The sequence below is a fragment of the Pezoporus occidentalis genome, unplaced genomic scaffold (genome assembly GCF_034315485.1).
Source record: "Pezoporus occidentalis ecotype Australia unplaced genomic scaffold, CSIRO_AGI_Poc_V1 ctg29, whole genome shotgun sequence".
In the NCBI taxonomy this organism is placed as follows: domain Eukaryota; kingdom Metazoa; phylum Chordata; class Aves; order Psittaciformes; family Psittacidae; genus Pezoporus; species Pezoporus occidentalis.
In genome coordinates, this window is record NW_026914829.1 from 2,601,642 (window position 1) to 2,740,670 (window position 139,029).

Genomic DNA, 139,029 nt, shown 5'->3' on the forward strand with positions numbered 1-139,029 from the left:
AATTAAAACAGCACAGTCTCTTACATCTGAAAGTACTGAAACCAACTTGATGGAATTCCTCCCTTTTCCCCCTCTTGAAATTTCCCAGCCATATCCATTCTGGGTCTTGTGTGTTTCTAGCACACCTCACACTTGTTTTGCGTCATCTAGATCGGTTTCATCAAAGAGCACCTGATTATTATTATTATTCCTGCAGCGTTGGTGTACCAGATTTCATTTTCAACTGAAAAAAAGTATACTATGAATGTTCACCTCCAACTTCATGTTCTGATTTTACTTGCTTACTTTTCTGTATGTGGAAATATATACAAATGATGTTTTGTTTTGTCTGAGGTTTTCTAGTAATTCAAACTCAGTTCCATCTCCCCTTTTGAAATCTTAGGGATTGCGAGGGATCCAGAGACCCTGCTCTAAGGAAGACTGGTCTTCTATCATTATTCTGAAACCAGAATAAAGATATTTTAACACCTGCATATGCAGCATTTGGAAGAAACATACCAGACAGGATGTCAAAATGTGATGTTGCCAAGGGTCAAAATTAGACATGACCCAAAGAAAAGAATGAATTTATATAGTCATCAGTTTTCCAAAATACATCAGAAAGGACTACACTGAGATTTTTTTTTTACATCAAAATCTAACAAAATATGTATGCTTGTTCTTATGCTTTACCCTGTGACAGTTTAGTTTAAAAAGCTAAGTGTGTGTTTAATATTACTGGATCAGTCCTTCAGAGTATTATTCAAGAGCTTGGGAAGCTGTAGACATTCAGTCTGAATTTTGAGCACGTTAACTGCTAAATGAGGCAGGAATAGACAATGTACAATGGACATGTAAGAGTCCTGTGTTTGAATGCTAGTAAGTTGCACTCATTCCCCAAAACCAGTAAAATGTTGCCACTGGTGCTTAGTCTAAATATTTCTGCTTCAGCTGCCATAAATTTTGCCTGTTTTGGAAAGAGGCATTTTTATTTTTTTTTCCCAGCTGTATTTACATATGGAAGCCATAATATGAAAATAAATATGTATCATGGTCTTTGCATCAGAAATTATTTTTCTACCTTCTGCACTTATTCATTGCATTTTTAGTTAGTGTAACAACACATAGTGGGAGAAAAATGCATAGTCTTCATAGCAGCTTCTTCTGAAGGGATGTCCCATCATTTTAGTAAACCAGATTCTTTTCCAGAAATAGATAAAGATATTTTGTAAAAATATGCAAAAAAAGAGAGTTTGTGGCTTTTGGAAGAAGGGACAGGCAACTCAGGAGGACTACAAGGATTTCATGAGGTTATGAAGGAACAAAATTAGAAGGGCTAAAGCCCAACTAAAACTTATTTTGGATACTACCATAACAGACAAGAAAAAATGCTTCTGTAAATACATCAGCAACAAAAGGGGGGCTAAGGAGAATCACCATCGTTCACTGAATGCAGAAGGAAACATAGTGACAAACAATGATGAAAAGACTGAGGTACTTAATGCCTTTGATGCCTCAGGCTTTAGTAGTAAGACCAGTTGTTCTCTGTGTACCAGGCCCCTGAACTGCATGCCTGGAACAGGAAGCAGAATGAACCCCCAGTCCCAGGCAAAACAGTCAGCAACCTGCCACATCACTTCATCACTTAGACACACACACAAGTGGCTGTGGCTAGATGGGATCTATCCAAGGGTACTGAGGGAGCTGGTGGAAGGGCTCACTGAGCCACTTTCAAACATTTACCAGCAGTCGTGGCTAACTGGGGAGGTTCTAGCTGACTGGAGATTAACAGATGCGATGCCTGTCTACAGCAAGGGCCAGAAGGAGCATCCAGGGAACTACAGGCCTGTCAGACTGACCTTGGTGCTATGGAAGGTTATGAAGCAAATCATCTTGAGTGCCATCACGTACAGGACAACCAGGGGTCAGGGCCAGTCAGCATGGGTTTATGAAAGGCAGGTCCTGCTTGACAAATCTCATCTCCTTCTGTGACAAGATGACCCACTTAGTTGATGAGGGAAAGGCTGTGGAAGTTGTCTACCTAGACTTTAGTAAAGTCTTTGACACCATTTCTCACAACATTCTTCTGTATAAGCTGGCTTGGATGGGTGTACTCTCTGCTGGCCAAGCCCTAAGAGTGAATGGAGTTAAATTCAGTTGGCAACTGGTCACAAATGGTGTTCCCTAGGACTCAGTATTGGTGAAAGTTTTGTTCAATATCTTTATCAAAGATCTGGATTAGGGGAGTGAGTGCACCATCAGTAAGTTTGCAGGTGACATTGAGTCGGCTGTAAGTGTTTACCTGCTTGAGGGTAGGAAAGATCTACAGAGGGATCTGGACAGGCTGGATCAATGGGCTGAGGCCAGTTGTATAAGGTTCAACAAGAAGAAGTGCTAGGTCCTGCATTTGGGTGACAACAACCTCATGCAGTGCTACAAGCTTGAGAGAGAGTGGCTGTAAAGCTGGGTGGCAGAAAAGGATCTGGAGGTGTTGGTGGACAGTGGGTTTATAATAAGCCAGCTTGTGCCCAGGGAGCCCAGAAAGCCAGTAGCATCCTGGCTTGTATCAGGAATAGTGTGGCTAGCAGGGCCCCAGCAGTGATCATCCCCTTGTACTTTGCACTGGTGAGGCTGCACCTCAAATCCTTTGTTCAGTTCTGGACCTCTCTGTAAGAAAGTCATTGAGGTGCTGGTGCGTGTCCAAGGAAAAGTGCAACAAAGCTGATGAAGGGTCCAGAGCGCCAGTCTGATGAGGAACAGCTGAGGGAACTGGGGTTGTTTAGTCTGGAGAAGGCTCAGGAGGGACCTTATCACTTTCTTCAGCTACCTGAAAGGAGGCTGTAGTGAGGTGGGGGCCGGTTTCTTCTCCCAAGTAACAAGTGATAGGACAAGAGGTAACGGCCTCAAGCTGTGCCAAGGGAGGTTTAGATTGGATATTAGGAAAAATTTCTTCACTGAGAGGGTGATCAGGCATTGGCACAGGCTGCCCAGGGAAGTGGTAAAATCACATCCCTGGAAGTATTAAAAACACATGTAGATGGGGGCCCTCAGTGACATGCTTTAGTGGTGGACTTGACAGTGCTAGGTCTACAGTTGGACTTGATCTTAAAAGTCTTTTTCAACCTGGTTGATTCTATGATTTTCAAGATATAAAAAGAATTGATTTGGGAATCCCTATATCCTATATACTATATCCTATATAGCTCCCTATATCCCCTAGCTTTTCAGAAATAGGACTCTACCACATTTTAAAATGTTACATATGTAAAAACTGTTTGAAATACTGACCAGGCTAGGATGTGTGTGGGTCGGGTGGGGATGGGACCATTCTAAACTAGAATGAAGCTCAAGGGATTAAATCTTCACTAGTCAATGTTACTAAAGTAGAAATCTGTACTGCTACCTTTGCCTAACAGCAAAGCAGCTCTGTTCTGAGCTGTCCAAGAGCAAATGTTTTTTTCCATCCTGTTTCTCAACAGAGAAAGACTACTCAGAACACCAAACATGTATTTGGCACCTTGTCAAAATGTGAAAAGATGGAGATCTAACTGCAACTCTTAGTTTTGAATTGAAAATGATGAAAAATTTCAGAGCTTACAGAAAGGTAAGAAGACATCTTTAGCACCTGTATGAAATAAAGAATGAAATGGCGAGATGGCTTTTTGAGCATTGCAGTCTCCTCTCTTGACACTGCGGTGCTAATGCAATATGTACTTATGCAAGTGAAGACAAAACTGGAGTAACATGTTTCAGTTACCCCTGAACTACTGCACCTTTATATTGCTCAAAATCTCCTGACCTAAAGAAACCAAGCTATAAATCCTGAGTACTGTACTGTGCAGTACAATATTGATACAGGGGATCAATTACAAAAAGTACCACAGTAACCTCACTGATCTCTCTGTGCTACACACTTGCAAAGCTACTTGTTGGTTGTACAGCTTATCCCACGTAATGCTACAAATGAAAAAATAAACTGTAATTATCATACAGCTTAGTGGAGCCATTTTCAATTTTATTTTTACATTGTCTTGCAACAGATTTTAGTATTCTTTTTCTTGTGTCTTCTTTTATAAACATGACATTTCCTAATGCATTTCAAAAAGCTGAAAAATGATCAAACATTTTTTTCTCTGAACAGTAATTTTTCACTTATTGATGCACAAACATCTATTGCCTGATTAGCTTTTTGTTTGTAACAAATTCTACCACCCTCATGTATTAGGCAGCTGAAAATTAAATATTTTTTTTTTACTTCTTAGCCTTTCTGTACATCTACTTAATGTTTGTTAGCATGAAAAAAAAGTGCAGTGTAAGCTCCTTAAGAAGAGAACAACTGACATTTTGCAATCTGAGACTGCTTATTACAAGGCTAAAGAAATGAAGCAATTTATTCACTGGGTATTAAGATCATAAGTAAGGGTAGTTTATTTATAATGTGAATTGAATGGGCACTGTATGTATCGCCCGTCTGCTCTGTGCTCTGCTACCAGTGGTGCAGTACTGTGTAACTCTGATCAGATTTTGCATGGCCACCCTCCCAGAGCTATTATGGTTCTAATGGAGTTTTATTTAATGTGGAAATGGTATGTCATTTTTTTATGGGTTTCACAACTGCCAAGACATTTGGCCAAATGACCGTCATGCATGGCAACAGCTGTTACTCCACAGCCTTACAAAACTGGGAGTGCATTGGGTGTGTGTGGGGTGTAACAAACCTTCAATGCACACAGCACATTTAGGACACATTGAATGAAATGCATCTCCTTCGAAAAGCAGAAACATTAAGATAAGCTTTGGGAAAAGGAAGTTCAAAAATATAAACTCTATTTTTCTCTCCAGAAACGTGCATATCTTTTTTCTTTGCGGATGCCGGTATCTTCCCCCTGCCCCATACTTTTCTATTTTGTGAACAGCTGGGTTCCCACAGAAACATGAGGCAAATCAGAGAGGGCTGGACAAGCATTGATTTCCCACCTTTAACACACAAATCTGGAGGAAGCAAACTAGCACTTGGTCCTTGCACCACCTGTGGAGCTCCCCAGTATTCTCCCCACCTCCAAAGCCACATCTGCAGTCAGGGCACTAGGCTGCTCTTCCCGTGATGTCAGAGCCTCTTGCTCCCCAGGCAGCATTGGCTCTTGGAACATTTCTAAAGTAGTGGTGTCAGTACATTAAGTGCCTGATCCTATTTCCACTGAGGTCCGTGCTGGCCTTTTGCATTCATTTAAATTAACCTTGGATCAGGCCTTAATGTAGCAACATTCCTGTGTGGGATCTCTAGGAGAGACCTGAAAATAAATTAAAAAAATATATATATAAAAAAAAACCTATTTCTACTGTGATTTTTTTTTATTAAGTCTATGAGCAGGCTCTTCACTGAAGGCCCTTAATCTCTTGGGTACAAAATAGGTACAAAATAGCAGTATATACCTATAAACATAGATGACTTGGTAAATTTAAATATCTGACTTCTCAAGTCTGTTTTATTAGCAATCTACTTGAAAAATACAGTACAATATTTCCAAATTGTATTAAAACAAGTTTCCCAAAGTTTATTACAAAACGGAAAGCACTATCACTTCAAAACTTGCCTCAAAACCATTGTTCTTCTCTCTGATTTTCTTCCCAAATATAGCAGTGCCTACAAGTGTATGCCAGAACTTGTGAGAGTATGAGGAAAAACCAAAGATCCTCCTAAAAGCTACCCCCACCATTTTTAGCACCACCTACATCTTAAGTTCCTTTGCTGCACTGTTAATTTGGGCACTATCCTGGATAACTGTTTGCCATGTTAAAAAATATTAAGAGTTACAAAAAGTACTGTTCTGCATTGCTGTTGGCTGCGGAAGTATGTTGTGCCTATATTGAAAATTTGTCTGGAGTACTAAGAAGACACTCCTTGCTTTGGGTCTGAAAAAGCTCCCTTTGTTGGGACAGAATATTTCAGTATAAATGTTTGTTGGGGAAAAATGACAACTATGGCATTTCAGCAAGGAGTGAACAAAGTCACCAGTGTTCCTCAAGAAATTCGTAACATCTCTTCTGTGGTCACAGGTAAAGCAGAGACATAAACTCTCAGCAGAAGATCGAGATGCAAGACTGTCACTCTCATAAATAAAAATCATCCCCACAGTGAAACAGTTACTGCTATGATACATCAGCCTAATAAGGTTGCCTGAGAAACACTTTGACTAAAAAGCTGGCACCGCTTCACTGAAATCACTGACAGTTAACTAAGGCAAGTTCCCAGGAGCCAGAACAGATTCTCAGTGGAATTTCCATATAAAATCTCTTCCCAGGGCCACAGGTAGAAGAGACAAATGAACTCGAGCTAGCTGGTGCATGAAATGCAGTTTTGTTTCTAAAGGATAAAGCCAAGACCTTACTAGTGCGACTTCTCCATAGTGGAGGACCTTTCAGATATAAGGGTGAAGTGGTCTCCTAAAACAGGAGCCTTCAACACAAAGACCCTGTATAAGAATTATAAGCTTTCAACAATGAATTTTCCAAAATCTCTGAATTTGGAACAAAACTGTCACAGAACATCTTGCAGCTAAATCATTATGGCATTCTTCTAAGAGGCAAACTCCACAGTCAGGAGGGTGAGATCCAGCTGGATATTCTAGCTGCACACTGCAGATGAGAAGTGGATGCCATGCTGCTGCCCAAACACATCACCCTCCTGGTGTTTCCTGGAAACACTAACCTGGCATAGTCACTCAATATCATATTTCATGACTAAGAGACTCAGATGAATAAAAATGTGTCTTTTAGACTGCAGCTGGGTGCTAAATACCTCCACTGAGGTTAACAGTTGCTACTGCTATGACCCTTTACTACTTTGGCTTAGGAGAGGTGCTTTATTGTTTGACATAGTGACTTTTCCTAAACTCATTTTTAGATGCTCCTGGCCTTGTAATATTCATCCTGACATAAGGCAGCATTGCAGAATTAAGCTTGCAATCTCCCTCATATGCCTAGTCTAAGTACTCGCAACCTTATTAAAAAAAAATTGGTTATTAAAGCCAAAGTTGCATATGTATCTGGCAACTTGTAAAAGAGATTGTTGCATGAGAAACTCAAAAACTTACCTGAGAAATAGAAGTCCACAGACGTTTTTTTTTGAAACACCAAATAGACATATGAAACAAAAAGCTATTTTTAGAATACATTACAGAATACTGGCATGTTATAAAAATGTAATTAACCCATTGAAATTTAAACTAAGTTACATTCAAGGCACCTTATTTATAAATAGGTTTTTTTTAATGTTCATTCTACATTCACAGTAGTTTAACCATGTAAACAAGTCTGTGAAAGCTCAGATTAAGGTCACTTTCAGATCTGTGTGCCAAATAGTTCAGAAAAATATCATATTACATTGCAAAACTCAATAAAATAAGACAGGTCCATCTGCTGCCCAAACAATTCAATAGATGTTAAGGGGTACATTTTTAACAAGATGAAGCCTAAAAGAGGTTTTAAAAAATGAAAGGTAAGTAACATACAATGCGTTAACATTTGACTATCACTTGAAAGTCTACATAAATGCTGAAAAAATGCAAGCCACTATTCCTAGTGCTATTCTAATTTTAAAGGGCAAATCTTTGGAAACAGTGTTACTGGAAGTTTAAAAATATCCTCCATCTTTTTTTCCCCCACACTTGATCTTACAATACTCTAGTACATACTTTCTCCACAAGGAAAATGTATAAAATTAATCTTACAATATAAACACTATAAACAACTCCCTTGAGACATCTTCCGGACTCAGAATTCCTGTAAAGATTTAAGTATAACAATTCTAGGATAATTATGTGAAAATATGTACATTCATTCCAATATCCTAGACCCAAGAAGAAACCCAAGTAAGCTCTACAAAAGTTGCCCACCAGTCTTGTCCAGTTAAGATTATACACAGCTTTGCTACTCTTGCTGTATTTCAACATAATCAACAAAAGTTTTACTTGTTTTTGTGTAGGAAATTCCCAAACTTTTGCATAAATCCTCTCAGCTTATTTTCATTAGGCTGCAATGGATGATAAGCGGTTGAGTTGTAGCTGACCATGTGATTGCTCCTGCCGTAATTATTCCCTAAGGTCTTGCTTTTGATATCTGAGAGATGTAAACTACTGTTGGGTACATTTCCTGCAGGTTGGCTAGAATTTTCCAACTTACAGAATGGCTCAAAGCGACTATAAACACGCCTTTCACTCAAACGAGATCTTAGCTCCTCTTGGCATTTTGAGCTTGCCAGCTGCGGTGTCACTGAACTTGCTCTTTGAAGAGCAGAGACAGGAGCACTTTCAGGAGTAGTATTTGTGGTGGTTTCTTTTACATCTTGATACTGAATCTGTTCTGTATTAAATCTTGGGGTAGATGGATCTCCTGCAGTTTCTATGAACTTACTTTCAAGGGGGCACAAGAGAGGACACTTTTTATTGCTTTCATCAGATGGAGTTTTTTGAGGTTTTGGTGACTTTGGAGACTTTGGAGACTTTGTTGGGCTCCCGGTAACATCTTCTTTACTTCTGTTCAAGCTACCTTGAGAATTTGATGATGTGTTTCTCTTTCTCCTTGGGGAAGAATCTGTCTTATTCTCAGACATCTTTGGTTTTTGATTCTCTTCTTCAGAAACCAATGTATCAGAACTACTACACATTCTATAAAATGCAGGACCTTTGTTTTTTGACAAGTTTTCCTTCTTGTCTGGTGTGAGATTAAGAAGTGACCGCAGTTTCTGGGATCCTTTCTTTAGAAAACTTGGGGAACTCTTACTTTCTTTCTTTGATGTGCAGTCCTTACTAGACTCCTCCTTGCTAGGATCAGTGAGAGCAGCCATAGAGACTGCCTTGCTAGCAGTTGGACTCTTTAGCTCTTCTTTGAGGTTCTTTTCCTCCTGTGGCAAGTGGTTTGTCACACTGTGCAAACTTTTAGTGCTCTTCAGCATGTCTTCTGGAAGTTTTGGACTAACTGGCTGCTTAAGTCTATGCCTAGTTAATGTGCTGTAAACATAATTGGATGCATGTTTGTTGGCACCAGTGTCTAAAATGGACTTTGAATTAAACATGGGAAAACTTCTCCGTTTCAGCATATTTTCATTTTGAAGGTTCTTCACGTTTTCAGCATGTTTGTCTGCACACAGTGTAGTGTACAAGTAGACAGATGAGTCACCTGCTGCATTTGAATTTACACTAGGTTTTGTGTTGTCTGCAATATGAATTCTGGGGGGTATTGATGTATCTGATTTAGGTGGAATGTTTGTGCTAGGCTCTTCTGAAATATTATCATCTGTCCCATTTTCCACACTTGGAGCATGATTAGATGTCCCTTTAGGTGTTGCACTTCCCTCTGACCCAATTATAGTTGAATTTGAAGAACTTGCACAGCTGCTTACTTCCTGCTGTTCAGGTAAAGTTGGCTGAAATACCAATGATGATCGTAAACGAGAATGAGAGTACAGTGCATGAGCTTTAATATTTTCAGGTGTGTCATAGCTATCATATCTGTCACCCAAGGCTGACCCATTAGACTCTACTGGATAATCTGACTGATCATTCAAATATGACTTAATTCGCCAGTTACGTAGGAATGATTTTGTTGTGTGTTCGAGGGTTGGCATCCTTTGCTGCAGATGGCGGATATGGTTATCTGTCCCATTAAAAGACCTCCGTACAATTGAGTTTCTTTCTGCAAGATTTACCTTTGGTCGTGAAAACTGATCAGCAAAACTTTGCTGGGGTGTATTGTAGTTATTTGCATACCCTCCTCGTAATGAAGAAACAATACTAAGGCTATCAGATGCCATTTTCCAAGTATTTGATGGATTGTTGGCTCTATTAATAGCTCTGTTGAGCAATAGGTAAGGTGTTCTTTCTGGTTTCTCCCCAGCATAACTGTGTCTCTTCCAGTGCTCATTTTTTTCACTAGGTTGATACTGCTGGATTGGATTTTGCATATTGAAACCTGGATGGAATGGCTGTTTATTATAGGATTGATTTCTCAAACCATATTTATCTATTTCATTTACTGCATATCTTCCACGAGTTTTCCAACAAACAGGATCTATCTTGTGAACTTTGTCTTGCCTACCAAAAAGGTTTCTTTGGCTAGAAACTGAAGCCAAGGAAGACACTGAGTGTTGGTATGTATCACTATCCCAAAGTGTCCTGCGACTGTTTACCCGCACTAATTCTGGGGCAAATGAACTAGGAACAGAAGAACGGGCGTATAGTGTTCTGAACTCTTCATCAAAGGATTCAACCAGCTGTCCTGTGATAACCTGAACCATACTGAGGTTGGTTTTTTCAAATGACCACATAAAGCTGAAAGAAGAACAAATGACCATTAGAAACAGTTCTCTTGAACTAAAAGTGTTACACTGGTCCTTCTTGAGAAGAAAGCTTTCACTTCAGTGGAGGTATTTAGGCACCTAACTTTCACAAGACCTGTTCTTTTTTTTCAAATACTTCTAAATAAATAAATAAATTGTGGTCATGATTCATGTCATTTGGATTTCAAAGGTCTAATTGAATACCAAACTCAGCTGGAGACTTTCCACTGCTTTCTGTGAGAGCGAAAATGAGTCTCTAACTACTTAATTGCCCTTAAAAAAGTGGATATTGCAAAAACGTATTCACAAATGTAGAACAGTGGAGTACAAATACCTAATGGAGCAAAATTATGTCTACAAAAACTAAGCCATGATTTACTAGACCCACTGTGTTTACTCCTGAGTCAGAAAATGCTACTGTGTGATTGTTGTGAAAAAAAAAATTGAAATTGAAATAATATCCAGAACTGCTTCAAGAGCTCTGAATGTACTTCACTCTAAACACATTTTCAGTAAGATGCACCTCAGAATTGTTAAGAAGTTTACATTTTTTACTATGCACACCAGATTGGCTATGAACATTTCTTTTAACTGCAATAATGATATTCTGATGAAGGAAATTTTCGTATTTTCTATTGTACTTAGAAAGGCTGAACACATGCTCAAAGCTAAGTAGCTATAGCTACTTTACAGCTACAAAATGAGATAAAATAGACTAACATGTATATAAGGGGTGTTTTAACAAGCCTAATATCATGGTGACAAAACCATAACATTTTTATATTACAATGAAAAAACCCACCCTATTTTGCAATACTCTATTCATGAAAAAAAAAAGTGAAAAAAATTAAATCAATGATCTTGTTTTATTTGCATCTGTCTTCTGGATGTTAGAAAATAGGTTTGTTGTATTCATGTAAATGGCCTGCTAAATTTGTTAGTTTTGTATTTTTCAGGAAATAATGGTGTCCTGAGATTGAATCATGTTACATAAGTTTTTTTATATTAATTTACACAATTAATAATAATATACTTTGTAATATTTGAAAAAAAACCCTAAACTTTAAATTGAGTTGAGAGAGCAAGATTTCCGAAAGAGTCGTCGTTCTTGTTAATCACTATATTCTTTCAGAAAGCAAGTTTAATTGCTACAGAAACTGGTGATTCCAGTCCCTGGGGTGCTAGGTCTTAGAGTGATGTTATTTTTCAAAATGAAATGAGAAAAACTATCACATTCTCTACCACTGTGTATGGATATCAAAACAGGCAGACTCTCCCTGGACTCTTTTATACTTGTTCATTTATGAACTTGTCACTTACCTCACTATCATTTATATACATCAGTTGGAATTTGGGGCTGGCTGAATCTCAGAGGAAATAAAAAGCCAGATTTTCAAAAGCTTACAGTGGTGGAAATCTGTGAAAGTCAGTGGCTGTGGATCTGGCACCGAGGCAGTGCACTAGCAGAAACTATTTCAGTAGGCCAGAGAAGAAAAGTGTAGTATGAAAAGAACAAAAATATTTCAGAATGTGTGAGATAAAACTGCCTGTGCTTTAACTTAGGTGTTTTTTCCAGCTCTGCAAAGCTGTAAGTTCTTCCAGCCTATGCTTTGCACACATACACTGGAAATAAAATGGAAAGCAGAATAAAGAAACTTAGCAAAATATAAAGAGAAACTATGTCAACTTAACTTTGGCAATTCTGAATTTGACCATGATATACTACAGAGTGCCACAGAAGAGGTCGATGTAAGCTTTAGAATATTATTATAAGGAGGAACTATCCAAGAAAGCTTATGAAATAATTCTGGCAGCCATTTCCACAGTGAATGTTAAACAAGAATAATTCAAACAATACAAGACAACACAGGATTTTTCCCTCTTTTTAGCAAATCTCCAGCTATGGCAAAAGCTGTATCTTTCATTTCTTGTTTGTGAAAAACTAACAGAGGACCTCAGAATTTGGCTCTGTGTTAGGCTAGTTAGTAATAAGTATCTATGACATCTTGTTAAACTGCAGAAAATATAATTAAATTTGCCCACAGAGTTCTCTGGAAGAATATTCATAAACATTAGAAAAAAAGAATTTGCAGTAGGAGAGGTACTGAGATAACAGATTTTCTGTGGACACCACAGTGACTGATCTTACCTGTAAGAACCATATATGACTTTCTTACAGTCAACAAGAATAAATTTTTGTTCCATTTTTCCATGGAATTTTGCTCCTGTTTTAGAATAGTAGTCTTGTCCTTTCACTGTCCGCACCCTCATGTTCTGAAAAAAAAAATTGAAATGCTTTAGTTGGTATTTATAGAAAAAATAAAATTTATATTCAATGCAAAACAACCTACAGCATATATCTCATTTGTCTCTGGGATACAAAATGCTTCACAAGACATAAAAATTGTTTGGAATACAGTTGTGAATAATCACAGTATTTACTTCAGTTTCTAGCCTTGCAAATACTTGTTCTAGCAATGTTAATATGTCGTAATTTACAAGTATTGCAGTGGAAGTGAAATCCATAGTTTAGCATTGGCAGAGAGAGAACAGAATCTGTATGATTATTACATAGATTGTATATATGGAAATAGTGCAATATAAGGCTTGTGAATACAGAGGAATGTTTTGCTTCATGGGACTGCTACAGTGACAGGTTGAAAATCACAGCAGGCATGTGCTCTGTAAAGGTCAAGGTAGATGGATTAAGGCTGTTCATGAAGCAAAATGGATTAGATTGTGTACAAGGTAAATTCAGCAAAAAAAACCAGGAGAATAAAAGGGAAGGGAAGGGAAGGGAAGGGAAGGGAAGGGAAGGGAAGGGAAGGGAAGGGAAGGGAAGGGAAGGGAAGGGAAGGGAAGGGAAGGGAAGGGAAGGGAAGGGAAGGGAAGGGAGGAGAAAGGAAGTGGGAAGGGGAAGTGGGAAGGGGAAGTGGGAAGGGGGAAGGGGCAGGGGGAAGGGGAGAGAAGGGGGAAGAGAGAAGGGGGGAGGGGAGGGAAGGGGGAATGGAAGTGCGAAGGGGAAGTGGGAAGGGGAAGGGGGAAGGGGAGGGAAGGGAAGGGGAAGGGGGAAGGGGAGGGAAGGGGGAAGGGAAAGGGAAAGAGGAAAAGGAAAAGAGGAAAAGGAAAAGAGGAAAGGGAAGGGGAAAGCGAAGGAGGAAGGGAAGCGAAAGGATGAGTCTATTTCATTTGGAAGGGACCTACAATGATCATCTAGTCCAACTGCCTGAACACCTCAGCGCTGACCAGAAGTTAAAGCATGTTATTAAGTGCATTGTCCAAATGCTTCTTAAAACACTGACAGGCTTGGGGCATTGACCATCTCTCTAGGTAGGCCGTTCCAGCATGTGACCATGCTCTCAGTAAATAAATGTTTCCTAATGTCCAGTCTAAACCTCCCCTGGCATACCTCTGAACCATTCCCACAGGTCCTACCACTGGATATCAAGGAGAAAAGCTCAGCACCTCCCTTTCACTTCCCCTTCTCAGGAGGCTGTGGAGATGTTTAAGCTTACAAAAGTATTTAAGATTCCAGTCTGTAAAGTATGACTAAGTTTGCAACACAGTTAAATAAACCTTTAACATCTATGGGGTCATTTATGCATTTACCAAAAACATATGAAGTTCTAATAGCCAGAGGTTGTGGAAATTTTAATCATAGTGTCTACTAAGATCCAATGAATCTCTTTCCAAACAGAGAAGATCTCCAAGAAATGAAAACATATTTCCAAGTAACTCATGCTTTCTAAATCAGTATATATTTTCACTGTTGGTTTCTTAAAACTTTTATGAAAAGAAAAATCAAATCAAAGAAGCAAGAGTTACACTTAAAAGCTGCTGACTTGGTAAATTATGGTTTAACTGAAGCTACCCAAGTTCTTTAAATTTTATTTATTAGCTGAGTTTTTACACAGTATTTTTGTCAAGCTGTGTTCAAACAAAAATGCAACTCACCTAAAAGATACAAAGACAGTATTTAAAAATTAGTTTTGTGGACTTTTGTAAATATGGTAGAAACATGAAATTTCTCTCTTAAATAAATAAAAGAAGCAGTGTCTAGAAGTGCTCTAAAATTTTTAAAGTTAAAAATGTTAAAAGTGAAAACACAAGTTGATGCTCATCTATTTTCAAAACAGCTAAAAAAGAATCAGTGACAATAAGAACCCAGTTTGCATTACTGAATGGGAGGGTGACATAATTTTGCATTTCTACCTGCTAAGCACTTCTGGCAATCTAGCACTGTCTTTCAAGTTTTCTGCACTTCAACTAGAAATCTTCTTATCAATGAAAGTCAATTTTCCCACTCTTCCAATCTGATTTTGTTGAACTTTGAATAAGTCAACCCCACTGAAGAAAAGTGTTCTTTCTCCAGCAGCTACTGAAGCTTTAACTAAAAGTATTTACATAAAAAGCTTTTAGTTGTGTGGAGAACAGTGTGGAAAAAAGTAATTCCTGAAAAAGAAAAAAAAATACTGGAATTTACCCATTCTAAAGATTATCATAATAGTAAACTTTATGTACTATAAAATAATATGTTGTAATTTAGTAATGAAATTTGCATTTACCTAATGACTGTTTTACCCAATTTTATATCCCATATTTGTATGTCAGATTTATATTTAATTATACTAAAATATATTTATGTCATTATAATTTGAAAAAGGTAACTTGAGAGGCAGCTTATACATTTTCAAATAACCGTAACAAGCAATGCTGGCTTAATGACATGACAGTTGAACACATCAAATCTTACTGAGATAAGGTCTGATAGGTATTGGCCAGGATATCACTTGGGAATCTGGAATGCTGGAGGCACAAGCAAGGCTAATGGCTTGCAAATTACTATACTATATGAAAAAAAGCTTTGCCTTAGGTACTTATAAGTTGAAATATAATTTCAAGTAGGCATATATAAAAAATAAATAAAATTTACATTAAATTTCTGGGTTTTAGAAAAATCATAGTCACTGCTTCCTCTTTTTTCTTTTCCTTCTCCTCAGTGTTACTCCTCCTGCAGCTTTTTGATCTTGCTTCCTTAATCCTGTACTCATTCCTTGTCTTGGTAGGTCATCCACTAACAGAAAGGAACATTGCATTACAAAGGCATGTTCCAGTGATCATGTTCCCTTTTTTCACATCACACTTTCTTTTCCTCTGCAGTTAATCTGTCATTCTTCACCTACTTCAAACCCTCTAATAAGGTGCCAGGGATGCATACCTTGAATCATTGCCCAAAATACAGACATTTAAGAATATATAGTAACAACGCGTTCCATTGAGAATCATAGAAGGGTTTGGGTTGGAAGGGACCTTTAAAGCTTATCTAGTCCCACTCACCTTGCAATGAGCTCTGACACCTTCCACTAGACCAGGTTGCTCCTACCTCCCTGGGTAACCTTTTCCAGTGCCTCACTACCCTCACAGTGAAGAATTTCTTCATAACAGCAAATCTAAATCCCCTCTCTGTCAGTTTAAAGCCATTCTCTCTTGTCCTGTCACTACATGCCCTTGTAAAAAGCCCCTCTTCCAGCTTTCTTGTAGGCCCCCTTTAGGTATTGGAAGGCTGCTGTAAGGTCTCCCCAGGACCTTCTCTGAACACCACCAGCTCTCTCAGCCTGTCTCTATACGAGAGGTGCTCCAGCCCTCTGGACTCACTCCAACAGGTCCACTTCCTTCTTGTGTTGGGGGCTCGAGTGGAGCTCCTCATAAACCAACAGAAGCAGTTTGATTAGAAGCAGCAAATATATACATACTGAACTGCAAGCCCCATTTAGTATGAAACGCTGTGTTTTATCCTGAGGCTATAGGACTTCCCTGCTAATGGTAGTATGTCACTGATCACTGCATCGCTGTGGGTAAAGCAGTAGCTCATTTATGAATCCTGAGAGGAAAATCTTGGGCAAACCAGAAACCAACAAACTCACGCATCATGAAGGAACCAAGGTAGCCTGACGGGACATGCAAACGTAGATACAATCAGCCACAGTGAGTCAACTGGAAAGTCAGTGACTGCTAGGGGATGCATATGGAAGAATACTTTAATCAAGGACTTGATGTTTCAGAGGTTTCTAAAGTCAGACACAGGATCTTCTCCCTCCTCCAAGACAGGCTGTAGGACACTCAGGGACATTGCTGTCTTGGTGCTGCATTCTGCAGACCAAATCTATTTCACAGTTTGCTGCAGCACCTGTCAGTAGCATTAAAAAAAAAAAAAAAAGGCAAAAAAAAAGCACATTTCGAAAAATTTAGCTATTAGTTTTAGAAAAATCACCTGAAAAATGTCTGAATCTGTAAGGACTCACCATCTACCTATGCAGATGAACTGCTGACCAAACAAGTCAGACAGTGACAAAGTCAATCAGAATTCCTACACAGAATTCACAGAATATGTAGTTTACCCGTTTTTTCAGCTATATCTTTCAATAAAGAGGGAAACATGCCCTGATACACAGCCATGCTACAGATGAGGAAAACAGCCTGTACAGATATTTAATGTAGATTTATGAATAAAATCCTCCTTTTTTCATACAGAATACTACTGAATTGTAAATTTGAATCAAAAAATACAGTTTTTCTCATCACTGCATCTCATTCTTTACTGATTCAAAGGAGCAGAAAAAACACCAGAGAAAGTGTTGAATCAGAAAAGCTTTACAGAAACTCCTTACGAGTGCATGGCATGAGGAACATCTGCCATACTCCTGCAAGACTGAACCAAATCATGCCAGAGAATTACAAGACCAGTGCTGCTGGTGCTACATCTTGAGGAAAAGAAACGGATCCATATATCTCTGTTCTCTTTTTTGCTTTCACTGAACAGAAGGGAAAGACTGAAAGTCAAGAGCACAAAAAGCTGAAGATGTTTCTTTGTTTTTGTAAACCTTGGACTGATGGGAAAAAGGAAAGGCAGAAACATTCTCCAAAGTACTGACTGTTCCCTGATAGTCACCTGCAGTTTCCCTTCATCCTCAATAAAGGCACAAAAGACTTACTATGGTAGGGAGCACTTGGATAAAAAGACCATTAATTTCAAGAGACATATTACAAATCAACTGGAAAACCACCACACAACAGGCATACTGTTTAGCTCTTTGGGATATATTTTTCATGTTCTGATAAAACTTGTAGCATTCTAGGCAAACCTCGCAGAATAAAGATGCATTTCTCCTAACGTTACTGAACAGAAACATATAAAAGATAACGTGACTGTCTTCAGTGGCCAAGTCCAAACTTCTCCAATCCACACTAATTCATACAAAATCCACTTGTATGTATGTTAATTCTTTCAACCACAGTATAAATGCCCGTAGGTCTATAACAGCGTATTAAAAACGCAACCTCAAATCCATCCAAAAGAAGTTAACCTTTTGAAACAGCTACAGACCACACAGAATTACTCTGAAAATGGCATTTTTTGAGCTATCACTTGAAATTCATAGAATCATAGAATAGTTAGGGTTGGAAAGGACCTTAAGATCACCAAGTTCCAACCCCCTGCCATAGGCAGGGTCACCTCACACTAAACCATCTCACCCAAGGCTCTGTCCAAAGTGGTCTTGAACACCAACAGGGATGGAGCATTCTTAACTTCCCTGGGCAACCCAATCCAGTGCCTCATCACCCTTACAGTAAAGAACTTCCTCCTCATATACAGTCTAAACCTCCCTTGTTTAAGTTTGAACCTGTTACCCCTTGTCCTATCACTATAGTCCCTAATGAAGAGTCCCTCCCCAGCATCCTTATAGGCCCCCTTCAGATACTGGAAGGCTGCTATGAGATCCCCACGCAGCCTTCTCTTCTCCAGGCTGAACAGCCCCAACTTTCTCAGCCTATCTTCATACAGGAGGTGCTCCAGGCCCCTGATCATCCTCGTAGCTCTTCTCTGGACTTGTTCCAACAGTTCCATGTCCTTTTTATGTTGAGGACACCAGAACTGCACACAGTACTCCAAGTGAAGTCTCACAAGAGCAGAGTAGAGGGGCAGGATCACCTCCTTCGACCTGCTGGTCATACTCCTTTTGATGCAGCCCAGGATATGGTTGGCTTTCTGGGCTGCAAGGGCACACTGCCGGCTCATGTTCATTTTCTCACCAACCAACACCCCCAAGTCCTTCTCCACAGGGCTGCTCTGAATCTCTTCTCTGCCCAACCTGTAGCTGTGCCTCAGATTGCTCTGACCCACGTGTAGGACCTTGCACTTGGCATGGTTAAACTTCATAAGGTTGGAATCAGCCCGTCTCACAAGCATGTCAAGGTCCCTGCTGATGGAATTCCTTCCCTCCAGCGTATCATCCGAGCCACACAGCTTGGTGTCATCGGCAAACTTGCTGAGGGCGCACTCAATCCCACTGTCCATGTCAGCGACAAAGATGTTGAACAAGACCGGTCTCAACACTGATCCCTGAGGGACACCACCCGTTACTGGTCTCCAGCCGGACACTGAGCCATTGACCACAAGTCTGCGTGCAGTCATCCAGCCAGTTCTTTATCCTCCGAGTGGTCCATCCATCAAATTGATGTCTCTCCAATTTAAAGACAAAGATGTCGTGTGGGACAGTGTCGAACGCTTTGCACAAGTCCAGGTAGATGATGTCAACTGTTTTACGTCTGTCCATGTTTCTAATTTTTTTTGTTTTAGGAAGGTAAAACTCATGCCATAAAAAGACATATACCATTTTTGGTAACCTCTATGGCATAGCTGACCCAAGTACTCAGCACATGGTGGAATCTCAAGTTGCAGAGTATGGAAATACTGCCAAATACTCACTTCGCCAAGGCAATCATGACCATGTGTTTACAGATCCACAACATGGCTTTGATATTTTCTTTCTGAAAGTCCCTATAGCTCTGCCTATTAGGCCACCAGAGGGCAATCCCACACACACATACACAAGAAACAAGAATGGAAATTGGTATGGGAATACTTTTAAGGACCTAAGTCAACATTCCAGAGCAAAAATTGATATAAAATACAGGTTTGATCAAAAATACTATCAAAACCTGCTTTATCTTTACTAATACACCACATGTCTCTCTGGTTTTTAGACGGGACTCTTAAACTGGATGCTGCTAAGAAGTGCTTTTATAATATTTCTTTTCTTGGTGTGAACATGACCTAACTAGCTACAAGAAACTGCAAACAGAACTATACAGAAGTTCAGCCAAGGCAGCACTCATAGCTTTGCAAAGAGACTCTGGCAGCATCTTTGCAATTTCTTCAGTGCTATCTACAGTACAGTAAATCTAGAAGTATTTATGAAGCATTTACTTTGGGTCAGTGAAGCTCATGGTTTATATTCTAATCCCTGTTAAATATTACAGCAGTACAGGACATCTTGTGAAAAATGTAAGCGTTAGTCTTCTCATTCTTAGAAGATAAAATTACATTTTTCATGTATAAATGTAATACACTCTAGTGACATGGTTTAGTGGTGGTCTTGGCAGTCCTGGGGTAATGGCTGGACTTGATGACTTAAAGGTTTTTTCCAACCTCGCTGATTCCGTGATTCTATGATGTAGACAGACATGATATTATGGGTTTTCAGGAAAACATTAATAAAATAGAATAAAGTAGAATTGTTGGCCTTTTAAAGTACTTTAATACATAACAACTTCAAAGAAAAAGATCATGAAGTCTGCAATTTATTAATTTACATAAGCTTTATGCGTCTATTTGCAATCTACTTTAAGAGAAAGCAAAAAAAAAGCCTAGTTTTTCAAGCAGTGTTCCTAAATACATAATAATTGAAAATTACTTTATAAATAATATACAAAAAATGTGTAATTCTATTAAATACTCTAGTTTTGACTCATCAAAAAGATAAAAATCTTTCTAAAACATTTGTAGAGAAGGTTCTACTGAGAGCTTACCTAGTTATACCTTATTGTTAATTCGAATAAGCCTATATTTGATAATCACTTTTTAAATAACAGTCCCTGTTCAGTGGGTTGTATAGGAACAAGGAGTGAATATTCATGCACAGGAACACAGGAAGCCTTACCCTGAGCCTCTGAACTTGACAGCCTTGTTTCTCCGTCATTTTCAGAAAGTGACTGAAGTTTGACTCGTCAAGCAGGAGATACACTGCAATCCCTCTAGCAGATGCCTCCACAATTTCTCTAAAAATATCCACATCTGTAAACATATCCATAACAATGGCAATGACCTGAATAAAACAGAGATGACAGAAATTATTATATTGTATAAACACATAAGTAAAACTCTTCACTGAAGCTTGCGCTGGGAAGCTAAAACTAATTTTTTTTATGCATCCAAAAAGTTCTAATATTTTCCATGTGGTACCAATTAACTTAGAAAGCGTTTCTAGACCATTGGATATTCTTTTTGAGAAGTCAGGTGATCGTGTGCGTGCCATGTACCAAAGCTTGGCAAAAAGTTATGTTGTAGGTATGTATAGCAATTGATTATATGAAGAAAAGGAAAGCCAGTGGAAGAGAAAGGAAGGGGAAACAGCAATGTAAACACATAGTTAAAAAATAAACCATCAAAATATAACTGCAGTGTTTGGTGTGAAAATGTTTTCAAATAACATTTTTGTTCAAGGGGCTTTTTCATCTTTCATCATCTCTAAAGCTACTGGCTCAAAGGCTTGAAGGAGTCAGCAAGCAGTCATTGAAGAGCTGGAGCTGCTGAGGACATCAGGACCCATACTCATTCAGCACTCTTACTGGGATGAAATTTTCTAAGCTGGTGAGAGCTTGAAGAAGATTAGCATGCTGAACACCAGCTACTGATACCATTAAACCTATGGGGATAAGGTATGTATTTCTGACTGGGAAAAACAATGTCTTGATAATGGTATCTTGGAGATGATATACTGTTGATGTTTTGGGCAAGCTATTTGGGAAGAATTAGTTGGAAGCATTAGAGGAGATAACAGAGGGAGAACAGGCATCTGTGCAACTTAAAAATAATATTCTTATCCACTACAGTGTCCATGAAAAGTTTCAGTGAGATGTCTCAGTTGCAAATTCAAATCAGAGGCTCATAGAATAGTTAGGGTTGGAAAGGCCTTAAGATCATCCAGTTCCAACCCCCCCTGCCATGGGCAAGGACACCACACACTAAATCATGTCACCAAAGACTCTGTTCAACCTGGCCTTGAACACTTCCAGGGATGAAGCATTTACAACATCCCTGGGCAGCTCATTCCAGTGCCTCACCACCCTCACAGTAAAGAACTTCCTCCTTATATCTAATCTAAACTTCCCCTGTTTAAGTTTTAACCCATTACGCCTTGTCCTATCACTACAGTTCCTAATGAAGAGTCCCTCCCCAGCATCCTTATAGGGCTCCTTCAGGTACTGGAAAGCTTCTATGACATCTCCATGCAGCTTCTCTTCTCCAGGCTGAACAGCCCAAATAAAGTCTTTCACAGATGTCAGAGCATGCTTGATAGTGAGCTTTACCATTGCCACTAATCTTTAAACTATCTGTACCTTAGCCATAATGGAGAAATTGTTAAGTTACAGTCACTCATCTTATTTCAGAATTGAAATACTTACCTCACTCATAAAATTTATTAAATGCTGTTGCAAGCGCCCAAGTAAAAGTTATGTCTCCTGTCAGCTGTCGGAACAGTTCAGTTGTTTTTGAATCCTACCTGCTTAGAACTAAAAAAACTCACTTGTGCCAAGCATGTACTTAAAACACTAGAAATATTAATGAAAGCTGACATACATGAAATAAAAGTAAAATAACTATGTCATTAGGAAAGGTAAAAAGCTCCTGAAGTAGCAGAAATGAAAGAATTAGGCCATATTGTAAGAAGTCACCTGGCAATAAAAAGGCTCTTTACAAATCCACAAGTCAGAGAATAACAGAATAGCATGAAATAATTGAATTCTTTCAAAAATCTTAGGTAATATGCTCATGCAGCATGTCATTCATTTCACTGACTTTTTGAAAATGAAACCTAAATGTGATTTTTAACAGTACAAATTATATTTCTTTATCTAAATTAGAAAGGGAAGACTGAAACCCTGTTGTGGTTTAAGCCCAACCGGTAACTCAGAACCACGCAGCCGCTCACTCACTCCTCCCCTCTTCTTCCTCCCCCCCCGCTCCTGGAGAGATGGGGAGGAGAATCAAAAGAATGTAACTCCCACAGGTTGAGATAGGCACAGTCCAGTAACTAAGGTATAACACAAATCACTCCTGCTACCACCAATAATAATAATGATAAGGGAAATAACAAGGGAAGAGAATACAACCACTCACCACCCACCAACCAATACCCAGCCTGACCTGAGCAGTGATCTAGCCCTTCCGGGTAACTGCCTCTAGTTCTACATTCCGGGTATGATATGCTGTGGTATGGAATACCTCTTTGGCTAGTTTGGGTCAAGTGTCCTGTCTCTGCTTCCTTCCAGCTTCCCCTCCTTGCTGGCAGAGCATGAGACTCAAAAGTCCTTGGTCAGAGTAAACATTACTAAGGAGCAACTAAAAACATCAGTGTTAGCACTGTTCCCAGGCTGAAAGTCAAAAACACAGCACTGCACCAGCTACTAAGAAGGAGAAAAATGACTGCTACTGCTGAACCAGGACAAACCCACAAAAGTTTCATCTTGACTCTAAGGACACCATCACGTTCAGACTGCACCTTCTGCTTGGCCTTGTATCTGAAATACACAACATTAACTGAACATGGCAATCCTATTTATTCATCTGTCTTGTTTCACTTATGTCTTAGCAGAAATCTGCCAAGACATATCAAGTGTTTTAGGTAAAAGGACCAAAGAAGCAAGCTTGTTCTCAAACACTTCTGTTTCATTACCAGTGTCCTCCTCCCTCTAAATTTCCTAATTTCTTTTTAACCTTTCCTTTAGTTCATATCTCGTAGAAATATGTGTTCATTACAGTCCAGGGTCTATTTAAATGCAAGAGAAAAATCTTGAATGGATTCATTAGCATATGCTGGCATGAATACATGAAATACTCAGAATCAACAGTACAGCCTTCAAAAATCATTCTAGCATTTTCCTAGGGCAGATATCTAAAATGCTAACTTGGTTGCAGCATCTGTGGTTAAAAAAGACTAGATTACTGGAAATCCAAAGAAAAGAAAAAAAAAAAGAATTAGTAACAAAAGCTAAAAACCAACTACAGTGGCCATATCTATCTTTATGAAGAGGGAAGGAGAGAAATAAATAAGAAAGCAGGCCAGTAAACTGGTGGCAAAAGAAGGATGCATGAGCACGACTATGTAGATATCTTGCAACTTGCAAATGAACAGGAAGACTCTCTTTGTCTTCACTAGCAGAATTCTTCTTAAATCATTTACCTCGTTAATTTTGGAGTTAATTCTGCAAAGCATCAAAGCAGCCTTGCAAGAAATAGTAGGTTTCACTTCCAGAGTTGGAATAGGGATTACATTTTGAAACCTAAGGCATCCACTAGCTGAAAAATCCTCACCAGATTTAAGAACATGTATGGAAAGCCATAGTTGTATCTGACAACCAACTGGACATCTGTTTCTTCATTCCCTGGAAACCAAAGATGACTCCCATACTTCCTCATTAGCTTCCCCATTCACTCTTAGCAACAATCTATTAATCTAGTCAACACAAATGTAATTAGACTCAATTGCTGGAGGAAGAAGAGTGCCAAATTTGAACCATTCATATGATATACATTCATTAGTAAAAAGTCATTTACAGTGATAAGATCACTTGTGTATACTAATTTCTACAAATTAAGAGTAGTTGTTTGAACACACACTATAGATTTTGATGCAGACAGTGGATTCCATTAATGTCACTAGTGTCACAGAATATTCTGGCTTTTAAATTAAACTTCCTTCAATATTTTTCTTTTTTCTTGGGGGGGAAGTTGGTAGGGTTATGCAGAAAGGGCACATTTCCCCATGCATTTGCCTACTTTGCAGAAGGGAGTATTGATCTTGGGGAAGGAAAAAGCCTTGGTACTCAGAGTCCCAAGTTTTGATTATTTAAGGAAAACAAGACTAGGAAGTTACCTCAAAAGAGGTATTCTATAGTGTGTATGTACCTTTCATTAAAGCTGTAGCAAAAGCTGCAGGATTAGTTACTTGCTGCATCACTTTGGAAGAAAAGATTTCACTATTATGTTTTTTACATTTGTTTTTGCAATTGCAGACCTGATTTCTACCCTGACACTTACAAGAAGCCACATAACAGTGAAAACCCAGGAGGAAAAAAAGATTATAGAACTCAAATTGCAAAAAATAGGTCAGAAAAATACCCATTCCACAAATTTTGTTTCTTATGGCCATAACACTATGATGTGTCAAGACTATCTCCCAAGGTAGAATGCTCCAGTGTCATACAGTAGTCTTCCTTATAAACTGCCATTTCTTTTCTGAAGCATATTTGTTTTTCAAAATTCAGAGGTCTTTTCAAAAGCAAGCACTAATGCTTTTACAGGGAATACAAAGCTCATCCAAACATGCAGGGGGACACTGGATAGGTTTAGTAGTTTTCTGCTGAAAGCAACCAGAACTCTGGAAGAACTTTCCAAACCTTGAGAAACTGATTATTACCCTGATCAAAATGACCCTCAGTTGGGAATAATGAAGCATTTTACACTTTCAGGGACGTGAAAACAGTTCATGGAGCAGATACTTGCTGCGCATAATATCATATAACACTGATAATTATGCACAGCAAGAGTTAACTATCACCACCTGATTTGGTATTAGATAGAACAGCACATTTCAGTGATCAACTAAAAGCAAAAACAGTGCAGAATTTCTTTTTTTTTAAAAATATATACTAGTCTTCTTTCCCCAAAACCAAATTTAAATAACCTTAGATTGTCCCTACTAATCTTTTCATCTTATCTACCAATTCTTTTTTCAAAGCAATGAATGCTTTTTAAAGTTAAAATGTGGTTTCAAAGGCAGCCTTACAGAAGAAGAGAATCTGCTGAAGTCAATAAGCACAAAATTACTCCTAATAAAGATGACAGACTTATCAATTTACATGAAGGCACCAGTAGAGCTATATTCTGTTATTCTTACTACTATCTTGATACCAAGACTACAGTTTGCAATAGAAAAAGTAAAGTGTCACACTTAACATTTTAAGTACAGGTAGAAAAGTATAATTGTGTTGAATAGCGCTACTTTTATGCAAATATTTTAAAACACTTATTTTTTCCAGTAAGCAGAGTTATTTAATTTGCACAGTATTAAGTGACCTAACATTTAAAAAAAATCATTATCTCTAAACTATCAGATCATTATAATTTGAAGTTCTTTTCATTCTTTAAAAGTTTTTAATAATCTCCAAATTCAGGATATGACTCACTCCTACCTAAAATACTAGTGACAAGATTCATGAAAGACAGACACACATATCTTGAAAGTTAAAATAAACAGCTATAGCTGAGATATCCTGCAAAAACATGCAGATTCTTGCAAAACAGGAGCTTAAGTACATGGTAACATGACACCAGACTGGATAATATGAGACTCTAAATGGAGGCTGATGCTCAGTTCTGTTCAGCTATCATATTACAGGGCCAGTCATTGCTCACTAGTTTGGGCCCATCCACAGGCATTAGATAGGTTTAAATGTTTCTCACCTTTAGAAATTAACTCTATTCAAAGGCTTATATAGAAGAAAGTTGCCAATCCCAACTGTACAAATGCATCTATCACTAAACATCTCCTAAGCATATCCAGAAGAGTGTGACCAAGATGCTCAGAGCTGGAGCACTTGCCCTGTGAAGAGTATGTGAAGGAGCTGAGTTGGTTCACTCCAGAGCAGAGATAGGTTCAGGGAATCTTACAGCAGTCCCCAGTGCTTTACAGGGAAGGTCTTGAGGAGATGAAGCCACTTTTCTCACAGTGGTGGCAGGACAAGAGATAATGGTCAAACTGAAACAACAGAAGTTCTGACTGGATATAGGGAAAAACCCCTTATTCTCTCAAGAACAGCCCAGCAGTAGAGCGGGTTGTCCAGTCTCTATCCTGGGAGGTTTTCAAAACCCAAATGGATAAGGTCCTGAGCAACCTCGTCAGATACTATCAATCACCCTGCTTTAAGCAGGAGGTTGGACTGGAGACCTCCTGAAGTAGCTTCCAATTGACCAAGTCTGCAATTCAGTGATTCAGAGATCTTCACTCCCATCATTGTCAAAATTTTGACATGTTTGGAAGTAATTATAAATTTTGCTGTGGGACTTACAGAAAACAAAAAAAAAGACTATGAATGACACTAAGAAGGAAAGCTTTTCTGCTTTACTTCTTCCACTTTGGATAAGAATTTTGGTAAGAAAAATCAAGAGATTGTAACCTTCATAGCTCAGTTTTAGAACATCAAAATCAACCCTTTCAATGGGTGTGTTCTGAAATTAAGGCATGGAAGTAATGAAAGTCTTTTATTGCTAGTGTTCTGTAAACCTATCTTGTGAACTACTGAGAGTTTCATTAATCCCAATATGTTCACTTCTTTCACAGGACTGATTACAATTCCTTAAGGTATATCTTGCAGAATATGTCATTTAACACCTCCTGTGTTATCAACAGTAAAAAAGAGGAATTCTCCAATGCAGGTGTTTTCCTAGGTCAGGCTTCACTAAAAAGACACCTACCATTATATCAATAACCCAGTAGGAAATAATGCTAAAGACCTATCCTACACTGCAAGAGTACTGATTTCTTGTAACCTATGTGAGGCTTACTTTGGGCATGCTGTGACAAATTTCCGTATCACTGTGCAATGCTTTTGAATGCCACTACCCTTCCTCACCCTGAGATCGAAGCAGCACATTTCAGATAGAAATGTTAACTCTATTTTCGTTGACCTTTTCCCTGGCACTCCAGTTAAATTCCTTTTCACAGATCTCTATTTTGCACAGAATCTCCTTATGGCACAAGCTTGGTGTTATCTGAATCTGGCCTTTCTCAGAGAGCAGGCATATCACGATGCTTGCAACAGTGCAGGAAGAAGATAGCTACTGCATACCTTGCCATTAGCAACAGGACACAGGAAGAAATTTGACTGGGTGGGTTAAAGCACCATAAAAGAAAGTGAGACAAATTTTGCGATCAATGAAGAGAGCCTTCCCACTAGTAAGCTACATTATACATCCCACAAATTATTATGTTTTTTTTTATCATGTTATGCTCTTGTTTATGGTTCAGGGTGTAGATTCAGTTTATGCTTGCTGCAATTCCTATTAGCAGAATCCTGATAAATCATCTGATATCCTCACTGTTGCTAACAACAGAGTGGTTCTAAAATGATAGTACATTAATTTCATATTAATTTTCAAAATTGAACACAGCCCTGAAATGCTTTGCATAACACATCCTTCCACTGCAAAACATACTTTGAAACCATTGTGATTTGCACCTGAATATCATCTCAGGTCACCTTTGGGCTGGCTGTTATTGCTGAGGTCTCCCACAGAAAATGTAGCAGATCAGAAGTCCTGAAACAAATGACCAAAGAGCAGTATAATGGCGGGAGGCCTTATCTGAAAATAGAGCCTAGATACAATGATAAAAATAGTAATAAAACTTTTGAGTGTGACCCATTCTTCTACAATTTCTGTGGCAATGTAATGGAATAAATACTGAGATGATTTATATCTATGCAACTGCCATGAAGTTAATGTCACTGCTTGTAGTATATTATCACCAAGACTGGCTCCCTGAGATCGTATTTAATTTATTTAACAGGCTTCTGCATTCAAAGAGCAAAAGACCAAAACTATACCGTGTACTTTGAAACACTGTCCCACTATAGCACTCTTTAAAAGCAATTTAATTAACTAAAGGGTGAAGTCGGGCACTTAACTAAAACAGGCAGCTACACTACCTCAGAACCACTGAGGTATGGTTAGGATTAGGGTTAGGGAACCCTAAGGTTTTTAGGTAAACTAAAATCCTAGAAATCTCCTGCAATACAATATGGAAAAAAAACAGAGCAAACTATTCTCAGAAAATAACAAATGCAGGCAACCACATAAAGCACTATATAAATAGTTTAGCCATATAGCCCACATGGCAAGGCCTTATCTGTCAAAAAGCTTTAAGAAAGATGTGTGGTAGGAGCTATCAGTAATAAGGAAAAATTTGCTAATTCTAGCAGCACAGACTGATACAGCAGTAAAAACAGGAGCTACGAAGAAGGACATGATTTAACTTTGAAATATACCGGGAAGATCAATTTTTTACAATGTACCATCTTCTAACAACTACCTCATGATTTTGCCTTTTGCTCAATTTGGCAGCTTTGGCGCAGTTTACCATGTCTCTGAAAAAGCAGAACAGAATATCAGGATTACCTCTTCTACAAATGAAACTAAAACCAACACAAAATAAAAGTTTTCTGAGATGCAGATAAGATAAAAAGGATGTGGACCTGCTGAAGTGAGTCCAGAGGAGGGCCACAGAGATGCTCAGAGGGCTGGAGCACCTCTGCTATGAAGACAGGCTGAGAGAGTTGGGCTTGCTCAGACTGGGGAAGAGAAGGCTCAGGGGAGACCATACAGCAGCCTTCCAGTGACTAAAGGGGGCCTACAAGAATGCTGGAGAGGGATGTTTTACAAGGGCATATAGTGACAGGACAAGAGGGAAAGGCTTTAAACTGACAGAGGGGAGGCTTAGATTTGCTATTTGGAAGAAATTCTTCACTGTGAGGGCGGCGAGATGTTGGAACGGGTTGCTCAGAAAAGTTGTGGATGCTCCATCCCTGGAAGTGTTCAAGGCCAGGTTTGATGGGGTTTTGAGCAACCTGGTCTACTGGAAGGTGTCCCTTCCTATGGCAGAGAGATTGGAACTAAATGGTCTTTAAAGCGCCTTTCAACCGAAACCATACTATGATTCTAAGATTCTATGATTATCTTTCAGAAAGCTACTGCACGCTGAGCTATCAAGTCACACATGTACCACCTTAAAATGACCCCTCCTGGATTACATCTTCAAATTCACCCAACTAAGAATTTTACAGGTGACCATCTTGCAAAATATATGGGAGTGAGCTACATTAATTCTCTAAATGTGATCTGTATCTACGGGTTTTGTAGTTGTTATGCTGGCTGAAGGATTAATGAGAACTCATCTCGAACTGACTGAATTGCAGGAGACACCATATCGCTGTGGCTGGTAGCAGAGGCAATAATTCCTCTGAAGCTTACTTTTGCGCATGCAGAATCAAGTTTAAGCATGTCATGGAGATAAGAGGAGGGAAGGGGATATTCTGGGGATTCTTTGTGGGGACTTTTCAAGAAGCATTTATAAACCTAACCCTTGGAAGAAGGGATCTGCGAAGAGACAGCTGCTGCCCAGCGACTAGCATATCACAAACAAGAAAAGATTTATCTAAATCTGCAAAGAACTGTCATGCAGGGTTAAAGTAACAAGCTTTCAATGCTTAATTTTAACACTTTGCTTTCTGCTTGCAATGCTCGCATCAATGACTACACCAGGTTTGGTATTTAACAAGAAAGCTGCATGCTGTCACTGTGAACAGAAGTGAGCAGAAAATCCTTGGTATGATTGAGGGAACATGACTGGGAGCTTATTCTGCCCTTTCTTCTCTTGCCACTGATGTCGTTGCTCTATTCTCGGTGCCATGTGGACTGCAGCTGGTTGGGCAGCAGGATTTTTATATTTGTATTTAGCTCTTCAGAATGTTCTTACTGTGTTGTTATTTTGGAAAGCTGCCAAGCTTTTCCTGAGAAAAGCCTACAGAAAGGAAATGCCAGGATTTCTGACAGCCTACGAATCAGCTATACCAAAATGGAAATTCATGGCAAAAATAAAAGGCACTTCTGTAGCCTCTGGCTTTTTGTACGAAGGATTTCAAAGACTTGCTGCTTCAGAAGTGAATTTTATTTAAGTCTACTAGCAGCTTTATATGTGGGTTCTCACTGGATCCCTTAATATTTAGTGAATATTCAGGCTACTTGACTTACTATTATAATGTTATACTTTCTATTTTAAATTTGTTTGTAAGTAGAAGTACTTATTTATTCATGTGTGAATTACTTAGTGACTGCCCAAAACCAAACAATGTACAACCATGTGATAAGCCTTAATTATTTTTGTTGTTTTTAAGTGCCAACAGTAATTAGAACTAAACTCTTAAAAAACTTTTCTTCTTGATCTACCATGCAGGATTGAAAACCTCACAGAGCAACCTCAGAGACCAATCTCAGTTTTGAGACTTTCTCCAAATAATTGGAGCACTAGCAAGAGCAGTAGATACTGTTGGCTAGCTTCTACCTGGTCAAGGAAACTATGAGTTGACCACTGTACAGTTAAGAACTCTCTCAATATTTGAAACTATGAAGGGCTGCCATAAATTGCGATACACAGTTAAGAACATGGGAAAAGGCCACCTCAAACTATCAGGAGCGGGTAAGAGGCTGGAGTGGAAGAACGCAAAGGAACGAAGACATTATGAAAAATGTGCTAAAATTGTCCATTCCAATTCCTCCTGCTTACAAATATTCTTCATGCCAAGGTAAAGTAGACTGGATGCCAACATTTCTGAGGGCTCTTTCCAAGATTTTCTTCAATAAATCTTAAAATAATTTGCTGCTTATTGAAGAGTCAAAGTAAACGTCTGACATTCTGACATTTCAGCTAACCTGGATAGCAATTCTTGAAAAAATTTTGGGGTTTTGCCACCTTTAAGAGTACATTTTTGGTGAGGTTTCTAAGACTGGGAATGGAATAAAGTTACACACTTCCTGAGAGTTTATCTTACATATTGAAAAACACTAGGCAATGTATAGAAACCCACAACATTAATGAACACTTACACGCTGTAGCCTTTAAACTATAAAAACAAGCAACATTTCTTTAAAGTAGACAATTTTGTTGGCATTTGTTAATTAGACACTTGGAAACAATGAAAGATTCTCTTAGTTGAAGGCTGATTTATAGGAACATGAGGTGATTCAGACCCACTTTTCTAGACTGGGAAGAATCACTTTGCTATTAAGTTTGCTTATACAAGAGCAGTGCACTGTCATCTTTGAGGTCTTCTTGGTAAACATGCTTCTGAACTGAAATGAAATGGGAAAAGCTGAATACCTAATATTCATATTTTATAAATAAACAACATATTTAAAATATCCTGCACAGATTTCAATGTCGCTGCTAGTATACATAGTTCAGACAAAAAAAAAATCCAATAGAACATAACTGTATTGTTCAATTGTATAATACTGCCAGAAATCCCTTGCAGTTACTTACACGAATGAATATGTAATACAGATACATTGAGCACGTAAGAAAAGAATCAAAAAAGAAAGGCAGGAACTTAAGAAAAAGATGGAAACAGTGCTTCTGTAGTACACCTTGTAAAATAATGGACGTAGATGAAAACAACTGTTTCAAAAGTATGAAACATATTTTCTGTGTTTCTAAGCACATGAAGATTTTGGTGGACCCAAGTCAGCACACAAATCTGATGTATTTGAGTTGCTTATGATTCAGAAAAATGTACTTTTGAACACCTACGTGCAGTATGTTGAGCACAGTCCACAGGGATGGCCTATCAACCATTTTTTGTATGTGTAAAAATAAAAACATGCTGTTGTGAAAGTCTTGTAAGCCATGTACTGTTAAGTCCATGAGCCTTATACCAGGGTGACCTTGCAGCAAGTAAGAGAACTTAATTAGAAGATTATTGTTTTCTAACATAAAAGACATTACATCCAAGAGAAAACAAATCTATTTTGGATGGCAAGGCCCAATTAAAAAAAAAACAAATTAAATTGTCAGATTTTAAATTAGTGGAAGCCTACAGATCAATCTGCATGACCTGATTATAAATACTGAGATGAGCCCTAATTATATTATTAATTGTTGGAGGTTACTTGTCTGCAGACACTCAAAAAAACTTCTTCTAAAAGCTAGATTTCATAATCCTAAGGAACCTCGCTAGTGCAAATGCCTCAGAGATAAATGTAGAAGAAAAGAAGAAATAAAAAAAAATTGGAAATCCTTGCAGAAGACACTGTTAGATGTCCAGAGAACCTCAACCGAGACTAGAACTGATTCTGGTTAAAAACCTCCCCTAGCTCATAGTATTGTGAAGCTAATACCAAAGTGGAAAAAGCAGATCTCAACAGAGGATCCTGTTAGCCTTTGGAAAGAAGTGGAATGAAGTCCTTGTTTTATAAGGTTAAGAAGGAACTCTACACTCCATTGCAACAGAGTAATTTTTTTTTACCACAACTGCCATTAACAGACCTGGATTGTTTACACCTAAAACAGCAAAGGAATTCCTTTCTCTGCTGTTGGTCATTCCTAATTAAACTTTTGAGTGTCAGGGAAGTAACGCTTATGCCCAATATTAAAAAAAACATCTTGATGATCAAATTGGTTGCTCGGCTTTACTTCTGAAAAGAAAACCGACACGGGACAATGAATACAGACATAAAGATTAATCATATATTCAGGGAAGGGGAGGAGGAAAAAAAAATCTTTTAAAATACGGCTTATTTCATCCTTCTTTCATGGTAACAGCTTTTGTTACTGTTCAGCTTCATAGATGTGATGCAGAGTCAGTAATTGACACATAAGGTATATACATTTCAGGACTTGTTAACAGCCATATGTTTAAATCAATAATCCCATGAAAAACTTTTGGTTGTGCGTGAATATTTCTAGCAGCTTGTAGGACTCAATGATACTAAAGATTTTCATATTGCTGTTACAAAAGTGCAAGTAAAACCACTATAATTTACAGATTATAATGGCCTACTTGTGTTACCCAACTCCCTCCCTTCTCTTACTGCCTTCCATTCCTACTTCTTTCCCTTTCCCCCTTCGTCCCCTTATTTTTTTCTCCCTTCCTGTCCCTCCCTCCCTACTTACACCAAGCTGTGTGGCTTGGTTGATGGACTGGAGGGAAGGAATGCCATCCAGAGGGACCTCAACACGCTTGTGAGATGGGCTGATGCCAACCTTATGAAGTTTAACCATGCCAAGTGCAAGGTCCTACACCTGGGTCGGAGCAATCCCAGGCACAGCTACAGGTTGGGCAGAGAAGAGATTCAGAGCAGCCCTGTGGAGAAGGACTTGGGGGTGCTGGTCGATGAGAAAATGAACATGAGCCGCCTTCAGTGTGCACTCGCAGCCCAGAAAGCCAACCATATTCTGAGCTGCCATCAAATGGAGCATGACCAGCAGGTCGAAGGAGGTGATCCCGCCCCTCTTCTCTCCTCTCGTGAGACCTCACTTGGAGTATTGTGTGCAGTTCTGGTGTCCTCAACATAAAAAGGACATGGAACTGTTGGAACAAGTCCAGAGAAGAGCTACGAGGATGATCAGGGGACTGGAGCACCTCCCGTATGAAGACAGGCTGAGAAAGTTGGGGCTGTTCAGCCTGGAGAAGAGAAGGCTGCGTGGAGACCTCATAGCAGCCTTCCAGTATCTGAAGGGGGGCTACAAGGATGCTGGGGAGGGACTCTTCATTAGAGACTGTAGTGACAGGACAAGGGGTAACGGGTTCAAACTTAAACAGGGGAGGTTTAGATTAAATATAAGGAAGAAGTTCTTTACTGTAAGGGTGGTGAGGCACTGGAATGGGTTGCCCAGGGAGGTTGTGAATGCTCCATCCCTGTCAGTGTTCAAGACCAGGTTGAACAAAGCCTTGGGTGGCATGGTTTAGTGTGAGGTGTCCCTGCCCATGGCAGCGGGATTGGAACTAAGATGATCTTAAGGTCCTTTCCAACCCTAACTATTCTATGATTCTATGATTCTATTTCAAGTACTTAAAACTCAGTAAATTTGAGACTGGAAAAAAATATCTGATTTTTGGATACTGAAAGTGGTCCTAAAATAGATTCCTACACGTTTTATGCAAACTTTAAAATATGTCACTTTCATTGTACATTTTGTGACTATATCATGACGATATTGACAATAACGCTTTTGCTTCCTGCTACAAATGGTATTTACTTCACTGACACTAATTTCAAACCCTACAGATGCACTTATTCTGTTTAAGGAGCTCAGTTCAAGCAGCAATATGGTTAGGGTAAACCAGAAAAACACAGAATCCAGGCTGTTTAAAATTATTGGTCACAGGTCAGTGATAGGTCAGTATGAAGGAAAGCCAACAATCCCCCTGCATAAATGAGCAGTTACCTCAGGGATTTACTCTGAAACATTCTCTGTTCACCTTATATATGTATCTTTAGCAATTTCCATTTCAGCTACGTGACACAGTAATATGTATTTATACGTAAAAAAACAGTGCCTAGACAAATACCCCTAGAAACATCTAAATTGCTAAAAAAAGCATCAGCAATTATGTCAGGTAAATACAATATATATTGCAGACGTAGTCTGTATGGCACATAATTACACCTGCATGTCAAGGTAAGCAACACAGCCAGATGATTTTAACTACTTTTTTTAACATGGTGCCACTTGAGCAGGAACCTTCTCTGATGCTCAGGAGAAACGGATTACATCACTTGCTTACAGAGCAGTTACAGTAAATGGTGCAACATGTTCCTAATGATTGTGTGCTGGCAGCTTGCATTTCAATTTCACCTATTTCAAAGACAGGTTGTGAAACTAATGAATTAATTATTGTCTGCAAATCATGTTGAGAACCTCAGGTGAAATCCATTACCCTGGCATGCTAGATTATTTATGCAGATTAGATGAAAAAGGCAAAAAATAATTGTGGACTAGTCTGAAAGCATCAGCAGAATGTCCTAAAGATAAGAAAAGATTAATCTCGTTAATAAGGAATTATGTACAGCTTTTCAGGAAGAAAGCAAATTCAAACTTTTCAAAATGCACATTACCATACAGAGGAAGATGTTTGAAATGGTAGGGAAGCAATTAAAAAAAACCTGCTCAAATATCCTGTAGAGCAAACTGAAACGAAACAGATTAGTAATTCCACAATTCCTGTAGACCCCAGAGAAGTGGATAATGAATTGGAACTAAATAAGGCATTAAACAAAATTTAATTCCTGGATTAAGTGAAATATTTCAAATTTGAAACCATCTAAAAGGTTTCTAGGGGAAACTTGACAGTTCTTGTTCAAAGATTAATCTTCCAGACAGTGAGACATTTGAGGGAGTAGCAAGTCAATGCATAAGAAAGGAAATTAATAAAAACAAATTTTAAAAATGAAAGAAATATTTCCTTCTGATTTTTTTCTGCCAGTTTTTTTGCAAAACTGATCTTTCAGTCTTTATGTAAGCTGAATTTTGAATACACATTTTTGTCAGATAACAGCAAGCCATACAGCTTATGATCTTGGTGACACGTACTTTATTTTTTTTGTACATGCAGTTAGCATCAGCTTTCACTGATCCGCATACAGCTCTTCAATAAGGCCACAAGAGAAGTATTAATTCATCAGTTTAAATTTGATACTGCAATTATGCAAAATCACAGGAAAGATCATCTGGTCTCTGTGATAAAGTCAGAACAGATAATTAAAATGCTTCATCTTTGATATCTACTAGTCTTTCAATTTAAATGTAAGCTTGTTTTTATGGCTAAAAGTTTAGTCAGTGTACTCATAGCATTTTCTTAAGTGCAAGCCCTAGGCCACTTCCAGGATGTGTCCGGGAAGGAGGAGACACATAGATGAGCTGCAGGATAGAGTTCTGCAATCCAGATTCCATTGCTTTTCAGCCATCAACAGGCACTGTCATCCCACACTCATGGTCTGTTCCTCTTATTTTTCTCATCCTCACAATGATAATGTGAAGCACTCTTTCATGAATAAATAAAACTAAGAGTTAGTCAAATAATGAGTTACCGGTGTGCAATTAACTGAATTCTTTATATTCCACGGAGTTTTTGACCAATATGGAAAGTTAATAGGGTTTTACTACCAGGTAGAAGGGAAACATGTTATCACAAGTCCTCCACTGTACAAATTCATGTATGTGAGATCATTTCCGTTCTACAAAGTATTCCTCCTGATGTGCACTGCTTGCTGGTTCACACACACCAACCCTCACCTCCATTTGGGTAATGATAATCAGAGATCTAATCATGAAGCATGCTGAACACCTGCAAGAAATGCAAACCTCCTGCTAGGGCAAGGGGGTTTCTTCCAAAACATCACAGCAGGCATCTGGATTTAAGAATGGGGGAAGAAGAAAATCAGTCTCAGAGCACCTACTGCAGCACTTCAGGAGCTTTCTTTGAGAGATTCACAGCCTGTTTGTGTGAGTGATGTCCCTGAAGTCGCAAAACTTTTCCTGTGATGAATAGGGGAATACCTTTGGGGTATATATGCTAGCAAATGTAAGGGATAAAGAGGATAATTCACTTCTTTTGCCATCGAAAACAGAGCCCATCTAATCAGAATGAATAAGAGGCAGAAACACCACTGACCAACCCACCCATACATTATGACACATTCTGTTGGAAAATTTGTTCTTGTAAAATGTACCATGCATGCCAATAACTTAATATACCATCTGACTTGAGTTGCTTGAAATAAGGATGGAGATGAGAACCTGCAATACCTCTGTGGAGGAGAGGTGAACATTTTATTCCATGAGCACTTTGGAAAATAACTGCTTTTTGATGCAAACTAGTGCCTTTCAAATAAGCATTTGTTCTTATGAAGTGCCTCTCTGATCTCAGGAAATATCTTCCCTTGAGTAACCTGTGCACTCCAAATTCAAGCCAATAAGGCTCTCTCTACCAGACTGCTATGGATCCTGTGCATGTGTGCATACATAGAAACCTTTACCTTGTAGAAGACTGCACCACATCGAAACACATTGACTAAAAAGGAAATACTCTAATATTTGCATCTTCAGATAAAAAACTTCAAACTAGATTTGTATTGACAAAACTGTGGGAAAGCCAGTACTTGTTTCAGATGTAATAACAGAAGTTTTAAACTTTTTTTTCTTCCTTGCTTAAAAATGCATATATCTGTATCTTTACTTCAGAATCTTCCCTTGTAATTCTGAACCTGCTCTTAGATGTCAGTACAGTCCGCACTCACGAGAGAGATGAGGTGCAGCTGTCAGGAAGGAATTTTTCAGGGAATTTATAATTCTTGGTTATCTGTGACCAGTAGTTGTTAATTAAAAGATATTCCAGTCTCTTATCAATCACAAAAACCACAATATGCATCACCTTAATTGACACAGGGACAATTTTTGCAATGAAACAAGAGTCAGGTATGCAACAGGTAAGACTTCCATGATAGTTATGTGTGTCACTGAGCATTCGCTGAAACACATCCTAAATCAGAAACACTACTTCGACTGAACAACAAAAAATACATTTCTTTTCTTGTTTCTCACAGCTGTACAGAGGAATACTGTGGAAAAAAGTAACAGCAGAACAAGGACAGACAATGGATAAGTGAACAACTCTGCTTTGTATTTGGATACGACTAAAATATTTCTCCTTGAACACTCTAAAGCAAGCAATCTCATGGAGTAGAACAAATACACAAAAGATTGATGTAAAATACAAAGTTTTAAACCTGAAAAGTTATATTCCATCTTAAGATCCTGAAACTGTGTTCACTACTTCTAGTACATGAGTACCCCAAACTACGTATATGTCTTCAGAAATCACCCAGAGCTAATATTCACATTTATAGATGAGGAGCCTGTGTTCTACAATTTCCTACAATTTTCTGCAATTTGCATACAAGTCTTCCAAATCCTAGACCAATACACCAATGCCTTTGATCACAAGACTCATATTGAGCAAAAATAAAAAGGTACAAATAATGTGTTTTTTTGGGGGGGGGATATAAAAGGTCTTTGAATCTACACAAAAGCATGGAACTAGAAAAACATGTGAATCACTCTAAAACAGGATTTTAGCTAGTTCTAGAAGATACTAGCATAGAAATATATTTTAAGTAGACTAATGTTATTAATGGCCTTCCAAATCGTCCATGGCATAAGTAAAAAATTCAAATTTATTGAAATCTGCTACTTGTCTCTCATAAAAGACTCAGAAAAATTACCAGGAAAAAAAAAGAAGCAGCTTTTAAAATCCATCTTAAATTACTTACAATAACACTTAAGTGCATAGAGAAAGCTTTTCATATGTAAAGCACAAACCATTTCATAAATGTGGGAGTAACATTAATGCATCTATTTTTATCTGGGAAGCTGAAAATACATAGGGTGTGCGCATGAGTGTCACACCACTGTCCTGTGAAGGGACATCTGAGTCAGCCCACCACTAATTAGGTTTGTTACTGGAAACAGCCTAGGCATGCTAATGTGAAAACACCCTGCTCCTTGTGAATGTCGTCACTGCACTTCACCATGCCATGCGAACAGATCCTCAGAGGCTAACGTCCTGTATTTAGAGAGACGCTGAGCATCCCAAAGTCCCCCTGAAAGCAATCCCCGCAGCTACACAGCAGCCTGAGCCTCACCTCGCCCTCCAGTCCTGCATTTAAAATTCTCTGCACCTTCTATTTTGGCTGACTTGTCATGTTGAGTGATGAGACAGACAAGCAGAAAGCTCAGGCAGGCTTGGTCCGGGCTTGCAAAATGGGTTTCTTCAAGCAAATTCCATCATTTAGAGAGAAGTGACTGTACAAAAATTTATCTGATCTCCTGAGCAATTATGGATGAGTTGCCCAGGAGAGCTGACTGTAAGGCTACCACCCAGGTGGTTTAAGGTCAGATTTATTCTTAGTATCAGATCTTTCAAGATGCAACACTGTCAGGCTTGTGTGGGGGAGTCAGATTTCATTATCATAATGGTCCCTTCTGTGAAATCCGTGAATCTCTGAGTTTTACCAATCCCTGCTGATTTTGCAGTCTGGAAATGGCTGCAAAGAGAACAGGGAGGGCCTCAAAAACTGGTAACAAACTACAAGTTTTTAAAGCATACAAACATTGATTAGGGGTTCATGTTTACCCAGCTCTTTTCCAAAACAAATTCCAATAAAATCAATTAGCAAATCATATCTGAGAAGAAAGCAATGGAGAGGACATGTGAACCCAGTACAAGAAGCAGCATATAATCAAGGAGAAAACTGAATTAGACAAAAATATCATATTCACTAAAACATCGCAATCCCTACTAATCTTGGAGGAGACGATTGTGTCTCTATGAACTGAAGTTTCGCCACTCAGATTTTGAGGGCATAGGAAGTCTCACTGGCAGCAGTGCAGAAGACTCATTCACTTCAAAGCCCCAGGCATAAAGTACACAAAAGCATGCTTGAAAACAACCAAGTAAGCAAAACCTGCAGATGAACAATTCTCTGAAACACTGAGGAATATTTGGCATTTTTTAATTTGAAATTTTTCATCTGAAAACAAATGAAACATTTGAGATTTTCTTGGGTTTGTGGTTTTAAGCAAATTTGAGAAAGGAAGGAAAAAGGGAGCATAGTTTATGAACATTAAAATGCTTCCGACCAAATTGCTGACCTTCAAGAGCCAACTATGACTTTGAAATGAATTAAAATGTCCTAATTGAAATGCAATTCTCAATTTTCATAATGTATTAATCTAGTTAAATATGTTAATAATTACCATGAAAGATTTTTCACATACATTATGTTCCTAGTTGTTCTGCCTTTCAGCCTGTGTGGTGCAATATTTACTGAAGTAGCTGCTGACAGCATGCTTTTCAATGAAACTCCAGAGTGTGAATGTGCATATTTATTTATATAAATATTACATAACCTGTTTGTACAGATAATTTGAAAATTATTTAATGTCTCTTTTTTCCTTTTTTATAGATGAAGAGATATCCCCTACTGAGTTTATATAGTTTATAGTCATAAGATTGACTAAGCAGGATGCTTTAAATTTTACTGTCTCAGGCTAAAGTCCCATCCGGAACCACAGATAAGCAATTTAGAAACAAAAGCAGACAGATCAGCGCTTGTTACTTACATTGTAATTGCTATGGACTTTATTCATAGCTGCTCAAAAACAGATATACTGTGTTGTGAAAGCATAATTCAGTGTACTCTTGTTGTAACTCTGCACTATAGGATTTAGGATCAATGGAAGACACTAATTCAGGGACAAAAAAGAAAAAGAAGTACTGGATTATTTTTAGTTTGTATGTTACGCTGGTTCCTATATGTTTGAAATTCTCCTCACTAGAGAAATACCTCAAAGACTGGTCAAAACAATTTCTTGCATAATTTCCACATTTCCAAACAGGAGAATACTTAGCATAATAATCAGTAACACCCCCACCGTTAAGACAGTGATGCCTCCAATAGGCATCAATACGAAATTTTTGCAGTTCTGTGACATATTGGGGATTTTCTTCCTATACTTTGTGATACACACTCAGACAAGACTGATGGAAGAATCTGCCCAAACTTGGATCTACTGAGCAAGAAAAAACTATGCTTAATTCTATGTCCATTTATTTTTGCACACATTATACTACAGATCCCCATACAAACTATAGGGAAACAAGCAGCTTCAAGTAAATTCCATTCGGGTTTTTACAGAAACTCTACTTAAACATCAAAGTGAACTGAAATGCATTCACCAATATTATCATTGTTTCCTTAAAACAAGCAGAGAGATTTTTGTATTTGGATTTCAAATGCTACAATATTTTGTTTCTCATTCAGTACAGTATTTCCACAAGAGATAACACTATATAGCTGTGCTGCTAGAAAGTTTGAGTCAATGTACTTTGCTGAAAATCCCCCAAATTCTTTAAACACCTAGCTTTTTGTGTTCTTTTTAAAATAATTACATTCTATGGAAAAAAGTCTGTCAAAGATCATCTTCTAATGCTGATTTTGAATACACTACTGAGCTTGGTAATTTCAACGCCTTCACTTAAGTACCATTATTATATATTTCAGAAATTAAATCTTTTCCCTTTTATATCTGTACTGTTGACACGTATAGTCTACTATCTTAAAAATACACAGCTGAGTTATGAACTAAAGAGCAACATATTAAACTGAAATGCTTTCTTCTTTTATTTATATCTCAAGAGGGACTACTTTACATAATTAAATGCAGAGAGTCATCTCCTCAGAAAGTATAAGCAATGTCTCTCCATAAAATTTAGCAGATTATGAAATCCCGATCCTTAGGATGTTTTGAAACACCACTAACAAAACTCAAAAAAAGCATATTTACCTGTGTGCACGTAATTTTGTATCAGCATAGTGCCACAAATGTCCACGAAACTATTTATCAAGGTGCTTGCTTGTTTGTTTCTTTGTTTAATTTAAGAATATGCAGCACTTACTTAAAATACAAAATCAGTAAACTACTTTGGATAGCTCTACCACAATAACTAAATTCCACTTCTTAGTGTTTTTAGATTCATTGTGCTTTCTTGCTAACTTGCAGAAAAAAGTGCACTTTGCAATCATTTCAAAAGCCTGAGAGTACAAATTGAGAAACTTCTCTTTGGAATTTTCCTCGCACTATATGTGAGCTCAACAAGCATGTGTAATGTGGCAGAAGATAATGAAGCCTTTATCCCCAGTACACACTCTTATGGTTTTCTAGCACAGAACTCAGGTCATTTTGGCTGAGGCCATTTATAGTAAGTTAAAGGAAAAAAAGTTCTTTGATTGACATTCTATGTTGGCAAAAACTACTGCTCTTTATGCATCAACATGATAAATTAGTCTGGCTCTTGAATTTCTTTCTAAGGGACCGGTCTGTCTTTTACAACATTTATAGGTGCGTCCATTCCTTTGGTTTGACGTCTGCGGGACCTGGGCCTGCTTGTGCATGCTGGGATCAGTAAAGGTGGACTGTGTGGTGATTCCATCACCAGCATCAGGGGAAGGGAAAACCTTCCACCAGTTTCAATGCCTTGCTTGGGCTTCAGATACTCAGTTATTAAAAAAAAAAAAATTACATGTCTGCTTTGGACACGTTATTCCTTCTTTAGTTGCTGTCAGTGGATGCAATCAACTGAAGATAAATGCTCATTTTGTACTACAAGTGTACTGCGGCACACTTTAAGAGAGATTAATTAAATATTTAAAATCAGATACTTAACGATACGTGGTTACATACCTAGGCATCAATTCTGCACACACGTATGCTTGCTAAGCTAACGGAACCTCTTGTGTACACAAATTAAACTATGTAAATTCTCTCAGGATCAGGCATCTGATTTTGTCTGAAGAAGAAAAAATGTGTCTTCTTTGAGTGGGTATTGTATTTTTGTCTCTCTCTGACCTTTACTAAATACCTGAAAAAAATCTTTCCAAGTTTTATTAGATGTATTGTTTGACAAAATGAGATGAAACTCAATTGTGTATACAAGTCAATTTTGTTATTAAATAGCAGATTGTGATTTTTGATACGCAAATGGTCTATCTCTGAACTCTACCCTTGCTGCCAAAAACTTCAATTGCAAAATAAAACAGAGCAAATAAGACACTCTTATTCAGAAAATATATCCCCTAATATTTAATCTGCGATATCTACAACTGATAATAAATATCAGAAATCTGTCAATAAAATTGAGTGATTTAACTAGCAATTCAAAAGCTTTGATGTATTTCTAACATCACGATGGCATTTTACTACTCCTTATGGGGACAGACAGAGAATGGCAAAAGACTCAAACTCCTTACTGCAAGCACTCGCTTCAGGTGTGCTGACTGGCATCCATCAAAGCACCTATGTTTCTCCATTGAACTAAGGAGGGAGCTCACATTCCCAGATGTCATGAGTGGAACTGCATTCAAGAAAGATGCCCAAGGTACCCAGAGCAAGCAGGATATGCTCATCTCTGGCTGAGGAGTTGCACAATGAAATGAGAAAAGGCAGAGGAGCAGGGACTATGAAAGGGGAAGAGCTGGAGTGGGGTTGAAGAGGGAGGGGAAGGAAATTACAAGCAAAAATGTATAGGTTTCTTATTGTATTGTAAGTATGGTCACTTCAGGGGGTGAGAACAGAAATGCCTGCATATTACAGACACTACACAGAGCTTCCACATCTTCCTTCCATTCAATACCAATTCTCATGGAGTTACTTCTGATCAGTGCACAACAGCACAGAACAGAGCTCAGCCGAATCAAACATTAGTCCATCTGCGTTTGTCTTAAGTTGTCCTTTTCTACATGTTCTAAGACTTAAGTAATCCAAAGCTCTCAGCATTTTCACACTGGGGGCAAGCTCCAGAGTGTTACGGACCCCCAGGAGGCCTAAACAGCATTTAGTTGCTGCACTAATTCCCAATAGGATGCCTTTCATCAACTGAAAGGACTAACAGAGATCCCTGCTCCTCTGGCATGCCTCTTCACAAGCTTGCCTCTTCCCAACTCCCAAGAACAGCACATCTTTTCCATCCTTTTTATTCCTCCAAAAAGCACTCAGAGACCCTGGCTTTTCAAGGCTCTGGCATTTACCCAGAAGAGCTTCCTGGGCTCTCAAGAGCTCATTGCAAAGACACTGTTTAACTACTCTGAACTTCAAGACAAAGTACTGAGCTTTTACTTGAGACAGAAATCCTGTACAGGAGATTGCAATCCCGTATTGCAGCACTTCAGATATGGACTGCACTTCCATCATTAAATTTCACTTATGAATAAGAAATCGCATCATCTGAATAATTAGATTTCTGGCACAAGTGGCTTACTGTCATTCAATAAGCCTAGAATTCATAAACAAAATAGATGATGGTATTACTGCAGTCAATAGTGCATCATAAAATCTACCACAAAATACAATGGTATTACTGTGATCATGTAGTATTAAAACATGAAATAAGGTAGTATCAAATAAATAAGCAAATAGAAGAATCAGTCAGAATTCCCAGTTTTAATCTCTTCACTTAGTTTTGCCATTTGAAAAGTATCTCCTCTGGGCAAGATAATATAGTTTTTGTTACATTTTAAAGCAGCTTTCCATAGACTTATAACGCTACCTACTACTGTAAGTATTAGATACTTTGATGTTTGGTATTTTCAGGCCCATCCTCAGCAAAGTCAGATTACAGATCTCTATCAAACAGCTACTGTGCAGCCACATATACCTGGCTATTATTTAAAAGAAACCCGCACCCCTGACAGTGACTTTTCAGGCAATTATTCTGTGCCTGTGCTAATCCACCATTAAGCAATGCCAAGAAATTATCAGAACAAGCAGATAGCTTCAGGTATTTCCATGCTCTGTCATGCTGGATGGAGACCTTGTTGCTTTGACAAGCAGTATCCCCCGGCATTTGAGCAAAATCAGATTTGCTGGCTGACATTGTCACTTCTGTTTGCTGCCTCTTATGTCTCTGATCAGGAGGTTATAGCTCACTAGCAGTGGATTCTGCACATCTTAGAAAGGGCTGCCGCTTGGTGGGCATTTCTCGAGAAAGGTCCCACGGAGAATCTGCAGGCAGTTGCTCTTCTGCGCCGGTTATTTCATCTCATTCTATTATTCCTGGCTTACTGAACATCAAAAGCCTAGAAAGAAAATACTAACTACAATACCTTCTGTGGACTGATGCCACTCAGATTCACTGGCATTAGAAGGTGATGTCTAGTGCTTAAACCATAAAGGGAGTGAATTGAGCTGAAATGCAGCCTGCTTGGCAAAGAGTGCCTGCAGCTCCAGGAAACAGCAAGAAAATAAGGCTGAGATGTTGAATCTGCTGTTTGAACTAAAGGCACGCCCATTTGGCTACTTGAAGACACAATCCTGTGCTACTGTTCAAGCCTGATTGCTAGCAGATAAAGCAGATATCAAAGTCTTCTTTTCATCTCTAAGAGATACGGTGCATAACTTCTCATATTATCCTATTGCCCAGCTTCATCTCTTACAGCAGGCAGAAGTCAAAAGGCCTGTGATTTGGTGCTGCAGTTAGCAAAACCCCCTGGATAAAAGATGCACCACAGTAAGTTTTCTGAAGGCAGCTTTGTGCCCACATGCCTTGCTGGCGAGAGGATGGGTCACCATAGATTCTGGTTTTGAGGAATCTGTTCTGGTTCTTGTGCATCTTACATCTTCTGGACAGTCAGTACAAGCACTCCAGACCAAGAGATTAACCAGTTAAAATAATCTGCTCTTAGCTAAGGTACGAGAACACTCTGTGTATGTCTTGAAGATACACCCTCTTTATCTGAAGATAAGAAAGGACTTTATGGTCTTACAAATATTTGTGAAAAGTAAGCACTACAAAGCCACAGTTATATACTAACACAAACTTTTTTTGACATACTGATGTTCCTCAGAAATTAATTTTCCTAAGTGTACAACTATAATGTGTTGGGTTTTTTTTAGCAAACTAAAACCACAGAGAGAAGAAAATAAAAACTTGCTGTCTGGCCCCCACTTGCTCTAAGTATTGTTTGCTAACATATAATACTCTCAGGCTTTAGGTTTATAATCTCTTTTTGAGCTGTGATACATATTAATTTAATTCTTTTGTGGCTCAGTATTCTCATCTGTAAAATGGTACACACTTTGGTCATGGTCTTTGATGGCTAAGGATAAAGCAGAGCATATGAATTCTGAATCTACTGTTTATAATACAATAGTGGTTTGTCTGTATTGCCTGGCACCAATCAGGAAGATGAAGGGGCCAGTAAACTGTATAACATACAGTCATGCAGCATGTAAACATAATGATGTTTACAACTTTAAAAAACAAGCATCTTGGATATGGCGAAAGTTATCAAGAAAAGGCAAGGAAGGGAGAGATGTCTGATTTAGCTGCTTCCACTTCTATCTTTATAATGCAAATAATACTGCTGCAAATTGAACTGGCTTACTGATCAGGGGACTGTACACTGAACAATTATTACCTTTGTTGATCAAGCAAGTCATACCAGATCTTGCAATTACTTATTCTGAACAGCTCTATTGAGGTGAGTCATTTTATGGATGTCTGCAGATCACAGTATAAAATAGCAAGCTCAGTGCCAGTTACACCCTGTTACTGTTGTGATGGCCATTCTTTCTCAGATGCATAAATTATGATAGGACTTTAAAGAGTTAAAGTCCTCTGAGGTCTCAGGCATGCTGACAGCATTTCTGAAAATGTGGATTTTTATTGTATAATATAGTATCTCTTTATTAGAAAATGATTATAGACATACCTTACCAACCATCTAAAAGGAAAGGCATGAAAAGGAAAAGTACCAATGACAAGGTCTGCACTTATTTTAGGGAAGTAAATACTAAAATGTACTTTGACTCCTCTATCACCTGCACTGGAATAGCTGCAGTACTCCTTAGGGAAAATAACACAGTGTTAAGCAAATTGTTTGAAATAATTACAAGTGAAGTAGACACTTGCAATCAGATCTGATATATGAGGAAACTTAATACACATAACTCAGTGGCATTCAGTACTGCTCCTTCCAAACAGGAGAACAGGGAATTCTAAACTGGCAGCTCACCTTGGATTTTTGTGCTTTTTGGTTTTGCTCCATGTCACCAGTTCTCCACTTTCCATGTAGTTTCTACTGTGCTGTATTACACAAATACTGCTGTAGCATTGCAAGTATCTGTATACCAGGCTATGCTCACTTAAAATTCTACTGCAGACAGTATAATACTTTAGTTTCCAAATTATGACACATAACAAATAAATTTAAAGTTTAAAATCCCCCAAAATGTGTCACAACATCCACCAAGGCATTGCTGGCTCTGGTGCAAAGCTATTAGAGATCAAAAGTTATGCTAAATCTGCAAAAAATGAAAAAAGGCCTATGGCAATATGAATATGAATGAAACCTATAGTCCTTCAGGCAAGACTGTTCCCTGGCTGAAAAAAAACCTAGCAAAGCTCAGATCTCTTGAGGATGGGTAATTCAGAAGAACAAAAAACAGCACTTCAATATTATCAGGATTTTTGACAAGTGGGAAAAGGAGAGGGACAAAACCTAAATACACTGGACTGGGCACTGAAAGAAGCATTCTGCCTAGGAAAAGGTATTTTCAATTAACACTTTTGTATTTATAGCATATTTTGGCCTAGAATTACTTCAGCATATTGTAGTGCAAACTTGCTGTTTAATATGATAAAGAACATTTTAATCTACTGAATATGCAGAAAGCATAAATGACTTTTTAGTAGCACTTTTGTTTTGACTGACAGATTTATGTCAATGGTTTTAACGAAAAAATCTTGCTACAAAACGTGTATGCTTACTTCCTACAAATACTTGAATGAGACAGACATTTATAAATACAACTGTCTGCAAGATCTGGCTTTTCATTTTCCCTATTCCACATCATGGAGGCATGATATTTTGATAACGCATTAGCACAGTTGTGACATAATGGCAATATCTACAAATTAGTTATATATTCTAATTCGAGTATGAAAGGTCAAAATAGTCTTGCAAACATTTGACCTGATAGACCACGTGGTGGATACCACCACAAGTGATTAACAATTATTTTATCAGATTCCCACTCCTCAGGCTGGCCCTAGCCTCTGCTTGCTTTTCAGTTTTGGATCCTTCCCATCGAATGGAAGGGCTACCAGGAAAAATTGTGGGTTTCTTGTTTAGAGCAACTGCATATACAAAATGCATTTCACAGAAGTACCAGGCTTTCCAGACTATAAAACTGCTTATAGTTATATGTCCCATTGATGGCAGTCCATTGTAAGTGCATTATAAGTGCTCTGCAGTGACTGCTCTGGGACTACCCTTACACAGAGGATGGCAGTGGGAGAAGGGGACAAGCAAGTAAAATAGTGTGAAGACTCTGAAGGCAAATCCAAGCAGATGAATTACCTGAAATGATTACCTGTTGTGAGTAGATGACAGAACTGATACTGGGTCATACAATAATAGCATCAAGAGCAAGACACGTGTTCTCTTCCAATGCACGGCATGTGCCCTGCACAATCAGAAAAGCTGCAACATGACCTCACTCTAATAAATCTACTAAAAGCTAAAAATCCTGTTTCACCTGGAAACCATGTGGATGACTACCATGCTGGTTTTCAATGAAGAGGAAGTCCTTTAACAAAAGGTGAGTGGAAGTGAATGATGAATGCACCCTTCAGCACAGCAGCTGAATCAAAAAGCAATTCCTGAAATCCTTGTGAGGTAGAATATTTTGGCAGGAAAAATGTTGCCTACGTGACTTCAGCTGGGAACTGAGTCTTTCTACATGTTACTCTCAGCTTAAAAAAGATATCCACTGTTTATCAGACACTCTACAGATAATGTAGAAAGCTTTTGAGTGGAATGACTATTGTATTTATCTATTCTCTCCCCCTGAATTCAGCAGATTGCTCTAGCTTTTATGAACAAACAAACAAAAAAATGCAGCCTCTCTCTCATCTGCTTGGACTGCTGCAATTAATGAGCTAAGACAAGCATTGCCACAACTGCAATTCATTATTATCGTTTCAGTCTGTGTTCAAATTATATTTAAAATAGTTGCCAAAGTATTGTTGGGAGAGTAAAAAAAGATTGCTCAACACACCCCTGTTCTACAAATTTCCTTCTGTATAGAAACATCACTTTCCATACAGGCATGTAAAGAATTTTACTTTCTTTCATACTAGACTGCAGCTGGTACTAGATCATTATTATTACTGTATTAGATACATGAGCAAACAAGATCAATAGTGAATAATAATTTTTTTTCTGAAATAACCTCTCACTTTTGCCTGAAACAAAACAAAATGGAAACAAAAAAGCCCAATCTGTAACAAAATATTTTTATTTTTATATGACTGTAAAATTAGTCAACACTTTGTTTATTTGGTTAGGTCCACTGCTCTAGAAGACAGCACAGGCATCAGATTTTGTATGTAACTCTCACAAGAATTCAAAGGAAGTCTTTTTTGACTTACTATAGACCTAACTACAGTGGGTCTGGCAAAACTTACTTTAAAGTGTAAATTAATTCCATCCCAAGGGTCTAAGTTTTGCAGCCCTTTCTCATGTTAGAAAGCCAACCATGAGTAATTCAGCAAAAACTGGGTTTTTTTTGGTTTTATTTTCCAAAACAATAACATACTAACCATCTAAATTTCTACTTAGGCTTCTAAACAACTAAAATTTTATGTCTTACAACTATCACAAATTTTATAAATCCAGCCTTTAGACTGTTAGTCTATTTGAGTAAAATAAAATCAGTGAAAAGTATTGCATATTTATTGAATAGTGTGCAGCTTCATACATTCCATCAGAAATCCCAAAAGTATGTCAGGAAAGTCTTTCAGTGATTTCTGGCTTGTGCTGCAGATCAGCAATCCTTGGGTTGTCTGAACAACATGGTTCTTTAAAAAAGCTGGTTTAAATTCTCTCCAGGAAGAGCTGATCCTTATTTGGATATCAATGTAAAAGACTCAGAGCTATGCATTCTCTCTAAAACTGTGTAGGAATGTCTCAGCGGTGAAGACAGGAATGCAGTTAATGAAGTAAGAGAAAAACACACTGCCAGAAGGACCCTTTGGTGCTCCGTCCTGTCTTTCCCTGTTGCCTCACCCTGTCAATCATGTCTGAGAAGAAGACAGCACAAGCTGTTTCTTGCACACATGTACAAGCCTCATAACTGATGGTTTTGAGGCAACTCTTATAGAAAGTCACAGTGGAAGAGGACACTTCATTACTGAAGTCTCTTGTGTTACTTTATAGTAAGAGAAGGAAGTTCCATGTTAACCTGACACAGATGAGTAATCGTCTTGATACCATTTCCCAGATGAATAATCTTCTCAGAAAAAAATGCTAAACATCATCAGTTGTGGTTCGGACAGAGCAGTCGGGATGAGTCAGGCTGTAGGAGCACCTCAAGCTTCAGAGAAGCCGGAAATCTGCCGCTGATTAAAGGTAGAAGCCTCCTCCAAAACACACTAGAAAAAAAGCTACTAGCTTGTTTGCAAAAGCCTGTCCATCATTAAGGTCAGACAGCCCTTGCAGTGCTTTTTACCCACATGGTTATATCAGCACCTGAAAAAGACTTGTGTCTCGCTGATACAGTCACGCCAAACATCCTCCTTGTATGAACACAGGTTATGTTGACAGAGGAGGGTGGCTGGCAAGCTGTATCATTTGGAGATGAGGTCTAGTTACGCTGACAGTAAACCCATTTTGTTGACATGTTAGGTTTGACCTAAGGCACTCTGCTACCACCACACCAATCCCACAGAAGTGCTGTAGTATAGACTGCAATGTAATGTCATCCTGTGTACAATACAGTTCCCCTGCTTTAATACGAGTTCAGAAACAAGTATGGACTCATCTCCTCAAAATGGTTAGCTCATTTTCCTAGGATTTAATAATACTGATCCATTTCTGTAAGGAAACTCCTTATTATATTGCCTATATTTACCATGAAGGTGATGTGCATAATTCTTATGCAGATTATGTATTTAAGAAAAATGTGACAAAATTTTCTTATGACGCTTTTTCATAGTCACTGGTTTTAGTCTAGTATAGCATAGCCTTACAAATTATTTTCCTCTTTAGTCAGGAAAAAATCACTGTCAGCAAGCAAGTTGCTTAATGTTGTTTACAACATCTCTTCCTAAGGTCAAAATTAACATATGTAATAATCATTTTAAGGAGTGACACTGTGATGCACCAAGCATGAAAGAGGGCAGGAGTAAGTCCACTAATCCTTATCCTTTTATATCTCCAAATACTCAAGTAGAATCTAGGTTTCAACTGGCTCAGCCTCCATGAATTTCTGGGCTAGTATATACAAAGAAATATATATATCAAATGGGTTCTTTCATCAGGTGAACGAGTGCAGAAACACTTTGGAGGACCTTGTAGGAGTTGGTTTCTTACTGCACCGAGTGTTCAGGTATCCCACAGAAATCAGTGCCTGAACTTAAGCACTGAAGTTTGGTGCTTAGTTAGCTGGTATGAATACTCCCACCTCCAATATTTCGTTTGTTTTCCCACAGAAGTTTGCTGAAATTCCCATAGATTTTGCTTAGAGATGTACTGGGTAATGTGATTTGCTGAAAAACTTGTTTATTCTTTACAGGTTTCTAGTTTTCATGTGTAACTTTTTCCTGTATCCTTTGAATATTCTCATAAGACCACACATCTCCACTACTACATAACAAAGAGGCCTGTTTAATATAACTGTATTTTTGTAAGTTGTTTAGCAGAAGTATGTTAGCCTGTTTACAGTGTTTGCCTACTGTAAGCATGTTTTAAATACCTGACTTTATCTTAGAAGTCCTTTAAACTTTTCTATGCATCTGCAGACAGAACACTGTCTTTTAGATTTAATTGCTGTTTCCTGAAGCAACCAACACGTATCACTGTATCAACTGTTATGGTTGTTGCTGTTGAGGTTGTGCTGATCAACTAAACTTTTCAGCTGCCAAATTTGACAGTGACACATCCATAACACCCTCTTTATGACATACAAGCACTACAAACACACCAGAGAGCCAATATGCTATGTGCTCAACCTTTTTCCAAAGCTGGGAAAAGTCATACATAATTTGTCCTCCACAGCTGCATTCAAAGGAGGCATGCCTCTTAAAATGGCATTTTACAAAGCAGCACCACCAGCTAAGACAGGTGTTAGAAAGGGACTGGATCGCACGCAGCTAGCCAGCTAGGCACAAAAAGCAGGGCAACTAGCAGGAAACAGCCTTTCTTCATGGCATTTCAAGACCTTGTGGCAAATCTGAGCTAGTATTCACAATAGAGCTAACCCTGTTCTTGTGGTTTCCCTTACACTGGATACATTGGTAGCTAAGGAGCTGCAGTTCAAAAAGATCAGGGAGTGTCTTAGGCAAGTCAGGCTCCAGCCCGGCTACATACAAAAGCAAAAAACATGGAATCTCCCTCTGAAAGGGACAAAGGGAGAGAAGTAACTAATTTTCCTCTTCCTTGAGCACAGAGTCATCCTAGACTGTAAACTGCAGGATGAAATGCCTAGTGATAACTCTATTATGGCAACAAATTATATGTTTTATCTAAATAAACGAGAGACATTGTAAAAAGACATTGTCCTTCCCTTCCCCACCCTTTTCAGTCCACTTCTATTGCACACGTTTACATGTACGTTTCAGCCACTGAAGTGTTTATGGATGCACTCAAGCTAGAGCCTGTCCTACTGATTTAAAGCCCACAGAGTCATGCAGAACCCAATTTATTTCAGGGAAAAAAAAAAAGGGGGGAGGGTGAGTACTTCCTATTAATACTTCTGAAACATTGTCACATCTGTTTAAAGAGCTAACATGGCCCAGGGACAAACAGATATACATGCTAATACATTTTTGCATGTTTGGTTTTGGTTTTTTTTGCCTTTTAAATTGACACTGGAAAGCAAAAGGTGGTTTGTACATACACTGCCTTATCGCTAAGGTGTAAGCTGGGTGTGCCTTAGGAAACTCAAGATGCAGTGACCCTAAGTGTAGACAAGTACACTTAGACAAGTGTCCACATTTCTTATAATTAGTCATTAGTCAGAAATGAAGGTAAGGTACACATGCAGAATCTATTTCCTTGTTGCTTAATTATTATTTTTTTTTTTCTGAGCTCTCTTTAACACTTTCTGACTGATTTCTGCAAGGAAAGCTCCCTATGATGCAAGAGAAACCTTAGGATATATCCTGAAGTTGGACAGAATAGTATCACTTGATGTATATTCAACTAACGTCAAAGAAAAGCTGTGCTAATTAGCTATGAATTTCTCATGGACTGGTCAACATTACAGTAAAATGGAAATTACGCTTCATTAATCCCTCCCATTAATCCCTCATCCTTGAAAATTAGGTTAAAAACACTGATGCATCTGGTATCAACAGACCCACCTCAGTAGGCAAAAACCTTTGTGTTTGAACTGTTAGCAGTCAGATTTTTTTTTCTGAGAGAGGGGAAAAAAAAACCCTGTAGTAAAACACAACTAGATTATTATTGACACTTCCCTCCCTCCCCCAATAACATTTTTCATGTTTACCTTTCTTGCATCTCTTATCATCTTCCGAATAGTTTCCTTTATGGTGTAAGGCTGAGCTCGCGGTGGATGGAAAAGCAGATCAATATTTGTGCCACCAGAAATTCCAGGCATTAGGTAGGGCCAACCTAAGTCAAGATTTGGAGCTTCCACATCTGATTCAATGGGCCAGTAGGTTCCCGAGGAAGAGGTGTCATCAATAGCATGGTTAGAGGAATAAACTGTGTTTTGGGGAAGTTTGTGAACATTATTCAAAATATAATCAATTTCCTCATCTGCTAGGAACTCTGAGCATCTCTCTTTGGAAAGAAATTCTTTGTAGGCTTCCAAACCTCCTTCAATCAGAGCATCAATAGCTACTCGGTACCATTCCTTGTAATGAGGTTCAATATAGTTGTCTGATCTGCATTCATCATGTAAGGACGATAGCAAAGATGAAGTTTCCATTTTCACATATATTTTGTATGAAGTCTTTTAAACATCCGTTCATGAGCTGATGAAATTTATCTGTAAAGAGAAAAAAGAAAACAATCTGAATATTTGTAGAGATGTATGATGCACACAGATACTATTCAAAATGCTTTTCTGGTAATGTTGCTCCAAGTATTTCTAGCACCTTCCAAGAAATTTAAAACGTTTTGAAAAGGCTCAGGGATTAATATTGCCAAATGAATATTAAAGATCTAGATAAAGAGCTGTTTCTGCATAAGGCAAAACAAAACATAATTAAAAGTGATTTGATGTTCTTACGTTAAAAGCTACAGCAGAGCAAGTAACACACTGAAGATCTGTACCACTAACACCAATACATACCTAATGCATGGTCCAATATGCTACCATAGGTTATGCTTCAAAACTCTTTATAACAACTGACAGAGTGGTGTTCAAATAAACACTTCAGAAACCAATTACATTTCCTACTTTTTGATGCATTACTTTTTCTCTGCAATGCATTCCTGTTTTCTGTCATCTTTGAAACCATAGTCATTCAGGTCCTTCACCTTATCATCTGTTCTCCCATGCTGATCTAATCCATTTGTTCCTCCCAAGCAGAACCAGCCTACCTCATTTCAGTGAGTTATGAGGAACTCCAGAAAGATTTATCCTCCCACATCTGGGATCAACCTCTGAATCAGCAATCTCATGTCTAGTTTCCACCCTGCTTATTCCTTCTGCCAAAAGGAGCGGCTGCTTTAATCTTACCTTATTTCTTTTTTTTTCCAAAACATTAAGTAAATTGTCTACTGACAAACTTATAAATCCATTCTTACTATTTTTTAAATTTCATTTAACAAGGACTGATAGGGTTGGTTCATGCTGCAACAATTTGGGATTTAAGATACAGAGAGGACAAATGGCCAGCTTCTCTTCCTTCATGTTTGTGCAACCTCATGGGACTTATCTAACACCTAAACTACAATGAATTTCTGCACTGGACAGGTAAGCCACAAAAGAACCCCACAAAGGCGTGGGGGAGGAGGGGAGGCTTCATGAGCGTGGCATGTGCCTGGCCATGTACAATAGAAAGATGATACATGGTAGTAGTGTTTAATCTTTCAGGACTAGAGCATGAAGCTTAGGAGAATGCAGAAGTAGGAAGAAGTCCAACAAAGACAGAATAATTACAAAAAGCATACATGACTTATGGCTTGCAAGTTAACACTGGGTTTCCCTACAAGCCTAGTTACTGGAATAGCAGTGTAATGGCAAGCAATAATCATTCAGAGTTCTGATTTAGTTTACTGGCATGTAAACGCAACACAATTCTCTCTTCACATCAAGAACTTTCAGAAATTTTGTGAACAGTGCATTTACTTTCCACTGTCTGCTGGGAAGAGTTTAAATCTTCTTGAAAGGAAACACAAATTAGCCACATTAACCTAAAGGAATGAAAAGCAAAATCTCCATATGCTACTGATAATCCAAAATTCAATTATGTGTTCAATTAAACCAAGATTTCTGAGGAACTTGGGAACTCTGAGGTTAAAAAAAGACCAAGAAAGAAAAATCCAGATCTGAGGCTGGCATCAGCATGTCATATGAAATAATTCCATTTGAATCCTGTCTCTCAGCCAAGTAGCAGGGTAGATCTTCCCAGATAGGACTGCTTTCGAGCCTGAGGGAAAGGAGTGTTTCTGGCTGCTTCCAGAGTAGCTCTTTGTGGCAGACTGGAAAGCACAGAGCAAAAAGGGATCCAACTGCTCTCCCCTGGTTGAGAATTACATGTATTCCTGTGACAGATATTCAGGGCTTCATTCTACACTGCTCTCACAGGTGGAAATAGAACATTATAAAATAAGGGTGATACCATTTTACTTTGGCCAAATGCAGATACAGCCTGTGGTGTAATACGACAGAGAACTGAGCACACAGTACAGACAAGACAGACAGATGCAAAGGTCAAAGTCTTATAATGTTGTAAAATTAAAGCATTCATCAGTGTCCCATGGAAGCCAATCATCTGGAAAAGGTTTTCAAGACATTTCAGATGAAGAATGAAAACCATCAAGACTAAAAATGCAGTTACTCAGCAGAGCTGTTCCTAAGAATCTGAACACTAACACAGGTGACTTTACTGAGAACCTAATAGACCCCTCTTGTAGGGCTCTCCAGGACAAGTCAGTCTCAAAACAGTGTAATAAAACAATAAATCTTATTGTGACATTTAAGACTAAATCTGATTTTACAAAGGCAAATGAAAGATATTTCTAAAATCCTTACTACTTTGGAATGATGTGTTTCTAAAATAAGAATTTTGCCACTGATTGCATACATACAGTTGAGAAAGACTTAAGTGTTTACTTCAAAAACTTGTCTAAATCCCCTTTTTCTTCTCCTCACTCTTTCCTTTGAAAATAATATAGGGGAACAAGACTATACTTAATATGTAAAGTTGTTCAATATAAAATATTGAATGTTATGAACAAATAAAAGTCAGCATTAGTATAGTATATTGTTTGACATTTCATTGAAAACAATGAATTAATTAAATGTGGCATAGGTCAAATACAGTAACTTATGCTCAGACTTATGCTGAAAGCAAGGTATAAATATACTGTAAACTTCAAAAGGTGAGACGTCTAGTGTAGTCTTCCAAACAAGAACAGTTATTTTGCAGTGAACATCTTTGATGTTGATCTTTTGATTTGTAAGTGCTGTTTACAAAAGAAGCTTCAAGCAGTGCACACTTATTTAAGAAAGTAAATGTAAAATCTTGTCAGCACAGAAATAAATCACAGAACAGATGAGATTCTAATTCTGTTTTTTGTCATTAAAGACATCAGCATGCCGTACATTCATGAGAAGAAACAAAAGAAAACTCCCAAATAAAAATGGCAGCTTCAGGTATATTTAACAAAAGTTCTAGACGTCTTGACACAGGTATTTTCCTTCTTAGAACATAAGAACTATGTTGTAGAAAATGTACCTATGGAACCAATACAATTTTGAACAGAGTGGCAGGGGTTGACAAAATTCTGAAATAAACATTTTGGTGTCTTCTTCAACTTTGTATAATGATTCTGCATAATGAACTTGATTCTACTCCTGAGGTCAACAATTCTATAAGCAGAATGAGGCACATCTCTGGAGACGTCCAGCGCTTTAGCAGGCTTCATATACATGATTACAAATTTTACTAGCATCAGGAAAGCTGCTCTTCATCCTCTGACAAATAACTTTGACTGTTAATCCCAGCCCAGAGTATCAACTATATTCTCTGCTTGGACTTAAAACTTTTTTACTGAGTGCCATTAATGGGTTTAAATAGAATTTAAACTCCAATGCAGCTGATAAAACCGAATCTTTCTGCTGCAGAACACAAATTCTGAATCCTGCACTGATGTGATCATCTTGTCCTTCTATTAACAACACACTCAGACCTTTCTAGTGCCATTATCAAGAACCCAGCAAGAAGAGAACTTTTCTTTGAAAGAAAGGTCCATGTGCCTTTCTACAGCAAGATCCCAGCTTTCACAAAAGCAGCAGATGACAACTGCCCACTGAAGAAAATGATGCAACATTCTGTGGTGGTTCCAGGAGCACAGCCCTCCAGGCTAGAGCTAGAGACAGGCAACTTCCCTGACTTACTAATATTCACAGGATTTGAAAAACTTCCCATTCAGCAACTTCGGGCTCTAACCCCAGGCTCGCACAGCCGGTCTTTGGCAAGGCCCTGGCCATGGTGCTCTCCTTGGGATATCCTAACTTTTCCAAAGGGATTGTGATTCCCTTGACAGTTTCTGCATAAAGTTTCAAGTGGTAAATTAAACCATGGGGACGTCTTGTCACAGTCCCTTCTCTCAGGCATGGCTTTTGGGGACATCCACCTGAGGAGGTCTGACCCACGGCTCTGCTGAGGAGTCTTCCCACCGCTCAAGGGCCTCGTGTGACCGAACAAACAAGTGTTTTATGACAGCCGCCTATCACCAACCTTCGTACGAAGGAATTGTATCAAGAATAAATAATAATTACCTATAGTAAGCAGTGACGGGCAATTATTTCATTATAAACGGAACTACACTATTTTCCGTGGATGCAAAGGGCATCAGATTCAAGTGAAAAACAACGCCCCAAGCGCTCCTGCTTCTTTTTCTTTACTGTCCAGAAAGTTAACTTTCCGAGCAAAGCGGAGGCAACCAGCCCCGCGCTGGCTTCGCCGCGGGCACGTCTTACCCTGAGGACCGCATGCCCGTGGTACCCCCGCCGGGCCCTTCCCCTTCTCCCGTCAGCGCCCCACGCCGCTCGGCGCCGGCTCGCCTCAGGTGCCCGCGGCCGGAGCCGCGCCGCCGCACCCTCAACTTCGCGATCCCCGCGCCCCTGTTTCAAACGCCCCGCGGCCTCGAGCAGGCCGCTGGAGGGGCGGAGAGAGAGGGGCGGCCGCCCCACACGCCCGCCTGCAGCCGGGTCAGACCGTGCCCGTGCCGCTGCCTCTTCCCGTCCAGGAGGAGGCGGAGGGCAGACCCACTTACCGCGCCGGTGCCCCGCTGTGGGGTCTCGCCTCCGGAGCGGCGGGGCGGTTCGACCCGGCTGCTGCGATCGCGGCGGCGGCGAGTCAAGGCGGCGCTGGGCTCATCGCAGGTACTTCCCGTCGCTCTCAGGCGCGGTGGGTGTGGAAACCAGTTACAACATGTCAGGACGGTGTCGCACCAAACCCGCCGCCGCTGGAGCGGGGCAAGGGCTTGTCTGAACTGGGGAAGCCCGGCCCTCGCGCGGAGCGAAGGGCAGCGCCTTCCCAGCGCCGCGGCGCGGCCCCCCGCCCCATTCCACCCCACCCCATCCCATCCCGGCCCATCCCTGCCCTCCGGGCCGGACGCAGGCGCCCGCGGTCCCGCGGGGCAGGGTCTGTCCCTGGCCGGCAACACGGGAAGCCCCGGAGGGTCCCTGGGAGCGGGGTGCTTGTGTGCGTGGGGGATAAAGCTGAAACAAACGTTGGCTTGGATTACAATATAAACCCGTCAACCTGGAGTCACGGTTTCCAGGTTAACTCCCTGGGAGCAAGTCACGGCAAGGGAGCGGTGCACGTTTGAGACCTTTAAATCGGGTTATGTGGGTGAGCCCCCTTTCCACAGCTCAGTTGCTTTAAAATGATCTTTTGCTCGTTTTTTCTTCAAGTTGGAGAAACGAACCTGAAGGCAGAACCCCCCCATCCAGGCTGCAGTGCCAGCATCATCTTCCTCAGCTGCCCAAAGGCTGGAGATGCCAATTTGGCAATCCTATGTTGGGAAACCCTTGAGAGCTTTTCTGAAGGCGCTTCCAGAACACAGTCATCTTTGTAGTAGGATCATGCAACTGCCAACACATCAGTATGTCACATACATGCATGACTTAAGCACACCGAGGTGTAAGAACACGAGTTTTCTTTGTCATTTTAAATTAATGGCAACAGATGGAAACTTTTTATAGGTTTTGCCCATAACCTGTAGTGTTTTGTCACCCTGTAGTGAATAACTTCAGGCAGTTTTTTCACGAGCCATTTAAGACAGTGCAGTGTAACCCTGACAATTAGACTTTATTGGCAATAGTTTGTCTGGTCTAGGTTTAAGCACTAACTTTTTTTCTAACCTTTACTGCCGGATAGCAAGTGCAGGTTATATCCTATTCTGAAGGTAATAATGGTTCTACTGTGACTTTTTGAAGAGGATTCTTTGAGGGAAAAAAAAAAAAAAGTAATATCTATGCAACAATATATAGATGTATAAATCTTGTAGCCACCAGGCAACACTTTTTCTGTACAGTTAATTCAGGTAGTGGAGTGCAAAAGAAGAAATAGTTGATGTCAGTATACTCATGGACTACTCTCTGCAGACCTAAGATCACCTGGTTTATATGGTTAGAATCTTCTCACACCCAAAAAAGAATTTCCCTGGGTTTGATGAACCATGAAGAGGAAAAACTGCTGTAAAAACAAACACACTGTAAAAGTTTACTTAGTATTTTATAGTTAGTTAGAACGCAGCACTTTTTATTCCGTAAAATGTGTGGTCCGAAAGGAGAATGTGTTTCTGTGGAAACTTGTCCATCAAGAGGTGGGGCCATGTAAATTTTTAGAAGAACAGATCTATTTTCTATAATTATTTTTGAAAGGGTAGGAAGGCAGATGGGTGGTCACAAAAGCACTTTTAGCCTTGACTGAATCAGTTGGACTTTCATTACATAAAATTTACAAGTACTACTGGGTCTTTCTTTTAGAGAAGTCCGTGGTTGAGTACCAGGTTAGCACAAACAAAAAGGTATAATGAGATCAGTAACAGCTGTCTAAATAAGGAAATCTTCATGGGAAAGGGACCTAGAGTTTTTTTTCTGCATTAGTATCTGTGCAATAAGTTGTTTGATCTGTGCCTTTACAGGGCTCAGCTCAGTGGGAAACCAATCAAATACTGAGATCTTCAGCAACACACATGCACACATGCAATACAAATGAACAATACAGTATAAAACACTGACAATCATATTGGTAGTAATAAGGCACTATTATTGCTGTTGTTACTGAAGAGAAAAATGCACTCTCTAAATAGCCAGTACACCATACCAACTTTAAAATTAATAGGTAAACAGAACGATGAGAAGAGATGTAGAAAACTTAAACAGATCTTTTTAAATACTGAGAAAGCCCTTGCATAAAATATATAAAGAGGGGATGGCAAATGATGCTGGAGATTCTTCCACACAGTTGGGGGTTGCCTGAGTTTATCAACTGAAGCCCTCCAGTAGCTATACCAGACCAGACATTTCATAAAACCTAGCTTGGATAACATGTTTTGGAAACCAGCTACCCGCAGCCATCTGTCAAAATAAAGTACATTTTTATTCAGCAGGTAATAAACTTCCAGGTCATAAACTTCCAGATCTTACAGCCACAAGAGGCAATGGAGGCAGATGGTATGAGCAAGCTCAACAAGCTGTAAAACAAATTCTTAAACAATAGATATAAAACTGGATTATAAAAGGATGAGGCAGGGATATACCGTTTAGTATCCTTACTCCTAGAGTTGTGGAGCTGCAGCAGTTTGAGGGGAATGGACTGCACAAACTGGCCAGGCTCTCATTTGCTTAAACAGCCCTTCCTTTTGCCGTTGGAAATGTAACACTGGGCAAGCCCAGCTGAAGCATCATAAAGATTGGAATAGTTTTATTGGAATCCCACCAATTCATGAAGCCTCAAAACTACAGAAGAGGAAAAAAAAAAAAGAAAAGGTTATTCTAGACCCAGCTTGTTCATGGGAAAAAAATAATTAACTCTGTATGTTTAATACTACCATGTTGAGAATGTAATCAGGAAGAACAATTATTGTCTTAAGTGACCTGAGTACTCAGATTATGGTGCTGTTGGATTGTCATCTCTGACTTCTATCAGCTCTCATTTGTCAGTTCTGAGACTTTTTAGTATTGACTTTGCCATGTACAGGTCTAGCAGAATGCAAGCAGAACACAAAAGATTGTTATCACATATACGGTGACACTAGTCAGGAAACATAGAATCATAGAATAGTTAGGGTTGGAAAGGACCTTAAGATCATCTAATTCCAACCCCCCCCACAATGGGTAGGGACACCTCACACGAAACCAAGGCACCCAAGCCTTCATCCAATCTGGCCTTGACCACTGCCAGGGATGGAGCATTCACAACCTCCCTGGGCAACCCATTCCAGTGCCTCACCACCCTAACAGGAAAGAATTTTCTCCTTATATCCAATCTAAACTTCCCCTGTTTAAGTATTAACCTGTTACCCCTTGTCCTATCACTACAGTCCCTAATGAAGAGTCCCTCTCCAGCACCCTTATAGGCCCCCTTCAGATACTGGAAGGCTGCTATGATGTCTCCACGCAGCCTTCTCTTCTCCAGCCTGAACAGCCCCAACTTTCTCAGCTTGTCTTCATACAGGAGGTGCTCCAGTCCCCTGATCATCCTCGTAGCCCTTCTCTGGACTTGTTCCAACATTTCCATGTCTTTTTTTATGTTGAGGACACCAGAACTGCACACAATACTCCAGGTGAGGCCCCACGAGAGGAGAGTAGAGGGGCAGGATCACCTCCTTCGACCTGCTGGTCACGCTCCTTTTGATGCACCCCAGGATACAGTTGGCTTTCTGGGTTGCAAGCGCACACTGCTGGCTCATGTTCCTTTTCTCGTCGACCAGCACCCCCAAGTCCTTCTCCACAGGGCTGCTCTGAATCTCTTATCTGCCCAACCTGTAGCTGTGGCTGGGATTGCTCTGATCCAGGTGTAGGACCTTGCACTTGGCATTGTTAAACTTCATAAGGTTGGCATCAGCCCACCTCACAAGCGTGTTGAGGTCCCTCTGGATGGCATTCCTTCCCTCCAGTGTATCAACCGAACCACACAGCTTGGTGTCATCGGCAAACTTGCTGAGGGTGCACTCAATCCCACTGTCCATGTCAGCGACGAAGATGTTAAACAAGACCGGTCCCAACACCAATCCCTGAGGGCCACCACTGGTTACTGGTCTCCAGCTGGACATTGAGCCATTGACCACAACTCTTTGCGTGCAGCCATCCAGTCAGTTCTTCATCCACCAAGTGGTCCATCCATCAAATTGATGTCTCTCCAATTTAGAGACAAGGATGTCGTGAGGGACAGTGTCGAGCGCTTTGCACAAGTCCAGGTAGATAACATCAACTGCTCTACCCCTGTCCATCAGTTCTGTAGCCCCATCATAGAAGGCCAGCAAATTGGTCAGGCAGGATTTCCCCTTAGTGAAGCCATGCTGGCTGTCACCAAGCACCTTGTTGTTTTTCATGTGCCTTAGCATGCCTTCCAGGAGAATGTGATCCAAGATTTTGCCAGGCCCAGAGGTGAGACTGACTGGTCTGTAATTCCCCAAGTCATCCATTTTCCCCCTCCTGAAAATGGGGTTTATATTTCCTTTTTTCCAGGTGATGTTGGGGACTTCACCTGACTGCCATGATTTTTCAAATATGATGGCCAGTGGCTTAGCAACTTCATTTGGCAGCTCCTTCAGGACCCGCGGATGGATCTCATCAGGTCCCATGGACTTGTGCACATTCAGGTTTTTAAGATGGTCTTGAACCAGATCCTCTCCTACAGTGGGCCCAAGGTCTTCATTTTCAGTCCCTGCATCTGCCTTCCAAGACTTGGGTGGTGCAGTTAGTGCCTTTGCCAGAGAGGGCCGAGGCAAAGAAGTCATTCAGAACCTCGGCCTTTTCAAAATCCTGTGTAGGCAGTTCTCCTGAGAGCTTCCTGAGGGGGCCTACGTTCTCCCTAGTCTGTTTTTTATTCGCGACGAACCTATAGAATCCGTTCCTGTTTTCCTTAGCATCCCTAGCCAAGTTTAATTCTAACTGGGCCTTATCTTTCCTAACCTGGTCCCTAGCTTCCCGGACAACATCCCTGTACTCTTCTCAGGCCACCTGTCCTTGCTTCCACCTTTTATAAGCCTCTTTTTTCATTTGAAGTTTCCTCAGGAGCTCCTTATCCATCCAAGGAGGTCTCCTGGCCCTTCTGCTGCACTTCCTTCTAGTTGGGATGCAACACTCCTGAGCTTGTAGCAGGTGATCCTTGAATATAAACCAACAGCCTTGGGCCCCCCTGCCCTCTAGGGCTGTATCCCATGGAACCTTACTAAGCAGGTTCCTGAAGAGGCCAAAGTCTGCTCTTTTGAAGTCCAGGGCAGTGAGCTTGCTGCACGCTTTTCTCACTATCCTTAGGATCTCAAATTCGAGCATCTCGTGATCACTGCATCCAAGGCTGCCCTGGAGAGTCACATTTCCAGCGAGCCCTTCCCTGTTGGTGAGCACGAGATCAAGCATGGCACCTCTCCTTGTCAGCTCCTCTATGACTTGCAGAAGGAAGTTGTCTTCCACACAATTGAGGAACCTCCTGGATTGCTTGTGCCAGGCCATACCATCACTCCAACAGATATCAGGGTGGTTGAAGTCACCCATGAGAACAAGGGCCTGTGAGCGTGAGGCTTTTCCTATCTTCCTATAGAGTGCTTCATCTGCAGGTTCTTTTTGATCAGGCAGTCTGTAACAGATCCCCACAGTAATGTCTCCCATCACCGTTTTCCCTTTAACCCTGACCCACAAACTCTCTGTGGACTGCTCACCTGTCCCCAGACAGAGTTCCATACTCTCCAGCCTATCCCTAACATAAAGGGCAACTCCCCCTCCCCGCCTGCCAGGCCTGTCTTTCCTAAAGAGCCTGTAACCTTCCATTCCAACACTCCAGTCACAGGAGCCATCCCACCATGTTTCTGTGATGCCTATTATATCATACCCCTGTAGAAGTGCACACATCTCCAATTCCTCTTGTTTGTTCCCCATGCTACGGGTATTTGTATAGAGGCATCTGAGCCGAGCTCCAACTGAAGCTGGCTCATTGGCTGGAGCAGCTGGGATTTCTCTACATTGCTCCGAGCATTTATTATAGGTTCTGGCAACTGACTGGGTGTGTTGGGATGGAATGATGCCCCCCTCCCCCAACACATCTAGTTTAAAGCTTCCTTGACCAGTCTGGCAAGCCTCCTACCAAAACTGCTCTTTCCCTTCTTTATCAGACCAGCTCCACCAGCCCCCACTAGACCTGGCCTACAAACTTGGGTCCTGTGTTCAAGACACCCAAACCCCTGACTATGACATCATCCTTTTAACCAGTTATTAACCTGGCCAATCCTCCTAGCTTTTTTTAGGTCCTCCCCTGTATCCTGGAGAATTGACAAAAAGACTGTCTGAGCTCCAGAGCCCCTAACCACCTCTCCCAGGGCTCTGTAGTCTTTCTTTATGTTCCCTAGGCTACTACTATCTATATCCCTAGCACCCACCTGTATCACCAGGAGTGGGTAATAGTCCATGGGACTTACTAGACCAGGCAACCTCTCTGCCACATCCCAGATCCATGCCCCCGGTAGGCAACACACCTCCCTTGAGACTGGGTCAGGCCAACAGACGAGTGCTTCTGTCCCTTTCAAAGTACAGTCCCCTACTACTATGACCTGCTGCTTTTTCCTGGCAGCACCAGTAGAGATCTTTACCAGTGCATCAGCCGGCTGTTTCTGGCTCAAGTGTGTTTCTTCATTAGTCCCCTGCAGGGCAGCAAAGCGGTTCTGCGGACAACAGATTTAGGAGAAAGCCCCTTGCTTTTAACTGTTCTGTTCCTCCTTTTTTTGTTGTTTTTTTTGGTCACTAATTCCCAGCTTCCTGGGTTAACGGCCTCCTTCTTTCCTTCATGAGCTGGAGGTGAAGCTCGAGGCCCCTGCACAGTTTGGGCCAGGAGCAGGCAGCCCTGCTTCCTCTCAGCTTCCCTGACATCTCGCAGCCTATTAACAGCATCCCGCAGCTCAGCCCCTGCTGCAGGAGGACCTCCACCAGGGAGCACCGAGTGCAGCCCTGCCCATTGTGCACCCTCCCCTCACCAGACCAGTGCAGGCACTCTCTACACACCGAGCTCTGCCCTGCAGCCTCCCCTCTCATCGGCTCTGTCTAGGTGCCTACGCTGTCCACCGCCAGACCCGGTCATACGACGAGTGCTCACCGTCCCGCTCCCCTGCCCACGTGAACTGCCACCCAAACTGCCTCTACCCGCCCTGTTTGCCCACCCTGCTCGCTCTGTGCCCCTGGAAGGATGGCTGCACAGGTAGCAGCAAGTAGCCCAGTTTCTCTGTTTTCTTCATGGCTTGTCAAGTTTTTTAGTCACACAGGTAGGTAGCTTCTTCAGGCTTACCTAAATATTCATATACTCTGAGGTCTTTGGAGATTTTACATGTCCTTGTGATTCAGGCTCTGTCTTAGAAGACTTTTTGCCCAGATGATATTCATGTAGTTGTTGTAATTTCCAAAATACTCCTGTCATACTCTTGGCTGACTCTTGTCATTTTTTCCTTTGTCACTTGCCTTTACTTGAACATCCACTTTTGCCTTACTTTGGAAATGGTAGTCATTGTACTACTACAAGCAGGTAGTAATAAAAAATTGATCAGAAAATAAAAATAGCCCCAGTAACATCCTTCCCCCCCCCCCTTTATTTGGAAACCTCACATTTTGCTCTCCACCTGCTCACTTTCCCAGAAAACTAAACTTTCTGAAGTATCTTTCTTAATGGGCTTAACCTGTCCTTATCATCACGTCCTCCCAAGGGCTGTTGCATTGCTGGAGTTTGAATGACAAAATCTTAACCATATTTTTTTGTGATCCAGTTTTGGGGCTTAAGGCTTTAGAGATTAGGGATGAATACTCTTATCTCTTGAAGACAGGCATACTTTGGGGTAATGCAGAGATCAATACTGAAAATTTTATACTAATTTAAAGTATAAATTTATATTTATTAATTTTATTTATATTACAATTTAATTTTTAGTAAAAAAAATTTATATATTCGTATACTACAAATATATAATGTCTATAAATTTTATACTAAAAAATAGTGAGATTTTTTTATAGTATACATTTTTAATATTAGAGGAACTATTATATACAACTATGCATTGTGTATAAGTAAGAATCAAATTATTAAAAACTAGCCTTAAATCTGGGATACCCAGTTGGACCAAAATCTTGAATAAATCCAAGTCCAGTCTGCTGTTGATACAGTAGTAATAGAAAACACCTCTTCCTGTTTGTGCTGTTTGTACTCAGTGGAATGGCAAGCTGTCTGTTGGTGTTTGATCTTAATGTTTTAATGAACTGTAGGTCCAATTCCTGCATTAGGCTATGGCCAGGAACCTCGAACAAGTACATGAGGTTTGTGTAGACTCCTACAACATAGCCATAAGGATTTTCAAGTCAAAAGGAGAATTCACAGCTCCCAGGTTGTTTCTGACTGAGAAAAAAGGTGAGACCTGTAAATAAATGCATAGAAAGAGAAAAATGAAACAGGGCTAGAGGGAACAAATTGTTGCTCAATTTGCACATGGTTTATTTTCAAAGCTATAACCACTTTGAAAGGCCTATGTTGGCACTGACAAGGATCCACTTTTGGCCTAATATTCAGCTCCCTGCTTGGAGGTGAGGTTGGCAAAAGGATGAAAGGTCTTTGTCTCCTTCCAATCCCAGAAGTGCCTGAAGATAGTTTTCTTACCAGGGATGGTTATAGTGGATGCTTCAGTGGAACGTTGGAGCCTTCAGTGTTACCCTAGTGTTCACTTGAGTACTTGCGGTCCTAATGAGCTTTATGAGCCCAAGACTTTCTTTTAACCATTTTCTAATGCTAAAATCTGGGAAGAATTAAAGGTTTCACAATGCTTTTGGGAGGTTTCTGGCCATCAGTAGTAATACTGGCAGAAGCAGAAGGGAAAAATAAACCAGGGAATAGAGCAGCCTATATGAAATCATAAAATCACATAAAAGTCTCAACAGCATAGAAAGTTGGTTATATTACTATTCCAAAGTATCAACATCACAAGTCTGAATGCAGCAGCTAGAAATGGCAGGATATTCTTTTCTGGGTAGATTCATAAACAATGGCATGGGAGTTGGAACTTGATGATCTCAAGGTCCTTTCCAACCCTAACTATTCTATGATTCTATGTTTCAAGCACAGAAGAGAAAGAACTAACAAATGCAGAAGTTGCTACGCCAGGTCCATCTAGTTCAACATCATGTCTTATGCTGAGTGGTTAGAACTAAATATGTGGGCAGGTTTTTAGTCTCCATCTTCAGCTGCCACCTTTTTCAGAGAGGCATATGTGAGTTGGGGATGATGGACAAAGTGCGTTGAGATCCCAAAAGTAATTGAAATCCCAAGTGAAGAAAATAGAGTCACTTGTTTCAGTATGTTTCTAAAAACTCTTGCTGTAAGGTTGTGGGAGGAAGGAAATGCATTGTGATGGCACTTAGGCAGTTCTCTCTGTGACTATGAGACAACAGGGTGCAACAATCACAAGTTGCAGCAAGGAAAATTCTGATTGGACACCGGAAGAATTCCTCTCTGAGGGTGGTTAAGCACTGGGATGTGCTTCCCGGACAGCCTGTGGGATCCGCCTCCATGGAGATTTTCAAAACATGACTGCGCAAGGTCTCAGCCATCCTCTTAAGTTTTCAGTTAGACAGTCTTGAAGCAGGAGGGTGGACTAGATGACTTCCAGAAACCATTTCCAATCTAATTTTTCCATGATACTGTGATTCTATATTTATTCTCCTTCCTGTTACAGATGTAATTCTTACAGATTTTGCTCCATACCTAGAATAGTAAAGTCCTAACCAAAGTGTTGCTAAAAGGCAATTTTCTTTTATGATTCTGTGTTGTGTGTTATAGTCCCAAGTCTTGAACTAAAATTACATGGTGATAAATAAAATTTTGTTTTCACAACCTTAAGTATTTTGTATTATCAGAAGGTAAGAACACTGTAGAAGTTACCTCTAAGAAACCAAGACTTTTGCTGGTTCAGAAGAGAAGCAACCAAGAAATTGTGAAAAGTAATAGCTTGAGATTATGAAATAACTTTATTACGCGATGGCGTCTACTAACATTATCAGCAATGGAATGGTGAAATTCTCTGGTACTGAAATTGGCATTGGAGTTAAAACAGAAAGAGTAATGGAAACATTTACTCCCAGTGCTGGAGTCTTTAACTAGCTGTTAATGTCCTTAAGGTCTGTCTTGAAACCTGTGCAGAAATAGGTATTATTTTTTAAACACAAGCTTAGATCTGAAGTCATAATTCCATGATGCTATGTGGATTTCTTATGTACAGAGTATACACAATTATCGCTTATGAAACTGCAAGTCAAGCAAAATATACACTGTGAGATTTTAGTGGTTGCTATTGGACCATCTCATGTTAGAGAGCCATTTTATGTCAGGTATTTGCAAGCAAAAAAGCTGAAAAATTTGAGTACTTTATCAATAATAGTTATATGGCTTCAAGAGATTATGCTGTGCATCAAACCTTGAAATAATTCAACACTTTGAGTCCTCTGTGATATTTCATGGTTAATCTGAAGCAGTCAAGTTCCTGAACAGTATCTTGGGCAAAACATGCTTCATAAAATTCAAGCATTTATGGGTTATTTCCCTTCAGCTATCTAAAATGGAAAATTATTAACATGTGTGACAAAGGCCCAAGAGGTGGATTTGAGCTATCATCTTACATTTACCAGTTATGAGACATCATGCACTTCCAATTCATTTTGATCAGATACATTAACATTTAAGTGGCAATCCTAATCTGACTTGTACTTAATTAGTAAATGAATAAGGATGGTTTAACTGAATACAAAAACCCTACATAGACTAAGGAGTAATTCAGTAAAAATAGCTGGCTTATGAACGTGGAAATTGGGAGTTTCACTTGCCAAGAATTAAACTTGTTTTAAAATGGAATAATTTATAGAGGGGAGGGGGTAGGGTGTGTGTGTGTGGGGGAGGGGGGTGAAATGTGTTTTGAAGCTAGAAAATATCTAAAGTTCAGTCATGCTGAACTATAAATGTACGGCGCTCTAGAACGAGGGAGACAATTATAAAAATGTAAGACAGCATAAACACCTTCTCCAAATGAAGTAGATGCTATTCTGTAATTTTTTATTAAAGTGCAATCAATTTCTGGATCAAGTAGTCAAAATTATTTCAACTTTAATAAGGGACTTTGGTGATTAACACAGGACCTGAGGCACCTGTTGAAAATTGCTCATCAAATAAGCCCTTCTCAACTGTTATTTAAAGTGACTCCACAGGGTCTTACTTTTCCATTTTGAAGCTCCAGGGTGACGTGCCTGTCACCCTGTGCCTGTGTGTACACAGATCTTGGCCCCTTTAGGCACTTTTATACCTAACTCATGAGCCTGATCAATATCCAGAAGCTTTGAATTTCTCCTCTTGCATTCCATGTGATGATCGGATGAAAAGGTTTTAGGTACTTGGGCTCTTTGTTGGCTTCAGTCCTCTAAGCTATATTTCAGGTTTTATTTACAGTGATTTGCAGTGAAATGAAAGAGGATGCTCCCATTTTAATTTCCTTCAATCAGCTTTAGTTCAGGACTGTAATAAAGAGTGCAAATCTCAGTGGAGATTTGCAGAGTGCGTCAGAGAAGACTGGTGCATAGACTGCAGTGAGTAAGGAAGGCTTCCCATGACCTCAGAAGCATGCAGTACTGGTGACCTTCTGCATTATGAACCGGTATGAAACATGTCCACACCCACAGGAAGAATAACAACTACAAGTTTATGTCCAGTTGTTATTATGTATATCTTAGTAGTAGGAAGCAATAAAAGAACAGTGGAGTTGGAAGACAGGTAAGCAACACCGCTTGGATTCGGTTAATAGCCTAAAAAATGGCCATAATATACGAAGCATTTAATTGCTATATTACTCATAGCAGAAACAGGGTTGGTTTCTTTCGTAAAGGATGGTCAAAACAAATCATGGTCTGAATTTGGGACACTACTGCCTATGTGAAATCTAATACAAAATGAGAGACAAAAGAATAAGAAATATCATTGACAAGTAATTGCAGATGTGATAAGAACAAAAGTGTTCCTTGAGGGCTGTTTTATAGGTAAATGACTTAATAGCCTCTTGTGTATTCTTCCTTATCCCCTAACTTGTACATGCATACTGTTGTAATATACCTTCTTAACAAAGTAGTTTTCACTGTCAGAATTTTGCTCTTTTCTTTGTCATCAAATTCCTGATAAAGTCTGCTTTTTCCTGGAAGAATGAAATTTTAATTCTCTGTTCCCCATGGGTTTGTCCATTATTGTAGAGTGACATTCCTCCATAGACTAATAAAGTGTGAAAATGTACAGAGCACTGAGGCTTCATACCTTGTCTGTAAGTTTTGGTTTAATTTAGTTTCAGATTGGGCATTGCAGAAAGCCAGGTACAACAAATATCGGTAATATTTATGGTAAGAAGTGCTTGAGTGACTGTGTTTGACTGAATTCTTACTCTATTGCCAGATATAGATAGGAAATAGCACAGAGATTAGCATGTTGTCAACTGACACAGGAGTCACACTATCCCCAGAAGAAGGGTGATCTTGGCATTTGAGGCGGAAATGTGGAGATATGGAGAAGGGAGCTTCGTACAATCCTGTATTATTTTAATCCTGTGTATGTAAAATTAAAGTTCAAAATCTGTGTTATAATTTTTACAGCTATTGCAATCTATTTTATTAGCAAGTACATTCTGGACATGCATTAATCAGAATGCTGAGAAGTGTGTAGGAGTGACAGGCAACCTTGAGGACAGATATCACAGTGGAACTGAGTAGATTACTCCAGTGAATTGCTGGCATCATAGTAAATGGAAGTAGAAATAATCCATGCAGAGTTTAAAACATTCAGGGTGGAGCTTAAATTACCCAGTTCAGCAAATTTAAGACAAAAATGAGGCACATAGCGCATGTATTGAAAAGGAAGGGAAAAAAAACAGAAATCATATGACCATGGTGGTTTATTCCATAAGAAAAATGAATTCATTTATTCATTGAAATAAATGAGCACATTTGTCCAGAAAATGCTGGTGCTCTTACTTGGAACATAGTTATTTTTCAAATTAAATTTAGTTATTGAGAGGAGAAACAAAGATTGTAATGCAAGAAAGATTGTACTGAGTTAAGGTCAATAATTCTGTCTATTTGTTTATACTGGAGAGCTTTATATTTTGGGTATTGTAACCTGATTGTAATGGAATTTCTGTGATAGTAAATGACATATCATGACAGTAAAAACATTTAAGTCTTAATGCATATGTACTACAGTCTGCATAAATACTCTTAAATACAGTGAAAACCATATTCTAATCAATACACATCTTAATTCTTATTCTTTACCATTTTATCTACCACTCCTCCAAGTTTTAGCTAAGCCTTGCTGATGGTATATGAAAGAGCACGTACAGTTGCCTCTCTCTTCCTTTTCCCTCAGAAGGAAAGTTGTTTACATTTTATTTACTGCTTGGTTTTGTAGGACTTTTCCCAGGAAGAGTTAGAGTAGTTACTGTTTTTACGATAAAATTTGAGGCTGAAGAGACATGCTTTGCATCTGAAATGCACATTACTAAGCATGCAGTGGTTATTATTTTCTGTCCAAAATGATTTTACACTTCTTGGAATGACCAACAAAAAATTAATTCTCTTGTAGGCTCACTTTACCCTTAGGCAGAAAGGTGGACAGCACACATAAATTCATAACAGCATGGTACTGAACAACAAATCTCATTTACAACTTTTTTATACCAATTGGATCTTTTTTGAGTGAAAGGTGTTACTTTAATAAAATGAGAGAATTCTGTTTTTCCATAAATTTAATTGATTCTACCTACTTCGTCAATTATGTAATTTAATGAAATGTGAAACTTCCTGATAAGATTTCAGTAACAACAATGAAAACAATAAATTATTTAATCATAATATAGAAATACTTACAAAGGAATCAGAAGTACACAGTAAAGATAAAAAGGCAATCAAATGAATTTTAATAGCATTCTGTTTGAAAACCAGAACTTCAAAATTTTTAAGCTGCTTAACTAGTTTATGCAACAAACTCTAATAAAATTAAAATACAGTTGCCTACAGGGAGAAACCATACACAAAGAGTGATAAGAATTGCAGTCAGGTCCTTAAAATGTGAGGAATGTGAAAATAAAGGCTTCCTGTGTGAATTTCATTCTGCCCTTTTTGTGTATACACATTATCAGACATTTTTTAATTACATGATTGTATAGATTTGGGTTTTTCCCTTTTTGAGAAATCCTTCAATAAAAGGGTAGTTACTCCATATTTCTTCTTCCTTCAGTATTTGATATCAGATCATACTCAATTTCCAACAGGCAGATCCTGCATCAAATATAAAATTATCAAATATCTTTGTGGAACATTGTGCTGTGCTCTTCAAAAAATTAGCTAATCTATGGTTCCCTACAAAATTAAATACCACTTTTATTTTTATAATTGAGAAATTGAGACACGCAAAGATGAATGTCAGAATTGTCAACAGCATTCCCTAATTTTGGATGCCAAACACGAGATGTCTCATGCTTCGTTTTCAAAGCACATAATACTTTATCACACTTTTTTATCTTCAAAGCACAGGTTTAATCAACTTGAAGTTGATAAACTTTAGGAACAGTATTGCATCTGGTCTCAGTCTGGAGAGACCAAGATTGGATCATTAGCAAATGGATTTATGGCTCTGTATGTGAGAGATGAGGTACACTGAGTGTCGTAAATACACCTTGCCAGAAGAGGAAAATGATGCTTCAGTTCTATTCTGGGCTTTGGAAAGGAATGTGTGATAGTTTACAGCACGCATTTGTTTGTATGGAGTGGATTATAGAGATGCTAAACTAATGCCACTTGAGCTGAAATGTCCACATGATGCTATACGTATTAGGAAATGCAAGTACAGTTCCCATACTATCAGGTAAGTGGTATTTTTATATCAGCATGCTGACACACCTCTCATAAAAGCCTCAATTTTCAGATGGATGGATTAGCTCACACACAGTTACTTAATTGCAATGTTTGCCTTGTTTTGGAGCCAGCTTATTTGTCTCACTCCACTAACAGGGTAGGCTGTCCATAGAAATATCTGTTCCTGCTTTCTCTAGTGGTGACTGATGCCACTCTTGTTCCTGTTTTCTCCTAGCAGTGTGTCTGTAGTCCTGCCTCCTAGTTTTCCATCAGTCCCAGAACTGATGCCCATCTCTACCATGACTGGTGATCAGAGTCTCATCAACTTTATTTTCTCTCAGTGTGACTTACTCTGTTTCTGGTCTCAATTTTCCACTAATGCTCAGTGGCACTCCTTGATCCACTCATGTGAAGCAACCAAGTCCAGCCCCTGTGTCCTCTCCACCTTCTCCCTCTTTCATCCTTTCCTGCCCATTTCTTCTGGCTGTAAACCAATTCCTTTCCGTTGGTGTTCTGAAAGAATCCATGTGCTTTTACTCACAACTTCCATTTGACCTTCCAGCTCGCCAGCTCTGTCTCCTTGCCTGAGCAGCCTGGACAGTCAGTCAGAGAAGCATGTGCTGATCTTGTCCTGACAATGTGCCCTGTGTGGTAGAAAAACTTAAAGCATGAGTCCTTGAGAAGGAAGCTGAGGTTATTGCATAAGATGGAGTCCCACACAGGACATATGTAAGGAGCCTTACAGGGGATGCTCATTCACTAAAAAAATAACAGTTGTTCTTCATAGAAAAATAAGAGAAACAGAGCAGGTAGGAGGTCTTTTCTCAGGAATAACATTAATTTGGGTTCCTTTTCCCTCCCTAGAAAACAATTTTCATGAAATTCGCAACAATTTAATAAGGTGTGACCTGCATGTTTGCGTCCAGTTGGCCAGTGGACTAACAGTACTGTAAATGTGGAGGAGGGATAATGACAGCAGGTGGACTGACAGAAAAGTCACGGATAGACCAGTCCTGAAGTAAAACAGGCTCAATAGACACTTGGGATTAAACCTGGATCATTAAAGAAAATAAACAGAAGCTTTTAATGAAATCAGGGGTTTTTTTTGAGTAAATAATGCCCAAAATCTAGGATTGTAGAAGATACTTGGTGGCACCTGTGTTTACAGTAGTAAAGTATAGTCGCACAAAGGAGTGGGAAATTTGCTAATGAAAGGGGAAAAAAAGCCAAGAAGGTGTCTCAATCCTTTTTTTAACTTGAAGCAGTGTATCAGGAAATTCGTGCTAAGGAAACACACAGATGAATGAAGAATAAGTCAGTATAGAGCTTAATAGCAATGCCTTTGTGGCCTTTAATGGAAGCCAAAGTAAGTGATCTGAAAGAAGATCAGCTGACAACTATTGTCCTGACTTGCATCTAGCCTAATCTTAAACTGAGACAGACATCCAGTCTCGATTATTTTGAGATGTGAACACCTTACTGCTATGGAAGACAGTCATACCTTTGCATCTCTTATGATTTGCCTGGAAGCGGTCCTCTCTGTCAGATTTGTTCACAGAAAAGATATTACTACAGGGAAAAGTGATAGAAACATATTCTTGTAACTGAAAACACTACTAAGGAAAAACTTTTTGTCTCTTAAATAAAGGAATGAATGCAGGCTTGAGTTAAAGTATTTTTCACTCAGTTACAGGCTTATTTCCTCTCAAGAGATAGAGTTCCTGTATAAAGCTTTGTGTCTTACTACAGTGCTTTAAAAAAAAAAAAATTTATAGCTTTCAGGTGTTGCCACTTTTGCCTTTGTTTTCCTTATATTTCTTTTTCTAGAATTCTCTACTTTCCTGCACTAGTAACCACATTAATCTGTGTCTGCCATTCTTATGTCTTACCATTGCATATATTTATGTCCACCCTCAAAGGTCTTCTAGATGAGTAAACGTGCACTTTGTATCTTTCTTTGCTATTTTTCTTCACTTACATGAATTTTCTGTGATATTTTGTAGATATTTAGCATGTATAATGTCACTGAAATCTGTGAAATAAACTCTCCAACCAGAATGACAAAGTTGGAAAGCCAGCATTACTTTATTGCAGTACTGGGCACATGGGGTATTGCTCTGCCTATCATGCACACCGAGAAGAGGTAGTTTACAGCTTATGTACCTTTATTATATATATATTCATAACAATTTCAGGAAATGCCCACCCAATTCTCGTTACTCATTGCATATGATAACTCGGGAAGATAAGGCCATGGCGCAGGTGCTCTTTAGTCTTGCCAATTAACTACATGCTCTTGTTTGGGCTAGTTTATGACCCTGAGAGGCTCCGTTAGCTGTTTTCTTTGCAACTGTTTACCTGTGTCTTAGGCCTTATCTACAGAACGAAGGCCCACATCAATTTGGAAGATGACATCTGGTCTTTTTGTTCCATGCCTTCATTATCTTGAGAATCCTTGTAGCCTTGTCTATGACTATATACTCTCTATACACAATAAAATCTTTAATTTAGTATCAATGCCATTGGCTTAAATTTTTCTTAAAATTTCTCATTCTTTCTGTCCTTGAATGACAGCATTATGTTCCTGCACAAAAGAATCCTCCTTTTATTTGTTTCTTCTTCATAATACCATTGACTACCTGGTCCTATTGACTGCTTTCCAGGACAGGGGCTATACTGAAGCATACCGCCTCAGGAAAAGAAGTAGGAAGAGCTTTGTTGGCCTCTTTCAAAGATTGCTCTTCCCTGAGCCCATCCCTACATCCTCTTTTGGAATGTAGGTGGTTTTCCTTGTGTGAAAAGCTGTCACTACTGCATGATGGTTGGGAAAGATTAAACCAAGCTTTTCTTCCCCTCTTTCCACATCTCAGTTTAAGATCTGTGCTCCTAAATTGGATCAATAGCAGAGTAGTTCCAGGGTATCTTAAAGTTAACTGCTGTGTTTGTTTGACCCAGTGTAGGCCATGTAAGGTTAGTTACTGTCCCCAGCTCCCTGCCCTCCTGTATGCAGATATGCAGAAGGGAAGGAAGGAAAATCCACAAGGAAGATGGGAGTGGTGCTTTTCCCCCAAATATCCTGTGGTATCTGTCCTTTTAAATGTTTCCAAATAATGAGTTACTAAACCTACGTGATGATATGCAATCAGCGTTCAGTGCACTCCTCCATAGAATCTTATGGGATCTCTTAAGTCATTACTATTATTCAGTGTGAAGGTAAAGCCACTCTTAGAACTGGTAAGAGACAGTGATATTATTAGCATGCTCATATGTGATCTGTTGCACAATGCGGGGGGGGAGGGTTTCTCTGCCACTGTTAAGGATTTGGCCAAGCTTGGTCCCAGCTCTAGTTCAGTGTCCAGTGCAGGAAGAGCTAATAAAAGGAAATGTCATACTACATGCTATAGACTTATTTCTTGTACCTTGTTTATAATACTTGCAGAATTTTGTGTGTTTAGTGACTGCTGCCCACTTAATCTTTTACAGCAACCAGAGCTACCTTGATGCTTTGCCAGGGTCAGAAACAGTACTTCTGTCCAGGATCTTGACAGATAGGACATGCTGGAACTTGGAGTTCATGTCTGGAATGCCAGATTGTTGGAACCTAGCAGTGGTCTGTTCTTAATCCTTTTGCCAAAAAATGTTAATTTGTAAACAAATTGGAATTGGGAAAATCTTTAGAGCCACTGGAACCACTGCTGGAGATCTGGGATGATTATTGCAATCCAAGCCTTTTGACAGGGCCAGTAAAATGATGAGGATCTAATTTCCATGTGAATGTGTCCTTCTCCATGTCAGCTACTTCAAATCCCTGTACTTGTGTCTCATTTCTGAGATATACTGTGTCATGGGTTTATGTAATTAAAATAAGACTGTACTGATTTGCAGATGTACACTTCTGTTGCATTCTTAATGTGTTACCAGAACGCTAATTTTGCCTCCAACTGCCAAGCACAGGCTTATAGAAGCGTTTGATGTTGCCAACAGGTTGTGTCATTCTGCCCTGTATTCCAGCTTTCTGCTTGGCTGCTTCAAGTAACATAATTCATCAATAGTAACTGATGATCTCCATCAGTGAGTGAACTACTCTAAGCCTGTATCTAAGCGTCAGCAGATAGCAGGGTACTATGTTCAGTCACAGACTTTGCCCATTATCTGTGTAGCCTTTTTCATACTGTCAAGTGAACTCTTTGGGAATTCAGGAGTTTTGGAAAATTATTCAAATTCTCAGTGCACACAAAAAGGAGAGTGACCTTTTATCCCGCTTCAGGCAGATACTTTGATTTACATCAAAACTGGCAAAAGCTAAAATAGGACTGCTATTAAAAAGAACTTCAAAGATCATAGAAATGTTTGACATTTATTCAAAGATCTTTTTGTGATGATTTAATAGTGTTGAGATGGTGATTAGTTAACAACTAATTTTGAAAATCTAAAATTTTGAGATCAAGTGATTGCTGTGACCTTTCTGTTTTCTCAGTTCTTACAAGGTCACAAGGAAAGAAAAACATTATTACCTGGCCAAGCAAGATGAACATTCTTATTACCTTCAAATGAAGTCAATATGAATAAGGGCGGTTCTGAAGAGTAGAGATTTGTGAAATTTTTTTCTTGCTAACTATGATGGCATAGTAATGAACAGATGCTAGTATTTGATAAATAAATCAAATCCTGTATGGAATTTAATGTAGATATTCACCATATGTCATCATCTGTCTTCCTGTAGCTGACATTAAGACAAACTTCAAAACATTAATCTGACCAAATCAGTGCATTGTGTCCTGTGGCTGCCTGCCCATTTATCCTCTGCGGTGTGGTTGTGTACCCCTGTGTGACCCAGGACGAGTCTGTCTTGTTCAGGGATGTGGAAATGCACGCCTGATATTAAGAATGGTGAAATCACAATGTCACTTGTTCCCTGGGTTGTGGTCTCTTGTGTAAATACTGAGTAGGCTTAAATTTTTCTTTGCCTAATATTGCAGACTAAGAAACAAGCTTAATTTAAACTGAAAGAAACATTTTCAAAGTAGAAGCATGTCTAAGCTCAAGGATATTAATCAAAGCTTTAAAGTATTTGAAGGGCAAATTGTACAAAGGTTGTTAGATTTCTGGGAGAGTGTAGAGCCATTTTTATAAGTGGTAATCAAAGTGATAAAAAGTGCTGATTGCTCACTTTTTGTACATCTATTCTAAAACATTTTTACTTCTCAGATCATATCAAAGTCAAATAGGTGACATGTCCAATGACAGTGCGAAGCTAAAAGACATTGTGTTTCAGTTTTAAATTAGCAGTAGTTTACACAGTTTTCGCTCTGTTGTATTAGGCTGAAATAGTTGTTTGGGTGTTGCTAATCCATTAAGAAATAAGTGTATTCTGCAAGTGAAATTTGTATGAAATAAAGGGCAGGGAAACAATACTTCTGGCAGACAAAGTTTTTCCCAGTTTACATTGCTGTGTGATAGAACTATGTAAAGTCAGCAGAAACAAGCTCTCTGAAATCAGAGAACAACTACCTACCGTTTTCCTTGTGCTCTGAAATGACCATTCATGCTTCCCAGGTTTGATGTTTTCAGTACTATGAAATAAGCTAGAAGAAAAATCTCTATGGAGTATTTTTTAGCCAAAAAATGTAATTCACCAGAAACCCTAATTTTTTAATATTAAAGGTCAAGGAGGAGGGTCTATGTTGATCAAAGTCACAGAGATAGATGATTGCATGTAATAAGGTTCCTAAAAACCTTGATTGCAAAAAGCTAACAATATAAATGGCATATTTTTATTCTGAATTGTGTAATTTAATCCACTGATCAAACTAGGATAATAACTGACTTGGAATATTAGAATTTTCTGCAGCTTTTAATCCACATGCTGCTCCAGATACTAACCCAGCAACATGATAGTACTTGAGCAATATGATGCAATATTAGCCAAATCTTCTGACAGCACAGAGAAGCTATGGGTAATAGACAAATTACTACTTAAAGAAACCTATAAACTTCCCTCCTCAAGCATTTACATGAAACCCATTGGACATGCAGGATAACAGTGCAAGTTGCAATGCCAATGGTTTTCAGTTGTATTTGTAATTTTTAGTGGTGTAACCACTACCACTAAAAAGATACCGCAAAGCCTTCAAGCTTTTTTTAGGGATATTATGATAGAAGCACTGCCTTCCTACAGTCTTCTACCAAGCTGTTCATTGTGGTCAGTCATTAGACATTTCATGGTTCTGCATGTTTTACTTGCTTGGAGATAAGGTTATCTGCCACATATTTCTTCTTCATCTCCTGGATGTATTCAAAACGTCCAAACAAGCAGTGAGGCTGACCATGGGAGCCAATATCTGTCACAGATTCAAATAAGAGCTCTTTTGCTCCTGCAGTTCTACCTCCTAATGTCTACTGCTGCAGTTCTTACTCAGACCTGTTAAACAGAATTTACCCAACCATCACCTCTAAGCATGCCAAACTGCTTGTAAATATCTGGGATGTGGCGACAGGGGAGAGAACAAGTATGTAATATTATCTCCTTTGCCACTGGTGTTGGGTTAAGAGCAGACATGCATAATGAAGGGAAGTGACAAACTTGACAGTGCCTGTAATCAATGTGATGAGCACTTCTCTATAATTGGTAGAAAAGCCCTAAAATTGGGAAAGACATAGGAGCAGTACATAACATTGACACCTGTAACGTACTTGTTTTCAGTGCATGAAAGACATAGAGCAGACTGATGACATTTTAAGTCATCTCTGTGGCAAAAACACTGGAAAGAAACCAAGTGTCAGCAAAGCTGGAAAGAACTAACCATCTACCCTCATGTGATCTGTGCAGAGGAGGACTGGAGGACTGAAGCCTCCACAACCACTTTCCTCCAAATTTTCCCAATGTAACTTTTCCCAACACTGCATTTTCTTTTTCCTCCCTTCCCCACAGCACAGTAAAGCAGTGCAGCCAGCCATCCTAACCAGGCTGTGGCAAAGGCTTCAGTAAGTGTTCAGCAAACATTCAGGGCTTCAGCCAAAAGGCAGGGGTTGCCATACTAAAAGTAAGAAAGACCAGCCCTGTGTTCTCCCCATTGCACTTCACCGTAAGTATTCTTCTTGTCTTCCTTATCCACTGCAGAGCTGGCCCACTGGTGGCCTAAGGGTCAGGCTTATCCAGCAAGACAGTTTTATTTGGTAGTGAGTCAGCAGCCCAGTTACACTGAGAATCCTGCTGCATTTGTATGCCTAGGAGAGAAGTGCAAACCCAGGTCAAGTTTGACAGGATTTGTTAGATTAATGGAATATGACTGGCCCTAAGAAGTTTGCCATCTCCACAGTTCATTTTTCTTATTCAGGAGACAGAAAATAGGTATTCTAAATGAGGCAGGAATCTTTTGGGAGGGATATTACTTGTTCATACAATTACATTCTGTATTAAACAGATGCATGGATACAGTAGATCAGGATAAACTTTTCCACTGCAAGACCATCCTGCTGCAAACAATACATGCACTAACAATAAAAATGGAGGTCTCAGAGATATAAGCATCCAATTAAATGATCCTAGGATTAGAACGTGTAGATGTTTGGTCATGGCTATCACTCCCCCTTTTAACTATTACCTCTATATGTATGTTTGTCTCTCTGCTTAGAAGACTGTATACACCCACATGAACATGTGTGTGTTAACATTCACCACACTAATTTATATAAGCTTTCAAATCCCTTTTCAGATGTTACTGCACATCCAGACAGTCAGAATGATGGATTCTTGCTCAAGACATCTTCTTCTAGTAGTTAACTTTCCCCACACTCAAACTCTGAAACCATTTGTTATGTTGGCTCCCAAATATGATCTCAAAGCCCATTGTTGTAATTTCTTTCCTATTGGTATCCTGCCACCATTTGGCCATTGAAGCATGATGGGTTTGACCACCAAACCAAATGAAACAAAAAGACAACCCTTGCTCAAACATTAATATCTACAGCCTTAAGTATACAAGAAAGCAGCACCTCCCCAGCACCCGCTCCCTGATTTTGTCATTGCACTTCTTTCACCTCCCAAAGGTCTCACATGCTGACACTTTCATGTGCTGTGTCACACTGGCTACTACCAGTGCACTTTTATGGTTTTTAAAGGTAGCTAGGTTCTTAGTAATAGGCATAGGACTAGGCGGGAAATAAAGTAAAAAGCATACACGTAGAGGTTTCAACCTGTAGCTATTTGCATAGCAAGCTTCAGGACAGTGTATAGCCCTAGTAATAATCAATGTAATGTCTCATCATAATAAGTTCAGCTGCTCAGTTGAGGGTTGTATCTGATTTAGACTGGAGGCTAGTTGGCTGTGGATTTTATATGCCTTTATATTTGTGAAACGGAGTGCATATCTATGAGACTATCAGGTAGCATTACAGTGATCTGTGTGTGAAAAGAAGGTGTGGGTAAGTTTTGTACACACCAGGGTGTGTTTTTAATTTTATAAGTGTCTGTGTAGAATTTTGCATATCTCATCACCTCACCCTGCTTTTATCTTCCTTCCCTTGTTATTTTTGTTCTTCACAATCCTTTAATTTTCCTGCTGCTTTTATCTGTTTTGCTTCCTTCCTTCTACCCTGCTAGAACACCTTTTCTGCTTTCATCTGCATTTCAGACTCTCTTCTCTCTTACTCTGCAGTCTTCCCCTGAACATCTATCTCCAAGATAACTCTCTTCTTTACAATTCACAGTAGTAATCTCACACCCTTACTTATTTTTGCCTTTAAGTGTATGTTTTGACGTGCTACGTTAAGGCTGTAGGTTCTTTGAAAAAGGAAAACAGCTTACCTGTTAGCACAGTATTGTACACAATTTACTACTTTGTAAACAATACAATAAAGTGTACATTGATCTTGCACATTTTTTGCTTTTAATCTGGTCCTTGTCTGTTCTGTTTTATAACATCATATACCCTGAACTCATATAATGATTTTTAGAACCGACTGTTACTGAAGAAACTACTCAGATGTTAGCTGCTGAGGAAGACAGCTCTTCTTAATATCTGACAAAAATACTGTATTGCTGTTAAAAATAATTATGAGCTTGCTTCTTCCCGAAATCATCTCCTAATGACATTCACAGGAAAAAAATGAGTGTGCCCATCATGAACAGAGGGTATCAGTCTCACATGTGTGAAGTAGAGACAGTTTACCCTGACTTGTGGTTAGATTGTGCCTTGCATAGTGACAATGGCTCAAAACAAATGGTTGAAAAACAATAACCTTTTCTTCATGTTAATTTGGCAGCCTCTGGACTACAATAATCTTCAAAATGTAATAATAATGAGTATTTATAGTTACTTTTTAAATCCTCTTTAATATGCTCAGGTACTTAACAAGTAAACCAGTTAGCATATTTTAGCAACATTTCAGAGAGGTTATACCTATCAACTTGAATATTAGCCAAATATTACTTCAACTAATTTTCTGACTAGTTCTGAAAGGTAGGATCATTTGTCTGGACATGTACGCTTTACTCTCTTAACATAGATTCTTTCTATCTGTCTCATCTTAAAAATAGAAAAGAAATAGGAAGTTACAGAACTCCTCCAATGGCCTAAATGTTTAGTTATATGGCAGTGCATACAAAACTGATTATACATGAAGATATTGCAAGTTGTTATCAGTAATATCTCTCCTCCAAGAAAAGAAAATCAAATCCTGACATTTATTGGACACCCTAAGGTCACTGCTTCCGTATTTTACTCAGAACATGAAAATATTCAGCTGAAATCTGACTTCCCTCCCTTCCAATTTAGGGCTTTAATCTTTCAAATTCTTGCAACAAATTTCAAACAAAAGTGTTCTTCCAATTTTTGCCTGCATTTTAAACATTTTTTAAAATTTTATTTCTGCTCAGCTGTCATGAACAGAAGCAAAGAAAATGGAGAATGTCAGGAAAATCATGTTACAATACAGGCAGGTGACATAGTTCTGAATATAGCTGCTGTCAGCTCAATCTGACCTTGAAGTTTCTTTCCTGAACAGATTTCCCTGGTATCTCTGAGATCAGACTCAACTGGTAAATGAAGCTTCCTTATCCCTTGTGCCAATATGAAAATAAAACTGAATTCTCCTGTGTTCTAATATATGATCTGGTTGACAGACGATGTGTCCTTTTCTGGGAAAGAAAAGGCACTAAAACTTTATGTGCTTTTAGACTACAAAAGAATCCTTTTCAGGCAGTAGCCATGTCCTGGTTTTGCATATTCTGCACTACTTTTCTTATTTACACAGGAGGAAATTGCATCATAGGTCAGCAACCTCTCAATCCCCATGTTTGAATGCGGACTTCATACCTTCTTTCTCACTTCTGGCCTCAAGGAGGAAGTTTCCAGAGACCAGAGAAATCCTTAAAATGGCTGAAGAGTCCTCGTTATCTGAGGGAAGCCCTAGGCAATTTATGTATTTGAGGTAGGAATGCAAATGCAGAAGAAACCAAGCATGAGGGAAAAAAACTTTTCAACTTGCCATGTGTTATAATGTTAGGATGTCACAAAAATTTGGGCGGGATCTAATACTTTAATGAGAACTCATTTTTCATTTGTGCTGTATATGCAATATTATTATATTCATTTAAGACAATTTAATGTAAAAACTGGTATTTTCTTAGCATATGTAGGTAGAACATGAAATTATCTCTATTTAAGAGACAGAAAAACAATCCGGAAGAATCTGCGTGACACAAACAGATTTATTTGCCACCACCGATTGGCTGCTTCTGAGAGAGTAGACTCCTCCTAAAATCGAGATCTGAAAAATGGTCCTCTAGTGCTGACTCCTGATTGCCATTTATCTGAGGTTGTCTGATTCATACACTTCTACATTTACCCCTTCAAATAGGAGACTGAGCTTTGTTAGGGCAGCTATCACCTCTCACTTGAACAGTATCCTTGGGGTAAGAAGTTGCCTAACGAGAGTAGAATATAAGGACAGTAGAAGTTATTACTTTCTTTACTTTTGGAAGGCAGAGGCAGGGACTGAAAATGAAGACCTTAGGCCCACTATAGGAGAGGATCTGGTTCAAGACCATCTTAAAAACCTGAACATACACAAGTCCATGGGACCTGATGAAATCCATCCGTGGGTCCTGAAGGAGCTGGCAAACGAAGTTGCTAAGCCACTGGCCATATTTGAAAAATCATGGCAGTCAGGTGAAGTTCCCAATGACTGGAAAAAGGGAAATATAACCCCCATTTTCAAGAAGGGGAAAATGGATGACCCAGGGAATTACAGGCCAGTCAGTCTCACCTCTGGGCCTGGCAAAATCTTGGAGCAGATTCTCCTGGAAGGCATGCTAAGGCGCATGAAAATCAACAAGGTGCTTGGTGACAGCCAGCATGGCTTCACTAAGGGGAAATCCTGCCTGACCAATTTGGTGGCCTTCTATGATGGGGCTACGGAACTGATGGACAGGGGTAGAGCAGTTGATGTCATCTACCTGGACTTGTGCAAAGCGTTCAACACTGTCCCACACGACATCCTTGTCTCTAAATTGGAGAGACATCAATTTGATGGATGGACCACTCGATGGATAAAGAACTGGCTGGATGGCTGCACGCAAAAAGTTGTGGTCAATGGCTCAATGTCCAGCTGGAGACCAGTAACGAGTGGTGTCCCTCAGGGATCGGTGTTGGGACCAGTCTTGTTCAACATCTTTGTCGCTGACATGGACAGCGGGATTGAGTGCGCCCTCAGCAAGTTTGCCGATGACACCAAGCTGTGTGGTTCGGTTGATACGCTGGAGGGAAGGAATGCCATCCAGAGGGACCTTGACACGCTTGTGAGGTGGGCTGATGCCAACCTCATGAAGTTTAACCATGCCAAGTGCAAGGTCCTACAGCTGGGTCAGAGCAATCCCAGGCACAGCTACAGGTTGGGCAGAGAAGAGATTCAGAGCAGCCCTGCAGAGAAGGACTTGGGGGTGTTGGTCGATGAGAAAATGAACATGAGCTGCCTTCAGTGTGCGCTTGCAACCCAGAAAGCCAACTGTATCCTGGGGTGCATCAAAAGGAGCGTGACCAGCAGGTCGAAGGAGGTGATCCTGCAACTCTACTATCCTCTCATGAGACCTCACCTGCAGTATTGTCTGCAGTTCTGGTGTCTTCAGCATAAAAAGGACATGGAACTGTTGGAACAAGTCCAGAGGAGGGCCATGAGGGTGATCAGGGGACTGGAGCACCTCCTGTATGACGACAGGCTGAGAAAGTTGGGGCTATTCAGCCTGGAGAAGAGAAGTCTGCGTGGAGACCTCATAGCAGCCTTCCAGTATCTGAAGAGGGCCTATAAGGATGCTGGGGAGGGACACTTCCATATGGACTATAGTGATAGGACAAGGGGTAATGGGTTAAAACTTAAACAGGAGAAGCTTAGATTGAATATAAGGAAGAAGTTCTTTCTGTTAGGGTGGTGAGGCAGTGGAATGGGTTGCCCAGGGAAGTTGTGAATGTTCCATCCCTGTTGGTGTTCAAGGCCAGGTTGGACAGATCCTTGGGTGCCTTGGTTTAGTGTGAGGTGTCCCTGCCCATTGCAGGGAGTTTGGAACAAGATGATCTTAAGGTCCTTTCCAACCCTAACTCTTCTATGATTCTACGATTCTATTCTATGATTATGATTCCTTTTACCACATTTTTACCTGACTCTTGAAGTCTCTTATGGACCTCTTTCATACAGGGTATGGAAATGCATGTGCAGCTGAGTTTCCAAGACATTACCAACAACATTAACTTTTTCTTTTTCTTTTTTTTTTTGCGATAAATGTTGGGTTTTGATGTAGTGATATGAGCTGCTCACTCTTAGCAGCCATTGTAGCTTTTAAAAAGAAACACCATCTGTCCAGAAAACAAGCAATTGGAAAATCACACATTTAACTCCATATTAGTAAATGCTTATCAGAGGGTCAGGTTGTTCAGTTATGCTCTCACACTCTTGGAATGAGCAACAGATTTTGTTGATGTCTAATATTGATGTGAAGTAGCACAAATTAGTGCCAAAAAATGTGCAAGTGGAAAGAAATTACTGGGACATCTTGTCACCTTCCAGCAGTGTAGGACTGGTCCTTAAAAGAGGTTTTACCAGTTAAACCAGCATGGCTGATTTTAAACATGCCAAACAGTGTAATTTTTCTGCTCTACCATAATATTTTCCCATATTTACTTTTGGCTGTATTTTTCTGGCAGAGTCTAAATTTCCTTTTCCACCATTTCCCCCACTTTTTTTCTAAGAAGAGCTGAATATTTTTCTGCATTTGACTTTTGGATGTGAATGAAGTTCAGCTGTAGACTGTGAGTCTGATACTATCTTCCTTACATGCACCTGGCCTACATCTCCCAGGTGGCTCATGCAGCCTGAAACTGAAGAATAGCACTGTGTGGGGAAGGTCAGAGAGACATTTTCACACAGTAACTGTGTAAGGACACAGTTGCTTGCCTAAAGGTGCAGCTTCTCTTTGCCCTCAGTGCTGCCAGCACGTCAGCAGAGAAATAGGAAGCAAAACTTAGGAGACTTCGTCCCTTGGGACATCTAATACCATACAGATAAATATGTTCTCTATAACTTCTGAGTATTTTCAGGCTCTTATGTCCTTTATTCTTTCTCTGTAACTTGTTCTTTCTCAGTAAAAATAAGTCTTTTGCCATTTCTCTGAACTGTTCCTTGATAAGAAATCTCTTTTTCAAGAGGATGTGAACTTCAGGTTGGCATAACATTACCATTGTCACTTCCATTGCAAACTGAATCACTGATCCAGGCATTATTCTCTGACACTTCCAGTCCCTAGGAAGCTCAGCTGGTGCCAACAGGACTATTCACAGGACTAATGCATGTATATCTGTGCAGGCTTCAGCTGATTTATAGTACAAATTTTACATGTCACCTGCAGCATAGCTGATGGTTACACTGAACGTTGATGATGCTTCAAGGGCCTGTAGAAAAAGTTCCCATATAAGTATGGTTCATTGAAGGGTGTTTATGTTTTTCTTGTGTAAAAAAATTACTTTTTGGAAATCTAAGGAACCACCTGCAGACTGCTGCTTTGAACAAAATCACGACAGGTATCTAAATAGCAAAAGAAAAATTCTTTTTTCCTTTTTTTTTTCTTTGTCCTTCTTTCATCATTCAACTTTGTTTTATCTCTCCAGACTCATTTCCCAAGGGGATTTCCCATTCTAGCAATGTCTCTGGTGAAGGTTGTGTGATGTGTGTGACACAAGGAAAAGAGTTTACTTTGATACACACCTCATGGCTTTGATGAAGACCTTTAATGAAATATGCATATAGCTATTACTAATACTTAATAAAAACCGCCTTGACACTCAACTCTCCAAAAATGTATATGAACAGACACAAATACTTTGTATCCCAATGCATCCATGGCCAAAATTTGGTTTAAGTAATTAAAAAACATAAGACCTGAAGACTTTGTGTATGCTGATTAAAATAATGGCTTACAGTGGTTTGCAGTGGCTTCTGAGAATCCCTCTTCACAGAGTCTTGTGTCCACAGGTACCTTGGCAACCCTTCTAATATTACATCAGTGAACAAAAATAAAGAGCTGTTAAGTTATAGATGTTCCTTCTGGAGCATGAGCTGGCATGGAAATCTCCCTAAGAACAGTGAAAATGAAACTTTGGGTTTGGTATCTACCAATGTGTACTCTGTTCCCTACTGTATAGGGACCATATAGAGGGCTTGTCTGCCACAGGCTAAAATCGCACCGTTCCCCCTGTGTGCCTTCTGATACATGGCAAACTGTGTCAGGCATTTAAAAAAGCATGTGTAAAGAGACATGGCCACGCAGCCTAGGCACAGATTTGGCCATTCAATACTAATCTACTTTGGTGGTTTGAACTATAGATACCTAAAAAAATCTACCCATTATTAATTATCCAACATGTATGTAGGATCTGTTTTACCTCTAATTGTAGAATACTTGGTTACCAGGAGGAAAAATGGTAAGCAACACAATTGCAGCTAGTTTTACTGCCAAGTGCAAAGTTTGATGTGTGCAATTAGGCTACCAGGACTCCTGACACATTCCAAAGTTTAACACTGTTGTGTCCAGACAGCACTGTCCAGAAGGCAGGCAGAGGTAGAGCACAAGGTCATCACACCACAAAGAAACTGAGAAGGGTTTTGATTATCACACATGCCCTTTTATCAGCATCCCATCACTCCCAGTGTAAACACAGTGCTTGTTTGAAGGAGCCACAGATAAGAGGGATAACAAAGAATAGGAACAATACTAAGGACAGCAACTTAAAGCAAGCACATATACTTTCACAACCAGAGCCAATAAAGGTGTCAAATGTGAGGCAGGTCTTCCTTGTAGTAGCATAAAATCATAAAAATATACATGTGTCACACAGTTTTATTCAAAGATCTTTTGCCTTTTTTCTTCTTCTTAACTGCTCTGGAGAAATCTCTACATTAGAGCATCCTGTTCTTGTCAGTGGTCAAGGTGGGAAGCAGATAAAAACTGTTTTAAACTGCTAAAACTGTGTTTTAGCTTTCAGGTGCAGCATTTGCCCCCCTGGGTGCAGGAACAAGGGCTAGATCTGTCTGCAAGAAGATGTATGCTATGGCACTCTGCCTGTCATGACTATCAGGGACAGTATATTGGAGGCTTGTTATCGTGGTGTTCCTTTATGAACTGTGGCTGCTGGCTGTTTATCTGAGTCTTCTTGGAAACAAGAGACCGTGGTCTGCATTTTTTCCAGTACTTCCTCGACGGCTTCAGAGAGTTCCAGAATAGGGCTGCAGGGGAGATATATTTGCCTTCAGGTACTACAAAGAATGTGCCATGTCCTTGCTTTGAGATTCAGATAGTCCTCTTGATCATAAAGCTTTGCTCACATTTAGATGATTCTGTCATTATGCTTGTTTACACATAAGGAAAAGAGTTAAATCTAGACATATTTAAAGCTGCTGTCTTCTTGTGAGTGGAAAAGGAACAAACGTACTAATTTACGAATTTAGTTCCAGGAATTGACAGGGAAATTTTTGGAAAGGGGAGAGAAAAAGAAGAACGGATTGTTATGCAAATGTCAGATTGATTCTGAGGTGAATCACTTGAAATAATAACCATTTTAAGACTCAGCCTTTTCATTTTTGGGTTCCCAAAGTTTGCAATTCCCTATAACTAATTAAAGGGGTTTGGAACCAGGTTAGTGTTAAAGCTATCCTTAGCCAAATAATTATATCAGTAAATTACATTCACCACTGATTTTCTTGGTTTAGCTGACCTAATGACAGCAAAAGCAGATAGATGTTAGCAGTAGAGTCAGCTCAGGATAAGTGATAGAGGTTTAAGCAGTAGAGTACACAATTTTCTCATACAAGAAATACATAGGAGCAACAAGAGGAAAAACAGAAGCCTTAGCTTACCTGCAGCCTTGTGTTTCAGTCACTACTATCATCAATTAATCCCCCTTTATACCAATATTAATAGCTTTCTGGAACACCCACAAAAGGACAAAAGAAAAACAAGGTAAACACATAAAGATGTTTAGTTTTGCATTTAAGTTGTTGTGTCTTATATTACATATAAATATATTCGGATCCAACAGCGTACTCTCAGTGCTTACAGGAACTTCACAGGATTATACTGTGATCTGATTACTGAGCAGACATGTGAGAAGGTACCTGCTAAATCCTAGATTTAATAGTGAGCCACTCTTTTCATCATGGCTTGTAGCAAAGAATTTCATTGTGTCACAAAAATACCTGGCAGTTTATGGTTTGTGGATCAGCTGTGTCTGAATCATCGTATGTCAGATTTGAACTAGTAGAGTTCACCTTTGCTTATGTGTGGCATCATGAGCTGTATCTTTGAAGAGAACTCCAACAGCTGTTTTTTGGAACCTGAAGCCTGAGCAGTATGAAATTAATACCAACAGAAAGGCACAGGTTCAAGCTCTTTTCTACCAGCTACAGACTTCTGGGGGGATTCTCTCTGATAATGGACTTCACTGTTAGAAACAGCTTTTTACTCAGTGAGAATGAAGTTAATTTCTGTCAGAAAAAAAATCCATGTTATCCTTGAAGCATCAGTTCAGCCTACCCATGAGGATGTTGCCATACCTTTCTCTGTATTAATTGTGTTGCTTCAATTAAAAAAAAAATGGTGACAGCAAAATTATTAGAAATTATGTGTCCTCCAACACAGTTGAGCATTTATAGAAACATATATTACCAATACTGCACCCATAATTATGTGGAGCAATCCCTCGTGTATTTTGTAACTGAATGTTACAGAGCTCTGCTGACACAGTCAGTAAGATTGTTTTTTACCGTGGTTTCAACAAAAGGTGTTTTTCTAAAGCAGAGACCCAACAGCTGTACTAAGTCACATGAGGCATACCTCTAAAATGTCACTGACAGATGAGTAAATGTATGACTTGCCCTGCAGAGAAGGACTTGGGGGTGTTGGTAGTTGAGAAAATGAACATGAGCTGGCTTCAGTGTGCACTCGCAGCCCAGAAAGCCAACTGTATCCTGGGGTGCATCAAAAGGAGTGTGACCAGCAGGTCGAAGGAGGTGATCCTGCCCCTCTACTCTCCTCTCGTGAGACCTCACCTGGAGTATTGTGTGCAGTTCTGGTGTCCTCAGCATAAAAAGGATATGGAACTGTTGAAAGAAGTCCAGAGAAGGGCTTCGAGGATGATCAGGGGACTGGAGCACCTCCTGTATGAAGACAGGCTGAGGAAGTTGGGGCTGTTCAGCCTGGAGAAGAGAAGGCTGCATGGAGACCTCATAGCAGCCTTTCAGTATCTGAAGGGGGCCTATAGGGATGCTGGGGAGGGACTCTTCATTAGGGACTATAGTGATAGGACAAGGGGTAACGGGTTCAAACTTAAACAGGGAAAGCTTAGATTAGATATAAGGAGAAATTTCCCTACTGAGGGCACTGGAATGGGTTGCCCAGGGATGCTGTGAATGCTCCATCCCTGTTGGTGTTCAAGGCCAGGTTGGACAGAGCCTTGGGTGACATGGTGTGAGGTGTCCCTGCCCATTGGGGGGGGGTTAGAGCTAGATAATCTTAAGGTCCTTTCCACCCCTAACTCTTCTATGATTCTATGATTCTATTATTTAACTTACTGTTTATTAGGAACATTAGGTTAATGTTTATTATGCATATTTCTAATACTAACTATTGGAAAACGTTAATTTTCTTGAACAGTATTTACAGATACTAATTCACATTTTTAAGCTCATATTTTCATTTCAATTAGACTGAAAGTGTGAAAACCCATTCGAGAATACTATCGATGTATTCTACGACTGAGCTTTCTACTGTTGTTGCCAGTACAAAATGTTCACATAGGTTTCAGAACAGGTTGTTCAGGGCTTTACTCAGATGGGTTTGAAAGCCTCCAAGGAAGAAGACTGCATAACCTCTCCCTGGGCAATCTGCTCTACTGCTGTGATATCCTTATGATGAAAAAAATCTTATATTAACTCCAAACTTCCTATTTAACTTACAATTTGCTCTTATCCTATGTTCAGCAGTAGCAGTCATGTTTCTCCTTCGTGGTAGCTGGTGCAGTGCTGTGTTTTGACTTCCAGCCTGGGAACAATGTTGGTGAAACCGATGTTTTCGGTTGTTGCTAAGTGATGTTTACCCTGACCAAGGACTTTGTGAGGCTCATGCTCTGCCAGGGAGGAGGGGAAGTTGTGAGGAAGCAGAGACGGGGCGCCTGACCCAGGCTAGCCAGGGAGGTATTCCATACCACAGCACGTCATGCCCAGGGTGGGGGGTAACTGGGAGTTCCGGGTAATGGGCTTCCGGGTGGGACTCGTTTTCTTGGCCGGTGGTATCGTATTCTCTTCCCTTGTTATTTTCCCTTATCATTGTTGTAGTTGATAGTAGTGGCGGTGATTTGTGTTGTACATTGGTTGCTGGACTGTTCTTGTCTCAACCCGTAGGAGTTGCACTCTTTCGATCCTCCTCCCCGTTCCTCCGGGAGCAGGGAAGGGGAGAGCCCCGGGGTGGGGGGGCAGGCCGTGATTGCTCTCAGCCTGGCACCACTCACTGGGAGTGAGTGAACAAGCTGTCTGGCTAGGGTTTAAAACATGAAATCTATGATACAACACTGTGAATATCCTGACTATCTCCTCAAAAACCTCCCCATAGGTCTCTCCAGGAGCTGTGTCTTTGCCAAGTTGAACAAGCCCAGCTTGCCCAGTCTCTCTTCACAGGGCAAGTGCTCCAGCCCTGACCATCTTGGTGGCCTCTCCTAAAGTAACTCCTATTTACCAATGTTTGTCTCTGGGGGGTGGGGTGTGCACAATACTGGATGCCATGCTGTCAATGTGGACTAATATGTGCTAAACAAAGACACTAAACCTTTCCCTGATCCACTGGCTATGCTGTTAACACAGCCCCTGTTGGTCATCCCTGCTGCCAGGGCTTAGGCACCGCACACTAGGAGCTCCCAGGCCTCTTGAGCAGGCCTGCCCTGAGGCAGCCAGGCCCCAGCCTGGTTTGCTGACGGGTTATTTGCCCTCTTCTGTCTTTGTTGAATTTCATACTTTGATCTTAAGGTGTAAGTTAAAGGAGTTGTCCTCTGCAGTACCATTCCAACCCATACACACAGCTGTGAATCAGACTCACCTGAAACAGGAGACCAGGAACCATTCCTCATTTGTTTGGCTTTTTTATCTCCACTACGAAAATCATGTCATCTCTATGTTTTGATTTTGTCATTTGCAAAGACATTTATTAGTATGTGTAGTTCCCTTTTCAGAGCACTCCTGGTCAGGTTTATAAGCAGTATTTAATTTCTTTCCCCTGAAACCAAGGGGATGAGGGCAGTCAGGGGTTGAACCCAGGTTTTCATATGCACATGTGTTTATGAACAGCTGATCCACAAATAGATAGACTCAGGATATAAATATATAAATGTCCCACAGCATATCAAATTAAAAAAGAATTTTGCTTTAAAGCTATTTCTCAAAATATCTAAATTTGAGCAATAACACAAGCTTAATTTTAATGACAAGCCTCCCAGCAGATCTCTAAGTGTAGAGCTTACAGGCTAACTCTAGAGTGGCTAAAGTAGGATTCTGTGTGATTTATAATTAATTTTATCTATGTCATTTTTTTTATGTTTAATATTTTATCTTTTTGCTCATTTCCCCATCCCCTGCTGTAGATGGTCAGCCATCTGTTGTTAATACTTTTCCCTTGATAGACTGTTTGCTAGGCACTTCATGATGTTTGAAACTGTGTCTTGGGGTTTACTAACTGTAAGAGTAACATGCCAAAGGCAATGTTTCCTGATAAGGTGAACATTACAGAAGCAAGGAAATCTCCTCCTTGGGTTGTTCTCAAGCAAAGTTGCCACATAATTTCAGCTGCTGTGGGATATCTGCACTTTGAAAAAGAAACCAGGCCAAACTTTCAAACTGTGCTTCTGTCTCTGATTCATGCTGTAAACCCCATGCAGCAGGGTGTGACTCTGCTTGTGAACATGTTCATACAGATCCTTACTGAATACCTTTAAAACACAACGCTTACTTCTGACAGAGGAAAGAACTTGCTCAGTAAGTAAAAATGCTCCTCAGCTATCAGTTCTCATGCTAAGTTTTTTGTTTCAGAAAGTCCAGCACTTGCAGGCACCTGCAGACAATACGTTGGAGGTGTCCATTGAAGACCAAGTGTTCGTTTTAAGAGAAATACACCAGAAAGTATTGATTCATTTCACAGTTTCATCTGTCATGCAGTTAGTAGTAAGAAGCTGCTATCCCCTAGAAATAGTTTGGAAGGTTATCTGAAGGACATTGCAGTTCTACCTGAACTCTTGGCAGTCTGTTATTCATACCACAAAATGGACCATACACAAGTAGCTCTACTAGAACTTTTAAACTGTAGACTTAGAAGACACAATGTGTCTTCTTTATGTGCTACCCACTTTTGACATCACTAGGATCTCATACCAACACCACATTCCCTCCTGAAAGCTTGTCAGCACTAGTGTCTGAGAAAGAGTTGTCGAATGGAGTAGTGAAGCCTAAATACCCACAGATTTTCCCTGTGGACAATAAAAGCCATCTAGATGGAAGCAATCCACTTTTGTCTTATCCACAAACACTATAACTTCTTTCATATATAGAAATACGTAAAGGAAGAAAGACTTGGAATCCTTCCACAAAATTCCTCTGGAGGAGTTGTACATAGCAGCAGGTTTGAAATGTCATTAGCAGGGTGATTCTGATCTGAAAAAAAAAGAAAAAAAAATGGAGTATTCAAAGCCAGTGAAAACATAGAGCAGACATCAAGCCTGGAGAAGAAGAGCTCTTAAAGGAAACATTGCTTGGCTTTATTTTTCTCTCCCACACCAAAATGTGCTGTACTGATGTTTTATAAATGCTGTAGGTGTGGTCAGCAGTGAATTATGACTCTCTGGGGAGTTCACTCCTCTGCACCTTCAGCTGTACAATGCCTCCAGGGCAGCTGCCTCACAGTGTACTTGTGCGTAACTCCGTACTTAGGTAAAGAATCTTCAAAATCATGTTACAACATGGAAAAAATATTTCTGTAACATTGGTACTTTTCCAATTGTATTTTCTCATACTTGATGCTCATCCTTGTGTTTAAGGATCTTGAAAAGAAATGTCTTGGCTATGTACACAGCTAAAGCTGTGCTTTGGCATTTTTCAGGAAAATTACATTTAACATTTTGACGGAATGCAAGCATTAAAAAAAAAGCTTCCTGCAGTACTACAGTTAAGGAAGGCAAGTTTAAAGAGGTGGGAGGGGAGGTGCAGAATCAAAGCTAACAAGACAACCTACCCTTATCCATTATCACAGTTTGCAAGTGGGAATAAGATATAAGACAGAAAATTGCCAAAATAAAAGATGACAAATTATGCATTTTGGTGTTTCTGTTGACAGAAAGAAGTATTTGGGTACCTAATCTTAGTGGTGTCTGTATGATACTATAGCTCTTAGGTCTGACCCAGCAAAAAGTCATTATTGAAGTGTAATTGTATGGCTAACACAGATGAAGTTGGTTTCACTCTTTTTAATGTGCTTTGCTCTGTTAAAGATTAGTGTGCTCTTCTGATTGCCTTTTTTTCTTCAACTAGACATGCTGGATCATGCAGTGTTGAGCCTAGTTTTAGGAATATAGATTTGAAAGTTGATACACATGAAAAGTCTCAGGAATTCATCCAGTAATGAAAACGCAATAAGCCACAATGGTTATTCACCCAGAAACTCCGAGGAATAAATCTACATTAAATACTTGTGTTTAAGATACAGCTCTACCTTCAGTCCTGACTATTAATCAACATTTTTTTAAAAACTGGTATCTTGGTTTCAACTGGGATAGAGTTAATTTTCTTCCCAGTAGCTGATGCAGTGCTGTGTTTTGGCTTTAGTCTGAGAGCAATGTTGATAACACACAGATGTTTTAGTTGTTGCTCAGTAGTACTTACCCTGATCAAGGACTTCCCAGTCTCATGCTCTGCCAGTAAGGAGGGACACAGGAAGCAGGGAGGGAGCAGAGACAGGACACCTGACTTAAACTAGCTGAAGGGGTATTCCATACCACAGCATGTCATGCCCAGTATATAAACTGGGGGAGTCACCCAGAAGGGCAGATTGCTGCTTGGGTTGGGCTGTGTATCAATCAGTGGGTGGTGGTGTACATCACTTGTCTCTCTTGGGTTTTATTCCTCTCTCTCACATAGTTCTTTTTCTATTTGGGATTTTTTTAAGGTACACGGTGAAATTAATTTCCAAATTATTAGAAAAAATTGAATCATCAAATCATAGAATCGTTTGGGTTGGAAGGGACTTGAGGTTCACCTAATTATACCCCCCTTGCCATGGCCAGGGACACCTCACCCTAGACCATGTCACTCAAGGCTCTGTCCAACCTGGACTTGAACACTGCCAGGGACAGAGCATTCACAGCTTCCTTGGGCAACCCATTCCAGTGCCTCAGCACCCTCACAGTAAACAGCTTCTTCCTTATATCTAACCTGAACTTCCCCTGTTTAAGTTTAAACCCATTATCTCTTGCCCTATCACTACAGTCCCTAATGAAGATTCCCTCTCCAGCAGCCCTGTAGGCCCCCTTCAGATACTGGAAGGCTGCTATGGAGGTCTCTACACAGCCTTCTCTTATCCAGGCTGAACAACCCCAGCTTTCAAAGCCTGTCGTCATACAGGAGATGCACCAGCCTTTTGGTCCCACTGACCAAAAGGGAAAGCTAAATATGAGTTTAGGATATGATTTTGATATTATTTTAATGTACAAATACCAGTAACGGAATAGGATATTTATAATTTCTTAAATTTTTCGTTAATATCAGTCTGTACTGCATCAACCTTGAATATATGGCTGCTTTTTTGTTATCGTCATTCTGATCCTTTTTGTTTCAATAAACAAATAAAAAAGGAGTGAGAACTGCTTGTTATACAAAGTCTTGTGTCTGTTCCAGATCTAGAGTGAGGGTTTGGAAGTTGTGCAGGTTTCTGCAGTACTCTTCTGAATTAGATGGATGTCCTTGTTTGCTCCTTGTTCATTTTCTTTTCTACTTATATACCATGAAATCCCCAAGAGCTTCGCCAGCAGGCTAGTAAATCCTATCACCAAATTCAAGTGTAATCCTGCAGTTCTGTGACAAAAAAAAAAAAAAGAAAGGGAGAAATCTTGAAAAACTACGCTCAGAAAGTCATGTTTTCTCCCCTCCTCTTTCTGTTTCCAGTGAGGTAGGGAAAACAAAAGTGAGAGACATTCCACCTCCTGGGATTTGCCTTAATGTGATGAGAAAGAAAGATTTCTTCAAAGTCAACTACAGAACATAAAATTTCTTATTTGAATTGAAGTGCTCAAGGACTTTAAAAAATGTTACCTAAAAGGACAAGGGCACTGACTGTGCAATATTTATTATATGTAATCCTCCATATATGTCTGATTGAATTTAAAAAGAAAATGTTCTTGTTATGAGGCTATGAAGACAAAAGTCAGTTGTAATTATTCTCCTGTAGAGTTATGTTTTTGCAGAAGGGGGAAATATATTTTCTCAAATTTGTGCAGTTCCTAGCTTAGCAGTATAATCATAATGGAGATTTTTTTGTTATGGTGAAAATAGTAAATAATAGAACCCAAGAAAAACAGGGTTTCCCTTTGTAGATTTTTTATTATTATTATTCATTCAATTTTTTTGTGCCAGCAAAAGAGAATCAATAGTTTGTATTTGATGTTGCAAATGTTATTGACATCATAGTTTGCACAGGAGCGAGTTTTCACCTTAGATCAGAACGTTTTTATTCAGTCAGAGTTGTAGTACCCTGGATGTTCAACAAAGGTTAATACTTTCATTATTCTCAAGTTACATATGGATTAGTCCTAATGCAGTAGGCACAACACCTAACATAAATCACATTGATTCTTATTAGGACCCTGATAACCGCAGATTTCATGTACTTTTCGTAGGGGAACCAACAATAGACTTCTTTCAGACTTCTAAAAATTGTCTAAGACAATCATGAATTTTCTTTTCTAGAATTAATGGAAGACAATTTGCACTCCCCACAGGCTGTACAGCTTATCTAAATTCATTTAGGAAAGGTTAAATAGACTTCTTTGTAGGAGCTCCCACTGACCAAAAGGAGAGAGAGCCAAGGATGGCTGTACGTAGATAAGTAACTCTTAAATGTACTGTATTGTATTGCATTATATTACAAGAAATGGTAAACAATTATTTCCCAGTCATCTTATATAGGCTATTCATGCCAGTGTTCTCAGAAGGCGTCTTTGCAGTAAACAACCTTATCAACATTGTTGGGAAATCCTGCTAGAGTAGCTAGACATATTTGTGTAATGGTTTGGTTGGTTTTTTTTTTTTGACAAGAACACATGGCATCTTTTTTCTTCTCTATGCATTTTATGGTACCATCTAGGAATCTCAGTGTATAAAGTTAATGTCTTCCTGGAAATGCATGACAAGGCATCTGTGAAATTGTTTCAGGCGTAGCTCAGCTGTCTGGCTGGTGCAGACCCAGCACAGTTTGATGCTGAGGGTAGAGGCAGAAGAGAGAATTGCTCTTTTCACCCATTAGTACTATCTGATATGGGGAACTTCCAATATAAAGGCGTGGAAGGTCATGGTATCATGCAGCCCTCTCCTTACTTTCATCATCAGCTTTATTTCACCTTCAATCTATATGGCAATGAATATCCTGAATCATTGCTTTTCACTAAAGTCCCAAGGAGCATTTCTGTTATCTCTAGGCCATTTTCACTGGGCTCTAATTTAAATCTTTTGTGCTACCAGGAGAAAGATTTAATAAATTGCCAATAGAATTAAGTATTTCAGTAAGAGTAGGACTGCTTTGTTTGGTTTTCTGGAGAAATTGAAGCAAAAAACAAAATACAGCTTATATTTCTTGCATTTCTGTTTAAGCATTTATGACTTGGATCAAGAAACTGAACTGTAGCACAGAAAAATAAACTGATCTTACACTGTAAGGCTTCCAGTATTAAAAAGACTGTTCCATTGCTCCTTCAACCTTTAATAAGGGAAAAACCCCACATATCTTTCTGTTTGCTTTTCACTAGAAACATCAGTCTCTCTTTGATAAAGCATTACAGTCAGATCATTATAGAATTCATCTGAGCTATCATGTTGCAGTTGTCATCCCTCAAAGAGATGGGTGTAAGGGAGGATGAAGGTGAAATAATACTGATCCTTGTGCTGCAATTCTGGTATCCTAAGTGTAAAGAAAAAAGTAGAAAAAAGCACAGAAAGTTTTATTAAAGGTTTTAGTTATTTTTTTATCACTCACTATGAAGTATTAAACAGTAGGTTAAAAAAAATTGGTTTTGCTTTGCAGATAATCCTTCCAAATAGCCTTTGTTATTAGACATAGGAAGTGACTGACTGTTGCTCCCCATAGAAATAGAAATGTTCACTATTTGTCATAGAAATTGAAGAGTAAAAACCAAATGATAAAAGGATATCTGTTTTCATGTCTAAAATACCTTTCTGAAAACTTAAATTCATCCTGAAAGTGTTATACCGATGATTAATAAGAGAAAGATAGTGTTGGAGGTAAGTAATCATTTAATCCAGGGAGAAAACACTGTTTAAAAAAGAGAGGATGGGGGACTTCATACTGTTCAGATTCTGGTGGAGCTGGAACAGTAAGTAACAAGGAGATCTCCATGTCACAGTCTGGGCAAATATCTTTCTTACAGTGTATTCTGATTCACATTTATAAAGACATATTTTGCAGTATACTATGGGCTAAAGGGCTTCTTCCCAAAGCGTAAGAAGCTGTGTATTCCTTTTCTTCAGAAGTCCTACCTCAGCTGGTTCATACCAGTAAAATTTTTGCTGGAGGTCTCAGGTGAAGCAAGTCATGCCACCTGCTACCACAGAAATGGCTTATAATTTATTCCAATGAAAGTTCTGCAGAAGCTGCAGCTTCTTATGGTTGTTTGGTGTCCTGGGTTCAGCAGGAGCAGTCATTTTTCTCCTTCTTAGTAGCTGATGCGGTGCTGTGTTTTGACTTTCAGCCTGGGAGCAGTGCTGATAACACTGATGTTTTTAGTTGCTGCTTAGTAATGTTTACTCTGACCAAGGACTTTCTGAGTCTCATGCTCTGCCAGTGAAGAGGGGAAGCTGGGAGGAAGCAGAGACAGGACACCTGACCCAAACTAGCCAAAGGGGTATTCCATACCACAGCACATCATGCCCAGAATGTAGAAGTAGGAGCAGTTACCCAGAACGGCTAGATCACTGCTCGGTCAGGCCGGGTATCGGTCAGCGGGTGGTGAGCAGTTGTATTCACTTCCCTTGTTATTTCCCTTATCATTATTATTACTGGTGGTAGCAGCAGTGATTTGCGTTATACCTTAGTTACTGGACTGCTCTTATCTCAACCCGTTGGGAATTACGTTCTTTCGATTCTCCTCCCCATCCCCCCGGGAGCTGGAGGGAGGAAGGAGGGGGGAGTGAGTGAACAGCTGCGTGGCTTCTGAGTGACAGGCTGGGCTTAAATCATGACATTTGGTGATCCAGCAGCCACCATGGATGGAAGAAAACAGGCTCTACCATAATTTGCTGTAAAGTGGCTACTTATGCAGTACTGGATTCAATGCAATACCCTAAAATACTTGCTTGCCTATATAGCTGTATGGTTCAGCTTCCCCAGCTTGCTCCCTTACACTGATCTCCTCCTGCAGCTCTTGCATTTGATGGTGACACTGGAGTTCACGAAAGCTTCAACTCTGATGAGGTGAAGGCAGAGTGTCCTTAGTGAAGGGTTTATCCATATGGAATATGCTGCTGCCAGAGACAAGTTTGTCCTCAAATCTAAAGGAGCATTCAAAACCATACTACTTTTGGTGGGTGCCTTGCTATTGACAGAGTTGCTCCTGGGAGCATGCTGTGGGATACACTGTGCTGTGGATTATCACTTCTTGAGGAAGAAATGAAAGCAAGCAAGTTCCTCTCTAATGAATAACTGGCTGTTTGTACTTCATGCTGTGTTGCTTAGATACTGTAATGATTTATGTCTTTAAAAAACAAATACTCTTACACACAAAAGAACATTATTAAGGTTGCAGAGTCAAGTACTCTAAAGGAAATGCCACACGACATCCTTGTCTCTAAATTGGAGAGACATCAATTTGATAGGTGGACCACTCGGTGAATAAAGAACTGGCTGGATGGCTGCACGCAAAGAGTTGTGGTCAATGGCTCAACGTCCAGCTGGAAACCAGTGGTGTCCCTCAGGGATCGGTGTTGGGACCGGTCTTGTTCATCATCTTTGTCGCTGACATGAACAGTGGGATTGAGTGCACCTTCAGCAAGTTTGCCGATGACACCAAGCTGTGTGGTTCGGTTGGCACCCTGGAGGGAAGGAATGCCATCCAGAGGGACCTTGACACGTTTGTGAGGTGGGCTGATGCCAACCTTATGAAGTTTAACCATGCCAAGTGCAAGGTCCTACACCTGGGTCGGAGCAATCCCAGGCACAGCTACAGGTTGGGCAGAGAAGAGATTCAGAGCAGCCCTGTGGAGAAGGACTTGGGGGTGTTGGTAGATGAGAAAATGAACATGAGCTGGCTTCAGTGTGCACTCACAGCCCAGAAAGCTAACTGTATCCTGGGGTGCATCAAAAGGAGTGTGACCAGCAGGTCGAAGGAGGTGATCCTGCCCCTCCACTCTCCTCTCATGAGACCTCACCTGCAGTATTGTGTGCAGTTCTGGTGTCCTCAACATAAAAAGGACATGGAACTTGGAACAAGTCCAGAGAAGGGCCATGAGGATGATCAGGGGACTGGAGCACCTCCCGTATGAAAACAGGCTGAGAAAGTTGGGGCTGTTCAGCCTGGAGAAGAGAAGGCTGCATGGAGACCTCCTAGCAGCCTTCCAGTATCTGAAGGGGGCCTATAGGGATGCTGGGGAGGGACTCTTCATTAGAGACTGTAGTGATAGGACAAGGGGTAACAGGTTAAAACTTAAACAGGGAAGTATAAATTGGATATTAGGAGGAAATTCTTTCCTGTTAGGGTGGTGAGGCACTGGAATAGGTTGCCCAGGGAGGTTGTGAATGCTTCATCCCTGGCAGTGTTCAAGACCAGGTTGGAAGAGGCCTTGGGTGGCATGTTTTAGTGTGAGGTGTCCCTGCCCATGGCAGCGGGATTGGAACTTGATGATCTTAAGGTCCTTTCCAACCCTAACTATTCTATGATGGAGCATTCACACTTTATTCTATATTGAAACTGGTTTGTTTTTTTTCTGCGATGAATGACTTATTGAAATAGCTGTGTGGAAATATCTCCAGGATGAATTTGACTCTGAACAAGGAAAGAAAATGAAACTACAGCCCTCGTAGTCATATGAGAATATAAAAGTAAATCTTAGCTCTTTCCAGTCTGCATATTGGTAAAGTTAATTTAAAAAAATTATTAAGTAAAATATAGGGACCTAATTTGGATTAATATTTTATTTTAATGGAAGTTGGACGAGGCACTTGATTAATAAATCTACCAATGATGTGTAAGCTAGGATAGATCTTTAATTGCTGCTTATGAATAAAAACGTTCTCCTGTTTTTTTTTTTCTTAGTTATGAACATATGAATTTGATTCAGATGTATGTGGCTAGATTCAAAACTCCCAAATACCATCACCTTTTTGACTATTACTTAGCTTTCTGAAATACTGTTCTAATGATTTTTAATTTATTTTTTTAACCAGTTCCTACAAAATCTTTTTCATAACTTCCAGATTTCATTTTGTTCAATTTAGATGTATTGTATCGTTCAGAGTTCATTTCCTGCAACTTTTTTTAGGTAATTCATGTAATTATGCTTTATCTGATATAACCTTCACATAACTACTCATTGCTTGGAATATCCTTTTTGGTTTATGCTTCTTTAACATCCAGTTTTTAAAGTGGAAAATGTTTTCTTATTTCTACAACTCAGATCATTGCTGGGACCAAGCACTGTGAATCCAAGTCAGTGAAAACTACTGTGTACTTGGAGGAGATTCTTTCTACTTAGAAGCTGCAGAACAGTGGCCAACAAATAATTCATGCAACAAAACCATCATGTTTCTATTTCCACTAGCAGAAACCCCCTGGTCACTTCTGTGATGATGTAGCTTCTGGGGTATTAAACTAATCAGCAGGAGATTAAATAATATTTATTTGCTGTGAAATCTTTTTGTCTGGAACTGTCCCATCCATAATGGGATTCAAGAGGGAGGTCAAAATTCCTTATGATCCAAATGATCCTCAAATAGCAGCATCTTCACAGTTGCTATTATTTCTGTTCATCAGGTAAGAGACCTAGAGCAGCTTAAGCAGATCCTAGAACAACACTTACAGGTTGTCTGCTAAAGACAATCATTTGTCTGTTTAAATCCAATTATTGTAATCTGCACCTAAAATCAAGGCTGTGTCTTTGTTAATTTTGCAGGGAGTTTCTTTGGGTCAAGTGAGAGACATTACTTAGCCAAACAGGAGGTGTGAATTACTCCTATTACATTGTCAGTGCTTGGACTCACTCAGAACCAGGAAGCTGTGAATATCGCTTAAAGACACTTGCTGCCTGTTCTCCTGAGCTAGCTACAAATTTAATACCACTTTGGTAACATTAATGCATTAAGAGAGAGAGAGACACAGAGGAGGTGGAAAGAGGTACTCAATGAAAAATAATGAATTAATACGTGATTGCAGAATAAATATATTCAGCCTCTGGCTTCAGAGTAAAATATTGCAGTTTGGACTATCCACTGTTGTAGTCTCCAGGGATACATGAAATACGTTTACTGCAAAAATATTTAATTGTCCTTGTACTGTATTTAATGAAATGAAATGTTAGTCAAGGCCCTAGCTAGAGAAGTCTGAAAGGAAAATTGAAATGGAAATTTACACCTCTGATATGCAATTCCAAAGACTATTATCATGCTCAAGAAATATATTTTTTCTTAATACCATCTCTGCATAAAAATAATTTTAATATAAAATGAAATTTCTTAATATAAGAGAGGTTAATTCTTACACTCTGTCTTGATTGTATGTTTGTTTTGACATGATTGACCATAATTTGAAATCACTTCTTTTAAAAGGTTCTGGATATTATTTCCTTTTTCATATTCAGTTTTTACCCTTCCTCCCCCATCTCCCCGCTGCCACCTCCCCCCCCCCCCCGTATTTGTAATCTCTCTGATCCAATTCTTTAAAAGTTATTTTTTAATAGCTTGCCAGTGTTCGTTTTTTCTAGTTTTATATCCTCCAGTTACATTTTGGGTTCTCAAGCTCTCTTGCTGTAAATACTCTTCTTATTTTTATCATGGATAATGCATTTTGTCAAAATATGCTTTCAAATACATCCTATGCTGTACAATGCCTAATTTATTTTTTTTACTATAGATATGTCGTGGTTTAAACCCAGTCAGGTAATTCGTTCACTCACTTCCCCCCCTTTCTTGCCCTCCCCCTGCTCCCAGAGGGACGGAGAGGATAATCGAAAAGAATGCAACTCCCACAGGTTGAGATAAGAACAGTTTAGTAACTAAGGTATAACACAAATCACTACTGCTACCACCAGTGATAATAATGATAAAGGAAATAACAAGGGAAGAGAGTACAACACCTCAGCACCAGCCGACCGGTAACTTGCCCCCCTCAGCCCGACCAAGCACCGACCGATACCTCCTCCAACCCTGCAGTCTCCCAGCCCTTCCGGCTAACTCCCAGTTACATCCTGGGCATGACGTTCTGTGGTATGGAATACCTCTTTGGTCAGTTTGGGTCAGGTGTCCTGTCTCTGCTTCCTCCTGGCTTCCCCTCCTCCCTGGCAGAGCATGAGGCTCACAAAGTCCTTGGCCAAACCAAAACATCCTTGTTATCAGCTCTGTTCCCAGGCCGAAAGTCAAAACACAGCACTGCACCAGCTACCAAGAAGCAGAAACATGACTGCTACTGCTGAACCCAGGACAAGATACCATCAGACAACTTGTCCTCACAATCTGGTGCTCAGAAGAGCTTATATTGTTTGAATTTAAATCATAGAATCATAGAATAGTTAGGGTTGGAAAGGACCTTAAGTTAATCCTTACCTTGATGCAGCCCAGGATACAGTTGGCTTTCTGGGCTGCAAGCGCACACTGAAGCCAGCTCAAGTTCATTTTCTCATTGACCAATACCCCCAAGTCCTTCTCCACAGGGCTGCTCTGAATCTCTTCTCTGCCCAACCTGTAGCTGTGCCTGGGATTGCTCCGACCCAGGTGTAGGACCTTGCACTTGGCATGGTTAAACTTCATGAGGTTGGCATCAGCCCACCTCACAAGCGTGTCAAGGTCCCTCTGGATGGCATTCCTACCCTCCAGCGTATCAACCGAACCACACAGCTTGGTGTCATCGGCAAACTTGCTGAAGGCGCACTCAATCCCGCTGTCCATGTCACGGACAAAGATGTTGAACAAGACTGGTCCCAACACCGATCCCTGAGGGACACCAGTCGTTACTGATCTCCAGCTGGACATTGAGCCATTGACCACAACTCTTTGCGTGCAGCCATCCAGCCAGTTCTTTTTTCACCGAGTGGTCCACCTATCAAATTGATATCAAATCTCTTAAAGTCCATCTTCTTTCTCTCAGGCTCTAGATTGGCTTGGATTTATAGATTTATGATTTAAGAACAGAACAGAAAAAATACAAGGCCTTGACCCTTGACATATCTCAAACTTGATAAAATATAGCTGTAAAAAGGAAAACAGTGCCATCTAAGAAGTCCACACAACTGTCCGCTCTAAAATGAGCTGTGAAAAATTAGCTTGAATTTAGCCATTGCTAAGGCAAATGTTTTCAGCCTAAGCTGAGAATATCTGTAAATACTTGATTGTGCTTTGAAGAATTGGGTTCTTTAGTGCCATCATTCTGTGTTTAGCTTACATCAGTCTTTAATGTTTAGCACAAGGATTTATTGATTAAAAAAAAAAAGGGAAAGCAAAAAAAATCACACTGAAGTTTGCAATACCTTCAAACTTCCTTCTAGCCAGTTGACTTGCACTGGCTAGACTTACATACACAAATGTAAGTTAGTTAATTAATTTTTGCTCATGACACTCCATCCCCTAAAAGAGGCTTCCAAAATGTACTTTAAAGGTGCTTATGAAGTCAGGAGAATTAGATCTACTGAAGACATCTATTGTCAGTCATTGTGAATGTATTCACTAGGGTTTGATTTTTGGTAAATGTGGTGGAATTTTGGGAGAGACACTCGTTTTCAAAATACACGCAGCTTCAAAAGTATGGTTTGAGGAGACAAGGAAAGCATTGTACCTACAAAAAAAGCAGTATAAAAGGAACAATTGACACATTTCTCCTCTCCAGAGTTTCACATTCAATGTGTAACATCTTCAGAGGAGTAGTATGGCAGATGGAGATGGCTGTGATTTTTCTCATCATCTGCCAATGCTAATGGCAATGCAGAGATCCTGTTGGCTGCTTTGTGGGAAAAAAATTGCGCAGAACCCTTAGGTGGGAATGTTGGTTGAGAGTGACTTCTAGATGACATCTAGTCCAACCTTTTGATTATAATTAATTCTATGGTTTCTTAAATATTCTATTAGTATTGGTTATGTGTTGCTTTAAGCACTATGAAAGAAATCTAAGAATTACTGAAGCAATGTCAGGCAGTCAGGCAGTCTGTTTGACACAAGAGTTGTAGTGGTCATTTCCAAATTAAAATTTTGCTGAAGTTATGGAAAAAGATGTCCAGTCCTGTCAAGCCCTACAGAGGAAAGAGTGTTAAGACTTAAGAGCCTTAAAAAAAGTCATGAAGCAAAGGGGCTAAACTTTTTTAATCCTTTGTCATTTTGCTAATTCCTTTCCTTTGGTCTCCTTCCAACTGAGTAAAACTATAACATAGTTTCAGCGTAAGGTGTCCCTGCCCATGGCAGGGGGATTGGAACTAGATGATCTTAAGGCCCTTTCCAACCCTAACTATGATTCTATGATTCTAACATGTTATATCAACAGTCCATAGCAGACACCACATTTCTATAGGTTAAAGTGTTATTCTGATGAAAAACACATATTGAAATAATCTTCCATTTTTTTTCTTTTATTTCAACTGAAATATTTCCAGGGTATTAGAGGAAGTAGAAAAGGTGCTTTGCCCTGATAATGATAATTCTAAATGCAATTTCTACATGAAAAGGTATGTAACTACAACAGAAAAGTGGTTTCTTTGACTAAGGTACCCTTTTTAAAGTCATTTTACATTTGAGAAGTAGGTGCCCCAGATTTTTTTATCTTTTAACTAAAGTAAGATAGGGGTTTGTGCAGTAAAACGTTTTGCTTCAAAGCTGAAAACTGATTAAATGCAAAGTTTTTACATGGTAAGAACACCTAATATGTAATTAAAAATCTCTGTAACTGAAAGAAATGCTAAAACCTGAAACATACCTTAAATTGTGACAAATGTGCTAGGTTGGCAGCAAGGATAGGAATAGATGGCTAAAATGATTTTTTTGTCCCTTGAGAGTTTTTTAAAAACAAGGAAGAGACAGTGTTATCCATTCCCATAAAACCCAATGTCAGGTGCAAAAACTACTTCCATGAATATATTTTTCTTCAAGAGGGTAGAGCTGAGATTTATTTCTAGTAAGTGTAGCTGAAAAAAATGAAAGGGCAGGAATATAAGGACAAGCAATCATTTTGTGTTATGGCTGGAAGAAGAAATACACACTCTTCATAGTTACACTGGCAACCCTCACAATTCAGTGAGGGAGATGGGATAATAAATGGGCAGATAGCAATATGGCAGAATAAAAAGAGAGAATTAAATGACTGGAGTAAGATTTAGGATATGGTTAACCATATAGTTGAATGAAAGACTTCCCACATCTATCAAGAAGACTTAAAGTTCAGACTTGAAAAGTAGAATCTCTCAATAAGAGTGCTGTAAGTACAGGGTGAAGTGGTAGTCTCTTAAATAGAAATTCCATTTGGTAGGTGGGTAATATATTTAAACATTAATGCTCTCAAACATATCTTGGAAAATTTGTGTAAAGAAGGGGAAATTGGGTAAGAACTATTTTCCAGAAATACTAAGGATAATGTATTCTACATATTCTTTACGTTGTGTGTTATGCATAAATTCATTTTATCAAGCATAGATCAGGTACTATGGCAACTTCCAGACAGAATACAAAATTTGCCATAAAATTTGGGGAAAAAGACATCTCTTGAATAAATTGGGTATTAGGCATGCTGGGTTTTTGTCTCATCACAAAGTCTTTCATCTCCTCCAACAGCATCAATCTTGGACAAAGAAGAGAAACTGGTAAATATATACTGACTGACAGATTTGGTGCTTTTCAACTCTGACTAGTGAAATTCCCAGGATGCCTCACTCCACACAGCAGGCTTGCCAATTTTCTCACAAATAACCTAGCAAATTCTCTGCAGTGGGCTGGGAAAAGAGGCTGTGAGTAGCTGCATGCTCTGTCCTCAACAGAAGACGCTGCGGAAAGAGACAAACAAACAGGTGAATAATGGAACGGCTGTTTCACAACCAGCTACACTTGGGTATTTTTGTTATACATGTAAAGCTATGTCTTAGGTAAATTGGGATGTGGTGCTGTGATAAAAAAAAAATGACTTGTCTTTCAGCAAACTTGTCTCTTTTTGACTAAAAGTTTTTTCATCAAGGGAACTAATTGGATTGCTACAACCTGGACATGAGCTAATATGTGTGCTGTGTAGAATGATCATTTGACTTAGCCCTGGAGCAAACATGAAAGCAAACCAATCTAGTTGTATTCAAGACTGACAAAAGGTTACTTACATTTAGTCAAGACTGAGTTTTCCAACAGCAGATGTCCCATCACTATCTCTAGTAGTGAAAAAGTGGTTTCTATTTTTTCATATATGTTACAAATACTACTTCTCTGATATGCAATATTCATGTAATGAGGACTAACTCTGGCAGTGACAGAAACAGCTATCCAGCTTAGTACATGAGAACAAACACATTTCTAACATATATAAAATATGTAATAAACTTCAAAGTGTTCTCCTCTGCATGGCCCAGCAGATTGAGCACTGGTCTGGAAACCACTGAATGCCGGTCCAGTTCCTACCTTTGCCAATAATCAGCCACTGGACGCATAACTCATATTGTATGGTTAAGGATGATACATTTTGATAACAGAAGTCCTATTGACATAGAAAGAAGTAAAATTTTAGAAATTCATTCAGTTTATGCATCAAGTCTGTAAATTTTGGTTCAAGGGGAGAATAACTTTCTTCTGAAAATAAATGGAAAGATTTTATTTTCTCACTTCATATTAAAAAAAATACATGATTTTTGTTAAAAAATAATTCTAGCTTACATTGACACAGCAATCTCGTTCATTCCATTATTCACTTTGTTTCATTATGCAGAGAGGGGATAATAGATCACTTTGAAGTTTTTTTGATGAAAAGACTATGCTAATGTCACTGGATGTGCTTAAAAAATAACTTTTAATCTTTGATGAAATTTATTCCAAATAGAATTTTATCATCCACACTCTTCTAATTTGTTGAATTTGTAGCCTCGGTAGTTGCAATTCTCTTCTTGATTAACAGTTGTATTTTATATTTGTTTTCATGGTTATAGGGTTATGGGTAGGCAAATCAGATCTCTCCATCTTTCTCTCTTAAAACATCCAGTTGCCGAATGGATCATATCCTAAGGAAGAGCCTGAAGTGAAGAGTTATGTCCTCTATGTATTTCTTTGAGTGCATCCTAAAATGTTCTAGCAAAGGCTGGTGTATGGTGGCACAATATTCCATGTCACTGTCTGCAGAAAAGCAAAACAAACCGACCAAAATATACAGAGCATTGGGTTAGAGGTTGGGAATAGGTACAGTGTGGTAACACAAGTTGACTAAAGCGTATGTTTGACTGAAGGACAGAACAAAACAGGCTCCAATGATCCTAATGTAAAGTTAATAGTTGACAGGTAGGTGAAGCCAAGATCAGAGCCAACAGCACCAAAATGAAAGAAGGTATCATGACTTTCATAAGGGTCACCTCCAGGTCCCAAATTCTCAAGCAGGTTACTCAGATGACTCTTAATAACTTGACTGAAATTTTCCCAGAACATGAGTAAGGTCCTTCCTAATTGCATCTTTGGACCTGGTGACACAATTCTGGATTGCATTGCTCCATAAACAGTATAATAATCAACATTGTATTCATAAAATATTTGTGGTAAAAGATATTAACATTATTATCATGACAATCTTTTCCCCCCACCTTTAAATCTGAAAACTCTAAATAGCATTAAACAGGAAATTTCACAATGCATTGCTCAGGTAGGTGAGATCTATTCAGGGAGGAGTTCACACCATGCTAATTTGTGGTTACCTTTACCATAACTCAGATGTATCTCAGATGGTTTAATAAAACATATTTCTTTTTCCTTGCCTCATTTAAGAGCACAGCAACTCATTGCAACTGTAAAAAAGCACAATATAGGACACAACAGCCAATTAAAATTAGACACAAAGAACCTAATTACCTGTATTTGAGGTGGCTGACACATATAGCAGCAGAAGAGAACCACTGAGCTAGGTAGTACATCAGGATGAAAACATTCAGATTTCATAAGTTGACCCCATTACTGTCATATTGCAGAGCTCCAGAAGAATATTTCTGTGAGCTAATAGTGAGCAGGATATTCAATGAAGATACCAAAAAAAAAAATTATTTCCATTAAAAAAAAAGAAAGTTTGAAGTGTGAGACCATACTTACTGGAACATATTGGAAAAGGCCTTTCCAAAGAGAAATTATGTTCACAAATGAATGGCATGATACAGCATAGATGTTGAAGTCGTACAGGCAAAATGCCAATTTATATGTAGTCTCTGTTTTGTTTTCTGAGTTATTTTTCTTAAATGCCTTGAAAGTAATAAAGAGTCCTGGATTTAAAGTAGTCTTGCTATTTCATTCACATCTGTGTATAGAATAATAGTACGAACATATCAATATGAGTGACGAAAAAATAGTGAGAAAACACCATTTTACCTGCAGGGCTTTTTTAGTCTCACCTTAACAGAAGAGAAAAGAATAACGGCATGAACATACCTTGTACCCAGTTCCTTTCAGCATGGGTCATCTCCCCAGAAAGACAGCACCCCACTTTGTTCTCATGTGTCCTACAAGGATCATCTTAGCTAGCTAGCAAGCCTTCCCCAGGAACTCCAGGGGCTGTTGCAGGAGCTCTAGGCCTTCATGCCACAGCTTTAGTGTACTTTGATTTCTGTCCAAACTCTGCCCAAGTTCTGCTGGATGGAAGTAGGAGACAGTAGGTGTGCATTCAGAGTCCTTCATGCAGAGGAGAGACCTGAGTCCAGATTTAGAGTCATAGAATACTTTGGATTGGAAGATATTTTTGAGGGTTGTCTTGTCCCACCCCACTGCAATGAACAAAGACATCTGCAACTCAATCAAGTTACTCAGAGCCCCATCAACCTGACCCTGAATGTTTCCAGGGATGAGGCATCTACCAGCTCTCTGGGCAACCTGTCCCAGTGTTTCAACACCCTCACTGTAAGAAAATTCTTCCTTATATCTGATAAAAATTTACCCTCTTTCAGTTTAAAAATATCACACCTTGTCCTGTCACAGCTAACCCTACCAAAAAGTTTGTCCTCATCTTTCTTATAAGGCCTTTTTAATTACTGAAAGACTGCTATAGACTGTCATGTTTTTCTGGTTATGAGCCTTGAGAATTCTGGTGTCCCAGAGCCATTCTCTCTCTAACTCCATGTTCAGGGATCATTCCACCAGTAGTTAGACAACACATACCACTCCCAAACCTCTGTTCACCCCATGTCAGTGTTCAAAGGTTGGCATTGTCAGAGCTGTGTCTGGGATGTGTCCCTTCTCCATTATCTACTCTCTGTGAGCTGGAGGTAGCCAGAAAGCCATCTCAACATAGCCAGCCCAGTGCAAAGTGGTGTCTGGCCCATATGAGCCACACTGAAACCACACAAAACTGAGCATATGCAGGCTTTTAATGAGCTTGCTGATATTGCAATCAAGATGTCTGGAAAACACCCAGAAATCAAGACTTGCCAGGCTAGACCCATGCTAGCACTGCAGTATGTATTCCTACCTCACTCTGTCAAATTTGCAACCTGGCTTTCTAGCTTAAACTGCTAGCAGAGATGAATAGGAGTTAACATTTAAAAGCTTTTTTGTGCTGACATTGGCACAAGCTTTGAGCAGAGAGCTGAACACCAAGCTGTGATTCCAGCAGACAGGAATGCACCACGGGCTTGGACACTGCCCAGCTCTTCTGCACATACCTGCCCATACACCAGGTATTCGTGACGCAGGCTTTTGCAGTCATGCTGTGCGAATAACGGGATTTCCACTGAGTATCAGTAAAACCTGGCAAATGTTGATGTCAGCAACATTTTCCCAGTTTACAAACTGATGGGGAAAGGAAGAAAGTCCTGATAGGATAAAGCGTGGTCAGAATAACAACTCACTGCTGAGCAGCTAAAACATAGGCAGTGACTCCTGGGAAGTGAGAGAAAAGCTGAAAATACAGCAATTAAGACTTTTATTTAGCAGTCAAGGGGCAAGTACATGCAATACTATGTGCCTGTGCACAATCAAGTTCTAACAAGTTAAGAGATGCCCTTCAAAAAGGCACTGCCATACAGTACTCATTGGGATGCATGATAACAGTATGTTGTCTGTTCCTGTTGTTGAACAAAGGCCGATGGAACTGGATCAGTGTAATGGGATGTGGCATGACAGAAAATGTCACTCAGCTGAAGGAATTTTTTATGGTGACACCTAAAATGCAGTCTTTTGTAAGCACAGCATTGCTTTTCACTGTTTAAATTTAATCATTATCCTAGATGATGATCATGAAAGACTGAATTACAGAAGTTACGCAAATGTTCTGTTTTTCAGGCTTATTCATTTCACACTTGTCAAAACAGAGGAAGGGCTGAGTATTTGCCTGCAATGCTTTCCAGCAACTGCATTGCTGTTGCAGCACCCATTCTTTCAAAAAAGCAATTTATCCTGTCCCATTATGTCTGGCACTTTTCTTGTTTTAGGATCCCAAGGACAAGTAGTACTTATAGGTTGCTGACCCTGTCTTCTTTCGACACAATGGGATGACAGAATTGAAAGAATCTCATCTCATTTAATCTCATGAAATTTTCTGGCTTTGCTAATCTCTTTCTGTGACACAGTGAATGGAGAAACATCAGGGCCCTAAATTGAGTACTGCATGAGTTAAAAGCTCTTCATTGTCAAAAGCAAACAAACAAAATTTAGCGACTATAAATGAAAGCAAGAAAAACAACAAGACTGTATAACAGTTGTTGATGTGGTTAGAAAAAAACAATTATTCTATGAGAAACAATTAAATCAAACAATTAAGCAGGACGTTGGCATAAGGCAGCTAGGTAAAGCCTAGGAGTATGGGAAAGCAAACAGGCTAAGCAGGTTTTGCTGCTGTTTCAATATCCCTGAGGTACCTATGGATAATACAAGGCTTGTTTTCTCAAGTTTCATTGCAGTTACATCAGAGATGCCAAAAACTGGTGCTGTATTTAAGGGAACACTCCCCTTCTCCCCTAACTTCTTTACTCTTACAAAGACAGAGAAGCCTTTAATAAATGTGGGGTTTTTACTCAGATTACATAAATGAGCAATTGCCGAAGAGAATTCGGCGAGAAGGTTGAACTGAGGTTCCTCTCCCACATCTGGGAGAGAATCCTGACAACTAGCTAATATGTATTCACTTACTCATTTGGTTCAAGATTTTCATCCCTGCTACAATGATTATTATTTCCTGTTTTTCAGAGGTCAAGGTAACCATACATAGGTCAAAACTATTCCACCAAAGTGTAATTGGGATTAGCTAACTTTGTTTAATATGTATGCATTTGTGAAACAAAGACAAAACTTCTTGTGCTCATTTTAAAAGAGAAAAGGCCAATGAAGAAATTTTAAATAAATATAAATAGATATCTAATAAGAGGAATAAAATAAACAAAGTAGTTTTAAAGCAATAATTGCATACTGAAGCTGCATATAGTTGAAACTATTCACTGTGTGTAGGGGAAAATATGCCTTCTGATTAACTTCAATAAGTGCTAGATAATCTAAGCATCCACCTCCATTCCTCATTATATGAGAGCAATTTCTTGATCTATTTTATATTTACAAACCCTTCTTGACTCCAACTTGGTGTAGGAGGATAAACCATGCAATATTTTTATGGGATTTTCTATTCCATTCTTAGTCTATATTTTCCTATTTTAAATATTTCTGTTACAATTTTAAAGGCCTTATTCAGTGTTTAATTCATATGAACTAGAGTTACTTTACATGTATTTCCTATAGCCATTCAAAAAAAAAACAACAGCTCTAAAGACAAAACAGGGAAAAATACGCAACATATGGAATGGGGTAAAATACGAGAAAAATATTCAAGTTCTAACTACTGTCCATGTCCTGTAATTTGCCTAAAGCTTTCCTGATGTAAAATTAATTGTTTATGCCATTTTATTAGGGTTCTGTTCATGGACAGAAGGTACATCAGGCAAAAATGTTGATCACAAAGTCTTTGTAATATTGTGAAGACAATCCCTGCTACAGGTGTAGATTCCTGATGGTTTTACTTCATGCAGTCATTCATGGTGGACATGCAGAGTCTGGAAAGGCTTAGTAAGGCAGGACAAAATCCCTGTGTGAAATGGCAAGCATTTCAGCCCTTTCCTTTATGTAACTCTCACTTTCCTGGTGTATGATCATCTGCTTTTACGTTAACCAGCTCTTTTTCACTTTTTGAAGTGCCTGGGTAAAAACAGCCAGGTGACCATCCAATCTGAATGTAACCAGCATCCAAGAACCAGCCGGAAAAAGAAAAGATAACTACAATGTCCCTTTCCTGAAAATAGCATCCGTACCCTCCATGGTTTCTCCAGGTTAGAAGTGTTCACATAAGGTGATGCTACCCTTTAAGTTTCGTTTTGAAATGAAGATCTTTTGAAACAGAATAAGGTGGAGGATGTAATTCTAGGTTGAAATGGAAAGGGCACATCAGCGTCCATGTATATATAACCTTTAGTTTAACCTCCCAATTGTCTACTCTTCATCTCCAGGTTGCTTCAAACTGTATCTCTGGGTATATAAGGCCCCCTCAATAAAAGTCTCATGTTCAAATTGGAATCCATTTGCCTTTATACATGCATTCATTTTGCACTCAGCAATCCACATTCACACTAAAAATTGTAGGAAAAGACAGTAAAGCCTCCTTTTTTTTTTTTTTTCCTTTGCTCCTTTCTCTTGCTCCCTCATAGGATGGGGAAAATTTCTTTTGCTTCAGGGACACAAAGGCTTTATTAACAACTCGACCCTAACTTCCTCCATAATTTTCATGTTCTAGTTGCTTTGTACACCAATTTCCCCATATTTACAGCTGATACTTGCTTTGAGACAGTGTTCTAAAAATAATAAATTAGTGCTTATAAAGAACCAAAATTTCACAGAAGGTTTACACATAGCAAGCACTTGAGAGATGCCAATTTTCATTTGACATCATAATTGATTGTACAATATATTTTAGAATTAATTATATTTTTATGTCAAAGTTACAATGAATTTTAAGATAATGTTTTGTGTGATTTGAATTCCTAGAATGAAACTTCATAGATCTTTCAAGTTTCAAATGTCCTCTTAAAAACTGCACAACCAATCAAATGAAAAAATAACTACTTCAGCAAAATAGTTCTTGGATGTTTTGAGAATGAACAGCCTAATTTTAATTTACACTCCTCACATAATATACTACAACTTTAGTTCAAGGTAAGTTTCTTATACTATTAGCCCAAGGCTGCTTGTACTTTAAAAAAAAGAAAAATAATGAAAAGCTAGAATTCTATGGGCCCTCATTATATGATTCATACCTTTGTTCTGAGACTAAGACGATAGCTGCCTAGACTATGCCTGACAAGTTCATGCCTAATCTTTTCTGAAAACTTCCCATTTAGGCTCACTTACTTTTGAAAACTGTCAGAAATTATCATCCCACATTTGGAAAACTTAATTAAATAATGTAATTCAATTATTTAAGAAAATGGCCTAAGGGTTTGAAGGTGTGTGTGGGGAAAATCCAACCAAATAAAATATATTAAAAGGTTGATATGAAAGTTGATTATATTTTAGATTTGAAAGTCGTCCCATTTAAAGACTGGCCTGTCAGAAATCCTAGAAACTGTAGCATATAATGATAAATCCTGCTACATAAACCTTTAACAAAGGCAAAAAAGAAATAACATATCCATATTATTCCAAAAATGTTATAGAATTTTAAAAACTTTTGGCATCTTAATTTTTGTTTCAGGTTATCTCTTAAATGTAGAGAAATAACTTTAGTTATGAGCTTTTATAGAACAGTTGTCTTTTTCTATTAACTAAATTCTTTATTTTAGAAAGATAATAAGGTCGTAACTGGAGGATAAGGATGGGATTTAAATAAGGAATGCTCTTTCTGTTTCTTCTTCCATTAATCATTTTTTATTCCATTTTTAGAAACCCAGAAATGATATTATGATAGACCCTAGGAAGAGATGAAATACTGGTAAAATTTTTCTGAAAATATTAAGTTTTATTGCTTGCTAAAGTTTTGCGCAGAATTGCTAAGTGAGACATAATTCAGTCCCCTCATAAATTATATAGCTTTCTTTCAATGACTGTTAATCTGAGATAAAGTTCACCAGTAAGGGTGGAATGTGCAAACTCTAATGTCTCTCCCAGCATCAAGTATGCGGGCTGTGTTTAAGAACCAGCTCTAGCAACGTTGGCACAGGCTGCCTTGTTCTGTCTACTTTTCCTTAATGATACTGTTCAAATTTCTTGAAAGTTCATCCCACATATGATCAACCAGCACATTCAGAACAGTTAGATGAAGAGTTGGCTGCATTACAGTGTCTTTCTTACCCAAAACTGTACTTCCAAATTAACACTTTCTGCTTGAGTAGCACCATGACCTCCAAGACATATATCTACACTGTCCTCAACATGCTGTAAACTTGCGCCATGCATATTAATGTGTGAAAGGCACGTTGCTCGCCTACTAGTCTCTCATACTGTTCAAGGTGTGTCTTGCTAGTTCTAGCTTGCAGAAACAGAGTTTTCACTGATATGCTACAGGGTGTTCAACCAGTTCTCACTATCTCTGCAAATAAACAAGCATGAGTGTAGGTATAGATACATATTTTATCCAAGTGGAAGCCAACATATAACATTGGTAATCCTAAAAGTTGACATTCACAACTTCTCTACATGCTTTTTTTATAATAATACCCATGTATTTCACTATATATAGTATAAGAACATCAGCTTTCATTTCACAATTAAAATTTGACATAACACCCTTCCGAACCTTTCAGAAACGGAAAGCCTGGAAACTGTGAATTAGTAACTGCTCAGTGAAAATTGTGACTCATTGATACCCGAGGAAAGTTATGATTCTATTCTCTACTCTTTTGCATGTTCTGGCCAACACAACAGCATTGTAGTACACAAATGCATGAGTGACAATCTGAGCCCAAATCTGAGGTGAACCATGGTCTTCAGTTCTCTAAGTCAGTCAACAGAGTTGGATTGTCTTTCAAAAGTTCAAAATGCTTGTGCTGTCTAGGAATGCTGAAAGGAAAAAAGTCATTTGCTGTAGCTTCCTACAGTTCCACTGTGATATAGAGATGAAGACCAGAAGGGATCACTGCCATGAAACACATGTGCTTGTGTAATGCAACCATTGATCTTCCATGGATCCTTTTCTTCTCTAGGTCCAACACCTACAAACAAAAATACAGAATCAATATACAAAATGGTATGAATATGTTCCTTTATATGAAACTCTTCCAGTTCACATCTACTCTGCATTGACAGATTCTCTATTCCCTTGCAGGTTCTCAAATTTTTTTCTTGTTTTGATTCACTGCTTCTTCATGAGAACTCTGACTTGACAATAACTTTAGACCCATTTAATCCATTATTGGTCTCTTTTTTTCCAATTGTATCATGATTACAGCTTTCCCATTTTCACAAAGGCGTGCATTTAGGCCTTTACACATTCTGTGAAAAGAACTTATCCCGTTAAGCAATGAGTTTTAAGTGTACACAGTCACCATTCACTTATCAGGGTAATGGAGAATTGGGAAAAAGTAGATAAAGCAAAAATGCAGATAATAGCAAGCACATGAGTTACCCTGTGAGAGTTTATTTAGTACATTCTCCTCTCAAAAGTCCTGTTTATCCAGTTTTCACTCGTGAGAGGGATACTTTTAAGTAGCAACAGGCAAAGTTCAACCTGTTAGTATCAAGCCTTCTTTATTATGCATTTCATGGACAGTTCTGTATGTGGTATATGCATGGAGGAGGAAGGAATGGGGGAAAGTATGGTTAATATACAATTTAAAAAATCTGCTTAGAAGAATTAAGTTACCCAAAATCTCTGGTCAGTGTATCTCTTCCTTCAGTACTGGTCCTGCTATTACTGCTATAACATGCATGTGCGTATGCCCAGTTTAAAACAAGTACACACCACTTGATTTCATGGCAACTATTATCTTCATTGCTTGCAATTACCTTACCCATGAGAAGTGAGGACAATGAGAGCCAACAAAGCTGTCAACCTCTTTGACCATGCTTCCAGGGTGCTTCAGATATCTCCTTACCTGATGCACATGGATATAGTGGTCACATTTGGATGTTATTTTGGACAGAACATGGTGCTCTTCCTAGGGAACTCAGATTTTTAATTATTTGTGACTTTCAACCTGCTTCTGACTTCAGTAGTTTTAGCTCTCAGTGCTGGTCTTGTGTCATAGGGCAAGCTTCAGTCAAGACTGGGAGATTTTCTTTCTCAGCACATTCTAACTCCTTGTCTAAGTGCTAACTCTGGGTTTCCTCAACATATCTATGAGCTTTGGCCTGTAATCCAGTCATGATTTATCCTGTTATCACAGACTCTATTAACCTCAGAAACTTGTAAGACTGGATCAACTGCCTTAGAGTAGGGATTAACTGCTTTATGGGTGTGTTTTTGGGGGTGTCATATTTTTCAGAAAAATCTCTTTATTTTACACAGAATGTTGTATCCCCTGAATTTTCTTATTTCCAGTTTCATTGTTACCTCAGGCATAGGTGGCTGAATATGCCTTATTAAAAGCAAGACCCTCTGTTGCCAGAAATAAGACCATCTTTTGACTATCTAGCATTCATCACTTACAGTCACGGCATGAATTATTCTTTAAGTGTCCATCAGTCACACATGTTTTCAGAGAGTATCAATGATGCTTTTAACTGGTCCAATAAAGGCAATTTTTACTTCCATTTATTACATTAATGTGATTTGCTTAGTCAGCTTTGAAAAGCCAAGAGCATTAGATAGATCTGAACATGAGCTCAGACACTGGTGTGTGATTGTCCATACTGCTCAAATGCTGCTGGATTCCCTGACACATGCACAAACTGGCTGTGCTTGAGGAAGAGTGCTTAACTGTAAGGATATGAGCTGTGATATGCCATTTGCTCACAGGACCAGAGAACAGCTTCTTGCATATTATATTTAGCACCACATGCATAGCCTGAGAGTCTGAGAGTGATCTGCTTCTGAGAGTGATCTGCTTCCTTCGGCCATTAAGTTTAACTGATCACTAACCCAAGACACTAAAGACAACAGCTAATTCTAACCAATGTAGTTTGCTTTGCAGCAGTTCAGTTCCAACATCTATAGCCTATTCCCTTAACATTAAAAGTGCTTAATTAATTTTTTGTGCACAGAATGGTGCCAGTGCTAGAGGAGGAGAGGGAGAGAGGGGCTCATAAGGAGGCTGAGGACCAACACAGTGGGTACCAGGGAAGACCCTGTGGCTGGGACTGAGCTCTACCTCTGATCTTGTAGTTTGCACTAGCAAGTAGGGGAATACGGGCTCCTCTTCCCCCCACAGTGATCCTGGCTCCCAACTGACATGTTCTCTTTATTACTTAATAAAAATTAGGACGCACAGTAATTATCATAGATTAATAGTCAAACAATGCAAAGAAACTATATCTGATAAGGGTATATTGAATAAAAGATACTGGACATGAGTCTGGTTATACAGACAGGGAACTGACAATGTTCGCACTCAGTTTGCCAGTAAAAATATTCACTAATCTTTAGCTGAGAAATGATTCTTGGAATACCCTGCAGAAGCATAATTCCCTCAAATTACAATTTAAACATGCAAAGTACCTAATTAACACTTGTCAGCTTCAAATTGGTTTAGACTGTTCATCAAAAAGTCATGCTATGAAATTAATTTTTTTTGTGCATCTCCAAGCAAACCAAACTAGCAATATTGCAGTAACATTCGGTTGTTTTGACAGGGCATATTCTCAATAGTAGGTCTTTAGTATTGGTTTATTAGTATTAATTACATTATCATCTTCTAGCTTTCTATTAATAAAACTTCAGAGCAGCTTTTATATAATTTTACTCACAATTAAAAACTAATTTTCAGGCCTGTCGTTCTCTGGTGACATAACTGAGTCTTTCAAATACTGTACAGCACAGTTTTTAGTTTCATATAAAAAAGCAGTCAATAAAATTGCTTGCTTCCATACTACATTCTCTCCTACTGAAGATTATGAAACAAAATAAAAGCTTCATCATCTAAATAGCTATTCAATAAACATTTATTTTTACTTGTATGATTACTAAAATCTTGCCAGACAAACCCAACACAATAACCATGATTAAAATGTACCATTTTTGCTATCAAGCCAGCTATGAGAATTATTAGTGGAGATTTGCTAATGAAATTTCCTTGGTTTATTTTTCTCTGAACAGTGTATAAGAGGTTAGTTGCAAATCAGACTTCATTTGTACAGAGGTTACTTTTTCAGCAAAAGGTATATGGACAAGAGTTAGTTTAGGTGGGGCTTCATCCTGCAAGTTCTAATTAAAATAAATGCTGCAGAAATATGAGTTCTGCTGTGTATTTTGAAAGCATGCATACAGAAAGAGCCTGAACTGCTCAAATATGAGTAAATCACCTAGTAAGAAAAAGTACAATGGCAAATGAAGTTCAAGGTTTGGTTTTGTTGCTTATGTCAATTGTTTATACTCATGTGGCTGGAACTCATAGAAAGACTCATTTCGGAGAACTACACTCTGAAAGTTATGGTGAATTCAGACTGCCTGCAACTAGGCTACTGCTCTCAAGGATGCTAACTTATTACCTGCTTTTATAATAGAAAAAACACAGTGCTTTAATTGTCTGACAGAACCAGAGGATTTTCTATAGCAGTTCTCTCCAGGATCTGTCACAGTCCCAGACACTGAAGGGATCAGGAATTATGTCACCAATTTCATTGAAGCTAGGGGTGTATCATAAACTGCAAGAATACCACCACAGGGAGACCATAGTTCAAGCCTTTATGCTTAGCCACTTTTTTTTTCAGGGGCCAAGACAGTTAAATTACTTTCAGAAAGATTTTTCAATTTCATTTATAAAAGGAACAGTTTAAATTGAATATGCAATATGTTCTATTTATATTTACTCTGGTTTTGTTGCTTAACGATTCATTGGTTTGCATTCATCCTAACACAACTTGCAGACCTTCAAACATACTTTGCTGCTGCTGTTGGAAAAAAACTCAGTTATAAAATCCATACTGTGGGTTCGGATTGTTTTGCATTTGGGGCTTGCATTTAAGTGTTCAGTGACCTGAATTCTGCAAAAGACTCAGAACTGTAAGACAGGACACTGCGGCCTCTGAAGCAAAACTCATTGGCCAGGTAGCTCATGAGTGCTTTCACAACTGTATTACAAGTAGGTTGTGTAACTGCAATTTTCACAGCAGTCCAGTGCTAAAAATTCAGATTTTATTGGTCAATAGACAAGTAAACCAGAAAAAACTCAAATGGTAACTAAACAGCACTGTATGCAAAAAGACAGCAAGATCTAAAAAATATTAGCCAAACATGGTCACATACATGAACAGGCTAGCATGATCCACCTGTCTTTTGCAAGTTTAGCTACTAAAGCTGCATATATAGATCCTATTAATCTGCCTAACAACATTCCATGTCATTATTAGAGTTCAAAATTTGACAAGTTTTCCATTCGGAAAGAGGTACCATATATAACATAGTTCATACAACCAGCCTAGCTGGTTTTATGTGGGAAGTTTTAGAGAGAGGTTATTTTAAATTTCCATAGAAACTGTTGCCTTGTCTAACAAGTGCCCTTCTTTTCTGGGGATCCTTCAGGAACACAGATAATTAGAGAGGACTCCACAGGGGTTTTTACCACATTTTGTGATTTTTCCATGTTCATTTTGCACCTTGCAAGGCAGAATTCCACAGGTTACTTTAAAAATCAATGGGTTCTGACTCTTCTGGGAAAAAAAAACCATGGTTCATAAAATGCCAAATAGTGGGGAATAGAGAAGAAAGAAACAAAATGGCTACAGCTTACTGATGCATGCTATTATTCTATTGACAAATACATCTGATAGGAAATACAATTAGAATTATTTTAAACTGACTTTGAGGTCCATTACTGATTCAATACAAAAAATAATATATCACAAAGGTTTTCATCAGTAAGAGTGTTTCTTTGCATGAATTTCTCAATTAAGAGTGTATTTGGTCTTCTTTTTTAGTCACTTTACATTTTTTATGAGTTTTTTTTTCTGAATGGAGTACAAAACAAGAAGCCTATACCAGAATTTATAAAGCAAAATCTTTAATGTTATTTGAACATTGCTTGTAAATCATATGAAAGATGGTTAAAGTGTTGCATATATATCCTACAAAGTTACTTCCTAGTTTGAAAATGCCTAAATGTACAATTGTTTTAATTTATGTTGAGAAGGCAACAGGCCTGGATGAAGGAGGGGCACTGGAAGGAGCATAATTGTGTGTGGATAGGCAAAAAGACAGCTGAGAGAGGTAGAGGATGTCTTGAGCAGTTTGGAGTTTGCTCTCTTAAAAGCAGGATGGCAGAGGAGATGTGCGTGGGATGCAGAGCAAGAAGCAGGAGTCAGAAGGGTCCAGGCATCTCCAGAGGTCTGGGTAGGAGAGAGTAGTCTGAATAGTTTCAGAGAGGGACTTATGTAGCAGACTATGAATATGTTTGGTGGAGAGGCAAAGGCAGTGGATGCTCTTATCTTCCCTCCTTTACTCATCACCTTCCTCCTTTTGTGCTCTTGCTCCCCGTTCCTCTTCTCCCAGCAGTTCTCACTAGGAACAAACTCAAACTATCTTCTTGGCTTTTCAGGACCTCTTGGCAAGGCCAGCGCTGTTTCCTTTAGGAGTAAAGCAACAAGATGCTGCCACTGAGTATGTCAGGGTGAGGGGCACAGTGGGACCAGAGGAACTGGGCTGTTCTGGGACCTGTGCAGGAAGGCTGCAGGGCATATTCTCAGGCAGGGCTGCAGCAGGATCCCTTCCCTGCACCCTGAGCCGCTGCTGCCCTCACTTCTCCTCATGGGCATGCCAAGCATGCTCTCCAGCAAAATAGCTGGAATGCAAATCTACTGCCTATAGACTCATGCCCCGGCTTCCACATTCTTTCTGTATTTCTGGTCTTTCCTCACATATCCTGGGTCTTTGCAGGGAGAAACAAAAGGACTTCAACAACAAGCCCTGTCCCTACAACCAAATGCTCACCCCACAGCAACAGCTGTAAATGGAAAATTGAAAATGTGGGCTTGGATAATTTCAGGCCACAGAGGGAAATCTCACTTCTGGATGATGGTTTTAGATACTAGGCCATTTATATATTACTGTGGAAGAGGGTAACTCTTGAAAAAATAAAAAAAAAAAGCCAAAATACAACAGAACCAATGTGTTTTAGATTTTCAGGAAAGAGAAGACATTTTTTGCACTGTAAATCCAAAATGTAGAAGGCACTTTCTATCAGCAGGTGACTGTTCAATAAGTGTCCCAGACAGACTGTTCTTGAAATTTCCTGACTTGTCTAATTCCACTTGTCTCAGCACACTGGCTTCTGAACTCTGTTCCTGGAGGCTCACAGGGCAGCTTTTGATCCTGCTGCAGCAACCAGATAAATAAGTTCCTTTGGGGAACCTGTGCTGAGGCAAAATGGAAATCTGTTTAATTTAGTCTTTTCACTAGGACATATCTTAAAGGTTTTTAGAAAAGTGATTCCTGAAATAAGGAATTCTGGAGAGATTGTAGCAATTGCATACAAGGACTCTGAACAGGACCAGAAACAAGCAAGGCACTTAATTTTATCTAGATATTTTCACCACCTTTGAAAATGAAACTTTATTAAAAGAAATACAATGTTCTGGTCTCCGTATCACTGACATACTGAGGAATCAACTTCAAGCTGTGAAGTTCATCTACTGGAAGCTGTTACCAATGTGAACAGCATGCAGCCGAGAAGAGAAAGAGTAATATGGGCTCAGCATAGCAACGTCCCCCTGCCCCTATGAATCCCCAATTACTCCAGTCTCACAGTCACAAATGCTTCTAAGCAAGCTAAGTCAAATCTCCAGCAGACAGCTATTGCTGAGGAACATTAAATGGGAGCACTTTTGATTTGAAGAGGTGGTTCAGCAGAAAAGGCTCCACTTAACTATGCATCTTAGAGCTACTGCTACTCACAGCTCCTCATTTCCTCTGTGATCACCTTCTTTCTTAAAAAGCGTGGGCAGGACCACAGTGTTTTTGCTCATTATCCCTTTGTGCAGCAGGACCTGTTTATACTGGGAAAGGTAAGTGACCTGTATTAATTCACGACTCAAATGAAGCTACTTCATCTGAATTTTGAAATGACTGGCATTAAGAAAGCCTTTTCATCTCTCAAGGGGATCTGTTATGTGAGCAGAGAAGGCCCCAGGAAGACCTTTCAAAAGCCCTCCACCTGCCTGGCTCAGTATATGAGTTGATGATTTATCACCTAGAATAAGTAAATCATCACCTTTATTATGGTATGAACAGAAATATTTCTGACAACTTTGACATCACCTGGACTATATACTTTTAATTTCCCCAAAACAAACTGTATCTTTCAAACCATATGGGATGCACACCTTATAATTTAAAAACATGGTTTTAATATAGGCAGATCAGGTGTGACTGAGCATCAGCCTGTTTGGGTTTACCTGCAGTATCTGTCTTCACAATTTAGTTGTTTCAGGCTTGCTCTTATCTACCTGAACCATTACAGTATGTAAGTCAAGCTATAACTGGCATGATGTACCTGCAAGAGACTGAGTACAGCATTCTGCTCACGGGAGTGCTGAAAGTTAAGGAACTGAACTGCAACCATTAATATTCTCCCCAGATTCATAATTATCAACTGTGCCATATACCATATCCACCTCAACAGATTTTATTAAAATGAAGAAAATACGCAGGTAGGCTTAAGAATACTTGTAACTAAAATATATCACTACTAAATGTAGTGAAAGGAGCATTTTTCTCCATTGGATATGGTATAGTTCTTTGCAACCATGTGAGAGAAAAAGAAAGCCACCCAAAGGAATTGCTTCATTTTTTGATTCTGCATCCATTGTGAAATCATTTCAGCTCTTGGCAGGAAGTCTGATTTACATGAGAAGCCAAAGAAAATCGTTACAATTTTATACATTAAAATACAAAAGAAAAAAATGAGAGTAAAAAAGAAAAAGAAATTCACATACTAAATTTTGATTCATAGTATGTGAAGGACTGGTGTTACAAGAAAATAGATGCAGTTCACTTTGAAAATCATTTGAATGGTCCACTTGAGGACTCAGAAAGACAGAAAAGAAGCCAAATAATTAAACCATTTCAAACAGTGTTCAAATGTTACTTCCCAGAACCGTGAAACCTAGGGAGTAAAATCTGGATTTTGTTGTTACCTAAATAGAGTCCTTCAGGACATGATGTGACTATTTCTCAAAGTACTGCAATAAACACAACCTCATCCTGAAGCACTTTAAAAATATCACCCTCATGTGAAAAAGAAAAAGTAGTAGGACATTGTTTCATAACTTGTCTGTGTGAAAATGCAGAATAGAAATAATCAGTGATTGCATTCTAGAGGTCAAGTGGAGGAAGGTCAAATCCTCAATAAATATAAAAAACAAGTAAGCTATTTTTCAGAACTATTAAGAACTGAGGCGAAAACAGATTCATTATTTTCTGCCAGTTTGTGATGGGTTACACACATCTGAAAGATTCAGTACAATCCTGAAAATCTACATCAACAAAATAAATCAAAAGGGTAAGAATAATGCCTGAAGATGTGAGAGAGCTTGAAGAGTTACTAAAAAAATTAAAACACATTGCCTAAAAGTGACAAGATGATACGATAAAGATCCAGAAAATACAGACAGCAGAGATTTGGTGGAAGTGAGTAGGGACGGATAGTTCACTATTTGTCACAATATCCTGAGGACAACTAGTGAGATAATGATCCAGAAGATTTATAGCTTAAAAGAATTACCTTTTTTCTGCACAACATATAACAAAACATAGAACTCATTGATGGGACATATTAGAGGGTACAGATTATAATGAAATTCAAGCAAAGAAATAAATGGAAGATAGGTTCATTGCTGAGCATTAAAACAATTGCTATTTGCAACATAAAATATACTTGAATAACTAGAAGTTGGAAGAATTTTCTAAAAGAAAAAAATCTTTTTTTATCCATGCACAGTACATCAACACTCTAATCATGAACCTTTGACCAATGGATTGAAGACCAATAAGAAACAAGAAATAAATCTCTTAGTTTGTGAGGAACAACAGGGCTAAACGAAATTATTAATGAGATAACAAATAAGAAGAAAAAGAGAAAAGTAGAGGTTTAAAATAGTCATATCATCTGCTCTGAACATATCCTTTCATAAAGACATTGAAGTAGCTAATATGATGGGCCAGCCTGGAGGCAAAACAGAGGAAAATACATGCAGGAGGCACAAAGGCAAGTGCAAATCAATAAAGTAACAGGGCCAAGACACCAGCTCAGCACAGTCCCTATCATTCATAGATTTTCATTCCAAGTAGACTTACAGGCATGGCCGGGCTAGTTTTAGGGCTGTAGCAACTATCAGGCAATGACCAGGAAAGGTCTGAGGAGTAACATGAGCCAGGAATTATTTCCAGTATGTAATCTGGACAGAGCTGGGCTGTCTGGATCAGGGAAGGGAGTGAGCTATGGCAAGCTTTGCTATACCACTTGACCTCAAGGCCACATCGTAGGTCCCATTTTCAGAGATGAATATTATATGATGACAGGATTCCGATCGAGCTTTTTGGTTTTGTGGGGCAGCAGCATGGAGGATGGACATGAATGGAAAAAATATTTTCATGCCTGACAGTTACTGGCAAGTGGGTTATTCTGTCTCTTTCAAAAACAAGGTTGTGGGGTTTAGGTTTTTTTTGCTCTTCGGCTGCACTGGGTCCCACAGGTGTCCTAAACATCCCCCTAGTAGAGGAATTAAAAGGCCTAGACCACATCCACACTTTCTCCTCTTCTCTTTAAGACCATGCGAAGACATATTTTTTACTGTAAACTGAGAACACGTACTTCATTTATCTCAGCATTGTCTTTATGCTGGTTGAATATCAGAGAGTTGCCCTACCTCCAGCCATAAAATCTGTAAGTATTTCTTAAATTCAGGGTGCAGTCAAGATGATGTGTGAAAAAGATTCATATTAACAGTCCTTTCTGCATCAATATTCCTATTTAAAATTCACAGCCACAAACAATGGAAATACAAGCCTCCCTTTGAGTCTCCACCCACAAACTGGTGATCTTATACAGATCAACAGGAGAAAATCCTGTTTATAATAATGTGTAACAGTGGTGTAATGACTTGGACATAGATCTTGGTGTAAAGGATGAAACATTTCCTTGCAGCCTGTCAACAACCTAAGTTTGTGCTTGCTCTCTTTACAGTTTGGGCCAAAACCATGAACTTGACAATCAGACCACTGCAAAGAGGGTCTACTGGGTTTATGAGATATGCTTTTCATTTCATATCTTTTTGAAGAGGAAAAGCAATGGTGTTTCCCAAGCATATTCCATTTTTGACATCAGGATAAACTCACTAAGTAGATTATGTCAATCATGACATGATTTCTCCTTCCCAGTTCAAAAATGGTTAACAGCTGTCAACTTTTAAGTAGTCAACATTACTAACTGACAGGTATGGGTTGATGTGAAGCATCCAGAGCTGTTGCACAGTGTGCACGTCAGGGCTGTCTCTGCCTCCCCATGCTCAGTCAACAGCATTCTGTTGTCATCAGAATGGCTACAGCTGAATAAAGCATAATTAAAGCTGAGGATGAGGAAGATCAAACAGCAGAGTCACAGCTACACATATGGCCAGAAGGCATCGACCAGCCTTTTCCAGCAGAGATGAGCACAATGGAAAAGGTGCCATTTATGTAAGTAACTGAGAGGATTTTTTAGCTAGGTATTTATTGCCCTCCTTGTGGGCATAGCAGTACGAATGGACAGTAACAATTTAAACAGCTAACCAGATCACAGCCTTGCAATATTGTTAGAGGGAGTAGTCTAAACTTACGAAGAACTCCTTTGACCTACTCTTTTGACTTTCTTAGTTCCAATAACTATATAAAGGGGGAAAGAAAGTTGCGTTTTCAATTACATATTCTTGAGAAGGATGAATATTGATGGGGTTTTATTGAATTTATTAGGGATGTTACAGACATGCAGAGTCAGATTGTGCACCCCAGAGCTGGAGGAGCTCTTTCTCAGAAGCCCTCTAATTTCAGTAAGTTTTCTCTGTGAAAAATGACCTATCATCCTGAAAAATAACTGCCTAAACTATCTCAAATTACATAATTTTGGCAGCTTTGAACAGCTAAGAAAAGGAAGAAGAAGATAAAATATATGTTACTTGGAGCACTGTGTGCAGTTCTCAACATAAGAAGGATATAGAGGTGTTGGATCAAGTCCAAAGAGGAGCCATGAGGATGATCAGGGGGCTGGAGCACCTCCCGTATGAAGATAGGCTGAGAAAGTTGGGGCTGTTCAGCCTGGAGAAGAAAAGGCTGCGTGGAGACCTCATAGCAGCCTTCCAGTATCTGAAGGGCTCCTATAGGGATGCTGGAGAGGGACTCTTCATCAGGGACTGTAGTGACAGGACTAGGGATAACTGGTTCAAACTTAAACAGGGGAAGTTTAGGCTAGATATGAAAAAGTTCTTTACTGCGAGGGTGGTGAGGCACTGGAATGGGTTGCCCAAAGGACTGGTAAATGCTCCATGCCTGGCAGTGTTCAAGGCCAGGTTGGACAGAGCCTTGGGTGATATGGTTTAATGTGAAGCGCCCCTGCCCATGGCAGGTGGGTTGAAACTAGATGATCTTAAGTCCTTTCCAGCCCTAACCATTCTATAATCCAATGATTCTATGTTCATTTCTACCAATAGGTGTGAGAGAAGCCATCTTCTGAATACTTTTTGTTCTATGGTGACACAAAATAGCAAGTGCCAAATAACAAGCGTACAAGCCTGCTGACAAAATAACCCATCAGAGTCCCATTTTATTGAAGGAGAGGTGGTGTTAATTACAGACCTCATGGTAACTGAGTTACCAAGGACTAATATGTTTAATATTCAAATTCAAATGGTGCATTATTTCCTGATTCATACACATTCAGACAATATAGTCTAAGGTCAAGATGAACAGTACTTTTCTTTTTACTTTAAAATATGTTTTTGCACACTTCTTGTTAAAGTCTGCTTTATCTGCAAATAAAAGGGACAAAGGTTTATCAGAATAAACTCTACTAAAATAGCTGTAGACCTAAAGACAAAAGCCAGCTTGAAGCAGACATGCTACATCAAAAGAAACCAGTACATTTCCAGTCAGTAGTATAAGTTTTCATCAGCCTGCAGCAGCAAGCCCAGCCCTGGTTTAGGAGGGAAGTACTGGTCCCAGGGGCTAGCTTTTGCCCCGTGGATCTAAGGCTAAGTGTTTCTTATGCATTCATAAGATGTAGGTGTTAGCCTTCCTTCTGTGGGCTGGAGAAAAGCTGCTTCATTGCCACAGCAGTCACAGGTCCCTATGCTCCTCTCGAACAATGTGCTCAGGTCCCTCAGCACTGCTAGTGAGTATCATCTTCAGGCATGCTTACCCATGAACTTTGCCGTAGGTAAAGGTTTACTCTACCCAAGCCTATTTGGCATTCAGGTGAGGCACCCCTGTGCCCAAATATCTCCGAGGCCTCAGTGAGGCCTTAGAACAACTTTGATGCTAATTATGATATAACAGCTACATGAAGTTTAGTCTGTATTTGTCTATATTTGAGCAGACTAAAACTAAGACAAAGTCTTGTCACTGAAACCCCTTAGGATTTCCTGTACAAAGCTTGTCTAGTTAATGTGGTATTCATTTCAGCTCATTGCAGCCATGTAAAAACTGAACTGCCAATCTAAGCTGCATCACCTCAAAGACATTTCCAGAAGATTGTTCATTTCACATACTATGAACATCTCTCTGATGTTCTTTTCTCTCTGTTGATCACAGAAGGAGCTGAGGTGCCTCACTTAGGCTATAATCAAGTAATAAAGGAAAAAATAATGTTAAGGCTATTTGATCTTACACTTTAGTTTCTTGTAATTTATTGTGCTTTGTGGATAAATTAGGTTCTGTATGGGAAGGGCTGGTTGCTTTGTTACCAGTGGTCATTAATATTCTTGGGCAAGTAATATGCTGTCATAACCTCAATACTAAAAAAAGCACCTTCATATATGGAAACTTATAGTGTCTTATTGGTGCTGGTTTTAAATATTACACCTGGATAGAAGCAGACTATTTTAAAACACGATTTTCAAAAAGAGCAGATGAAAGCATCAGGTAAAACCACATGAGAGAGTACAGTGAGTGGGAAGGATGCAGCTTTATGTTGATGATAATTTTATTCTTTCAAGCTCAAGAGACTTGCATTATCCTTTCTATTCTACAATTCCATTGCGTTTATGTTAGTTAATCAAAACACATGAGTCATTAATTTTCCCCATAGGGAAAGGATTTTTCATGAAAGCATTTAAGCTACAAACTAAAATTTAAATGCATTGAATTAGCTGTTGATTTCCCTAGAATAGCTAAGTACACACACAAATTAGCTCAGAAAGTTTTCTATTAGACAATGGTTGCATAAAGGAATTAAAAATTACTTATCAGAGCTTCACTTAGGAATTTATTTTGTAATTCTTAATAATGATACAGTGTAAGAAACTTATTAGTACATTAAATTTATTCAATAAATATTTCACACATCATGCAACTGAAATTGGGTCTTAGATCAGATTTCCAGAGGTACTTAAATTTGAATTTTTCTACCATTTCTTCTGTCCTTATGCTGCTCTTCAGAGTAAAATTTTAACATACTATTATGGACACACAATAAAGGAATGATTGAAAATATGCAGATAGAAAGAAGAAGCATGATTCCCACTGTTTTTTAATAAACTTGAAACCTAACAGCTATTTATGTCTTTAAAGTATTTCCTGAAATGATTTAAATCAGAGAAAACAGAATGTTCAAACCCTCATGAGTAGTCGATGACCAGCAGTGGAGTTTCACAGGCAGCCAGGGCCAGTTTCTGTGGCACACTTGACTCTGAACTGCATTCAGGAGAAATGAAAGTAGCGCTAACAACCACATCTGTTTTGTCAAGTCAAACAGTGCTTTGCCAAGGTCAGTGAGCTGCGGCTTTTGTCTAACAAGTGGAGCAGAGACTGTATCACTTTGTCACAGTATCAGAAGCGCTGGTTTAGTCCAGCTTGACCTAACACATACATTAATCTCTTTGGCTATATTTATGCTATCAGATGTGTGTTTTGGGGGTGCAAGGATGTAATGTATTACCAAGGAGAGCTCAAGGACATCAGGGCTGCAGGCTAGCAAAATGCAGAGTCAAGTGCCATTGTTTGGGGAATATGAAAGCAAAAGGTTTACACCTTGTTGTGTTTTTTTGTTTTTGTTACTGGTATCTCCTTCAATCCACATGACATATGGCTTGGGGTGTCTATTCTTTCTCCAGATGTCACTCCATGCTGATGTGGCATGAGAGTTTGGAGGTTATGATTTAAGCGCACTTATCATCAGAGGTCCACTTCTGTCCTGCTAAATCCAGATATATCACACCTGAATTCCCAAAAACCTACTCAGAGGGCTCAAATAATATGGGAGATATAACTTATTTTTTTAGTACTTTGTGGGGGAAGTTTTGAGAGCCAGAGTAACGCCAGCCCTAAAGGCCTAGATTTCATCCTGAAGGAAAGTACTTCCATTTGCCTGAGCAGTCAGAAAGAGCACTGGTTATTAGCAGCCCATGGCCAACACGATATGCCCAGTCTCCCCCTCCTAGTCTTTTCTATGGCGCAACATTTCAGACATAAGAGTTCAGGATGCTAAGAGCTGGCAGAGGCAAAAGACTTTTTGAGGAACTATTTATATACTAATTCACTGGTTACTTGCATTCTTTAGGATTGATTGCAGAATTTGCTATCCAAATGGAAGGTGATATGTCTGAAATAGCAGTGTCTCTTTTTTCCTGTACCTTATATTTTGCTAACTAGTAAAACGTAGTAAAAGCTAGTTGGTGTTAATCCACTGGTAATTTTATGTGTAAACCCAACCCTTTCTGTGGTCAAAAGAAAGAAAAAAGAGTGTGAAGAAGAATGGGTTTCTAGTCTTCAGCTCCCATAATAACAAAGGGATTTGTACGAAAAGTTCACAGAGTAAATTTCAAGAGAGAATACAGAACATCATACACATATGAAAGAAAGTTTGAGATGTCAGAAATGCATTAACAGAAGAAACATGATAAGGATTAATCAACAGATTATTTTTCTTCTGATGTTCTTAATCAGATTTGAGACATTTCTAACAGAAAGTGAGGTATTCTATTCTGTAGAACCACATTTCCCTAGCAACGGCTTCAGACCCACCTATGCCCAAGTGGCATTCAGAGCACTCCCCTCTGTTGGAACTGAGTCATTTTCATATGCAACAAATTCTTTATTATTTTGTTAGCTCACTTGTAGATGCTACTTTCTCACTAGCTATTCAACATGTACTCATTTCCTGATTTCTCTGATTCACTTTATGATAATTATTTATTTCATATGGAATTCTTTCCACCAAAAACCTTCAGTCAATCATCAAAAATTTATCCAAAGCCTGTGGTTTTGATTACACAGTGCTTAATCAAATAAAGAATGATACTTCATAAGTGGCGTTATTTGAAATTAGTCTGCTGAGTAGAGTAAATGAAGGAGCCCGAGAGCAGAGCAATGAATGGGAAAGGGAGCTGTGACAAGAAATACAAGTAAAGTCTGTGATGGAAACTGAGGCAGCAGTGGAAGCAGCCCAAAAATGTAAAGATGTGGGTTATTCTCGAGTAGGTGTAAGCTGGTCATACAAAAAAATTATCACCTGATACGTCTTCAATTTCCATGTGTTCTGAAAAAAATAGGGATAGAGCAGAAGAAGAATGGGTATTTGAAGAACAGCAGAGAAGAGATTAAGTTTCAGGGACAGTTGAGTCCTTGCAGATACCTGCTGAAAAACAATGCATAGAAAACAGATATGTGTTCAAGAACAAAAGATTTATGAGCAAGGCCAAGGACTGTGTGGCTGATGGAGCAAACAAAGAGAGCTGTTGACTGTCAGATTAGATAAGAGGATTAATTCATGTTTCTCCTTTGCTACGATCACAATGAGTCACAGAAAGCCACAAACTTCAGCCACAATCAAGATGGTATAAATAGGTTTTATGCCAAAAATAAGTATTCTAAAGCACAGCAATCTTTGTGCTAACCAAGTGTTCTACCATACCTAAGAAGATGGATAGAGAGGGAAATGTACTTCATAAATAAACATGAAAGTGCCCCTTAAGCATACTTTTACTTTATTTTATGTGTATTTTACATTCCTGTGTGTATATCCCAGATACGTTAGAGGCACTTTATTTTTCTGATTAAACTTCATAAATTGCTTGTAAATCTGTTATATATTTGAAACAACACTAAGAATCCTGTATTCCTTATAAAAGCTATAAGGCATCACAAAGTATCCTGTTAAAAAATTTGGCATCAAGGAATCCCAGTCTCATAAGTTTTTTATAAGAACACCATAATTACCTTTTAAACAGCTTTCAGTTCAAGCAACCAAACACATCAAGTTAAGCAGTTAAGTCTGTCAACACAAGATATGTATCTTCTGACAAAACCAAGTAATTTCTTTCCATTAACTATCCGGTAAACTTCTCTCTATCAAGAAATCAGTTTCTTTTTATACTTTTTTTTTCTTCTATATTTTTTTTCTTTTACTTCCAAAGCAACTAATAGCACAAAAGGGAAGAGAAGACAACAACCAAAGAAAACCAAACAGGAGCCAGAGGATAGCACAGGTTTCATACTGGAAGCAAAGGCACTTTGGAAGGTCTGCAGGGAATAAATAAACTTGAGCGGGAGAATAAGTTTCGCACGACAGTGTGGCCTTTGAAAACAATTTGAGTCAATAGAATTCAACAGGAGCTTCCAAAGGTGTTTTCAATGATGACCCACTGTCCTGTGAAATACTAATGTAGCCACATGGTTAGTCTTGCAGGAGCTATTAGTTGAATTCTTCTTGAAAGAATCTAGGACTTTTCAGTCAAAATGCATTTACTGGTTACTGACTCACTGACTTATGACAAAGAAGTGGAGCACACACCAAACCCATCAGCAAACAATTAGGTTTCCTTATGAAACAGGAAAATAAATACCTCAGAAATAATAAAAAAATCAGAGAATTTTCCTACTTTCCATTACAACGAAAGGAAATTTCTAAATAAAATTGTGATCTACTGTCTACTCAGAACACCACCATGGACTTTACCTGTACTTCCTCCTTCCCTTTTTGTATGAGCTTCTTGCCATCTCCTATGTATCCTTAGATTCTTTCTTTCTCCATAATGGATTTTTTGTTCACTGTATTGCAGAACCCCATGGATTTCTTTGTCCCAGACTGTCTCTTCTGCTATGAGGTATTCTGTCAGAGCTTTTAAAATAACGCCCTTACTGTAGTTGAAACAATACCCATAATGCTTAATATTAGAAAATTTCTAGCTGACCAATGCATTCCCAGAAGTATTCTGTGCAGTTTTTAAGTGAAAGCGAGAGTCTCAATTTCAGGAATATGTAGCATGGGAACACAATATCAAGATAAGGTGGTCTCAAAGGCACAGCTGTAAAGCCAGCTTGATTTCTTCAACAGAAGCAGATATTGGTGTTTCCACTGCTGTTTGGTTCAAAGCCTCATTGCTCTAAAAATGGTTGGTACACTTAAGTTTGGGGAGATAGATGACATATGAGAGTTTTTACACGCTAACATTAAAATTTTGTGCACAATACAATGTGGACTTTGGCTTCTGTGGGGAATTTTGCCCAGCTGAGAGAATCCCATTTCTTTAGCACAGGTTTTTTAATTACCTCCTCTATTTCCAGTTTTCAAAGTTCTTCCGCATCTGTCCATGACTAATACTAATTAGGGTGCTTTCTTTAAACTGTCATCTGCTCCACCAAGTGTTTTAAAAGGTGCCAAGCACACCATCCAAATTTTGTGTGCTGCTTCTGCCACCTCCTGTATATCTGTTTAATCTCTGACAGGTTTGCTAAATGAAGAAGGGAGGAATAATTTAATATTTATCAGCAAAACCAGTTTGAGAATACCAACAATACAACTTAGTGATTCTTCCTCTAAGAAAAAAACAAAACAAAAACAAAAAACAAAACCACAAAACTCCTGCTCATCGTAAACTAATTGTATAGATTGATACTAAGATGAAGAAAAATCTCTTCATCTTATACCATGGCATTTTTACAAGTGGGAACAATTTAATGAAAAATGCAAGATGGGAACTGGTTGAAGGATGTCCTGGCTTAGAAGGTCAGCATTTTATTTACTTGGTGCTGGGCATTATGGGAGAGAGATTTCATGGAATTTAATAAAGAATGACAAATTTGCTGGTTACACATTCTTTGAAATGACTGTTTACAGTTACTGTAAATATCCATCTAGAATTTAGTTGTGGTTTGGTTTATGAAACCATTTTGGTTCTATTGAATATGCTAAGTACAGACTAAGGACTAACCAAAAGCCCACTGAAATTATTATAAGTTGCTTGTCTACTGAGGCAAGACATCTAAACCTTCTTTCATGCCCAGGTTTCGAGTCACCACAAATGAGCTATTTCTTGCTCGTTCACAAGAGTTCTCCTGAGCTTACCTAGCAAACGACTCCACTCGCAGTGAAGACAAACTTTCCTCCCATCAACCAGCTTCTATCTGCACCAGGGGAAAGCTTGTGTACAGTTACTTTCTGAGATTCCCAGAGAGACAAGTGCAATTGTATTAAAAATAAAGGGAGGAGGAGGAATTTGAAGAGACATGGAAGGCCAAGTGAACAAATGCAAAACTGCAGTCTCCTCTTCTGCTGCTGCTTCCTGAGGACAGGCCATGTTGATTGGCACTAGACTGCTGATTGTCCTGCTGCTCAGAGAAAACAGAGAATAAAACTAAGCAACTAAACAGCAGTTCAAGAAAATATGGTCAATTGAAGATGCCGCTATTTTTAGATAATAATAAAAGACAGTCCTAAATGCTTCAGAAGGGTTGTAGGATTACTGATGTTGTACATGCTCCAAGGATACCACAGGAAATCACATTTTCCTACACAGGAATGAAAAACTTCAGGAAGGCCATCTTTTAAAAAACAGTTTATTCAAAAAAGCTGTGTACAGAACTGTGACTCACCACCACCTAAGTACTTGAAGAGATGTTTAAAGAAAAAAGCAAAGAAACAAACCCAAGCCTAGTGTCTTGTTCTCTCTTCCCCCACCCATCTGCCTTTCTTCCCTTCTTCCCCTCTTCCCAGGAAAGATTCAGAAGAGTTTGTAATGATGCAGCATACCTCTATAAAACTTTAAAGAGGCCAACACAAAATGTTGCTTTGAATGTCTCAATGTGTGCACTGGCTACTAAGAAGGAGAAAAATGACTGTTACAGCTGAACCCAGGACACCCCCTTAAGGTCTTAATTGCTAGTCACATTAAAACTCTTCATACAGATTCTAACTGAAAATGAAGTGTAGGAGAAGTGAAATCTAGCCTTATTTAAGTCAGTGGGCTTTTTATCATAAACACTGACAGCAGCAGAATTTCACACAGTATATTTACTGTTGCCATCCTGGTAAATAGCTCAGCAACTATTTTAACACTCAGCTGGAAACTTTACAGCAGCACAGTATGACCATAACTTACAGCCTGATTCTTGCTGTGTTGTATAGTTACAGTGAATGTGAGCAAATCTATATAGGCAGAGGTGACAGTAGTTACACATTTGTAAGATTGCTTGGACTTTACAAATGGGAAGTGTTAAGTGACTCATATGAGCATTATTACATAGTGCCTTGTACATAGGTGGCCTCTAAATTCTTTGCAGACTTCACTCCTATGAGAATCTAAAGTTATGTTTTGCACTGCTCATTTTTTTACAGCCGTCATCACTCAGACTAAGCAAGGGTCCATTTCAAGTCTGAAACATAGTGGAGATAGATGGATAATTTTGCACTTCTTTTGTTGCTATTTTATATCTACATACTGTAATTCCTATTCCAATAATATTCAAATAGAATGAACCACCTAATTTGAATTGTCAGCTTGAATATTTGCAGCTTTCAAAAAAAGCAAAAAACTTCAAAAAATGACTAAGATTCAAGAGCACAAAGAAATTATGACATTTTGATCAGAAAGCAGATACTGTGAGATATTAAAATTAGACACCTGTTTATTAAAGAGAAAATATTCTATCTGAATGAAAATGCACTATTTTCCCTTCCTATAAGCTATGCATGAATGTGCTTAAAGTCTTCCCCCCCCAAACAAGACTGAGAAGGAGAAGTAACAGTATCAGAACCAGTGTTCAGTGGAAGCACAGAAATACTGGAGAAATTCAGCATCACAAGGGTGTTATCCTTACATATTTTTGTGGCATTTAAAAAGCAAAAAAGCTGGAATACAGACAGCAATTTCATATTTTTTATTAAGATCATGACTTCTCTTATTGCTGTCACCTGTACTTTTTATTCACAACAGTGAATTTCTGTCAATACTTATCTTTCAGCCCAGGTAGTGATTTTTTTCTGAGTGACTCTAGAAGGGCGTTCTCACAAAAGGAACGTACTCTGGGTTTGAAATAGAAAAACAAAGAGTGAGCCAGACATGAGGGAAGGTTCTGTCTCTATTCTGCTTATTGTGGGTTTTTTCACCCCTCTTTCTCTCTCTTTTTCTTCCTACCCTGTTTCTCCACTTAATTTCTTTATGCTCTTTTCTAGACCTCTATCAAATCTTTATTGAATAGAATATGAACTATACTGTCTAGATTCTCAATAATTTGCAACAGCAAAGATGTCACTGCCCATCTGAGGTTAGTAACTAAAAGCTATCATGATTCAGTATGTTAATTCAACATATTAAAATGGCTATGTATTTGACTAAGGGGGTTATGGTTTTGTTTTTCCTGCTCAGTTATTATAAATCTTTTCAGGTTTTGTAGCATTATCTTTTTAACAAGATTTGTTAAAACATAGGTAAATCTAAGTGACATTTTCTTCAAAACAGAACCTAGCTGGTTTCTTACTATTGACCGTATCAAGTGTTAGGAATGAGGTTCTTTGAATCTCAGTTTCTCAATTGCCTTGAAAGCAGGTATTGCGGATACAAGGTATTCTATTTTCTGTCAAAATAGACAGTGACATTTCCAGAAAAAACAAACAACAGAATAGCTAATCTATTTTTATTTATCAAACAACTAACATTTAAGAAACAAAGGAATCTGAACTATGTGTGTGTGGCAGACACCAGATTGTATTTTATCATGCTTAGTACAGTTTGAATAAACAACATCATAGTGTTCACCCAGGCTGAATTCATTTAATCTATTTAGTTCGGTATTTGTCTACAGAATAAGAAAAAAGTCCTGTATAAAATAAAACTAAAAGGAAAATGGTACTTTCACCTAAAATTCTTCCTGTGCAGGCTTGGAATGTGTTTACTGTATAGAATACAGTGCTCTATTGTGGCAAGCCTTCTGCAAATGAGGATAAAAGCAATAAACATCAGTTTCCTGAAAGGTAATTTATAAATAAATATAAAATTTCTTAACTGACATTGTATTAATGAATCTTCAGGTATATAACCCATGGTCATATGTTACCTATTTATTTATTGCTCTAAGGTAACAACTATTATAAAGAAAGATCTGGTTTTCTGGCAACTTGCTACAAGGGGTCACCAACTGGAAACAATTCTGCAATCAATTTTTGTATTGCATAGTTACATAAGCTCAGCTTGTTCTATTTTATTTCTATTCCATAATACAATATAAAATCAGATACTCCTTGAAGTCTTCTACATTGTTTGGGGAATTTATACAAAGTATTCTATCTTCA

General features: G+C 39.1%; 1 protein-coding gene and 1 long non-coding RNA gene across 4 annotated transcripts; one reads left to right on the plus strand and one right to left on the minus strand.

Moving 5' to 3' along the window:
• Positions 1-3,973: 3,973 nt before the first annotated feature.
• On the minus strand, positions 3,974-58,388 carry FAM83B (family with sequence similarity 83 member B). Of its 3 annotated transcripts, none has more exons than XM_062626160.1 (5): positions 58,089-58,388; positions 53,122-53,625; positions 20,317-20,481; positions 12,465-12,589; positions 3,974-10,307 (listed from the first exon to the last, which is right to left on the minus strand). In XM_062626160.1, the coding sequence occupies exons 2-5, from the start codon at positions 53,563-53,565 to the stop codon at positions 7,946-7,948; spliced, it is 3,096 nt and encodes a 1,031-aa protein (XP_062482144.1). In that variant the 5' UTR covers positions 53,566-53,625; positions 58,089-58,388; the 3' UTR covers positions 3,974-7,945. The 3 variants fall into 3 exon arrangements, with proteins under 3 accessions (XP_062482144.1, XP_062482145.1, XP_062482146.1); XM_062626161.1 differs by lacking the exon at positions 58,089-58,388 and adding an exon at positions 57,592-57,711; XM_062626162.1 differs by lacking the exon at positions 58,089-58,388 and adding an exon at positions 38,694-39,095 and having other exon boundaries at positions 53,122-53,228.
• A 78,970-nt stretch (positions 58,389-137,358) lies between these two features.
• LOC134167522 (uncharacterized) lies at positions 137,359-138,352 on the plus strand. The gene is made up of 2 exons (XR_009966213.1): positions 137,359-137,545; positions 137,914-138,352. It is a non-coding gene; the product is annotated as an uncharacterized LOC134167522 (long non-coding RNA).
• Positions 138,353-139,029: the final 677 nt, after the last annotated feature.

Excerpts from the sequence above, each read along its gene's own strand:
- FAM83B (XM_062626160.1), bottom strand. The coding sequence starts at position 53,565 with ATGGAAACTTCATCTTTGCTATCGTCCTTACATGATGAATGCAGATCA. Across the intron at positions 20,482-53,121 it reads TGATAAGAGATGCAAGAAAG|GTCATTGCCATTGTTATGGA; the intron begins GTAAACATGAAA and ends TGTTTTATTCAG. Across the intron at positions 12,590-20,316 it reads GTCAAGTTCAGAGGCTCAGG|AACATGAGGGTGCGGACAGT; the intron begins GTAAGGCTTCCT and ends TTTTTTTTTCAG.